The sequence below is a fragment of the Phocoena phocoena genome, chromosome 10 (assembly GCF_963924675.1).
Source record: "Phocoena phocoena chromosome 10, mPhoPho1.1, whole genome shotgun sequence".
In the NCBI taxonomy this organism is placed as follows: Eukaryota; Metazoa; Chordata; class Mammalia; order Artiodactyla; family Phocoenidae; genus Phocoena; species Phocoena phocoena.
The window spans coordinates 7,098,896-7,202,725 of record NC_089228.1 but is presented as its reverse complement, the minus strand read 5'-3'; the positions used below and the strand labels follow the sequence as shown (position 1 = coordinate 7,202,725).

Sequence of the window (103,830 nt, the reverse complement as noted above, 5' to 3'; positions counted from 1 at the left end):
GCTCAGAGAAGGGACCTGGTTTGCCTGGGGATGGGGGCTAAGGGGCAATTTCCCTCCCCTAAATCTCCTTGCCATTGGTTAGATTCTTTCACTTGTCAAGTAATAGAATCCCAATCTAAGCCAGCTTCACCAAAGAGGAACCTATGGCTCACAGTAGCTGAGGCAAGATTGAAAGAGGAACACCATGGATCAGGGTTTGAGACTGGAACTGGAGATACAGTACTTGGAGCATTTGCTTTCTCTCATCTCTCCTTGTCTCGATTTTTCTTTACACTTCAGCTTCCTTTCCTCTGCAGAGTGATCTCCTCTACCTGGCAGGAAGCATGGTGTGAGGCAGCCCCAACTTTCCAACTGAACCCAGCAAAAGAGGAGCTACACCCAGTTTCATGTATCAGTCTCAGGGAGGGACTCCGATGGGCTCTGCTGGAATGACATGCCTATGCCTTTACCCCCAGAACTGTTGCCAGAGGAATAAGGTACTATACAGGGTAAGTGTACTGTCATGGGCAGCCACACCAAAGTCACAGGGGATGAAGATGGCTATCTTGCCCAAAGGAAATAGCAGTGCTGGGCAGGCACAGCTAACAAATCCATCCCAGCCGTGCTCCCATCAGTCAGAAAAAAAACGGCGTTAATATGTTTTGGTACATATTCTTCCAGACTTTTTTTGATGTGTATACATATACACACTTCCTCCTACAGCCCCCACTTCCAGTGAGCATATTTCAAGGTACTGAAGCAAAAAGTCAAGGAAAGTCAAATATATGAAAAAAAAAAAAAAAGGAAAGGAAATAATCCTGTTCTCTCTTTTGTTATTAAAAAATGACAAAACAAAACAAAAAAAACAAACAAACAAAAAAATGACAGGGCTTCCCTGGTGGCGCAGTGGTTGGGAGTCCGCCTGCCGATGCAGAGGACGTGGGTTCGTGCCCCGGTCTGGGAAGATCCCACATGCCACGGAGCGGCTGGGCCCGTGAGCCATGGCCGCTGGGCCTGCGCGTCGGGAGCCTGTGCTCCGCAACGGGAGAGGCCACGGCAGTGAGAGGCCCGCGTAACACAAAAAAAAAAAAAAAAAAATGACAAAACAACTCAGACATCTCCATCAATTCTTTTATTATTATTTATTTATTTGGCTGCACCAGGTCTTAGTTGAGGCATGTGGGATCTTTAGTTGCAGTGTGCAGGATCTTTAGTTGCGGCATGCAAACTCTTAGTTACAGCATGTGGGATCTAGTTCCCTGACCAGGGATCAAACCTGGGCCCCCTGCATTGGGAGCTCAGAGTCTTAGCCACTGGACCACCAGGGAAGTCCCTCCATCAATTCTTGAATCCAACAGAAAATTAGCCATTAGATGAGTGAATGATCTTTTAAGATTAGAGAAAAGTGGAAGAAATCACAAGGAAAAGATGGACAGGTTTCTTTACAACCATAAAAACATTCTTTTTTTTAATTGAAGTATAGTTGATTTACAATGTTGTGTTAATTTCGGCTGTACAGCAAAGTGATTCACCTATACATATATATATATATGTATATGTATATATACACATTCTTTTTTATATTCTTTTCCATTACGATTTATCATAGGATACTAAATATAATTCTCTGTGCTATACAGTAGGACCTTGAGTTTATCCATTCCATTTATAATAGCTTACATCTGCTAACCCCAGCCTCCATGCTATCCCTCCCCCAACCCCCTCCCTGTTGGCAACCACAAATCTGTCCTCTATGTCTGTGAGTCTGTTTCTGCTTCGTAGATAGGTTCATTTCATGTCATATTTTATCTTATTTATGTATGTATTTTTTGGCCATGCTGCTCGGCTTGCGGGATCTTAGTTCCCCGACCAAGGATCGAACCTGAGCCGTGGCAGTGAAAGTGCCAAGTCCTAACCACTGGACCACCAGGGTGTTCCTTCTGTCATATTTTAGATTCCACACGTAAGTGATACCATATGGTTATTTGTCTTTCTCTTTCTGACTTGGTTCACTTAGTATGATAATCTCTAGTTGCACCCATGTTGCTGCAAATGGCATTATTTCATTCTTTTTTATGGCTGAGTAGTATTCCATTGTATGTAGGTACCCCATTTTCTTTATCCAGTCATCTGTAGAAGGACATTTAGGTTGTTTCCATGTCTTGGCTATTGTGAATAGTGCTGCAGTGAACATAGGGGTGCGTGTAGCTTTTTGGATATGCTCAGGAGTGGGATTGCTGGATTATATGGTAGCTCTATTTTTAATTTTCTGAAGAACCTCCATTCTGTTCTCCATAGTGGCTGCACCAACTTACATTCCCACCAACAGTATAGGAGGGTTCCCTTTCCTCTACACCCTCTCCAGCATTTGTTATTTGTAGCGTTTTAATGATGGCCATTCTGACCAGTGTGGTGGTGCCTCATTGTAGTTTTGATTTGTATTTCTCTAATAATGATGTTGAGCATCTTTTCATGTGCCTATTAGCCATTTGTATTTCTTCTTTGGAGAAATGTCTATTTAGGTCTTCTGCTCATTTTTCCATTGGGTTGTTTGTTTTTTTGTTTTTGAGTTGTATGAGCTGTTTGTATATTTTGGAAATTAAGCCCTTGTCTGCTGCATCACAAATATAACAACATTCTTAACTTCTGTTTTTGGAAACAAAGCAAAAAAAGAAAAAAATAAAAACCCTACCTTATTCCAAAATCATAACTAACAGTAAAAGGCAAACTGCAGACTGGGGAAATGTTTTACAGACAATGGGTTAATATTTCCATTATGTAAATAACATAAAATTGGTAACAGACTAAAAACCCAATAAATGGTCAAAAGAGACAGATGAAACACAATGAACATGGAACATTCTCTACCTCACAAGTACAAACTAAAAGAAGCCATTTATACCCTCTCAAATATAAAGTTTAAAAAAACTGGTAACCCCAAAAGCTGGTGTTAGTGTGAGCAATGGATACTTCTACATTTCTGGTGAGAAAATGACTTGCTAAAAATCTTTCTTTTGGAAAGCAATTTGGCAGTATGCATCAAAGGCTTAAATAATGTCCAGGCCTGGGACTTCCCTGGTGGTGCAGTGGTTAAGAATCTGCCTGCCAATGTAGGGGACACGGGTTTGAGCCCCTGTCCAGGAGATCCCACATGCCTTGAAGCAACTAAGCCCATGCGCCACAGCTACTGAGCCTGTGCTCTAGAGACCACAAGCCACAACTGCTGAGCCTGCGCTCCACAACTACTGAAGCCTCCGCACCTAGAGCCCGTGCTCCACAACAAGAGAAGCCACCACAGTGAGAAGCCTGCACACCACAACGAAGAGTAGCCCCCGCTCGCCGCAACTAGAGAAAGCCTGCACGCAGCAATGAAGACCCAATGCAGCCAAGAATAAATAAATAAATAAATTTATTAAAAAAAGAAATAATGTCCAGGCCTTTTGACCCAGGAATTTCTCTTCTCGGAATGAATTTCAGGGAAATAATCCTAAATTAGGACAAATATATATGCGCCAAGATGTTTGAAGAAATATTTTTAAAAAACATAATATTTTTAAAAAACATAAAGTACATCTACCAGATGTAATATTTCACACCTCGTAAATTGGTGGTAATGCAACCTACTTAAAAACGGAAAAAATGCTTATAATGTTAAGCAGGTATGCAGTTTGATAACTTCAATGTAAAATGCAAACTACAAATTATTCCTAGCAGAGTGGAGAGAAACACCACAAATGTTAATGGTTAAAGAATTATCTGATTCATTTTTTTTCCCATTGATTAATTATTTATTTTTGGCTGTGTTGGGTCTTCATTGAAAAAGTGGGCTTTCTCTAGTTGCCTAGTTGCGGTGAGTAGGGGCTACTCTTTCTTGTGGTGCGTGGGCTTCTCATTGCGGTGGCTTCTCTTGTTGCAGAGCATGGGTTCTAGGCGTGCGGGCTTCAGTAGTAGTGGCTTACAGGTTCTAGAGCGCAGGCTCACTAGTTGTGGCTCATGGGCTTAGTTGCTCCACAGCATGTGGGATCTTTCCGGACCAGGGCTCGAACCCATCTCCCCTGCATTGGCAGGCGGTTTCTTAACCACTGTGCAACCAGGGAAGTCCCTCTGATTCAGTTTTGTTTCTTTCACTTCTCCATACATGTCTGTAGTCTCCAAACATTTTTTTGTTGAGTACTATTAACTTTACAATCAAAGTCACTTAAAAAAATTATGCCAAAAGATGGTGGGTGTGTACCAATTTGGTGTTCAGTTATTTAAATTGTATTTTAACAACAATAACAACAAAGAAATAGAATGGATTTAAATGTCAAATTCATCACACCTTTTCTCTCCCTGTTAATGAAACAGTGATAGTGCATTGAAAGATTTGGAGTCAGACAGATCTGGGTTCAAACTTCACCCCCACCCCTTACCAGCTGTGGGAACTTGGGCAAATCATTTAACAGCTCTGAGCCTCAGTTTCCTCATCTAGAGAATGACATAATCACACCAATAATCATACCTTCTTTGTAGGGTTATGTTGAGAATGAGACAACTTAGAAAATGCCTTTCACCCAGTAGGCTAGTTCCCTTGTTGTCACTTGGGTTCCTAGCACATACTTGGTACTTATTGAGTGGGTGCTCAGTAAGAAGTGAGACAGAAAAGAGTTTTTTTCTCCTTTTCTAGACATTAGCTGCCCTAGGACAGCACTTTCAATATTATTTCTCCTTCCATTCTTGAAGCCCCACAAGTTCTAGTCAAGCTCGAAATCAAGCTCAAAATTTGGGGTTTCCCCTCTTCTTCCACAGTACCTACCCCTACTTCCTCACCCTACCAGCAGCAGCCTATCTTAAGAGGCTCAGAGGTCCCTCTAATATTTACCAGATCTCACTAATTTCTCTTGGCTAACACAGGCATATTCTGGGGCAATGATTCTTTTTTATTAGAATTTCTATATTTTATTTATTGTATTTAAACAGCAGGTTCTTATTAGTCATCCATTTTATACATATTAGTGTATACATGTCAATCCCAATCTCCCAATTCATCCCACCACCACCACCCCTGCTGCTTTCCCCACTTGGTGTCCATACGTTTGTTCTCTACATCTGTGCCTCTGTTTCTGCCCTGCAAACCGGTTCATCTATACCATTTTTCTAGGCCCCACATATATGCGTTAATATACAATATTTGTTTTTCTCTTTCTGACTTACTTCACTCTGTATGACAGTCTCTAGATCCATCCACGTCTCTACAAATGACCAATTTCAGTCCTTTTAATGGCTGAGTAATATTCCATTGTATATGTGTACCACATTTTCTTTATCCGTTTGTCTGTCGATGGGCATTTATGTTGCTTCCATGACCTGGCTATTGTAAATAGTGCTGCAATGAACATTGGGGTGCATGTGTCTTTTCGAATGATGGTTTTCTCTGGGTATATGCCCAGTAGTGGGATTGCTGGGTCATATAGTAAGTCTATTTTTAGTTTTTTAAGCAACCTCCATACTGTTCTCCATAGTGGCTGTATCAACTTACATTCCCACCAACAGTGCAAGAGGGTTCCCTTTTCTCCAAACCCCCTCCAGCACTTGTTGTTTGTAAATTTTCTGATGATGCCCATTCTAACTGGTGTGAGGTAATACCTCATTGTAGCTTTGATTTGCATTTCTCTAATAATTACTGATGCTGAGCAGCTTTTCTTGTGCTTCTTGGCCATCTGTATGTCTTCTTTAGTGAAATGTCTATTTAGATCTTCTGCCCATTTTTTGGATTGGGTTGTTTGTTTTTTTAATATTGAGCTGCATGAGCTGTTTATATATTTTGGAGATTAATCCTTTGTCCGTTGATTCGTTTGCAAATATTTTCTCCTGTTCTGAGGGTTGTCTTTCCATGTTGTTTGTAGTTTCCTTTGCTTTGAAAAAGCTTTTAAATTTCATTAGGTCCCATTTGTTTATTTTTGTTTTTATTTCCATTTCTCTAGGAGGTGGATCAAAAAAGATCTTGCTGTGATTTATGTCAAAGAGTGTTCTTCCTATGTTTTCCTCTAAGAGTTTTAGAGTGTCCAGTCTGTTTTTTTTTTGGCTGTGTTGGGTCTTTGTTGCTGCGGGCAGCTTTCTCTAGTTGTGGCGAGCGGGGGCTTCTCTTCATTGCGGTGTGAGAGTTTCCGGTCTTAACATTTAGGTCTCTAATCCATTTTGAGTTTATTTTTGTGTATGGTGTTAGGGAGTGTTCTAATTTCATTCTTTCACATGTAGCTGTCCAGTTTTCTCAGTACCACTTATTGAAGAGACGGTCTTTTCTCCATTGTATATCCTTGCCTCCTTTGTCTTAGATTAGTTGACCATACGTGCATGGGTTTATCTCTGGGCTTTCTATCCTGTTCCATTGATCTTTATTTCTGTTTTTGTGCCAGTGCCATATTGTCTTGATTACTGTAGCTTTGTAGTATAGTCTGAAGTCAGGGAGCCTGATTCCTCCTGCTCCGTTTTTTTCCCTCGAAACTGTTTTGGCTCTTCGGGGTCTTTTCTGTCTCCATACAAATTTTAAGATTTTTTTTTTCTAGTTCTGTAAAAAATGCCATTGGTGATTTGATAGGGATTGCATTGAATCTGTAGATTGCTTTGGGTAGTATAGTTATTTTCACAATATTGATTCTTCCAATCCAAGGACATGGTATATCTCTCCATCTGTTTGTATCATCTTTAATTTCTTTCATCTGTGTCTTGTAGTTTTCTGCATACAGGTCTTTTGTCTCCCTAGGTAGGTTTATTCCTAGGTATTTTATTCTTTTTGTTGCAGTGGTAAATGGGAGTGTTTCCTTAATTTCTCATTCAGATTTTTCATCATTAGTGTATAGGAATGCAAGAGATATCTGTGCATTAATTTGGGGGGTTTTTTTGTTTGTTTTTTAACGTATTTATTGGAGTATAATTGCTTTATAATGGTGTGTTAGTTTCTGCTTTATAACAAAGTGAATCAGCTATACATATACATATATCCCCATATCTCCTCCCTCTTGCGTCTCCCTCCCACCCTCCCTATCCCACCCCTCAAGGTGGTCACCAAGCACCAAGCTGATCTCCCTGTGCTATGTGGCTGCTTCCCACTAGCTCTCTATTTTATGTTTGGCAGTGTACATATGTCCATGCCACTCTCTCACTTCGTCTCAGCTTACCCTTCCCCCTCCCCATGTCCTCAAGTCCATTGTGCATTAATTTTGTATCCTGCAACTTTACCAAATTCATTGATTAGCTCTAGTAGTTTTCTGATGGCGTCTTTAGGATTCTCTATGTATAGTATCGTGTCATCTGCAAACAGTGACAGTTTTACTTCTTTTCCATTTTGTATTCCTTTTAGTTCTTTTTCTTCTCTGATTGCCGTGGCTAGGACTTCCAACACTATGTTGAATAATAGTGGTGAGAGCGGACATCCTTGTCTTGTTCCTGATCTGAGAGGAAATGTTTTTCACCATTGAGAATGATGTGTGGGCTTCCCTGGTGGCGCAGTGGTTGAGAGTCCGCCTGCCGATGCAGGGGACACGGGTTCGTGCCCCGGTCCGGGAAGAGCCCACATGCTGCGGAGCGGCTGGGCCCGTGAGCCATGGCCAATGAGCCTGTGCGTCCGGAGCCTGTGCTCCACAACGGGAGAGGCCACAACAGTGAGAGGCCTGCGTACTGCAAAAAAAAAAAAAAAAAAAAAAAAAAAGAGAATGATGTGTGCTGTGGGTTTGTCGTATATATGGCCTTTATTATGTTGATGCAGGTTTCCTCTTTGCCCACTTTCTGGAGAGTTTTATCATAAATGGGTGTTGAATTTTGGCAAAAGCTTTTTCTGCATCTATGGAGATGATCATATGGTTTTTCTTCTTCAATTTGTTAATATGGTGTATCACATTGATTGATTTGCATATATTGAAGAATCCTTGCATCCCTGGGATAAATCCCACTTGATCATGATGTATGATCCTTTTAATGTATTATTGGATGCTGTTTGCTAGTATTTTGTTGAGGATTTTTGCATCTATATTCTTCAGTGATATTGGTCTGTAATTTTCTTTTTTTGTAGTATCTTTGTCTAGTTTTGGTATCAGGGTGATGGTGGCCTCATAGAATGAGTTTGGGAGTGTTCTTTCCTCTGCAATTTTTTGGAAGAGTTTGAGAAGGATAGGTGTTAGCTGTTCTCTAAATGTTTGATAGAATTCACCTGTGAAGCCATCTGGTCCTGGACTTTTTTGGAACATTTTTAATCACAGTTTCAATTTCCTTACTTGTGATTGGTCTGTTCATATTTTCTGTTTCTTCCTGGTTCAGTGTTGGAAGGTTATACCTTTCTAAGAATTTGTCCATTTCTTTCAGGCTGTCCATTTTATTGGCATAGAGTTGCTTGTAGTAGTCTCTTAGGATGCTTTGTATTTCTGCGGTGTCTGTTATAACGTCTCCTTTTTCATTTCTAATTTTATTGATTTGAGTCCTCTCCCTCGTTTTCTTGATGTGTCTCGCTAATGGTTTATCAATTTTATCTTCTCAAAGAACCAGCTTTTAGTTTTATTGATCTTTGCTATTGTTTTCTTTGTTTCTGCTCTGATCTTTATGATTTCTTTCCTTCTACTAACTTTGGGTTTTGTTTGTTCTTCTTTCTCTAGTTCCTTTAGGTGTAAGGTTAGATTGTTTATTTGAGATTTTTCTTGTTTCTTGAGGTAGGCTTGTATTGCTATAAACTTCCCTCTTAGAACTCCTTTTGCTGCGTCCCATAGGTTTTGGATCGTCGTGTTTTCATTGTCATTTGTCTCTAGGTATTTTTTGATTTAGTAACGTATTGTTTAGCCTCCATGTGTTTGTGTTTGTTGTGTTTTTTCCCCTGTAATTGATTTCTAATCTCGTAGCGTGTGGTCAGAAAAGATGGTTGATATGATTTCAGTTTTCTTAAATTTACTGAGGCTTGATTTGTGACCCAAGATGTGATCTATCCTGGAGAATGTTCCATGTGTACTTGAGAAGAAAGTGTAATCTGCTGTTTTCAGATGGAATGTCCTATAAATATCTATTAAATCTGTCTGGTCTGTTGTGTCGTTTAAAGCTTGTGTTTCCTTATTTATTTTCATTTTGGATGATCTGTCCATTGGTGTAAGTGAGATGTTAAAGTCCCCCACTATTGTGTTACTGTCGATTTCCTCCTTTATAGCTGTTAGCAGTTGCCTTATGTATTGAGGTGCTCCCATGTTGGGTGCATATATATTTATAATTGTTATATCTTCCTTTTGGATTGATCCCTTGATCATTATGTAGTGTCCTTCCTTGTCTCTTGTAACATTCTTTATTTTAAAGTCTATTTTATCTGATATGAGTATTGCTACTCCAGCTTTCTTTTGATTGCCATTTGCATGGAACATCTTTTTCCTTCCCCTCACTTTTAGTCTGTATGTGTCCCTAGGTCTGAAGTGCGTCTTCTGTAGACAGCATATATAAGGGTCTTGTTTTCGTATCCATTCAGCCAGTCTGTGTCTTTTGGTTGGAGCATTTAATCCATTCTCGTTTAAGGTAATTATAGATATGTATGTTCCTATTACTATTTTCTTAATTGTTTTGGGTTTGTTTTTGTAGGTCTTTTTCTTCTCTTGTGTTTCCCAGTTAGAGAAGTTCCTTTAGCATTTGTTGTAGAGCTGGATTGGTGGTGCTGAATTATCGTAGCTTTTGCTTGTCTGTAAAGCTTTTGATTTCTCCGTCAAATCTGAATGACATCCTTGCTGGGTAGAGTAATATTGGTTGCAGGTTCTTCCCTTTCATCACTTTAAATATATCATGCCACTCCCTTCTGGCTTGTAGAGTTTCTGCTGAGAAATCAGCTTTTAACCTTATGGGAGTTCCCTTGTATGTTATTTGTCATTTTCCCCTCGTTGCTTTCTTTGTCTTTGATTTTTGTCAGTTTGATTACTATGTGTCTCAGCGTGTTTCTCCTTGGGTTTATCGTGCCTGGGACTCTGTGCTTCCTGGACTTGGGTGGCTATTTCCTTTCCCATGTTAGGGAAGTTTTTGACTATAATCTCTTCTGATATTTTCTCGAGTCCTTTCTCTCTCTCTCTTCTCCTTCTGGGACCCCTATCATGCGAATGTTGTTGTGTTTAATGTTGTCTCAGAGGTCTCTTAGGCTGTCTTCAGTTCTTTTCATTCTTTTTTCTTTATTCTGTTCGGCAGCAGTGAATTCCACCATTCTGTCTTCCAGGTCACTTATCCGTTCTTCTGCCTAAGTTATTCTGCTATTGATTCCTTCTAGTGGATTTTTCATTTCAGTTATTTTACTGTTCATCTCTGTTTGTTCTTTAATTCTTCTATGTCTTTGTTAAACATTTCTTGCATCTTCTCCATCTTTGCCTCCATTCTTTTTCTGAGGTCCTGGATCATCTTCACTATCATTATTCTGAATTCTTTTTCTGGAAGGGCCTATCTCCACTTCATTTATTTGTTTTCCTGGGGTTTTATCTTGTTCCTTCATCTGGTACATAGCCCTCTGCCTTTTCATCTTGTCTATCTTTCTGTGAAGGTGGTTTTTGTTCCACAGGCTGCAGGATTGTAGTTCTTCTTGCTTCTGCTGTCTGCCCTCTGGTGGATGAGGCTATCTAAGAGGCTTGTACAAGTTTCCTGATGGGAGGGACTGGTGGTGCATAGAGCTGGGTGTTGCTCTGGTGGGCAGAGCTCAATAAAACTTTAATCCACTTGTCTCCTGATAGGTGGGATGGGGTTCCCTCCCTGTTAGTTGTTTGGCCTGAGGCAACCCAACACTGGAGCCTACCCGGCTCTTTGGTGGGGCTAATGGCGGACTCTGGGAGGGCTCAAGCCAAGGGGCATTTCTCAGAACTTCTGCTGCCAGTGTCCTTGTCCCCACGGTAAGCCACAGCCACCTCCCGCCTCTGCAGAAGACTCTCCAACACTATCAGATAGGTCTGGTTCAGTCTCCTATAGGGTGACTGCTTCTTCCCCTGGGTCCCGATGTGCATATTACTTTGTGTGTGCTCTCGAAGAGTGGAGTCTCTGTTTCCCCCAGTCGAAGTCCTGCAATCAAATCCCACTAGCCTTCAAAGTCTGATTCTCTAGGAATTCCTCCTCCCATTGCCAGACCCCCAGGTTGGGAAGCCTGACGTGGGGCTCAGAACCTTCACTCCAGTGGGTGGACTTATGTAGTACAAGTGTTCTCCAGTTTGTGAGTCACCTACCCAGCAGTTATGGGATTTGAGTTTATTGTGACTGCGCCCCTCTTACTGTCTCACTGCGGCGTCTCCTTTGTCTCTGGATGTGGGGTGTCTTCTTTGGTGAGTTCCAGTGTCTTCTGTCCATGATTGTTCAGCAGTTAGTTGTGATTCGAGTGCTCTCGCAAGAGGGAGTGAGCGCACGTCCTTCTACTCTGCCATCTTCCCTCCTGCCCTCCGTCTGAGGCAATGATTCTTGTGCTTTTCTCTGATTCTCAACCCACAATACCTACAATTTTGTATGTGAGGGTGCTGGTAGGCCCTAGAGAGGGACGTGTAAAAAGGGCCTCTAGAGTCTAAGACCTGCCTTACAAAACTGGCTCACCACCAACTCTCTGATCTGGCCCTTCCCCTTTCTGTATCCTAGTTTCCTCATGTAAAATAAGTGTAATAATATGACCTGCTTTGACATAGGTTGTTGAGAGGATCAAATTCATGTACAGTGCTGAGCATCACCCTAGCTTTGTCCCTTGCATAACCGTCCTCCCAGAGTTGTTTTAACAATAGGCCCTGAGCTTTCATCAAAGCTTGTGATAAGAAATCACCATGTGAAACTCAGTCTCCTTTTGCTGCCAAATGTATGGAGAATCTTATCAACATATGACTCTAATTGAGAAATTTCTCCAGCTTGACAAATTATTAGAATTTTTATCGTGAAAACTGGGAGATGCCCTTTACTCTGATATCAAATGTTCTGAGACTGATTCATCGTATTTCCATTTTTCGCCTTAGCTTCCAGGAAGCTCAAAGCTAAATCTAACGCTTAATGACAGCGACTCCATTAAATCAGATGAGCTTAACTTTATATTTGTGTTTTATGAAACTCATGAGACACACCCTCAGTTATAAGTTTTCTCAAATTCTTTTGAAAAAGAAAGAGGAGAAGAAGGGAAGAGAAGGAAACAGGGATAGTTTGAAAAGAGGGCTTGGCATGCCAGCTACTCACTGTATCAACTAGAATATAGGTTTGGTTTCTCTAAGAGACACCCAAAATAATTGTGACTTAAATAAAACAGAAGTATATAACCATCTGGCCACAGTAGTCTCAGGCTGGTACGATTACTACGAGGGAACCTAGCTTCTTATCTTGTTGCTCAGCTGTTCCTATGGTGTCTTTGACCACATGTTTCAAGATGGGTGGCCACCATGCCTCATCCCAGCCAGGGGAAGCGGGGGACACGCACTGGCATTCAAGACCTCATAGTGGGGCTTCCCTGGTGGCGCAGTGGTTGAGAGTCCACCTGCCGATGCAGGGGACACGGGTTCGTGCCCCAGTCCGGGAAGATCCCACATGCCGCGGAGCGGCTGGGCCCGTGAGCCATGGCCGCTGAGCCTGCGTGTCCGGAGCCTGTGCTCCGCAACGGGAGAGGCCACAGCAGTGAGAGGCCCGCGTACCGCAAAAAAAAAAAAAAAAAAATGAAGACCTCATAGTGACACACATCTCTTCCACTCACATCCTGTCAGCCAAAACTCGGTTACGTGATCATACCTAACTGCAAAGGAGGCTGGGATATTTAGTCTTTCAGAGAAACATGTCCAGCTAAAGATCAGGAGTTCTGTTACTATAGAAGAAAGGGAGAACAGATTTGGAAGGACATCTACCAGTTTCTGCCACATCCGCCATCTCAGATGTATTTCTTTTATTTATTTATTTACTAACTTACTTATTTATGGCTGTGTTGGGTCTTTGTAGCTGTGCAGACTTTCTCTAGCTGCGGTGAGTAGGGGCTACTCTTCATTGCAGTGCGCGGTCTTATTGTGGTGGCTTCTCTTGTTGCAGAGCATGCACTCTAGGCACATGGGCTTCAGCAGTTGTGGCACGCAGGCTCAGTAGTTGTGGCTCATGGGCTCTAGAGCGCAGGCTCAGTAGTTGTGTTGGGTGGGCTTAGTTGCTCCACGACATGTGGGATCTTCCCGGACCAGGGCTTGAACCCGTGTCCCCTGCATTGGCAGGTGGATTCTTAACCACTGTGCCACCAGGGAAGCCCTATCTCAGATGTATTTCTTTCTTCTTTTTTTTTAAAGACACTTTTTAAAAACTATTTATTTATTTACTTATCGGCTGTGTTGGGCCTTGGTTGCTGCACGTGGGCTTTTCTCTAGTTGCAGTTAGCGGGGGCTACTCTTCGTTGCAGTGCGTGGGCTTCTCATTGCAGTGGCTTCTCTTGTTGTGGAGCCTGGGCTCTAGGCGTGCGGGCTTCAGTAGTTGTGGCACACGGGCTTAGTTGCTCCGAGGCATGTGGGATCTTCCTGGACCAGGGCTCGGACCTGTGTCCCCTGCATTGGCAGGTGGATTCTTAACCACTGTGCCACCAGGGAAGTCCCTCAGATGTATTTCTTTGCACGTGATTGAACTCTCGTCCACCCCAATTTCAGCTTCACCCCCTCTATTCAGTATAGCTTCCATGCTGCTATCAGAGTACTTTCCACTTCAGAGTGTTATTATGGCACTGCCCTGGTCACAAACCAACCCTGGCTCCATACTACCTAGGAAAGTGATGCCCAAACTGTACAATGCATTAGGAATCAGCTGGAGGGTGTGCTAAAACAGAGCCAGCTGGGCCCCACCTGTAGCCCTACTGACTGGGTAGGTCTGGGCCCTGAGAATTTGCATCTTTACTAAGTTCTCAGGTGATGCTGATGTTGCTAGTTCAGGAACCACACTTTGAGAACCCTTGACCTCAAGAATAAAACCAGTGCTCCTTAACCTGCCATCCAAAGGCTATTCCAGCCTGGTCTCAACCTACTTTCTGCCTCATCTCTCATCTTTCCCTCCCCCTCCACACACCCAGGGCTCCAGTCACACTGAAGTTCTCACGTCTCTCTAACCAGGCAAGCTGTTCGCACCTTTGTGCCTTGCTGTTCCTTTTGTCTGGAATATCTTCTGATCGGCAACCTCCTTTCCACATCCTCCCCGAAGGCTTTCCTGACCCTCTAAGCTGTTGTTAAACCATTCTCTGTCCCAGGTCCCTACACATTTTGTACATTCTTCTATTATTGCTTTTATTGCCTCGTGTGTTGGTTTTCTGCCCAGCTGCCTCCCCTTCTCTGAAGCCTTAGTCACCTACATAGCTCTTAGCCACGGTAACAGGGTCACTGAGTAAGGAAACAAAAGTATGAATGAGGAAAAGGAGGCAGGTAGATGGAGTGAATAAATCAATGAGGTGAGTGAAGAGAAGAAATGATGAGTGAGTTATGATCCATTTGTGCTTAGTTCTCTCCTTAGAGTCCTCAGTCACAGATCAGGAAAGGAATTTACCCTCTGACCATTTTTCCACAAAGTTCCAGCCATTCCTTTTTTTTTTTTTTTTTTTTTGGCTGTGCCCTGTGGCCTTTAGGATCTCAGTTCACCCACCAGGGATTGAACCCAGGCCACGGCAGTGAAAGCCCACAATCCTAACCACCAGTCCACCAGGTTCTCATTGCGGTGGCTTCTCTTGTTGAGGAGTGTGGGCTCTAGGCACGTGGGCTTCAGTAGTTGTGGCATATGAGCTCAGTAGTTGTGGCTCGTGTGCTTAGTTGCTCCGCGGCATGTGGGATCTTCCTGGACCAGGGCTCGAACCCGTGTCCCCTGCATTGGCAGGCAGATTCTTAACCACTGTGCCATCAGGGAAGTCTCCCATTGCTTCCTTCTTACCAGAAGTCACCTGGGACCCAGCATCTAATAGTCAGTTCCCCAGAACTGGCCTGGGGACCCATGCTGGGTCATGTTCCCTATGCCAGGGCTTAATCTCTACCCAATCCTGTTCTCACTCACCCTGGTGTTTCTGAAAGTCAGTTGTAAGGCATTTGGGACTCAGGTAAACGATGCTGGTGGATGATTTTCAGGGCCAAGACACAAAAGACTTTTTCACCAAACTGGTGATAAAGTGTCAGTATCGTTTCAAATTAAAATTGGAGCCTAGGGAATTCCCTGGAGGTCCAGTGGTTAGGACTCCACACTTCCACTGCTGGGGCCAGGTTCAATCCCTGGTCAGGGAACTAAGATCCTGCAAGCCGTGGGGTCGGCCAAAAAATAAAATAATAAATAAAATTGGAACCTTGAGGTGCTGGAACTAATCTCCCCCTCATCACAGGGAACCCAGCTTTCTCCAAACCCCATAAAGGAAGCCTTCTTTGGCTCCAGCAGACATGGGTATGGCCATAAGAAGGGACTCCCTGTCCTGCTGCGGTTGTCAACTCTGCCAGGGATGGTACTATCATGGTGGTAACTGTTCCTGCACCAAGGCTGTGTAGCCTCAGAAGGCAGTGAACCTTTTTTAGCCTTGATGTCCTCCTCTGCAGGGTAGGGATGTTACTACTCACGTTGCAGATGTGTGGTGAGCATCAAATAAGACATGGGAGTAAAGGGCCCAGCACAGTACTAGGCAGATAGTAGGTGTACAATAGAGAATAACTAGAATAACTAGAATTCTCACAACTGATAAGAGAGTTTTTTCCCTAATGAATCAGGCCCAGTCACTCTTCTAGGGTTTTTCCTTCTATTTATTATATCTACCTTCCTCTCTCACAATTCTACCTAATTTTGGGACCTCAGCTGCCATCCTACCTCCTCCACAAATCTGTCTCTGTTCCTGGAACATTCTATTAACAACGCCTACCATACTTATGGTCTGGTCTAATGGACATGGAAATGAGTAGTGAATTAAGAACAGGGGGTCTGTAGGCAGGGCTGCCATGTATGGTTGCACAGGTTGTGCACTGCCTGAGCCTGGAAGTACCATTCACAGACTGTAAGGAAGTGGGGCCCTGATGCACTGTGTAATAAAGAGGCTCTGTGCGCAAGTCAGATGAACTGAGCTTGAAACCTGGCTCGACCACTAATCAATTGTTTGAGCAAGCAACACATGTAAACTCCTGACTTAGCTTCCTTATCTGTGAATGGGATGTTATTAGTTCCTACCATGAGGGATAGTTGAGAAGATTCAGTAGCTTAACGAGTTGAACAGTGCCTTGTAAAGGACTGAATTTACTGAGCACTTAATTTCAGAAATTAAGTGTGGGTGTTTTTTCTGAGAAGGCTGTACACAAGCTAGGGTCATGGGTCACCGAAAATCTGCAGCCGTGCCCCCCAACCCCCACCCCTCCCCCACCGCCACGTAGCAGGAGGCAGATCCTCACACTGTCCTTTCTTGAAGGACCCTACTCCACCCTTCTTTTTGCCAAAATCCGCTTTTATTAGGTCTTCTTCAGTTGACAGATGACACCTCCAAAGTAAACTAGCTTAAGCCAAAAGAAGCATTTGTGGGTGGATATAACTGAACTCTAATGGAGGATCCAGGGCTCCAGGTACATCTTGAGTGCTCTGTCTTCTCCATCTCCTGGCTCTGCTCCTCTGTATTGGCTTTATTCTCAGGCAGACTCTTCCATGTGACAGGAAAATGGGTTACTGGGTGGTTCAAGCTTGTATTTTATGGTTTTTCATATAAAGGAAGAGAAATCCTCCTTTCTTTCCACATCCATAGAGCAATCTTACGGAAGGCCTCTGATTGGCCCAGCTTGGGTCACATGCCCACTCTTTGGATCAATCATTGTGGCTAGAGGGATGGTGGACTGAGATTGGCCAAGCTAGGGCCATGTATCCACGAGTTTGACAGCCCCACAGAGCTACATGGAGTGGGGAGGGGACAGTTCTCCAATAGGAGAGGTGCTGGGCACACAAGAATGTTGGCCGTCCTGGCCATCCTTCTCTATGGTTCAGTTCATAGGTCAGTTCCTCAGGGAAGCTTCCCCTCCCCTCCTCCACATGGACCTCAACCTTCCCACAGTAAATTTTTCTCCGACTCTCTGACACCATAGTTTGGGAACAACTGGAGGCAGGGACGAGAGTGTATTTATTCATCTGTGACTCCCAGGCCTAGCTTCCTAACCGGGGCTGTGGAAGGCACATTCTTGGTGGCCTATCCAGCATCCATTTCCCCTTCCTCTTCAGATCTTTGTCGGGTTCCACCTTGTCTCCCCACTGCCTTAGGCTTAGTGGGGAAGCTGATTCCATTTTCATGGAGAGTAGTTTAAACCCATTAGAGTCATCCCTTGCCAGTGACTGGTTCAAAAATGGGCACGTAGGACCTAGTTTGGGCTGGTGAGACACAAGGGTGTCTGCGAAAGGCTTCTTGCTCTTTTGGGTGGGCATGGAAGGCAGCTGGCGCCTTCCTGCCCTCTCTCGTGCTGGACAGAGATGAGGAAGCATTTGGCCTCTATCAACTGCTACTGGCTGCCACTGCACAGCTGGAAGGGAAACTACTTTAGGCAAAAGCTGACACCGCGGGAGTGTGGAGACACCTGGACCCTTGATGGCCTTGTTGAGTTGCTGGAGATTGGCTAACCCAGGGTGCCACCCTGCCCCAGGACCACCAAACCCCTAGCTAACACACTTCCTTGTTAAGCCATCTTGAGCTGGGGTGTTCTGTTACCTGTGGCCACAAGTATCTTCAGAAAGTTCTCCCTGAACGAATGACCTAGGCGAGTGGCCACAGGCTGAGAGCCCTCAAGCATGCCCTCCTAAACTATGCCACCCACACAAGTTCCTTTCTACCCCACAATAACAGACAAAGATTCTGGATGCTTTTTAAAAAAAACCACACCAGTCACTTTATTCTTAAGTTGGTACTTTACAAAACCACAAGGGAGAAGTCCTTGAGGGTGAAAGGGGTAGGGGAGTGGGAGATGGTGAAGAGAGGGACGAGGACAACCCAGAAATGAAGCCCCCCCATCTTGGGGGACCAAGCAGAGACTGGGCCCCAGGCCAGCCCAGCAGGGCCTCTCGTGTCCTGGCTGTACAGAGCTGGGCCAAAAGACCTCAGGGAAGGGTCACAGCTTCTAGAGACTGTCGCCATTAGACAGGCAGCCACAGGCTGAGGCTTCTGGCAGCCCAAAGAAGGAAGTGGGCCTCCCCCTCCCAAGCCGGGGGGAGGCCACCTGAGGCAGGGGTGAGAGCTACCCGTCCAGCAGCTTTAGGATGCTCTCACGCTCCTTCAGAGTCTTCCAGGCCTGGTCCTTCTCCTTCTTGGTGGGCGTCCGCTTCTTCTGCCGGGCAGCCATGATCTTGCGGAAGGCGTCCATGACCTCATTGTCTGCCATGCGGACCCGCTGCCTCAGCTCCTGCCGACTCACCTCCTCCTTTGCCAGCCTGTGGGGACCAGCCGGCCAGGTGCCATGGGAAGCCCACCAGAGTAGAGCTCCTCCCTGTTCCAGACTGAGCCCACCCCACTACCCAGGGCTGCCACTCCTGTGGACCATTTCATACCAAATAGCAAAGTTATTGAGCCACGCTTACATGGTGCCCTGTGCCAAGTACTACCTCTTCAAAAATATCAGCTCAGTTAATCCTAACAACCTTGTGAGGTAGGTACTATTATTCCTATGTTACCAGTGAGGAAACTGAGGCTCAAGGAGAATAAGAAATGCCCCAAGATCCCACAACTAGTGAGGAGGAGATCCGAATCAAGGCAGGCTTCCTCCAAACAATATTCTTTAAAAGGTGTTCTGGGGGCTTCCCTGGTGGCGCAGTGGTTAAGAATCCACCTGCCAATGCAGGGGACACGGGTTCGAGCCCTGGTCCGGGAAGATCCCACATGCCGTGGAGCAACTAAGCCCGTGCACCACAACTACTGAGCCTGCGCTCTAGAGCCCGTGCTCTGCAATAAGAGAAGCCACCGCAATGAAGAGTAGACCCAGCTCTCTGCAACTAGAGAAAGCCCATATGCAGCAACGAAGACCCAATGCAGCCAAAAATAAATAAATGAAATAAATAAATTAAAAAAAAAAAAAGTGTTCTGGTGCCAGCAGAAGACCTGCTTTTACTTCAGCAACCAAATTCCAGAGCAACCTAAGGGTCTAGACAGCCTGAGGTCTACAGGAGGTGAGTGAGATACAAACTGACCCCTTCGAATGGAACCTGACCTATAAATTCAATTCATGGTGGAGCTGGAAGGTCACTTAGAGATCTATCTAGTCCAACCTGTTTTCAGAAGGGGAAGCTGCTGCTCAGGGCAGGGGATGCCTTGCTTAAGGCCCTGCAGCTACCCATGCAGGGCTGAGGGCTGCACGCTGGCCTTCTGATAGCCAAGCTAGTTCCTTCACTGCCCATTACTTCTGTAGTTGCACATCCCCACTTCTCTCTCTCCCGTCCCCCTCCCTTCCTCAGTACTCTTTCATCTGTATTTTCCTCTTCTAGCCCTTGGAACTAGAAAGAGGCTCTGGATTCAGTCTTGGGCTCCAGTCACAGCTTAGCTGTTTATTGGCTGTGTGACCTTCAGCAGAGCACTCATTTCACTGGGCCTTTATTTCCTTATTTGGTAAACAGGGAACACTACCACCTACTCCCTGGACTATAGCAGAGATTAAGTAAGAGGGTGTACATAAAGCCCCTGGTACACGGTAGGCACTCAGTATACCCTCATCCTTAAATACCCTAGCAGCTTGCCAGCAACTTCTTCTCCTTCTAATGATGCACGTCTTTACCAGCCACTCACGTGGTGACTGCAAGCCCTTTGCCCTGCCTCTCTTCCTAACCCAGCACAACGTCTAAGAGACAGGCAGAGGTGGCCAAATGAACGAGCGTGCCCTGCTCTGCTGGGGCTCTGTGAGGCGGAGACACAGCACCTGCCTACGAGGAGCAAGGGGACTTAGTTGGGCTGCTTCTCTATCTTCCCAAGAAAAGGGTAGCCACTACCATGATCTCCCTACAGATACCACCTGCACCCTTGTTGTGAGGAGTGCAGGGCAAGATGGATGGGAATGAATAGAAAATGAATGACATCGCATGAAAACACTGGTCAGTTCCTGGTGAGGGGCTGGTAGTAATCACAGGTGCTCAAGAAAATGTTAACAGTTGATAAACTGAGGTGGAGAGTATACTGGTGTTTACTGTACTACTCCGTCAGAGTTTCTGTGTGTATGAAATTTTTCACAATAAAACTCTGGGGGAAAAAGAAAGTTAAGCATGGAAAGACTTAAAAATAAACCACACAACAATGCGAATACAGTTAACACCACTGAACCGTATACTTGAAAATGGTTTAGAGGGTAAATTTTGTGTTATTTGTTGTTACCACAATTAGAAGTGAATAAACAAGTCACAGATGCCTGAGCTCTGGTCTGTGGAATGAGAATCTGTTTGAGAGAAAACCAGTGGGGTGGTGCCCGGCACTGACATTTTTTTCAAAGCCCTCCGGGTGATTTAGAGGCCCTGCTGGGTTTGGAAAGCCTGTCGTAAAGCTCCCGGAAGGTCACCAGCATGGGCAAGGCCTCGCTGGCCACGCCCTGGCCCGGGCATCCTGTCCACACTCACCTCAGCAGGTCGTGCTTCTTGGTGCGGTTGTGGGCACTGAGCGCTTTCAGCTCGGCCTGCCGTTTGCGCAGCTCCGCCAGAACTTCGTCCTCCGAGTCCTCTGCAGGGCGGTCCTCAGATTCCAGCAGGCCCTGGGCGATCAGCTCCTCCTTGATGCGGCTCTCCAGGGACTTGGTATGCGGCACGCTGCAGGCAAAGGCAGTGCTCAGCTCAAGGGCCAGCCTGCAAGGGGGACCGCTCTGAGGTGCCCAAGGTTAGTGAACACCTTCCTTTCTCTTTGGGCACCGCCTCTCTATCTATCTACACATAAAAATATAGAGACAGACACATCTGGTCTTGTTGTAAACACGCAACATATATCGATATGCTATGTAATATAAAATACAGAAAAACCTACAATGCTAATGACCCAAAGAGAATAACTATTTTGTTATCTGTTACTATTATATATATTACCATCTTCTTACCACGTTACGTTATATACATAAAAATACGTATTTTATGTTCTTATATAAATACTATACGTATTCCAGATTTTGTTACATATTATTCCCACTTCTTTAGTGTATTATTTTAGCTTTTCCCCACCATGTACCAACATTTAAATATATCTTAAGTAAAAATAGGATCATATTGTCTGTATTGTGCTACAACTGACAGTTTCCACTTATCACTCTATTGTTTACATCTTTGCGTGTCAGTTAACTATATTTCTCTAGTATGATTAATAGTTGCAAGTTATTTCATCATATGGAGTTATGACAACTTAGCCAACCAGTCTCCTCCAGGTGGACATTTAGGTTGTTTACAGTAAGGACAGGGCCATGATGAAAACCCTGTACTAAGCCTGTGCATGTGGAAATCCTGGCCCAGCACGCACATCTGACTTCTATTGGTCTTTATCAAAATGTCCTCAGTCTCTCTATTAATGAAGACCACACATGCTGGGATGGACAAAAGTCAACAGAAGCAGAGGCCAGACTGTGAGGCGTGGACAGGATGTCACTCACCTGAAGGGTTTGTTCTGATTGCGGGGAGAGGTGCTTGCCCCGTCAGCCCCTGATTCTTTTCCAGACATGTCTGGAATAGGAGAGTCCTCCATGGGGGAAATAATATTTTCCTAGAAGAGCACAGAAATGGATGGAGGGAGAAAGAGCTATAGTATTACCATTTTCCTGCCCCCCTCTGACCTACACGGACAGTCTTCACATACCAGAAATATCTTTTTATTTTTCTCATCCCACCCGCTGTGGGAAGTCTTCCCAAACCGACTCTAAAAAACTTTGATCATTTTAAAAATTCTTTATTTTGTATTGATACCAAAAGAAGGGAGCACAGAAGAGTGACGGTAACACTCAACAATGGTAGTGAGAAGAGCTAAGGCATATTAACCGTTTGCAATGCACCAGGCGCTGCGCTAAGCATGCTGCGGCAGAGGCTGCCAGTGGTCCAAAAGCCATTCTTGCCTTTCCTCCACAGTAGCTGGGCTTATGGCTGCCCAGATACACCACACTTCCCAGCCTCCCCTGCAGTCAGGGGTGGTCATCTGACAAACTCTCTCCAGTGGAAAGTGATTAGAAGAGATAAGAGCCACAGCTGGCCATGGCCTTCACACACTCCTCTTTGCTCTTTTTCTGTGGGCTTGGAGTGGCAATCACACTTGGAGTGACCTTGTGCAGAGTGCATGTTTAAGGCAGCAAAGCCAGCATACGTGGGGTCCCTGTCTGATGGTGTGGAACGGAGATGTCCCCCTACCCCCACCTCAGCCAACCTGGAATGTGTGCCCAGAAAGACGTGGGAGAGAAAGACGCTATCGTGTTTGAGACAGCCAGGAAACTGAGGCTCAAGAGGTGAAGAGATATGCCTAAGGGCAGCCAGCAGGCATAAAGAAAGGGACCCTGAACCTGGGGTTTGAGTTCTGCTTCTATGTATTAGCTGTGTGACCTCAGGCAAACAGTTCCCTTTTTTGAGCCTCGACCTTGTTGGGTGTAACATGGGGTTAACCACTGTCTTTGCCTCTAACGAGAGGATGTGTAGAAAGCCCCTTGCACGGGGCCTTTAGCCAACGCTCAGCAAAAGTAACTGTGGAGTAGCGGCTACCTTGGGGGCAGGTTAAAAACTGGGAGGGGCATGAGAGGGCCTTCAAGAATACTGATGATGTTTTCTTTCGTGGTCCTGGGGCTATAAGTGTGCTCATTTGTGAAAACTGATCAGGCTGTACATTTATGACCTATGTACCTTTCTAAATGTATAATGTACTTCAATAAACAATAAAAAATTAAACATTGAAACAGACTGAATACAGTTCTTGTTTTGGGTTGGGGTGCTCACCTCCACCAAGGCCTGCAGGAGTCGCTGCGTCAGGGCACCAAAGGGGCACCCGTCTTCCGGCTGCTCGTGCTGGGCCTCAGACTTCTTCAGCAGGGCATCCACATCTGAATCGGGTAGAGAAGGGGTGGACATGTGTGCTGAAGCGCTAGGAACTCAAGTCCTGGCCTGGGGTGGGCAGGGAGGTGAGGGGCCTACCTTTCGTGTCCAGTTCAGTCAGTGGCCCCATGAGGCCTTTCTTCTTGTCAGCCACGGCTGCTGCCCGGGCCCCGTCCTTCTGCTCCTCCAGCAGGTCCTCCTGTGCCCAGCGCTGGGAGTAGTGCTTCCCCAGGGGCGGGATCTGTGGGAGACATCCCATCCAGTCCCAAAGCAGTAAATACAGGCCAGTCGTGCCTGGGGTGTCAGGGGCTCTCTGTGCACTTGGGACTGCCAACAGGCTCTTCGTTCACCCCTCATTGCTCCATTTACCTGTCTTCCCAAGTACCTAGCCCAGGGCCAAGGCCTGAGCCTGGTACAGGTGAGAAGAGATAAAGGAGATAAAATCTCTACACTCACAGTCTAGTAAGGAAGCCAGGTACGTACGGAACTGAAACACACAGACGGCAATACAGAACAATTTCCAAGATGTAAGGTGCAGAATGGTGCGTGTACATGGACCTTTTCCGTTGACAGCTGTTATCTCTAGAGAGAACTATAGATCCTAGGGTCAGAAGCGAGAGGAAAATATCTTTCGCATTGCCTGAACTTGTTACTGCCTGTATGGATTACCTTTTCAGATAAATTTTTTAAAAATTCAGACAAGTGAAGTGACAGAGGTAGGTCAAGGTGCTGTGGCGCACACAAGACCGACCAACCTTCTGCTGGGGAATCTGCAAAGCCATCTTGGTGGCGGTAACATGCGATCAGGGGCTCGAAGGGTGTTAGTTTGCCAAGGGGAGAAGGGCATGTGCAGAGGCCCAGAGACCAGCAAGGACCCTGGAGTGAGGGCAAGGTGCTTGGGGGGGGCTGATAAATACAGCAGTGGAGAGGGAGGGTGGCCAAGGAAACTGGAGAGGGGCACTGGGGCTGTGCCACCAAGGGCTGAGATGCTTGGACTCGATTCTGTAGGTAACGGGAGCCAGGGAAGGCCATGTCATGAGCACATCCGAACATGACAGCTGAGCTATGGGAGAATTTCCCACCAACACTTTTCTGTATTTTCTACATTTTCTTTAATGGAACCTTTTTTATTTTCATCATAAAAAAAATAAATTTTTATATATTAAAAAAAAGAGAATCCCCCTAGAGCAGCAGTCCCCAAGCTTTTTGGCACCAGGACCGGTTTCGTGGAAGACAGTTTTTCCATGGACCAGGGTGGGGGGCCGGGGGGGGTGGCTCAGGCAGTGACGTCAGCAATGGGGGAGCGGCAGATGAAGCTTCGCTCGCCCACTGCTCACCTCCTGCTGTGCGGCCCAGTTCCTAACTGGCTGCAGCCCACTACTGGTCCACGGCCCCGGGGTTGGGGACCCCTGCTCTAGAGGGAAGAAAGTGTTAAGAGGCTGTTAAGGTAAAAGCTGATGAAGGCTTGAGCCAAAGCAGAGGGGATGGCGATGAGAGAAAAAGGGAGGATCTCAATGAAGAAGATGCCTTAGGACGTGGTGACCATTTGGATGGGGTAGAAGGGAGGAAGCTGAGAGTTAGAACTTGGGTGTCTGGGTGGGTTAATGGAACAGACGGGAGGCTAGGCAGGGCAGGGAAGGAAGATGATGTACAGCACTGCGATCTCTGATTCCGAGGCACCTCTGAGCCTTCTTGTTCTCCATCACGTCTATCTAGGCCTGGGGTCTCTACCTTGTAATGTTCAGCCTCATCTTCTGGGGGTTTCAGTAGCTCCTCTAGCGTGCGCACCTCCTCACTGGTGATATCGGCACAGTAGGGCTCCACCGAAGCCCAGAATCTGCAGAGAGAAGCAAAGCCTGATGGGGTGCCCCCTGCCCCACCAGCCTAACCCCCGGGCCCTTCCACAGCCTCCAATACCCAAATCCCAAGGCCCATTTATGTCCCCTGGCCCAGAACCTGTTGGGGGCGTCATTCTTGGGGATACGTGGCACATCAATTGGGTCATCAGTGAATTCATATTCTTGGATCTTGGGCTGAAGGTTTTTGGATTTGGGTCGCCCAGGGCCAGGGCCCGGCCCATGTCCCGCCTTCCCTTCCAGTTTCTGCTTCTTGGGCTTCCCATGTTTGGGGGGAGCACCAAGCTCATGGTCTCGACCCAGCTTCAGGAATCGTCGGTCACCTTTCTTATCCTGCCAGTCGGTGAGGATCTGAAATTCACAGAGACTGTCACTGAGGGGGAGAAGGGAAGACACAGGATAACTCTGTCTCCCGGTGAAAAATAAGGATCTAGAGCTCAAGAAGGCGCTGTCTCTCCCCCTCCCCTTTTTATCTAGCAAATGCCTACTCATCCTGCAAAACTCACTCCTTTTCTGTGCCCATCTCACAGGATTTTATTCATATATTTCTCATCATTCCATTCACTTGTTTGTCTGTATTGATTCACCTCTGTAGCACCCAAGCTGGTCACACAGCATTCGGCAGTTCAAACAAGTAGATCACATCTCAGTGCACATTAGCTCTAGGAAAATACGCTGGTGGTAACTTTCTGGTGGAAGCAAGCATGCCTCCCAGCAAACCTTCACTTCAAATGTCACCACAACTGGGAAGCCTTTTCTGAATCAGTTATCCAGCTTCTTAGATGCTAAAATACAACTGATTGTGCCACAGCCCTGCTCAAAAAGCTTCAGTGGATTCCCAGGGACCACAAATTAATTTTATTCATCTTCTGAAGTCCAGTTAAAATGGCATCTTCTTCCTCTATGAGTATCTGGTACTTCGTACCTCCACTGTAGGCCCAATCGTGTTGTTTGGTCATAACTAGAATAAACAGAATACTTTGTCTCTTCAAGAAGATTATAAGCTATTGGAGACCAGGAAGTTCATCTTAACCATCTCTGGTCCCCAGGATCTGGCATAGCACCTGGCACCCAGGGCTCAGAGAATATTTATGCCATAAAGAGAAATGAGAGTCATACGAGTAAATAATGTTTGACATGCTTATTTAGTGTGAGACGTTGGGCTGAGCCTTTGCAAAAAGTCTTTTTAATTCTCACAAAAGCTCTGAGGTAGCTCCTATTATCCAGCCCACTTGGCAGATGGAGAACTGATCCTCAGAGGCAGGAGATAACTTTTGCAAGCGTTGGAATTTAGCACTGGCAATAGCAACGCTAGCAAGCGCTTAGGTCAGGATTCAAATCCAGGCCTCCCCATTCCAGTTTCCCCAGTACTCCTAACCACGACAGCACGTCTCCTGGTACTTGTCTGACCTCCCCTTCCCTTTAGTTGGCAAACTCCCCAAAGGCCAGAACTGTCCTAATTACCTCTCTCTAGTGACTAGCACAGGACCCAGAACATTGTGGGGAGTGAGGGTCACTAGTTGCTTAGTGAATCAGAAATCTCGCAGTGTATGAGGATCATGCACATTCTTGCATATTTTCCATGTCACGCAAGCCCAGTTTGGGTCTCTCTCTTCCCCACTAAGACCCTGTAACCCAGGCCTCAGCAGATGAGGCTAACCCATAACTTGTCACAGTCCATCCCTGGTGATGTACCCTCTGTGGGGTATCACCTGGGTTTCGGCCTCAAGCACCCGCAAGCGTCGGCTGGCAGAAGAAAGCAGGGTCTCAAGCTCCAGCTGCAGAGTGTCCAGCTCCTCGATACCGATGCCATCATCCTCAGAGCGGGCCAACACTGCTGTGTAGCGGGGACAGACCTTCAGGTGGTCCACAGACTTGAAGTCGTGGAACTGCAAGGGGCAGTCCTTCAGCTCACTCATGGCCCAGGATAGGGGACACTGTGGAGCTAGAGAGGAAAGGACCACTGATGGGGGGTGGGGGGAAGTGGCACAAGAAAAGCCCAAGGGCTCCTTCCATCCAGGAGAAAGTCAGGCTTCAGTAACCTATTGACAAGGTTGATGGCACACCTCCTACTCGTAGAGCACCTACTGTGTGCCAAGTGAGGTGCAGACACATTACTGGCTTCTCATTGAATTCCTCACCCAACCCCATGAGCAGGGACCATGCTCATCTCCATTTTACAGATGAGGAAACTGAGACTCTGTAAGTGTGTGTTCATGTCCAAGCTTACCAACAAGCAATTTGAATCCAGATAGTTTTGAGTCTGTGCCCCTAACCGCCATGGTATACTACACTTGTCTTCCTGATGCGCTTCCCTGCAGTTCCACTCTTCCTGAATTCTGCAAAGCCCCAGAGTTCCAAGCATCGCATACTTATTATCTTAATGTTCTTTGTGCCTCCCAGCCTCTCCTTGTCTCACCCCTCCCCACCTATGCCCCTTCTCTTTGCCCCGGATAGTAAAATATGTGGGCTGGTAAGCCAGATATATCTGGATTCAAGTCCAGGCTTGACCAATTTCTATTTATGTAGCCCTGAACATGTTGATGAACTCTCCTGAGTCTCGGTTTTTCCATCCGTAAAATAGGGCAAAAGAAGCCTGAGTCTGTTTCCCCATAATTAGTCTGAATCTGTAAAATGGGGTATCAATAGTACCTACCTCCCAGGGATGTTCTGAGGATTAAGAGATGATGCCCGTCAAGAGCTCAGTTCAGTGCCTGGCACAGAAAAAGTGGGGCTGGTTAATGGCTGGCCCCACCCATGGATCGCCCCCAATGTCCCGCCTTTAGGGTCCCAGTCCTCTAAGAACACCCTACCGCGGCCTCCGCCCCCTCTACCTCCTCCTTGCTGCCTCCCTCGGCCCCGCGGCCACGGGAGGGGGCGGGGAGTTCCGGTCGGTGCGAGCAACCGCCCCGGAACTGGCTATGTGCGGTGCCCCTGCAGTTGACGCGGGGGCGGAAAGACGCGAGGGCCAGACCCTGTGTCTTTCGGAGGATGGAGGTTTGCGGGCAACAAGCGAGCCCGGTGCAGGCGGGGTGGAGAGGGTATGCCTCGCGCGGACCCTAGGGAACAGCCCGGCGCCGGGGGGCGGGGCTCGGCGGCCGGGTTCTGTGCCGGGCAGTTAGTCCCGTCGAGCCCCAAAGGCTGCAGGTAGGAGGGGCCCGGAGAAAGGATGGGGGCGCAGAACCGGAAGGATCGAAGGGCTCCTCCGCCTCGCCGTGTCCTAATATGGTGCCCAACCTGAGGCCGGGCTGCACCATTGCATGACTATGAGGGAAGAAGGCGGCAAAGACGACAAGACGGCCAGAGTCGCAAGCAAGGGCTCCATGGGTAACGGGAGAAGCTTGAGTAGTGACTTTACACTTCAGGAGCCTAAAACTACCAAGACAGTCCTAGGGGGAAAACTTCCGAGGGGCCAAATGTTCTTAGCCTCCTCCTCCGCCGCTCGGAGCGTTGATGGTACAGTCCAGACATCCGGGCGGAGACTGCGGCTGCGCTTCTCGCGAAAGAGAAGGCGGCGCGGGACTGGCCACTTCCGCACTTCCGCTTTCCGGCCCAGCCAGCGCCCGCGATGGTGAGAGACGGGCCCCGGGCCCGGGACCCCCGCTGTTCTGTCTCAGGGATCTGGGTCTGGGGGAGATGCGGCTTTGCAGCGGAGAGGCCCTGGGCCGAGGGATGCAGGGGGTGTGGGGGCACCCTGAGGCTGGGAGAAAGAGGGCGGGGCGGGGCCGAGGTGAGGAAGGGGCGAGCGGGGGACGCCCTTGTAAGAAGCAGGCCCTGCGGCTGCATAGTTTGGTCTTTGAAGCAGGTGGGGGATACTGAGGCATGGAGGAAGCCGGAAGTGGGCTCTCCTAGGATCGTGGTAGCGCCTCGAAGGCACGTAGTAAGCCTCAGCCCGTAGTAGGGCCACCTCCCCACCCAGAGTAGACCTTCACTAAATACACTCCCCTGTTCTCTCTTACCCGCTTGACCCCACAGTTCTCTCAGGGAAAGTTCCACACTTGCTTATCCCACTCTTCATGTTGCCCCAGCCTTGCTTCTTTCTCACTGAAGGATCTCTTTTATGCTTCCTCTACGTAGACCCCTTCCTGGTCAGAACTCAACCGTATCAGCCTTACTGTAGAATATAAGCTCTCATACTGCTGACCCCTCCCTTCCAGGAAATCCTCTTGATAGCTGTGGGTGTTCCTGGCAATTGAGACTTGGCTCACTACCTTCCCCTCTTTGCACTGTCTCTGGTGATACCTATTTAATGTACAGGTTTTCGTGACCATGTGATTTATGGTGACTCCTAAATCTACCTTCCTAGGTTCACCTGGGAAGGTTCTCTTTCAAGGTTCACCTGGATATCTTGAAGACACCTTGAAATTAGACCTCTGGATCAAAACTCATCTTCTCTCCCTAAACTTGCTCACCCTCTTGTGTTACTTATTCCGCCTTTGTGTCCTCTTATGTCAGCTAGAAAGCTGGGATATTCTTTTTTTGTTTTAATTTAGGCCATGCCTCTTGATTTTTTAAACATCAAACTTGTTGAGATATTACACGAGAATGTGTCTGTTCTATTTTTGAAAGGGCAGGCACCACAGGGCTGGCCACCTAAAATGCACCTTTTTCAGATTTGCTGTCTGAATTTTGACAGAGATAATCTTGTTTGTCCTGCATTGCTCCAGGCCAAGCCCTCATTACCCTCCTTAAATAATCTTCTCTGCCTGCTCTCTCACTTCCCTCTCCTCCAGTCCATTCTCCACAGAGTTGCCATGCAACTGTAGTCATGTAACTTCCTCCTCAGAAGGCCCCAGCAGTTCCTTGCCACCTTAAAAGAAGAGCTACACTCAGTAGCCTGGCATTTGAGATTCCCCATGAATCTCTAGGCTACTACTGCAGCCTCATCCATAGAATCTAAACTGCTTCCTGGCAACACTGTACTTACTACTGCTTCTGGAACTCTTACTGCCCTTTTTTGTTATTCTGATCTTGCTTAAGTTATTTTTTCATTCATTCACTTATTCTACAGAAACTGAGTAAGACAGTGTATATGTAAGGTGCTGACTGACTTAGGTGCAGGGTATGTAAATTTGAATAAAATAGACATGGTCTGTTGACCATGGGGCTTACAGTTTAGTGAAGGAGAAAATTACTTTATTAACGATATATAAAGGGTGTGTCACTGTAAATTATAGTAAGTGCAATGAAGAGTGAAGTCAGGAAAGGCCTCTCTGAGGAAGGAGGAGGCCTTCCCTGAATAAGCCAAGATCTAAAGGATGACTTAGGCAAAGAAGGGGGAGAAAAGCCTGCAGATAGATGGTTTGGCATGTGTGAAGGCCTGAGGTGAGAAAAAACTTGGCTAATACGAGGAACTGAAGACAGGCCAGTGTAGCTAGACACCGTTGCCTCTATTGGGAATGTCATTCTACTTTTTATCATTGTAAAGTCCTCCTAATCTTATTTCCATCTTCAAATCAAAACCAATTTCTTTTGCAAATAAAAATTGTAAATTTCTTTTACATTTTACCCATTATATCATAGTTACTTTCTCTGTTTTCCTGACCTAGTCGAGCTGTTTTAAGGGTAGAGAAGGTCTTAATCATCTTTGAATTCCCAGCCTGGCACACTGTAGATTTATACATTTGTTGGCTCAAAAGGTAGATTGAAGACAGTCATTCATCTGTATGCTTCTAGACCAGAGTTTCTCAACTTCAGCAGTATTTGGGGCTGAATAATTCTTTGTTGTGCATTGTAGTGTCTACTCAATACCAGTAACCCCTACCCCACCCCACATTGCGAAAATGAAAAATGTCTTGACATTGCCAGATGTCCCCTGGCAGGCAAAATGGTCCCCTGTTGAGAACCACTGTTCTAAACCTAGAATGAAAGGCACCTTGAAGGCCTACTCTATTGTGTTTACTGTAGTATCTGAGAGTCAGGGACCCTGAGTACTGCCTGGCTCCTGTGTAGCTGGACTAGGGGACCAGTGGGTTTGGTGAGACAGATTCTGATCCTCTGTTGGCCTTTTTCCTACAGACTGCCACTCTCCGTCCCTACCTGAGTGCCGTGCGGGCCACACTGCAGGCTGCCCTCTGCCTGGAGAATTTCTCCTCCCAGGTGGTAGAACGACACAACAAGCCCGAAGTGGAAGTCAGGTAGGGAAGGAAAAGGGGTGGGGTTGATGGGTGCAGCACCCAGAGATGACTGTGTGCCATGAATAACTTCCATCCTGGAGTTGTCAGTACAACTACAGTTCACATTTTTTGTCTTGCTGCCAGATGAACAATGGTTCCCAATTTGAAGTTCAGAGAATAGGGTCAGTGGGTTGGCAGGACAAAACTCAGGGGAGAAGCTGCTCTGGAGTCAAGATTGCTTGACACAAGGTGTGACTTCTCAGCGTAGGGCCATTTGGGAATTATCTCCCATGGAGTTAGTGAGCCCTCTGGCAGTTTAAGGAGTAGACTAAGAATTTAGTTACCTGAGATGCCATCTCTATTCTTTTCTAATTTAAAGATCAAGGATTCCGCCCCCCCACCACCCCCCCCACCCCCCACCCCCCCCGCCCAAAGGGAAAAAAAAAAATGGACTCTTCTGTCGTCTACTCCAAATATTCCGTACTTGGGATTATTTTCTCTTATGTAATTTATGTTTTGTAAATAAATTATTCTTTTTCCCCTTTAAAATTTAATCTGGGACATACACAACTGAGATAAGCAGTGTTACCACACTAAGTTGATATGATTTGAATTTAAGAAAACTGACAAGATGTTAGGATGTGCCCTGTTACGCTACTTAACATATATGGTTTCCAATAGGCATTTTTAAAGGATAATAGCTCCCAGATAGCACCACCATAGTTAACTGCCAGCTATCATCACAGGGATCCAGGGACATCAGAATGGGAACTGAGCTGAGAGGGATCTTAGGGTTGAACAAGTGAATCCTTCTGGATTGATCATTAAAGGAGGCCAGACTGTTCGATTTTAGCTTGTCCTTATCTCTAAGGCAGGTTCTCTCCTCATTCCCTAAACAGTGTATGGGTTTGCCTACAGTTATGAAAATAAGAGCTGTCATTTTTAAAGCTCCTACAGTGTGCCAGGCACACTGTTAGACACTTGACCCTTTTTGATCTCTCTCAGTCCTCAGCAGTGAAATAGGAATCAGAGTCATTTTACAAATGAGGAAGTTGAGATTCCAACAGGGTAACTTGCCCAAGGAAAGTAACAGAGGAGGCTGGATTTCAAAACGTTTTCGCCCTGACTCCAGAGCCTGTGCTCTTTCTGCTGGAGAACACGCTTGCTGCCCCCATCTTGGAGCACCCCTGCTTGTGAGTCTCCTATTCCTTGGACTCTGTGGTCCCAGATAGTGATTCTAGGATCTGCTGTGGGGTCTCCTTGAGCATTCTGTTCTTTTATAGTACAGAGGCCTCTGTGATTTTGTGTTTTCAGGAGTAGCAAAGAGCTCCTGCTACAGCCTGTGACCATCAGCAGGAATGAGAAGGAAAAAGTTCTGATTGAAGGCTCCATCAACTCTGTCCGGGTCAGCATTGCTGTGAAACAGGTGAGCTCACCACAGATCCCCTGCCTCACCGGGAGGCCAGGGGCCCCCATGTGAGAGATCAGCATGCCAGATTCAGGGTGCAAAGAAACCCAGGTTCTATTACTAGGAAATGATTTGCCAAACTCATCAGCTCGGTAGATAAAGAGAGATCAGCCCCATCTTCTAGGCCTTGCTCTGCATTAGAAGGCAGGAAATGTAGCAGCCAAGGCTACAGGCCAGTTTGGTGTCAGGTCACAAAACTTTTCCTAAGGAATGAAGGATAAGTCCAGTTCAGAAAAATAAGCAGTAACAGTATCAATTTGATAGCCATAAACTCCGAAAGGGAGATTTAGGGTAAAAATATGAAGTGTAATTTCTTTTTCTTTTTCTTTTTTTTAAAATAAATTTAGTTTATTTATTTATTTTTCACTCTGCTGGGTCTTCGTTGCCATGCACAGGCCTTCTCTAGTTGCGGCGAGCAGGGGCTACTCTTCCTTGCAGTGTGCGGGCTTCTCATTGTGGTGGTTCCTCTTGTTGCGGAGCACAGGCTCTAGGCACACAGGCTTCAGTAGTTGTGGCGTGTGGGCCCAGTAGTTGTGGCGCACGGACGTAGTAGCTCCGCGGCGTGATCTTCCCAGACTAGGGCTCGAACCCATGTCCCCTGCGTTTGCAGGCGGATTCTTAACCACTGCGCCACCAGAGGAGTCTCAGGAAGTGTAATTTCTTATCTTTCCTCTGTGTTTCACAAATGTCTGACACTCCCACTACCACCATAATTTCTGCCATATTTATCGACTACTTGGACACTTCTTTACTTAATAGATTTCGTTCAATTAACTTATTAACTTATTATTTATTTATTTCTTCTTGGCTATGTTGGGTCTTTGCTGCTGCACGTGGGCCTTGTTTAGTTGCCACAAGTGGGGGCTACTCTTCATTGCAGTATGTGGGCTCTAGGCGCGTGGGCTTCAGTAGTTGTGGCGTGTGGGCTTCAGTAGTTGCGGCACGTGGGCTTAGTAGTTGTGGCTCATGGGCTCTAGAGTGCAGGCTCAGTAGTTGTGGCGCACGGGCTTAGTTCCTCCGTGGCATGTGGGATCTTCGCGGACCAGGGCTCGAACCCGTGTCCCCTGCATTGACAGGCGGATTATTAACCACTGCGCCACCACGGAAGCCCAACTTATTTTCTCCTACTTAAATTTGTTTGAAAAAGAAACTGTGCCACAAATGGAAAAACAATACCACTTGCCAAATTGAGGGCAAGTCTAAGAAACAAGCACGTTGAAAACAACAAGGTTATTAAGTTCAGACTAGACACTTTTGCCTATAGAAAGCTCTAAGCCAAGGGCCTGCTGTCCTTGTTGAAAGGGGAGATTAGCAAGTGTTGGGGGCTGTTAAGGGTGTGTCTGCCCTGTGCAGCAAAATTCTTCCTTCAGAAATGTTGAGAGTTCATCAGGGAGAAACTTCGGGGTTTGTTTGATGTTCATTGTTACTAAAGTGGAGACCACCTAAGGCTCTCTCTGATACTCTTCACAGTATGTATCACAGACTAGAAAGTGTAGCACTAGTGAAGTAAGAAAGGAAAGGGTAGTTTTGAATATAGATGTGGACTCTGGAAAGAACAGATAAAAGGTTTGGGTTTGCCAGGACTTACCTGACGGTCCAGTGGTTAATACTATGCACTTCTGCTGCAGGGGGCACAGGTTCTATCCCTGGTCGGGGAACTCTGCATGCCATGCGACGTGGCCAAAAAATTAAAATTAAAAAAAGATGTGGGCTTGCCAGAATTACTTTTCTGGAATGGGTGAAGGCAAGATCATGATAACGTCCCATTAAGTTGGAGGGCCCTAATGTAGTAGACCCTCTTTTCAGTTGGCAACCAGTTACCCCACGATTCAGAGTTCACGTGGTGGTGTTCCGATACCCAACCCCACTACCTCCAGCGAACCTGGGAGAAATTGCAGTCAGAAGACCAGGCTCCAGATTTCTGTTGGCCTAGAGTGTCAGCTTTAGGGAAACACATTTCTCCTTTGCTCTCACCAGGCTGATGAGATCGAGAAGATTTTATGTCACAAGTTCATGCGCTTCATGATGATGAGAGCAGAGAACTTCTTTATCCTCCGAAGGAAACCAGTGGAGGTGAGACTGTGTGATCCATATGTTTGTAATACCCAGAATTCCACTGCCGCATCAACTGTTACTGGCCTGGGATTGTTTCTAGAACTGGGATTGCTGCTCCCCCAGCTGTAGGGCACCCACAGCCTTAGTTGAGAGTTGGCCTTCATTTCGGCTGTTGTGGGAATAAGGGGAATCAGCTTCGGAGGCTGGGTCTACCTCAACCATGGAAAAGGCAAAAAAATGAGATGCATTGTGCAGCTTCCCAGAGCCTATAGTCTAGCGGCAGAAAGGGCATGATGAATCAGAAATCTAAACTCTGCCACCAACTGAATCATAGTCTCAAGGCCACAGTTGACATTGGGTCACTGTTGTCTGACTTTGTACCTGAGTCCTCTCTACAGACTCCCTGCCAGATCGACTCTCTGCCAGTGACTAAGCAACTACCACAGAGAGCAGCAAACACCATCGTCAGACGCATTAGACATGTTGGCCAAGCTCGTCCTCATCCTGAGCTAAAATTTCTCCTGGTCCTAGATCTAACCTCCAGGGCCACCCAGAATAAATAAAATTGCCCTTCTACACACAGCCCATCTGATAGTTAAAGACCTCAGTCCCATCCTTCTCCTACAGCATCTTCGCTTCTCTCTGGACTAGATGTTCCTTTTGTTTGATGAGATTCTTCTTGGACAAGATTTCCAGTCCCTTCACTCTCCCTTGACTCATTCTGAATGCAACTGTCTGTGCCACAGATAGTCTGCCAGAGATGTCTGATAGACACAAAATTCTCAACTGGGTTTAGTTGATCCAGCTGTTGGTTCATTGGATCCAACATACACACCCCACCAAAGCAGGTGGGCTGCTGCCTGAAGGGCATGTAGCTTGGGATAGGGTCACAAGCAGCTGGAAGCATGTGGCTAAGTGGACGTAGAGGGCATGGCCAGCTCAGCGCCCCCAGGATGCTGATTCTCTCCTGTTTCTTCTCTCCCTTCTCCCCACTGTCTTCCTTCCCTAGGGGTATGACATCAGTTTTCTGATCACCAACTTCCACACAGAGCAGATGTATAAACACAAGTTGGTGGACTTTGTGATCCACTTCATGGAAGAAATCGACAAGGAGATCAGTGAGATGAAGCTGTCGGTCAATGCCCGTGCGCGCATTGTGGCCGAGGAGTTCCTCAAGAATGTAAGTGTAGGGGCCTTCCTGGTTTGTTTCCAGAAGTAGAAAGACCTATGGGTCGTGCTGAGAATTTAGCATCTGGTGGGAAAGTGGTGCCAACTGAGGGTGAATATTTCCTGAGGCCTCTAGGAACTCTGGTGGGCTGCAGGTCAGCCCGATTCCTTGGGGCGGGAGGGCCCGTGCTTCATGTTGGAGAGCTGCAGGGCATTTTTCATCTCCGGGGGCCTGGGGGATGCCTCTCTTAGTCGCTCATTTCTACATCTCAAAGTGTACACAGTCCTTCCCTGTATCTAGTTCAATCCCCGAGTGAGGCAAGTTAAATCCACATGTGAATTTTCTAGGAGTATAGGGCAGTTAATCAGAGTATAATCCCACTTTTCAAACAGACTGGAATAGTTTCCTTTAGCATCTGCTTCTCAGGCTTAAAGTCATGATTTCTTCAGCCTGTTTTCCATCATTTTCACGGCTTAAGTCTTACAGATCCCTCTTTAGTTGTTTGTGCCTTCGTGACGGAAAGGACTACAGCCCTTTGAGGAGGACGAATTGTTTACACTGATGAAGTTGTTCTTTTTTAGTCATTCACGACGTGCCTTCTTTTTTTTTTTTCTTTTTCCAAACAGTCCTTGGTTTGTTGTTATGTTCCCCTCAGAGTCGACTATGATCCCTAGATGGTAGAATTAGTGTTTACTCCTACCAGTGCATACAGATCCAGCCCAGGAGGAGCTCAGATTCCTGAAAATGGATATTACACCCGCTTCCCCTGGGCTTTAATTATACTGAGGACAGCCAGTGTACAAAGTAGCAACCAGGGGAACACGCTTGTTCAGGTCACACAGGCCGTGGAGTCAGGCCACCTATGTGTGAGTCCGGCTCCACTGCTTCCTTGGGCATGTTACAGAACCTCTCGACTAAGCCTCAGTTTCCTCGGCTGTGAAGTGAGACTGTTAATTAATATGTACCTTTCAGTGTGGTTGAGCATTAATGAAGAAATGTGTATGAAGCATATCACCTGTGCATAGTAAGCTTTCCCTGTATTGTAGCACAAGGTTATATGGCCAGGGCACTGCGAGGCCTCTAAACTCAACTGAAGAAAAATAGTCCTTGTCCCAATTTAGTATTTGGGTCATTCATTCAACAGTCATTTAGTTGTTACAGTAATTACATTTCTGTGGTAATACAGCTAAAAATGTACATTCAAGTATCTCATTTAATACCTAAAACAATCTTTGAATCAGGTGGCATCCCCGTTTCATAGATGAGTTATCTGGGCTCTGGAAGTTAAGTCATATGTCAGCCAGTAAGTGAAGGAACCAGGAATTGGAGTTTTCAGACTCAAGATCTAAGATAGTATAATGGCATCAGGTGCATGTAAGGGTCGGGCTGGTAATGTACATGAGTGAGGCGGGCCATGTGGGGATCTGGTGAGCACATGCCTCACCTGAAGAGGATCACCACCGCACAGCTCTGGCCCTCCGTGGCTTCATCAGAAGAATCTCAAAATCTGGATCTTTGTGCAGTGTACTATATTTTCAAGGTTGGCTAATTCATATTCATATCGACTAATTCATATTCTTTTAAACCGTGGGCCAAACAGTGCTCATCTTTGGGCTGAGTTCAGCTCGTGGGCCATTGGTCCACAACCTCTGGTCTATAAAATGTCCAGGGCTGTTCTAGGCACCATGGGAGTTATTTGAGGTTAGAAAGCATTTCAAGGGCCTGTCTTACTTGGAGGACCACCCAGAGCTTGACACAGAGTACCAGATCCTGGGTCCCTCTCTGAATCCCCAAGCATTTGCATGTGAGCCCCCATTTCTAAAGAAGGCAACCTCAGTTCAGTAAGCAAGGCACAGTGACAGGGCTTTTTGGCAGCCCTTGTGGCATGACCAAGGGGAGCTGTGGAAAAACCCATGTCACCCTTAAATTTTCTGCCTTGTCCAGTGCTAGGTTTTAGGGCCAGTGCCCCAAAGGTCACTGCTGAATGCTGGCTAAATTAGAGTGTGCCCACAGGGTGTCCTGAGACCGAACCCTGCCCTGCAGAGAGCTGAGTACAGCTGCAGCTCTCAAATCAGCCCACCTCCCCAGAGCAGGCCTGCGAGGATACAGTAATAACCATCATTCACCGCCTCTTGGTTCTCTTGACAGTTTTAAAGCATCTGGCTGGATCTCGTGGCCTTCCCCCTCAGACTCCCCCGTGTCTCTGCGAAGGCGTCCTGGAGTTACTCCCCAGAGCAGCGGTGGCGACGGCGGCAGCAGCAGCGGAGGGGAGCTGGGTGTCGGGGTGGGCATTAGATGTGGGGAGGGGGTGTGCTTGCTAGCTGGGCAGCAAAGCAGCAGTGGACCTGCCCCAAGGCCACATGTGCCTGGTCAGGCTGGCTTCTGATGTTCAGTCCCCTGGGCCGGGACAGATTTTTTTTAACGTCTTGAAACTTAAAACTCTGTGCTTGTAGGAGACTGTAACCTTTTTGTCTTTTTTTTTTTTTTTTTTAAACAAACAACCTCCACCTCCAGTGGCTGTGACTGGTCCCAGTGATTGTACCTTATTGGTCGCTGTGGGTCTGGGCGGGCCTGGAGCCAGAAGGCGACTACTGTTCCTCCCTGGAGCCACCACAGGTGGGGAGGGAGGGAGGTTTCAGACTCCAGGTCCTCTCCCTCGTTCTCTTATTTCCTTGGGCCAGTAGAAGCGGTGGAGACCCTCTGCCAGCTTCCTGAGCTCTGCCTGAAGATGGCCACCCAGCACTGGTTGGGGACAAGGGCTGAACTGGTGGCCACCAGCCACGCCTAGGAGCTGGGGCCTGAAAGCTAGGCAACCTCTGGCCGCAGGGGCCTCTTCGTGCCCTCCCAGCTGAGAGGGGCCGCTGTTTCGCCTTGTCTTTCAGTGCAGTGCCTGTGCTAGAGGTGGAGAGGTGAGTCCTCCAGAGCTTCCCGGCTGGGGCCTCCTGCCTGCTCTGGCTCCTCTGCTCCCACGCTCGCTGTACCTTTTCTTATTCGGGTGGATCCTCCCTCCCCTAATTAAAGTCTCTTTTTGCCCCTCTGGGGGTGCATGAGGTCTGTGCTCTCTGTGTATACCTGAAAAGCTGGGAGGTGAGGCTTTTTCTTCCCTAAAACCATCTGGCTGGCACTTGGGCCTGGGGGTCCCCACCAGAGACAGTTTCGCGATTGGCCCCTGGCGTTAGTCTTGCCCAGGGCCCTAACCCAAGAGACCTGTATTGCAGTCCAGGCTCCACCCATTTCTGAAACTGCTCTCTCTGCCTATATAGAGCTTTGGTCCTTTTCATGTAATGAGCTCATTTGGGCTAGAAGGTAACCTCAGAGAAATAATGATCCCATTTCATGGCTAAGGAAACTGAGGTTCCATGAGATGCAGCAGTCTGCCCCGAAATTCCCAGCTAGTGAGCAAGAGTGTAGAGTTCACATCCAAGATTTCTGCCTTTACCTGTGCTGACAGTAATCGCTAGCCACGTGTGTCTAATTGTTACAGTTAAAAAAGTTAAAAATCTACTGTCTCAGTCCTACCAGTGCTCAATAGCTACAAGTTGCTGATGCCTGCCGTGTCACAGGGTATGTAAATAGAACATTTCCATCATTGCAGAAAGTTCTTGGATAGCACTAAGCCTTAGTGACACCTTGAAGTTAAAAAAAAATGTCTTGAGTCCTGATTCTTACTGATGAATTTGAGCAAGTTATTTATAGTCTGTGCCTCAGTTTCTTAAAGTGGAGATAATGTAAATCTGATACAGTACCTGCCGTACAGGTACTGAATAAATAGTAACTGATCTTTCCACCAGCCCAGCATCCAAGCTGTTTGGTAACTTCCATTGTGCTGGATGTGGGGGATGACATCATCCCTGTCTCAGGGAGACTTGGGGGCCAGTAAAATGCCTGGGTGTGTAAATAGGTGCGTTGAATGAAGCATTATCAGATTCACTACTGGAGGTCTGGGGGGGGGCCCACAGGGGGTGTTTTTATGGAAGAGGATGTCAGGAAAAGTTTCAGAAGGGTTGGCCTTTGAGCTGAGTTTTCAAGAGTTTCTTCCATGTGGCCAAAAGGGGGTCTCTTGAAACAGGACAAGGTACTGTTAAAGAAAGGATGGAGGGGCTGGGGGTGGGGGCAGCTTGGACAGCTGTCATCCCCTTTATGACATTACCTCTGTGACTCTCCCCCTCCTGCCTTGCAGAATTAGGTGTGCCCTTCTCTGGGGCATATGGCTGTATCCTAGCTTTGCAGTGAATGTTGCTCTCAATAAGGTGCTCACAGTGAAGGTGGATGTCCAATAGAGTATGGTAGCTGCTCACTCAGCCCTCACAGGACAGCATTGCCTGGGTGAGCCAACCAGAGCTCTCATTTGTCACAGATCCATCTCCCAGGGTTCAGAGCCCCTAAAACCAAATTTGCTGGCTGGTGAGTACAGACTGGATGGTTGCCAATTAGCCAGTCCTCTCCTGACGGCATGCCTTTTGGGAAGCCCAGTCACCAGCCACAGGGTTGGGAAGGGTGATTTCAGTGGTTAGGGTTGGCTGGACAGCTTTGTGGAGGACCCACCGTCACTGTATGAGCAGATCTACCAGTGAATAAAAAAGCTGGGTTCGTGGACTTTGCTTGAGTGGGCATTGCTAGAGTTTGCCTCGCAGACTGTCCATTTGGTACTTGCATTACTGATAGGCAACCCTCTGAGTGATGACATGGACTTGTGTTTAATAGCATTTCTTTGTGTGTGTGTGTGTGTGGTACGCGGGTCTCTCACTGTTGTGGCCTCTCTCGTTGCGGAGCACAGTCTCCGGACGCGCAGGCTCAGCGGCCATGGCTCAGGGGCCCAGCCGCTCCGCGGCATGTGGGATCTTCCCGGACCGGGGAACGAACCCGTGTCTCCTGCATCGGTAGGCAGACTCAACCACTGCGCCACCAGGGAAGCCCTAATAGCATTTCTGTTTCAGAGTGGGGCTCTGGAGTCAGATCTGGGTTCCAATGCTGCCTCTGCTGTGCGATTTAAGGCAAATTATTTGACGTCTTGGAGCCTCATTTATCTCACCTGTGACATTTGAGGTTAACACTTTCCTGCTACTTCCAAAAAGGTTGCTTACAGTCTTGTCTTGCGGGCTGTTGCATAACTTGTTTTTTTCCGCAGTCGACTCAAACAATGATACTTTATTTCCGAGGGGTTTTTTTTGGGGGGGGGCGGGGTGTGTTCTGCTCTTCATTATTTTCCCCATAATACTGCCCTGGCTTTCAAATCTACCCCCAAGGACCTTACCCTAGCTCCATCTGCCAGGTCCTGCAGGTCTCACCAGGACACTGGCTTCGTCTTAGCTCCCCAGGAAGGTTCTTACTCTCTCAGGGCTGTTGCTGAGAATTTCCTCTCCCTGGAATGCTATTCCTCCCCTGGCAAACTCCTCAACACCTTTGCATTCTGTAGGCTTCAGCTTAAATGTCATTTCTTAAGAGAGGACATCCTTGATTACCTTATATAAAGTGTGCCCCCTTCCTAGTTTCAGTTCATTGCTTGTTCATTGCCCTTATCATACCTACACCTGTTTTATTCCTGTGTTGCTTGCTTTTTGTTTGTTTCCCCTTCACTTGGCTGTAAGCTCCGTGAAATCAGGGACCATCTCTAGGTTGTTCTTCCGGTCCCCAGCACCTAGCTCACCACGTAGCATGTGGTCCCCTATGAATACTGCGGAATAACTGAAGCCCCAGAAAGCGCTGGATAAAGACTCAGGACTCTGTTAGAAACTGGCGGACCAATGAGTGCTCTGCGCTTCCAACTCCAGCGCCCTGTTCATTAAGGGTCTGGGGCAGGTGAGGCTCGGAGTTTGGCCTGCTGGAAGTAGTCCCACTGAACCAGCCACCCGAGGCCTGATTGTGCCGGGTGAATGGTTTCTAAGGCGACAAAAAACAGAGGGCGGGGCCTCAGAATGGAGGGCCCAGCTCGGGCACCGAAGGGCCCTCCTGCGAGACGCGGCTGCGCGCGGAGGGGAGGCGGGCTCTGGGGCCCTGGGAACGCGCGCGGCGAGGGGCGCACGCACGGTCCGGCGCGGCGCTGCTCCTGAGGGCGAGGGAGCTGGGGGCTGTAGCCCGCGGCTCCACCGTCTGGTACCGCCAGGACGCGGGTCCCGTGTGCAGCTGGCCGCGAAAGCCGCTGCCGCCCGAGCCCTGCACCAGTCCCCCCGCCCCATGGCCCTGGGCGCGCCACTGCGAGTTCCAGCTTCCAGAGGAGGCTCCGGCAGGCGGCCAACGCTGCGCCGGCAGCCCAGCCTCGGCGCTCCGCCTAGGCTGCGACCTCGAGTCCTCGGCCTACGGCAGCCACGCCCAGGGAGCCGCGGATCCCTGCCCGCCCTGGGCCCTCGCCTACCCCGGCCCAGGAGGACGACCCGCCGCAGGACGGTGAGGCCCTTTGCGGCCCGCCCCTCCTGGCCCGAGTCAGTTGGGGCCAGGACCAGAAGACTGGGGGTGGACGTGGGGATCCGGAGAAGAGCTGTAGAGGATGAGCATCCGGATGAAGAGTGGAGAGAGAGGAGGGGTGCCTACCCCAGCCCCACTGCGCATCTTTCTGCAGGTTCTCTTGTCCTTTGGCGAGGATTCTCCAAGGCGTCTCTACACATGGGCCGGCTCAGAAACGCCAAGATCCACGTGGAGAGAGCTATCAAGGTCGGAGGGAGCTTGGGGGTCTAGAAAGGGCCTGGAGAGTGGCTCATCCTGCCTCCCTGCACTATTTTCTCCCATCCTTAGAAAACATACAAGAAAAAAATCCTGGATCCCACACCCATCTTCAAATACTTCCCCATTTTTCAATACCCCCTTCACAGCCAGACTTCTTGGCAGAATTGTCTACTCCACCTGGGATTCACTCCTCAGCTCCCACCACTCTGGTTCCCTGCCCTTCCCCACTCCCATCGGGAACCACTCTAGTCAAGGTCACTGGTGACCTCCAAGGAGCCAGATCCAGCAGTCAGTCCCTCTTCTGTCCTGACCTTGGTTTGGCACCTTAGGCACCGACCACCCCCCCCCCCCCCACATACCTTCCCTTTTGGCTGTCTGCACACTCCTAGTTCTCCTTTCTCCCTCCCTGGCAGCTACTTTTCAGTTGCCTTTGAAGACTTCTTGGGACACTCCTGGTTCCCTGGGTCCCTCTCCACACCTGTCTCCTTGGCCGTGAGTCCAGTCAGTGTGCTGTGCCTCCTCCATGCCCTTTCCAGCCCAGCCTGTCCTCTAACTGCACGCTCCAGAGATCCAACCCCCCACTTGACATCTCCACCCAGGGAACATCAAAGCATTTCAGACTCATGTCCCAAACCATACTCTTGATTTTCCTGCCCAAACCTGTTCTCCTCCCTACTCTCTGATCTCCTCCATCTCCCAGTTGTTCAAGCCAGAAATCTGATCTTTCTGTTCCCTCACCCACACATCTAATCCCATCAGCAAAACTAGTCTCTATTTCCAAAACGAATCTCACCTCTATTGCCTTGTTCCCATCCATCTCCACTGTAAGAACCTGCAGAAAGCACAACAGCCTTCTGCCTCGTCTCCCTGCTTCCATCCTTGTCCCCTCCATCTGTTTTCCGCACGACAGCAAGCCAGCAAGCCCCACTTACAGCCTCCAACTATGTCACTCCCTCCCTTCACTTTATTGCTTCATGCTACTCTTAATATAAAATTCAAGTTCGTTCCAAGGCCTGCAGGACCTTCCACAGTCTACTCCTACCTCTCAGGAGGTCTCCCCCTCATTTTCCATACTCCATTCACCCTGGCTTCCTTCCAGTTCCTCCCAACCTCTCCAGCCTCAAGACCTTTGCACGTGCTTTTCCCTCTGCCTGAACTGCCATTTGCTGGGCTCTGCACATTCCTGGTTCCTTCTCAGCCTCCCCTGACTGTGTTTCTCTGGGTCCCCATTAAGATCCAGTTTCTCGAGCTCGCCAGCCTGGATGTAAATTCCTGCTCTTTCACTTAACCACTGTGTGGCCAAGCTACTCAATCTCTCCTATGTCTCTGTTTCATAACCAGTTAAGTGGTGATAATAGTATCTATTAAAAATACATATCATAGTTAGTAATGTATGTAAGTGATTAACACATAGAAGGTGCTCAGTAAATATTAGCAAATAAATATAGTTACTCTTGTGATGATTATTATGTAGATTATTTTTCTATTTATTTATAGCCTGTCTCTTCTACTGGAATATAAAAATTTCCTGAAGGCAGAGGCCATAGCTGTCTGGTTCACCATTATATCCCCTGTGACAGGCACTTAGGCTATACTTACTGAACAAGCATTCTTCTGTCACCTTGCAGCAGAAGAAGATTTTCATGATCCAAGGCTGCTACCCTGTGATCCGGTGGCTTTTGCGCCGGAGGGGCTGGGTGGAGAAGAAGTTGGTCCATCACTTGGGTACCACGCTGCCACCACCACACAAGGATCTGGGTGACAGTGACACCACTGAGGATGGTGAGCAATCCCTCCCTTTCCCCAAACTTCCTGAGTCCCATCCCTTTGGTTCCCGCTGTCCCAGGGTTGAGGCTGTGATATGGGCCTGTGGGGTGGGGACAGGGGCCTTACCAGGCCTGGTCTCTGCATCCACAGAGGACGAAGATGAGGATGAAGCATTCCGGCTACCACAGCTGTTCGACTTCGATGATTTACTGGAATTTGATGACCTGCATGGGACGCATGCTCTGATGGTGAGGGCCCAGGGGGCTGGACAGGGGTCTGCTTCGTTTGAGGGAGAGCACTAGAGTCCAGCTGGGTGACCCCAGACAAGTCCTTTCCTTCTCTGGGCCTCAGTTTCCCTATCTGTGGTAAAAACGGATTGGTTCTCTAAAGCCTAGGTAGGCCAGCGGAGTGGTGAGGGACACAGACAAGGCTGGCCTGGGTTCAGAACCGTTTGCTAGGTTGTTATCAGGAGCCGGCACAACCTGCACGCCTGGTCATTTCCCCCTTCCAGATAAAAACCCCACAGTTCATCTTCCCCCGTCCCCAGCAAGGGAAGGCTAGCAGGAAGGGCTTACAACATTTTGAAAGAGGCTGATATGATCTTGAGGAGGGTGTGTGTGCTGAGATGGGGACACTTGGCTTTCAATCTTGGCACCACCACTTACTGAGCTGAACTAGACCAAACTGCCGTTTTCGTCTGTCAGGCGAGGTTGAGGACTGCCAATTCCATATGGCCCAACCTTGTGAGCCCTTGGACAAGTCCCTGTGCCTCAGTTCCCTCATCTGTGAAATGGGGATAATGGTAGCACCTACCTCATAGGGTCGTGGTGAGGATTAAATGAGATGACATGGCAAGCTTAGAACAGGGCCTGGCACACGGTGTTACAGGTTATCAATAATCCTACCTCCCAGAGTTGCAGGAAGGACGGAGAGAGGTGGAGCCCACGAGAGAGCCTTTGTCACATGCGGTGTGCCCATCAGCTTGGAGGCACAGTCATGCCACTGAGCAAGTCACTCATGGCCAAGAGCCAGAACAAGGTGTGGCGTTCAGGTGTGGGGCTTCGTCACTGCCTGGGGGCACCTGGCCAAAGGAGCTGCGAGCTCACCTGCTCTCTGCTCACGCAGTGTGTGCCCCGGAGGAAGAGATGTCTTTTCTTAATGTACACAAAGATGGCGTGTGGGCTAGAGGCCCCCTTGATAGCAACCTTTCCTTCCATTCATCCATCTTGCTCAGCAGGGCGGGGAGAAGCCTCCTCGGGCCTTGTGCTGCCCACATTAGCCCCCCCTGTCTCCTCCCCTCCCCACAGTCGCGCATGGTTCGGAACGAGATCCCCTACTTCATCTGGACCACTCGGCGGAACATGCTGGACTGTCGCTTCCTCTCCAAGGATCAAATGATAAACCACTATGCCCGGGCGGGCTCCTTTACCACAAAGGTGGGCTCTCCAGGGTGTGGGCATGGCAGCTTCTAACCCCCCCACCCTTGGGCCGGCAACCCCACTCCCTGTTCTCCTCATCAGTAAGAGTTTTCAGGAGATGGGGAGGTATATGACTCAATGGGATTCGGACACGCCTGGGTTCAAATCCAACCCCTGCAGCATGTCTGGCACATGTAGACATGTTGCCTAACATAGACTCCAGGATCCAAATGGGATCTGGAGACAGAACAAACACCATATCCGGTGATAGTGAACAGGAGGACCCTTCTCTCCAAGCAGAGCATATCTGGCTGATGGATCCATTATATCTTAGCTGGGTTTATTAACAAGTGACTTCACCTCTCTGAGCCTCAGGTCCCTCATCTTTTTTTTTTTAATTTATTTATTTTTGGCTGCTTTGGGTCTTCGTTGCTGCACGGAGGCTTTCTCTAGTTGCGGCGAGTGGGACCTACTCTTTGTTGCGGTGAGCGGGCTTCTCATTGCGGTGGCTTCTCTCATTGCGGAGCACAGGCTCTAGGGGCGCGGGCTTCAGTAGTTGTGGCTCGCGGGCTCTAGAGCGCAGGCCCAGGAGTCGTGGCACATGGGCTTAGTTGCCCCACGGCATGTGGGATCTTCCCTGGACCAGAGATTGAACCCGTGTCCCCTGCATTGGCAGGCGGATTCTTATCCACTGCGCCACCAGGGAAGCCCAGGTTCCTCATCTTTAAATGAGAATACCAGTAAGACCTATGTTCTCGGGTTATGGCAAGAATGATAGGCTTTATAACTGAGACCTGCTAGTATTATTATTAGTGTGGACTGGGAGGATTCCTGGAGAAGGCAGGTATTTAAGGGTGTGAAAGAGTGGATGGGAAGGATGTGGGGCATACTCGGCCGAGGAACCACACGGGCAACACGGGGAGGTGGACATGAGTGGGTCAAGCCTAGCAAGTGGGGCAGAGGCTCTGAGCACGTCCAAGCAGGGTCCCCTTGAGCTGTCTGGGTGTGTGCCAAGTGTGGGGGCCCTTGGAGGCCCTCTGGGCCAGTCCCACCCTGCCCCCTCAGCGGCTAACTCCGTAGGTGGGTCTGTGTCTCAATCTCCGGAATTTGCCGTGGTTTGACGAGGCCGATGCCGACTCCTTCTTCCCGCGCTGCTACCGCCTGGGGGCTGAGGATGACAAAAAGGCCTTCATAGGTAAGGAGATGCCAGCCCCATGCCTGGACCCTCAAGCCGAAAGATGAGAGCTAAAGCCCTGGCTGGTTTTGGAGAGCAAAGGGCCCCTCTCCTCATGCCCTCATCTACCCCAGCAGATATCCTTCTCCATCCCCAATCCTTATCTTTCCCTAATGTGCTTCCCTTAATGAGCCTCCTGCCTTGGTCAACGCAGACCTCCAGAAGAGCTGATGTAGCTTAGCTTACTGTCTAGAGCAGGTTCTAAAAGTTGGTCGCTTGGTTGAGTTTGGAATCCAGATTAAGTTCCAACCTTGTGTCAGATTCCACTGGCTAGACTGGGTTCCAGACCTAGAAAAGGCTCTAGACTTCGGGATTCTCAGGCAGAGTAAGCTCCAACTCCAGCACATGCCCTAAAGTCAGGTCAGAATTTGGGTCCAGATTAGATGCTAGGTTTAAATTAGTCTCCAAATCTGATATAGATTCTGGGCCAAGGTCTGGTTCTCAGGCTAGATAAGTATCAAAAGTGGATTAGGACATTGTAAATCAACTATACATCAATTAAAAAATAAAATTTAAAATAAATCACCAAAAAAAAAAAAGTGGATCAGGAACAGAAGAGAGAAAGCAGACAGCAGATCCAGGCATGATTCTGAAGGTAGAGTATGAGCCAAGTCAGGTGATGTTCTGGGTCTGGTTCTACAGTTGAAACAGAAGCCAGGTTCTAATCCGGGTTCTAGAATCAGAAACAGTAGTCAGGTTCCGGATCCAAAATGGGGCAGGTCATGCTCAGGTTCCGGAACCAGAATAGGCCTGGAGCCTAGAGGCTGAGCAGGGTATCCCCTGCCCCGGGAGCAGAGGACTTCTGGCTGACAGCTGCCCGCAACGTTCTCAAGCTGGTGGTAAAGTCAGAATGGAAGTCATACTCTATCCAAGCAGAAGAGGCAGAGGCCCCAGGTAAGCACTGTGGTTACCTCCACCCCCCAGTCGCTTATCCTCCCACCCAGCCACACACCCATCCACCTGTTCATCCACGCATCTGTCTTTGTATTTTTCTCATCCATCTGCCCATCCACCACCCCTTTCTACCAGCCCATCCGTACAGTTATCCACCCATCTGTCCACCCTTTGTCCATCCATCTGCCTACCTTCTCACCCACCCGACTCATGCACCTACCCATTTATCCATCCATTCTTCTTCCCCCCCACTGTCGTTCTGTTCATTCACCTACTTCTCTCAGCTCCTCTCTCCCTATCCATCTAGCCACTCCACCTTCCTACCTATCTACCTATCTGTCCTTGTCTCCCCATCCATTTACCTCTTTTCCATCCAGCCATCCACCACCTATGTGTCCTCCAGCCCATCCACTCATTTTTCTGTCCCAACCACCTACCCAAGTGTCTTCCTATACATTTGTTAATTGACCCACTGCCTCATTCAGCCCTCCTATGGGCCTGGCATGTGGCCAAGCACTCTAGAGAGGACAGACTAAGAGGATGTGGTCCATCCCTGCCCTCTGGGGAGCTCAGGTCTGTGAGGAGAGGAAGCTGTGCAACCATGTAGTTTCACTTGGTCTGAGGACTCCTTGTGCCTTGTGAAGGAGGACACAGAGAGTCCCTCGCTGCCTGCTGGCTCAACCCATTGCTTGCCTTTTCCCTCTCTGGACTTAGCTCCTACCTCACAGCCTCCACCCTGTAACCCAGGGTCTAATCAGCCAGGGATTCGAAGAAGTGAGGGGCAGCTCTACTGGGAGGAGGAAAATCCCTGGCTCTTCCAGAGGCCGACTGCCCAATTGCTGTCTCTTGGGTGTGTCAGGTGCAAAGAAGACGGTCATGTGTCGGGATCAGGGGCACAAGGGCCTCAGGCGTGTCAGAACTCCCAAGCACGGAGAGGCTGCAGGTGTGTGCTGGGGTTATAGGTGCTGAGATGCTTCGGGGACATTTAGGGTGGAGCCTCAAATGAGTGATAGGTCCTGGGACACTGAGGGCCAAGGGTGAGCACTGGGGCCGCAGGTGAATTTAGAACAAAAGCCCCAGGTGAGTGATAGGTCCCAGGGCAGTAGGGGATGCAGGTGTGTGCTAGGCCTCAGGTGTATTAAGGGTGCAGTCTCAGGTAAGTGACAGGCCTCGGGGCAGTGGGGGCCATGGCATATGGGATAGTGACAGCCCCCTCCCTGTCTCTACAGGAGACAAGCAGCCCAAGAAACAAGAGAAAAAGCCGGTGACGGTGTCCCCAGAGTTTGTGGATGACGCTCTGTGCGCCTGCGAGGAGCACCTTAACAACGTGGCCCATGGGGACATTGACAAGGACATGGAGGCTCCACTCTACCTGAGCCCTGAGGGCTGGTCCCTCTTCCTCCAGCGCTACTATCAAGTGGTCCAGTGAGTACCTCTGCAGCCCTGGCCATGGGGCATGGCAGGTGCTCCTTGCTCTCGGGCAGCTTCCGTGTTCTGAGCTGATGCTCAGGGACAGACCCTCTCTGTCGAGTGCTGCCCCCATCTCTCTCCAAACCTCCCCGTTTCGTTCACCCCACTATTCTCCTTCAGAACCCCCAAGAGCTCCCACTGCCTTCATAATAGGGTCCAAACTACTCTTCCCAGATCTTGACATAGCATAGTGACCAAGATCATGGCTGTGCTGTCAGACAGACCTGAGTCTGCCTTTGCCGCTTCCAAGCTCTGTGACCTTGGGAACATCACTAATCTTTATGAGCTTTGCTTTTCTCAAATGTAAAATTGGTTTAAAAATAATGTCTGCCTGAAAGGTAGGATTAGACAGGATAATCTGTATGATGTTCTCAGCACTGACTCTTAGTTTTCACTCACAAAGTAAGACTCTATTAAGTCATTTAGATTTTATCCTGCAGGCCAACGTTTCCCAAAGTGTATTACACAGGAGGCTAGTACTACAGGCTGTAAATAGAGTTTATGAAAAAGGGGCTTTTGTGGTCCATCACATTTGGAAAACATTGGGTTAAACAAAGTTAGTTAAAATAGGTTTCCTTGATGCAGGACTTTTCAGAACCTATTGGTGGTGTAAACCTCCAAGAGAGACAGCGTGTGCAGTATATCCTGTACTTAGGTGACCCCAGCCCCCCGCCCCAAGCATCCTGAGCGGTTGCGTTTGCAGAACACACTCCGGGAAAAGGTTCTTGAGCAGAGCAAAGGAGTATTGAGATGGACCTGGAGCTGTTGTAGAGAGACTCCGTTCAACAGAGTGTGTGGGAGAGCCTGGGCGGAGGAGGACCCTGAAGGCAGGAGCACACTCAGCATTTACCAAGCCCCTCCTGTGTGCCAGGAGTTGTGCCAGGCTCCAGAAATGAAACAAAGTCCCTGTCCTCAGGGGCACACAGCAGTAAGCTGGGGGGGGTAGTGCCAGGGGCCTCAGCTGGCATGGTGTTAGAATAGAAAGGAACAGACAGATTTAATGATTGATAGGGGAGACTGAAGAACTAATAAATGAACTTTGGACGAATGACTTACCAAGGAAACCCACATCACTGATGAATAATTCATTTGTATCTTTTTTTAAACATTGGGAAACAAAAACTAGGTGACCCCATACTTTCCCCTCACCTGCCAGAAAACATGAAGCCACCATTCTTAAATTAAGAATGATCAGGACTGAGTTAGAACAGTAGGTGGAAAGAATGTCAGTCCTCTGCATTTCTGGATGCGGGGCAAGTTGGGGGCTGGAGGAACCTCTCAAAAGTCAGGATTACATAAAATATTACATCATATAACATTGCCTTGAATTGTTCAGTACAGATCATTAGCTTTTATTAATTTATTCAGTATTTACCGCTGCTTCTCAACTTTTTAAAAAACAAATCCATGATGCACCAGCCAGGCTTTTTTTTCCCCCCCGCTCCCGCCACCAACCAGGCTTTTATCAAGGTTCACTTTCCACAGAAACACTGTTTATTTTTTTGCTAAATATAAAATCATATTGTCATGTTGAATACACTTTTTCAAGTTGCACGTGCCCCTGCCACCACCACGTGACACTTTGCAGGGCCAAATCACAGATTTGCTCAGTAGATTCTTTATGCCATGGCCACAGAAAAGTTTCCAGCAAACCTTGTGGAAATAGAAGAGCCAGGACTTAGGTGTGAGTAAGAGGCCTTCCTAAGCCCCCTCCATCTGACTGTCCCCGTTCCTGGCACTGCCCAGCTGCTGCTGCTGCTCCTGCCTTAGCAACAGAGAGACAAGTTTTCCATGGCTGGAGACATTCAAGAGGCTAAGATGTTAAAGAGACGTTACCATCTAGTGGAGGCTTCCTTCGTATTCATTCAAAGAAAACAAATGGGAGAGTTTGGATGAGGCTACCATCTGGGGTATTTTGTGACTTGGTTTAGCTGAGGACATTCTGCGTCCTGTAGGGAACAGGTCCCTCTTTGTCCATGAACCCTTATCAGTACAGCCCAGTTGCTGAGGCCAGCTCCCGCCAGAGGACTTACTTATCCAACCAGTCATTCAGTTAACAAACTTTCAGGGAGCGCCTAATAAGTGCTGGGTACTGCTTGGGGTTGGGACTACAGCAGAGAATAACAACTACAAAAAATATTCCTGCCCTCATAAAGCTTACATTCCAGTGAGCGGAGACAGGCAATAACCAAATGGGTCTGGGTGTCAGGTGGTAAGTGATGGGAAGAGAAATAAATCAAGGAGATGTGTCATGCAGATGTGCTAGAAAAGAATTAGACTAAGGGGCTTCCCTGTTGGCACAGTGGTTGAGAGTCCGCCTGCCGATGCAGGGGACACGGGTTCGTGCCCCGGTTGGGGAAGATCCCACATGGCGTGGAGCGGCTAGGCCCGTGAGCCATGGCCGCTGGGCCTGCGCGTCCAGAACTTGTGCTCTGCAGCAGGACAGGGCACAGCAGTGAGAGGCCCACGTACCGCAAAAAAAAAAAAAAAAAAAGAATTAGACTAGAAAGGGGCCCACCTATTAACCAGTGTTAGGTTCTGATTAGGAGGGGAATGAACCTCCCCAAAGCACCTGTGGATGGAAGAATCAGGAAGAGTGGAGTTTGCATCCTGCCACTTAACTCAGTGTGTGGCCTTGGGCAAATCTCTCAACTCTCCAACCTTCAGTTTATACTTCTCTAAAATGGGACCAGTAACATCTCCCTGGAGATGGATTAGTGATAATATAGATAAAGCCCTTGGCACAGTGCCTGGCACATAGCGGTGCCTCATCATTTGATGCTGGTATGATTAAATTCTATCAAAGGCAGTTTTAATGTAATAGAAAGGGAGGTGGCAGAAGGTGGAGTGTTGGAGTGGGGGGGATGCAGTAGGTAGAATGTCCCAGTCCTCTCCCATTCCAGTAGTCTGGGACGGTGCCCTGGGCAGGGTGGATTTGGGGGACAGCCTGAGCGTGGGGCTGGAGGTTTGGGAGAGACCTATCTGGATCTCTAGGGGAAGGGCGTGACCAAAGCTGGTTGGACCATGGCCAGGGAGCTTTTGTCTCCCCTTGCCTTGTTCACCAGGATGCCCCCAGGCCCAGCCCTGCCCAAGTCCCATCATCTCCCCACAGCGAGGGGGCAGAACTCAGGTACCTCGACACTCAGGTCCAGCGCTGTGAGGACATCCTGCAGCAGCTGCGGGCCGTGGTGCCCCAGATGGACATGGAAGGAGATCGCAACATCTGGATCGTGAAGCCGGGAGCCAAGTCCCGTGGACGAGGTGGGGGTCAGCCCCTGCTTCCTGTACCAGCACCCTACACCCTCCCCAGCTAGAGGCCAGGGAAGTTAAATAGTACAGGTTCTGTTGGAGCCAAACTACCTAGGTTCGAATCCCAGCTCTGCTACTTACATGCTGTGTGACCTTGAGCAAGTTATATCACTTCTCTGAACCTCAGTTCCCTTGTCTGTTGAGGATTAAACAAGGTAGTACATCTACCACTTAGCATGGTGCCTGGCACAGTAGCCACCCCATCAGTGTTGGCTGCTGTGATGATGGTGCCAGCACCTCCTCTCCTGCCCTGAGGGTTTAAGTTAATGCTTTAGGCAGGTCTGGTGATACTCACATGCAGTTGCTTGTCATCTAAGGGCTCTCATATTTGACCAGTGCATCCTTGTGAGAGTATAGTACAGGGGTCAAGGGTATGGATGCTGGGAGCGAGACTTCCTGGATTCAAACCCCAGCTCTGCCTCCTAATATCCATAAGACCTTGGGCAGGTTAGTTAACCTCTTCTGTGCCTCATTTTCATCGTTGTTAAAATGAAGCCAATAATGCCTACCTGAGACGATTACATGAGAATCATATATGGAAAGTGCTTAGATCCTGCGCTTTTACAGAGTACCTGCTATGTAATAACAGCTATTATTATTCTGACTGCTCAGCATGAGTGGAATTTGAACAGGGCAGCCAGCAAGCTGGGGTGGTGCATTAGCCCAGCCTTTAAAAGATGGTTAAGGACTTCCACGATGTAAAAAACAGACTTCTGGCAGCAGATCGCTCCATGTACTGCCTGCCCTTGGGTGAATTTGTTCACGTCCAAGTGAAGCTGTCGCAGCTCCACACACTATGGGACACTCCTGTTGGGACGTCTTTTCAAAACCAGCATCATAGTCTTTTCTTTTTCTACCTTGGAAATAGTTTTGTTGGTTTTTTCCAAGTATGAAAATTTGTATTTGTTATTTTTTTTAAAAAGATCAGACAGTACAGAAAAGTGGAAGGAAGCAAAGGCACCCTTGATTTCCCTGAGATAACTACAATTCACCTTGTGATGTGTTTCTTTCTATACTTTCTTCTATGCATCTGGAGAGAGTGTGCATGTTTTATTTTATTTTAAATAAGAGCATACTATTTGGTAGCTTCCTTTTTTCATTTATTATATCTTTCCATATCAGTGAGTTTTACTCATTTATTTTTTGCACCTTTCTTTTTTCTTAACAGTAGATCTTGGAGATCACTCCATTTTAGTACATCTAGATCTGCTTTTCTTCCCCGCCTGTTTTTAGCTTATTATTATAGACACTTTTCAAACATACACAAAAGCAGAGAGAATAATACAGTGAATCCCAAAGTATTTCAACATTTTCTCTCCATTTTTAGAAAAACTTAATTGAAATATGTATATAATATACTTCACTGAAAAGGGTATGTATTGTGAATACACAACTCAGTGAATTGTCACATAGTGAACACACTCGTGGAAACAGCACCCACATCATGAAATACAGCACTCTAGAGGGCCCCCTCCCATGCCATCTCCAGGTCTCTACCTCCCTGCAATGGGAACCCCTGTGCTGACTTACAACACCATAGATTAGTGTTGCCTTTTTTTGAATTTTATATAAAAGTACAGTAGGTGCTTTCTTACCTCATTCTGTTTTACAGCTGCATCGTCTAATCTTGTTTAGATGTACTCTCGTGGTCTTACCTAATCCTTTTCTGATGGATATTTAGATGGCCACCATTTTTTTTTCTGTTTATTTGATTATTGATTGATGAATTGCTATTAACAAGCAACACTGTGATGAATATCCTGTGCAGATATCTTAGTAGCCTTTCCATTTATTTCCTTAGGATAAATTCCTAAAAGTGAAATTGCTGGGTCAGAGGTCATGAACAGCCTCAATCTTTGGCTATACAAGGCGTCACGTTATTGGGAATCTTAGTGATCATTCTGGCCATTTGAGAAAGGATCTGGCTTGGGAACCCGGCACAAGTTATTCTGTGCCATTGGCGGGCAATCAGACTGTTTGAGGGGCCAAACAATGAGGAAATGAGATTGATCTGTGTGTTTGTTTGCCTTGTGATTCTTACTATAGACCCTTGAACAACGTGGGTTTGAACTGCGTGGGTCCACATATATGCGGATTTCTTTTGCTGTATACATACTTCAGTACTACATGATCTGTTGTTGGTTGAATCCGTGGATGCGGAACCACAGATACAGGGGACCTACTGTAAAGTTATACGAGAATTTTTGACTGCTCGGAGGGTTGGCGCTCCTAATCGCCGTGTTGTTCAAGGGTCAACTGTATATATCAGCATTAAAATAATACCTTTTTAGCATAAGATACTTAACTTCACTCGTTATAAAACAGATAAAATTAAAATATCATTCTACCTACGAGAATGGCAAAAATAAATCATCAACAGTGTTGATAGAATGTGGGCAAACACACAGTCTCATACACTCTTACTGGGAGTGCAGATTGGTAGAACATCTTTGTTCTATAAAGTGAAAAAATGCACATACCCTTTGAGCCAGCAAATCTATACCTAGAGATGTTTTCCACAGGTAACTAGTAATAATGATACGAGTTAACATTTACTGAATGCTCACCAAGTGCCAAGCAGTGTCCCAATTCCTTATAGCATGTTTAAGTGCATAGAATCCTATGAAACTGAGGCGCACACAACTCTTCCATAACCTGGGAGCCTATCCATAGGACCTGGAAGCAGCACTTGGCTGCCTCTGGGGAAGGAGATGTATTTTTTTTCATTGTATACCCTTTTGTACTGCCTACTTTTCACTTCTGTTGTTTTATATTCCATTAGTTATTGTGAAAAACTAATCAAAGTCATTTATGCACATGGTTTTTAAAAAAGCCCAATACCGTTTGAATTGTTATCCATGCATATATTCTTTTTCATCAAATAAAACTGGTTAATTTTTTTTAAACTTTAAATCCTTAGCAGATTCTCAGCTTTCCCAAAGGGAACAGGGAGAAGGGGGCAGTCTCACCCATTTGGGCCTATCAGTCCTTTGGGGATGAGAGCTTATGATGAGCTGTCCATGGTCCCCTGACCCATCTCCCAGCCCAAGCCTGGCCTGATCCCTGACCACCCTGTTTCCCCTGAAGGCATCATGTGCATGGACCGCCTGGAGGAGATGCTGAAGCTGGTGGACGGCAATCCCATGATGATGACGGACGGCAAGTGGGTGGTGCAGAAGTATATCGAGCAGCCCCTGCTCATCTTTGGCACTAAGTTTGATCTGAGACAGTGGTTCCTGGTGACCGACTGGAACCCGCTTACTGTGTGGTTCTACCGCGACAGCTACATCCGCTTCTCTACACAGCCCTTCTCCTTGAAGAACCTGGACAAGTGAGCCTCCCCCAGAACCCTCACTCCCATGAGCTCCCAGTCTAGCTGGGGAGCTGGCAGGAAGCAGCGATTCCAAGGCAATGCGGGGCTCCAAACACACTCTGCAGGCAGGCAGGCCTCTATCCATACAACCACCTGTGTGTACCCTGTGCCGTTCAGTGTTCTAGACACGTGGGACACAGCAGAGAACGAAACGAGCCCAGCCCTCAAGAGTTCATATTCCAACAGGGAGAAACAGACAAGCCATGAACATAATCAGTAAAATCATCTAATGGGTTAAAAGTGATATGTGTTATGGAAGAAAGGATGTAGAGCGGGGTAAAGGGGGATCAGGAGAAATGCGAGAGGGGAGAGGCAGGTTGCAGCGTTCATTTCGGGGGAGAGGAAGCCTGTTGAGCCCTCGGTTCAAATTCCGTCTCTGAAGCTTCCAAGCTCTGACTTGGGTCAGGTGGAAACCTAGCAGTATTTAAGCTTCCGTTGCCACATCTGAAGAATGGAGGAAGTAATATGGAGCTCACAGCTGGCGGCTACTGAGTGCTCTGTATGTGATGATTGCTAAGCACTTCGTGTATGTTATCTCAGTCCTCCATGAAAACCCGGTGAAGTGGTACTGTTACTTACCCCCATTTTACAGATGTTGAAAGGAGCCCGTGGGTTAAATGACTTATGTAAGGTCTTACCAGTCAGCGATGAAGCCAGAACTTGAACACGTGTCTTGGTGACCATGGGGCCCGTACTCTTAACCACCTTCTTATCTTCCAGGCACTGGGAGGGTTAACTGACACTGTCACAAAGCACTTAACACTGTGGCCCCTGTAGTTAGTGCCCTCAGAGAGGTCCTGAGTGAAGACTGGTAGTGGCCCTAGAAGAAAGTGATGAGGCCTTTGTCACCTCAAGCTGAATGGTCCAGAGTGTGCCGGGCTGGTTCTGGGGTTTGCCTGCCCTCCCCACGTTTGGGTGGGAGGGGCACAGGGAGCCAGCCCTCAGCTTTCTGCTCTCTGTCCCAGCTCCGTGCACCTGTGCAACAACTCCATCCAGAAGCACCTGGAGAATTCGTGCCACCGACACCCACTGCTGCCCTCAGATAACATGTGGTCAAGCCAGAAGTTCCAGGCCCACCTGCAGGAGATGGGGGCCCCGAACGCCTGGTCCACCATCATCGTGCCTGGCATGAAGGCTGCGGTGATCCACGCCCTGCAGACCTCCCAGGACACTGTGCAGTGTCGGAAGGCCAGCTTCGAGCTCTATGGCGCTGACTTTGTGTTCGGTGAGGACTTCCAGCCCTGGCTGATCGAGATCAACGCCAGCCCCACCATGGCACCCTCCACGGCTGTCACCGCCCGGCTCTGTGCCGGCGTACAGGCCGACACCCTGCGCGTGGTCATCGACCAGCGGCTGGACCGCAGCTGTGACACGGGGGCCTTCGAGCTCATCTACAAACAGGTGAGGTGGCCAGGCCCAGGCAGCACCCAGGGAGGCCTTCCCATAGTGGAGCTCAGGGCTTTGTGGTCACATAAACCCGGCTCAAGTCCTGGTCCTGCCACAGTGACTGGGTACAGCCACTTCACCCCCTTGAGCCTCCATTTCCCCATCTGTAAGATGGACATGCTATAACCATCTTTCTCCTGGGGTTTGGGAGATGAAATGAGTTCACGTGTGGATAATATTTCTAGAGAGGCCAGTAGCATAGTGTTAAAAGCATAGACTCTGAAACCTCCCTGGGTTCAAATCCTGGCTCAAATTCCTAACCTCTAGGGGTCTCAGTTTCCTTATTTGTAGAGCGGGAATGAAAATGGTACCTACGTCATAAGATTGTGAAATTTAAATGAGCTGATACAGGTAAAGCATTTTAGAGGTGCCTGGCACATAGTAAATGCTACAGAGGTTTTAGCTATTGTTAGTACCTAGTAAGGTTGTTAGGTGTTTTATGATAAATGCCATCACTGTAAAGTGCCTCACATATAGTAAGAGCCAATTTGAGGAGGCTGCTATTATTATTATATTATTATTGTTGTTGTTTTTATTATTATTTATTTTACCTTGTTCCAAAAAGAGGTTTGAATCCACTTATTGGAATAAGATTTTTAAAAGTCAGAAAACTGACTTCAAGGGTTTCTGAACACTGCAAGTAATTTCCTGTGGTTATTAAATTAAGTATCCTAAACCTTCTGATTAGGGTTAGGCTGCCATCAAAGTTTGGCCACAGGGAGAGAATGTGCTGATCGTATAACCCAAGTGTCCTGGTCTTTGTCAGTTACTGATTGTATCTTAAATTAATATATTGGCATTTTGGCTTCAAAAAATGTAAATGAGGAAACATAAGGGCAGGAAAATAAGATGAAGCAAAGGGGAAGGGAAAGTTTTAACTTAGTGGTTCCCAAATGCTGATCACAGGCCAGAATCTCCTGGAAAGTTTTCCAAAGATACTGTTGTCAGGAAGCCCCACCCCCAGAGGTTGACCCGAAATGACTGGTTTAGGGACTATGCATCTGTACTTTTCAAATATCCTAGTTATTCCCAAAATCTCTTATAGCCAAGTCTTTTGGTTTTGGTTTTGTAAACCAACATGTGATCAAGATTCACGCTTTGCATTGGTTGTTTTGTCTCTTTCATTTCCTTTCTTTGCTTTTTTTTTTTTTTTTTTAATAGGTACTCCCACTCAGAAAGGAGAGGCAGGGTGGGAAGTACATAGGAATCATTAGTCCATAGCAATTGTGAAACCCACCCTGGCACTTAATTCTCCTTTTGCTCTTAGGATCCATTATTACTTTCTAGGAGTTCCCTGTGTCTCTTGCTTCCATCCGTTGGGAAGTCAGTTCAGCCTTGAGTCATCCTCCCTCTTCTGTGATCATGCTCGGTAGTTCTTAGTCTGTTACCTGCTCAAAGAATTTTGGGGGTACAGAAGCCTCTTTCATTTCATATTGCATCTGTCCCTTTCAGTCCAAGTTGATATTTGTAAAAGCCTTGTGGGTTTCTTGTATGTCAATTTATAACCCATTTTATTACACAAAGGCCATGTCCACAGATCTTAGAGATAAACCCTTCTCTCTTCTATGAGGCTGATGCAGGACAACAGCCCTCAAAATTATAGAAGCCCTACTGTTATCAGAGAGGGCCTGCACCCCTGTCTTTTAACTCAAAATGTGTTAAAGACTTAATCATAAGACCTACAGGTATACACTTGGGATGCTGAAAAGACCTGTAGCTGCTTTAAAGGACCTATTAGGCATGGCTTAGACTTCTCTGAAGTTTGTTTTGTTTTGTTTTGTTTTTAGATATCATTGACATACAACATGGTTAGTTTCAGATGTACAACATAATATTTGTATATATTGTGAAATGATCACCACAGTAAGCCTAGTTAACATCTATCACCACAGTTACAAATTTTTTTTCCTTGCATTTACTTTCTCAGCAACTTTCAAGTATACAATACAGCATTATTAACTATAGTCACCATTCTGTACCTTACATGACTTATTTATTTTGTAACTGAAAGTTTGTAACTTTTTATCCCCTTCACCCACTTTGCCCACCCACCAACTATCTGTTCTCTGTATCAGTGAGTTCAGTTTGTTTTTGATTTTAGATTCCACATATAATTGAAATTATATGGTGTTTGTCTTTCTCTGTCTGACTTATTTCACTTAGCATAATGCCCTCAAGGTCTATCCACATTGCCACAAATGGCAAGATTTTCTTCTTTTTATTTATTTACTTTTTTTGGCCACGCCATGCTGCATGTGGGATCTTAGTTCCCTGACCAGGGATCGAACCCATGGCCCCTTGCAGTGGTAGCACAGAGCCTTAAACCACTGGACCGCCAGGGAAGTCCTGAGATTTTCTTCTTTTTAATGGCTGAGTAATATTCCGTTGTATATTTATATATACCACATTTTCTTTGTCTACTCATCCATGAGTGGATGCTTACGTTGCTTCCATGTGTTGGTTATTGTAAATAATGCTGCCATGAACATGGGCTTGCAGATATCTTTTCAAGTTAGTGTTTTCATTTCCTTCAGGTAAACACCCAGAAGTGGAATTCTGGATCATATGGTAGTTTTATGTTTAACTTTTCGAGAAATCTCCATACTGTTTTCCATAGTGCCTGTAGCGATTTACATTCCCACCAAGCATGCACAACCTTTTCTTTACATCCTCGTCAACACTTATAATTTTTTGTCTTTCGGATGATAGCCATTCTAACAGGTGTAAGATGATCTCTCACTGTGGCTTTGATTTGCATTTCCCTGAGGATTAGTAATGTTGAGCACCTTTTCATGTACCTGTTGGCCATCTGTATGTCTTCTTCTAAAAAATGTCTATTCAGATCCTCTGCCCATTTTCTACTCAGATTGTCTTCATATATTTTGGGGACTTCCCTTATGGTCCAGTGGATAAGACTCCGTGCTTCCACCGCAGGGGGCGTGGGTTAGATGCCTGGTCGGGGAACTAAGAACCTGCATGCCGCACAGTGCAGCCCAAAAAAAAAAAAAAAAACAAAAAGATTATGTTTGTATGTTCAGATATAAACCTCTTACAAATGATTTACAAACATTTTCTCCCATTTGGTAGGTTGTGTTTGTTTTTTCTTTTATTTTCTTTTATTTATTTTTTTATACAGCAGATTCTTATTAGTCATCCATTTCATACATATTAGTGTATACATGTCAATCCCAATCTCCCAGTTCATCCCACCACCACCACCACCCTGCCACCGCTTCCCCCTCTTGGTGTCCATACGTTTGTTCTCTACATCTCCATCTCAATTTCTGCCCTGCAAACCAGTTCATCTGTACCATTTTTCTAGGTTCCACATATATGTGTTAATATGCGATATTTGTTTTTCTCTTTCTGATTTATCTCACTCTGTATGACAGTCTCTGGATCCATCCACGTCTCTACAAATGACCCAATTTCATTCCTTTTTATGGCTGAGTACTATTCCATTGTATATGTGTACCACATCTTCGACAGACCATTCGTCTGTCGGTGGGCATTTAGGTTGCTTCCATGACCTGGCTGTTGAAAATAGTGCTGCAATGAACACTGGGGTGCAGGTGTCTTTTTGAGCTATGGTTTTCTCTGGGTATATGCACAGTAGTGGGATTGCTGGGTCATATGGTAGTTCTATTTTTAGTTTTTTAAGGAACCTCCATACTGTTCTCCATAGGGGCTGTATCAATTTACATTCCCACCAACAGTGCAAGAGGGTTCCCTTTTCTCCACACCCTCTCCAGCCTTTGTTGTTTGTAGATTTTCTGATGATGCCCATTCTAACTGGTGTGAGGTGATAACCTCATTGTAGTTTTGATTTGCATTTCTCTGATAATTAGTGATGTTGAGCACGTTTTCACGTGCTTCTTGGCCATCCGTATGTCTTCCTTAGAGAAATGTCTATTTAGGTCTTTGGCCCATTTTTGGATTGGGTTTTTCATTTTTTTAATATTGAGCTGCATGAGTTGTTTTTATATTTTGGAGATTAATCCTTTGTCCGTTGATTTGTTTGCAAATGTTTTCTCCCATTCTGAGGGTTGTCTTTTCGTCTTGTTTGTAGTTTCCTTTGCTGTGCAAAAGCTTTCAAGTTTCATTAGGTCCCATTTGTTTAATTGTGCTTTTATTTCCATTACTCTAGGAGGTGAATCAAAAAAGATCTTGCTGTGATTTATGTCAAAGAGTGTCCTTCCTATGTTTTCCTCTAAGAGTTTTATAGTGTCCAGTCTTACACTTAGGTCTCTAATCCATTTTGAGTTTATTTTTCTGTATGGTGTTAGGGAGTGTTCTAATTTCATTCTTTTACATGTAGCTGTCCAGTTTTCTCAGCACCACTTATTGAAGAGACTGTCTTTTCTCCATTGTATATCCTTGCCTCCTTTGTAATAGATTAGTTGACCATAGGTGCGTGGGTTTATCTCTGGGCTTTCTATCCTGTTGCATTGATCTGTATTTCTGTTTTTGTGCCAGTACCATATTGTCTTGATTACTGTAGCTATGTAGTATAGTCTGAAGTCGGGGCGTCTGATTCCTCCAGCTCTGTATTTTTCCCTCAAGACTGCTTTGGCTATTTGGGGTCTTTTGTGTCTCCATACAAATTTTAAGATTTTTTGTTCTAGTTCTGTAAAAAATGCCATTGGCAGTTTGATAGAGATTGCATTGAATCTGTAGATTGCTTTGGGTAGTATAGTCATTTTCACAATATTGATTCTTCCAATCCAAGAACATGGTATATCTCTCCATCTGTTTGTATCATTTTGAATTTCTTTCATCAGTGTCTTATAGTATTCCGCATACAGGTCTTTTGTCTCCCTAGGTAGGTTTATTCCTAGGTATTTTATTCTTTTTGTTGCAGTGGTAAATGGGAGTGTTTCCTTAATTTCTCTTTCAGATTTTTCATCATTAGTGTATAGGAATACAAGATATTTCTGTGCATTAATTTTGTATCCTGCAACTTAACCAAATTCATTGATTGGCTCTAGTAGTTTTCTGGCGGCATCTTTAGGATTTTCTATGTATAGTATCATGGTATCTGCAAACAGTGACAGTTTTACTTCTTCTTTTCCAATTTGTATTCCTTTTAGTTCTTTTTCTTCTCTGATTGCCGTGGCTAGGACTTCCAAAACTATGTTGAATAATAGTGGCGAGAGTGGACATCCTTGTCTTGTTCCTGTTCTTAGAGGAAATGTTTTCAGTTTTTCACCATTGAGAATGATGTGTGCTGTGGGTTTGTCGTATATGGCCTTTATTATGTTGATGCAGGTTTCCTCTTTGCCCACTTTCTGGAGAGTTTTTATCATAAATGAGTGTTGAATTTTGTCAAAAGCTTTTTCTGCATCTATTGAGATGACCATATGGTTTTTCTTCTTCAGTTTGTTAATATGGTTTATCACATTGATTGATCTGTGTAAATTGAAGAATCCTTGTGTCCCTGGGATAAATCGCACTTGATCATGGTGTATGATCCGTTTGATGTGTTGTTGGATTCTGTTTGCTAGTATTTTGTTGAGGATTTTTGCATCTATATTCATCAGTCATATTGGTCTGTAATTTTCTTTTTTTGTAATATCTTTGTCTAGTTTTGGTATCAGGGTGATGGTGGTCTCATATAATGAGTTTGGGAGTGTTCCTTCCTCTGCAATTTTTTGGAAGAGTTTGAGAACGATGGGTGTTAGCTCTTCTCTAAATGTTTGATAGAATTCACCTGTGAAGCCATCTGGTCCTGGACTTTTGTTTGTTGGAAGATTTTTATTTTTATTTATTTATTTATTTATTTTGCGATACGCGGGCCTCTCATTGTTGTGGCCTCTCCCGTTACGGAGCACAGGCTCCGGACGCGCAGGCTCAGCGGCCATGGCTCATGGGCCCAGCCACTCCGCGGCATGTGGGATCCCCCTGGACCGGGGCACGACCCCGTGTCTCCTGCATCGGCAGACAGACTGTCACCCGCTGCGCCACCAGGGAAGCCCTTGGAAGATTTTCAATCACAGTTTCAATTACCTTACTTGTGATTGGTCTGTTCATATTTTCTACTTCTTCCTGGTTCAGTCTTGGAAGGTTATACCCTTCTAAGAATTTGTCCATTTCTTCCAGGTTGTCCATTTTTTTGGCATAGTGTTGCTTGTAGTAGTCTCTTAGGATGCTTTGTATTTCTTTGGTGTCTTTTTTTTTTTTTTTTTTTTTCCCTTTGGTGTCTTTTGTAACGTCTCCTTTTTCATTTCTAATTTTATTGATTTGAGTCCTCTCCCTCGTTTTCTTGAAGAGTCTGGCTAATGGTTTATCAATTTTATCTTCTCAAAGAACCAGCTTTTAGTTTTATTGATCTTTGCTATTGTTTTCTTTGTTTCTATTCTGATCTATATGATTTCTTTCCTTCTACTAACTTTGGGTTTTGTTTGTTCTTCTTTCTCTAGTTCCTTTAGGTGTAAGGTTAGATTGTTCATTTGAGATTTTTCTTGTTTCTTGAGGTAGGCTTGTATTGCTATAAACTTCCCTCTTAGAACTGCATTTGCTGCATCCCATAGGTTTTGGATCATTGCGTTTTCATTGTCATTTGTCTCTAAGTATTTTGTGGTTTCCTCTTTGATTTCTTCAGTGAACTCTTGGTTATTTAGTAACGTATTTTTTAGCCTCCATGTGTTTGTGTTTTTTATGTTTTTCTCCCTGTAATTGATTACTAATCTCATAGCGTTGTGGTCAGAAAAGATGCTTGATATGATTTCAATTTTCTTAAATTTACTGAGGCTTGATTTGTGACCCAAGATGTGATCTATCCTGGAGAATGTTCCATGTGCACTTGAGAAGAAAGTGTAATCTGCTGTTTTGGGATGGAACGTCCTATAAATATCTGTTAAATCTGTCTGGTCTGTTGTGTCGTTTAAAGTTTGTGTTTCCTTATTAATTTTCTGTTTGGATGATCTGTCCATTGGTGTAAGTGAGGTGTTAAAGTCCCCTACTATTATTGTGCTACTGTCGATTTCTTCTTTTATAGCTGTTAGCACTTGCTTTATGTATGGAGGTGTTCCTGTGTTGGATGCATATATATTTAGAATTGTTATATCTTCTTCGTCGATTGATCCCTTGAATATGTAGTGTCCTTCCTTGTCTCTTGTAACATTCTTTATTTTAAAGTCTATTTTATCTGATAGGAGTATTGTTACTCCAGCTTTCTTTTGATTTCCATTTGCTTGGAATATCTTTTTCCATCCCCTCATTTTCAGTCTGTGTATGTCCCTAGGTCTGAAGTGGGTCTCTTGTAGACAGCATATATATAGGTCTTTTTTTTGTATCCAATTAGCGAGCCTGTGTCTTTTGGTTGGAGCATTTAATCCATTCTCGGTTAAGGTAATTATAGATATGTATGTTCCTGTTATCATTTTCTTAATTGTAATGGGTTTGTTTTTGTAGGTCCTTTTCTTCTCTTGTGTTTCCCAGTTAGAGAAGTTCCTTTAGCATTTGTTGTAGAGCTGGTTTGGTGGTGCTGAATTCTCTTAGCTTTTGCTTGTCTGTAAAGCCTTTGATTTCTCCATCGAATGTGAATGAGATCCTTGCCAGGTAGAGTAATCTTGGTTGTAAGTTCTTCCCTTTCATCACTTTAAATATATCATGCCACTCCCTTCTGGCTTGTAGAGTTTCTACTGAGAAATCAGCTGTTAACCTTATGGGAGTTCCCTTGTATGTTATTTGTCGTTTTCCCCTCGTTGCTTTCAGTGACTTGTCTTTGTCTTTGATTTTTGTCAATTTGATTACTATGTTTCTCAGCGTGTTTCTCCTTGGGTTTATCCTGCCTGGGACTCTGCACTTTCTGGACTTGGGTGGCTATTTCCTTTCCCATGTTAGGGAAGTTTTCAACTATAATCTCTTCAAATAGTTTCTCGGGTCCTTTCTCTCTCTCTCTTCTCCTTCTGGGACCCCTATCATGCGAATGTTGTTGTGTTTAATGTTGTCTCAGAGGTCTCTTAGGCTGTCTTCAGTTCTTTTCATTCTTTTTTCTTTATTCTGTTCGGCAGCAGTGAATTCCACCATTCTGTCTTCCAGGTCACTTATCCGTTCTTCTGCCTCAGTTATTCTGCTATTGATTCCTTCTAGTGGATTTTTCATTTCAGTTATTGTACTGCTCATCTCTGTTTGTTTGTTCTTTAATTCTTCTAGGTTTCGTTAAACATTTCTTGCATCTTCTCCATCTTTGCCTCCATTCTTTTTCTGAGGTCCTGGATCATCTTCACTGTCATTATTCTGAATTCTTTTTCTAGAAGGCTGCCTATCTCCACTTCATTTAGTTGTTTTTCTGGTGTTTTATCTTGTTCCTTCATCTGGTACATAGCCCTCTGCTTTTTCATCTTGTCTATCTTTCTGTGAATGTGGTTTTTGTTCCACAGGCTGCAGGATTTTAGTTCTTGCTTCTGCTGTCTGCCCTCTGGTGGATGAGGCTATCTAAGAGGCTTGTACAAGTTTCCTGATGGGAGGGAAGAGCTGTGGGTAGAGCTGTTTGTTGCTCTGGTGGGCAGAGCTCAGTAAAACTTTAATCTACTTGTCTGCTGATGGGTGGGGTGGGTTCCCTCCCTGTTGGTTGTTTGGCCTGATGTGACCCAGCACTGGATCCTACCCTGCTCTTTGGTGGGGCTAATGGCACACTCAGGGAGGGGTCACGCCAAGGAGTACTTCCCAGAACTTTTGCTGCCAGTGTCCTTGTCCTCAAGGTGAGCCACACCCTCCCCCCCCCCCCCACCTCTGCAGGAAACCGTTCAATGCTAGCAGGTAGCTCTGGTTCAGTCTCCTGTGGGGTCACTGCTCCTTCCCCTGGGTCCCGATGTGCATATTACTTTGTGTGTGCCATCCATTGTGGAGTCTCTGTTTCCCCCAGTCCTGTTGAAGTCCTGCAATCAAATCCCACTAGCCTTCAAAGTCTGATTCTCTAGGAATTCCTCCTCCCGTTGCCGGACGCCCAGGTTGGGAAGCCTGACATGGGGCTCAGAACCTTCACTCCAGTGGGTGGAATTCTGTGGTATAAGTGTTCTCCAGTTTGTGAGTCACCCACCCAGCAGTTACGGGATTTGATTGTATTGTGATTGCGCCCCTCCTCCTGTCCCATTGCGGCTTCTCCTTTGTCTTTGGATGTGGGTTGTCTTCTTTGGTGAGTTCCAGTGTCTTCCTGTCCATGATTGTTCAGCAATTGGTTATGATTCCGGTGCTCTCGCAAGAGGGAGTGAGCTCACGTCCTTCTACTCTGCCATCTTGAACCAATCTGGTAGGTTGTCTTTTGATTTTGTTGATGATTTCCTTCACTGTGCAGAAGCTTTTTAGTTTGTTTATTTTTGCTTTTGTTGCCTTTGCTTTTGGTGTCAAATCCAAAAAATCATTGCCAAGATTGATGTGAAGGAACTTCCTGCCTGTTTTCTTCTCGGAGTTTTATGGTTTAAGGTCTTATGTTCAAGTCTTTAATCCATTTGAGTTGATATTTCTGTATGGTGTAAGATAGTGGTCCAGTCTTATTCTTTTGCATGTGGCTGTCCAGTTTTCTTGACACTGTTTATTAAAGAGACTGTATATTCTTGTCTCCTTTGTCATGAATTAATTGACCACATAAGTGTGGTTTTATTTCTGGGCTTTTAATTCTATTCCATTGATCTGCATGTCTGTTTTTATGCCAGTATCATACTATTTTGATCACTATAGCTTTGTAATATGGTTTGAAGTCAGAAAGTGTGATGCCTCCAGCTTTGTGCTTTCTCAAGATTTCTTTGGCTATTTGGGGTCTTATGTGGTTCCATACATATTTGGGGATTGATTATTCTCTTTTTGTGAAAAATATCATTGGAATTTTGATAGGGATTGCATTGAACCTATAGATTCCTTTGGGTGGTATACACATTTTAATAATATTAATTCTTCCAATTCTTGAGTATAGAATATCTTTCCATTTATTTGTGTCATCTTCAGTTTCTTTCTTCAGTGTCTTACAGTTTTCAGTGTACAGGTCTTTCACCTCCTTGGTTAAATTTATTCCTGGGTATTTTATTCTCTTTTGTGTTCTTTAATCTCTTATAATCTAGAACAGCCCCACTGCTTTTTTTCCCCATATTTGGATCTTTTGAAGGCACCAGGCTGGTTGTTTTACAGAACTGTCCCACATTCTGGATTTATCTCATTGTTTCCTCATGGTGGTATTTAACTTGTTCATCTGTTATCTGAATGTCCTGTAAAGTAGAAGTTAGGTCACACAGCTTGATGAAGTTCAGATTACACATTTTTGGCAAGTATACTTGAGAGGTGATGCTGGGTACCTCATACAGCATCACACATTGTCGGAGTATCTCATGATTAGTGATGCTAAGTCTGACCATGGCTTTAAGGTCTTGGCTACCAGATCTCTCCATTGTAAGTTGCATCCTCCCCTTGGCAATGATCAGTTTCTTCGTAGGGTGATTCTTTGGCAATGTGCAGATGACACATTTTCCTGTTATCCTTTTCACCTACTTGTTTTGATATCTAATTTTGATTCTTACCTATTGTATTAGAGTTGCAAAATGGTAAATTGCTAATTCTATCATTCCTTCTACGTTTATTAGCTGAGATTTTTCCATAAAGTTGAGCTTTGCCTCATCGACTGGGCTTTCCTTGAGCTCTGATATCTGTATTTTTTTTTTATTGAAGTATAGTTGATTTACAATGTTGTGTTAACTTCTGCTCTACAGCAAAGTGATTCAGTTATACATATACATACATTCTTTTTCATATTCTTTTCCTTTATGGTTTATTCCAGGATATTGAATGTAGTTCCCTGTGCTATACAGTAGGACCTTGATATCTGTATTTTTAAGAAGCTCCAAGTGACTGTTTAGATAGATTCTGATCAGGATCTTTTTATGACGCAGAAAACACCTCATACTAGCTCCAGATTAAAAGGAGGGTTCCTAGGAACTTCCCTGGCAGTCCAGTGGTTAAGACTCCGTGCTTCCATGGCAAGGAGCATGGGTTCGCTCTCCGGTCGGGGAACTAAGATCCCGCAGCCATGTGGTGCGGCCAAAAATAATAATAATAAATAAAAAATAAAAGGAGATTCCTGGCAAGACACAGGGGGCTCTCCTGTGTCCAGCTGCAGGAAGTACAGCTTGGCTTAATGGGAATTGAAAGTGGTACAGGAGCTCCTTTCTTGGGCTGTTTTCTCTGCCTCCGTCTGCATATTTGCTACTTCATGCTTTCCACAGAATGCCTTCTTTGAGGCTCTGCTTCCCCATGTCTTGGGTTCAGACAAGGATTTAGGCAGGCCCCAGGCCTCTTATCTCTCTGGGTGTCATAACTCATATGCTCTCAGCAGAGAATCTCGCTCATCTCAGGAAGCTGTCCATCGGCAGCGGCCTGTGGAGAACACACATTCCAGCGGCGGCTGGGCAGTTTAGGAAAGCAAGGGGTTGGAGGGGTGCAGGTGGGGGCATGGCTAAGACTTCCCCACTCCTCTGGGTTACTCATCTCAGGGGCTCTGTGACCCTCTAGGTACTGATTCAGGCCTCCAGGCCCAGACCCCTTAAGAGACAGAGATGGGCTTTGCATTTCTCAGCCCAGAAATGTCTCCTGACCAGGTGCCCCAGAAGTTAATTCCATCTACCTGTGCTCCAAGTCCTTCCAGGCCTAGGATTCCAGCAGCACTGTCTGAGCAGGCCTTGTCTCCTCTTCTTCCCCACAGCCTGCTGTGGAGGTGCCCCAGTATGTGGGTATCCGGCTTCTAGTAGAGGGCTCCACCATCAAGAAGCCCCTGGCGATGTGTCACCGGCAAATAGAAGTCCGCCCAGCCCTCCCTCACCTGCTGACCCAGCGAGGCTCTGGGGAAGGCAAGGACTCGGGAACCCTTACCCACAGGTCAGCTTCTAGGAAAGTTGCTGGGGCCAGGAGCCTGGGGCACACTGAGAAGCCAGACTCCACTGCCACCACCTTGGCCCCTGGAAAGGGGAAGAAAGGCAAGGCGAAAAGTGCCACAGTCCTGGTCCGCCCCAGTCTCCGGAAGTGGGACCCCCCGCAGCACGACGATGGGCTGCATTTTCACCATGACCTTTGCTAGTGGGGACAGGCATCCCCACCCCTTGAACAGATTGCCATTGAGTCTGAAGAACCCCCAGGCCCTGGGTAAGACCATTCCCCCAAAACACCCCAGGATCTCAAGGCAATTTCTTCCTGCTCTCCAAGCCCCACCTAACCACCTGGATTTGTCCCCACCCAAGAGCCACCGGTAGTAAGTAAAAGCCACCATTTACAAAGTATTTTTAAAGAAACACACAGCCAAATGAGTATTGTCCCCTCCAAAGTAGTCACTCAGCCAGGCAGTTGTGCTCATTTCAAAGATGCCAGGTCTCAGTCCCAGGTTGATCTCTCTCCAGAGCCCAAGCTTTTCCTGCTGCAGTATTCTGTCTTTGCCTCCATGCAAAGTCACCTTGTGGAAAGGAACTAATATTTGTACAGCACTTCACAGTTTACACTGTGTTGATACCTGCCCAGCTCCTTTAGTCCTCACAACCTAGTGAGGTAGGTGCTATTATCCCCATTTTCCAACTGAGGTATCAGGAAGTTTAAGGAAGTTGCCCGAGGTTGCACAGCTCCGAAGGGGCAGAGCTGGGATGCAGACCCAGGTCTGTTGGACTCCAAACCCTGTGTTCTTCCCACAGCCTCTGGAGAAGGAACCAGGTGGGCCCCATCTGCCCTCACACACCCCAGCCGTCAGCTCCCCCTGCCTCTCCGCCCTCCATGCACACCTGGAGGGGCAGCTGGTCAGCCTGGGGCTCCCCAGGCCCTCACAGCCCATCACCACTTCCCCACCCTCCACAGCACAGCCCAGCTGCCTTCTCCCCGTGTGCTCCGACCCCAGGGGCGGGGCCTCAGACTGCAGCACAGCAGGCTGGTGGGCTCTGAGGCCCTGTCGACCACAGGCAAGGCCTTGATGACTCTACCTACTGCCAAGGTTTTGATTTCCCTCCCACCTAACCCTGAGCTCAAGCTGGCACCCAACGCCCTGAAACCAAGAAAGGTGGGCCTCGAACGGTGACCCATACCCTGGTGGGCAATGCTGAGAACTGGGGTTAGGGCTGGAAGGGCACAGGTAGAGGGTAGCTCCCAGGCTGGCCTGAGCCCCAAGGGAAGGGCTTGTATCCTTCAGAACCCCCTTCCTGAACAGATTCCTGATCTTCTCTCCTCCTTTCACACCGAGGCTCTTGCTCCCCAGCGCATTCATGGTCCCCCACTTGGAAGTAACTTGTGGTCTCAACCCTTTGAAGTCGGAAATCTTCCTAGCACCCGTAGGAAGATCAAGGCCAAAGGCAACTTCAAGGCCAGACTCTGCGACAAACCCAAGGCAGAGACATGCCTCATGGCGACACTGAGCCTTCCAGGACCCCTGCCCCTTATCAGTGCACAGCAGGGTCTGGGGGGCATGAGGGACGTGTGGCTACAGGAGTCCTTGCTTCGATCGTCACTGCCCTTATCCTGGACGCAGCACCAAGTAAAAAAGCAAATGAAGTATTTGAGGCTTGGCTCCTTTTCTCTTAGAGGGTGAAGAGAGAGTAGGGCGCGGCTCTGTACCCCAAGGTCCAGAACAAGAGCTAGAGGCCAATCAGCAACTCCTCCACAAAGCAAGGCCCAGAACTTCCCACCCAGTGACAGACATGAGGCATCCTGTCCAGGGACTCCCCTGGCATCTCTGATCTCGGGGTGGGAAGATAAGTCTCATGTTACAGATGAGGAAACTGAGTCTGAACGAGGAGACATGGCTTGCCCAAGATCATGTGGCAGTGAGCAGAAGGCTGGGACACATTACCACGACTGCTGAGCCCTGCGGGTCTCCCCAGTCCCCAAGCCCAGAGGAGGAGCTGGGCTGGCAGCAGAATGACATCTAATGGGCACAAGATTTACAGCAGGAGACACAACAGAAGAGTGGACCCAGCCCTTCTCCAGATGAAGTGGGTCTCTCCCGTCCTCTGCAAAGGGCCAAGGTCACCTATAAAGGAAATATCCAATAAGCCACACCCATCTGAAAAAGTTTGGTATTTCTTAATTGTAATGGGTTGAACATTGGTATGTCTTCCTGGAACCTGTCAATATGACTTTATTTGGAAAAAAGGGTCTTTGTAGATGTAAGTACGTTAAAGATTTTTAGATGAGATCATCCTGGATTATCCAGATGGGGCCTAAATCCAATGACAAGTGTCCTTACAAGAGACAAGAGAAGACAAACGAGGAGAAGGCCATGTGGAGACAGAGGCAGAGACTGGTGTGATGCAGCCACAAGCCAGGAAGAGGCAAGGAAGGATTCTCACCTAGAACCTTCAGGGAGAGCACAGCCCTGCTGACACCTTGATTTTGGACTTATGGCCTCCAGAACTAGGAGAGAATCCATTTCTGTTGTTTTAGGCCCCTCAGGTTGTGGTAATTTGTTGCAGCAGCAGCCCTAGGAAACTAACACACTAGTCAAATGAAGATACATAAATTCTGTATATTTATGAATCCATTCTTGCACAGTTGAACCAGGAGATGCGTACAAGCAGGCTCACAGCAGCACTGTGGGAACAGCTGACGACCTAAGTGTCCATTAACAGTCAGATGGGTAGACTGCAAGCTCTGACATTCCACCTCTGCGCCACCCAACGGATGCGTTTCACAGGGTAGAGCGAGAGCAAGTCTCAAAAGGATATCTGCAGCACAATTCCATTCCAACAGAAACTTCGGAAGCAGGGCAAAATGAAATATTTTGTTTAGGGTTGCATGTATATGTGGTAAAACTCTACAAAACAAAGAATTCTCCCAAGTCTGGGCAGTGGTTTCCAACCTTGACTGAACAACAGTACCCATTCCAGAGCTTTTAAAAAAGATCTGATGCCAGGGTCTCCATCCCAGACTGGTGAAACCAGCATCTTTGGGGTGCAGTCGTGGGAGGCATGGGTGTTTTTTTTAAGCTTTATGAGTGGGCAGCGTAGGGGGTTCTCATGTCAGGCCAGGGTTGAGAGCTGCTGTTGTCTAGGATAGGAGAAGGGATGCTTCTGTTTTGTGCCGAGTGGTGGTTAGGTGGGTGTCACCTTAGAGTTATTCTTTAAATCACAGAGATGTTTTATGCACTCTATATGTTTCATATATTTCACGGTTTTTTAAAGTGAAAGATCTAACATCTTCACTTAAATGAGTAGTCAAATACATAGAGACAGATGACAGAATGGTGGCAACTGGGGCTGGGAGGGGTGGGGGAGGGGGAGTGGGTGTTTAATGGGGAGAGTTTCAGTTTGGGAAGATGAGAAAGTTCTGGAGATGGATGGTGGTGACAGCTGCACGACACTGTGAATGTCCTTAATGCCTCTGAAATGTACACTTAAAAATGGTTAAGATGGTAAATTTTATTAGGTGTATTTTACCACAATTTTTTTTTTAAAACCTAACATTTTCTCTCAGCTAGAATTGGGCCAGAAACAGCCAAATATAAAGACCACATACTGAACTCAGCAGAAACCACGGTCCATGATAAACATTTTCTTTCTCAGCAAATCCTGAAAACGATACTATGAGGGTAGGTACTTTTATTATCTCAGGTCCAGAGAGGTGAAGTCATTTGCCCAACACCACACAGCAGGTGGCCTTGGGATGTGATCTTAAGTTTGTCCAACTACAGAGGATCTTACACTGTGGCCTTCTGCGTGTTGAGCACTGACCTCACTCTCCTCGGGCCTGACTGCAGCCCATCCGCCCTCCAACCCCCACTGCTTTCCAGCAGGAACAGAAGGACTATTGGTAGTGGAGCCCCAGGCAATGCAGGGTCCTGGAGAAATAAGAGGGCAAAGGTGCCAGAAGCTTGATGGGTGGGTCCCTGGGCCTGGCACCTGGGAGGTAGAGACAATGCAGGTGGAGGTGCAGGGGCAGCTGGGCAGCCTGGGAGGGGGTCAGGTGGAGGCGGCGGAGGAGGGCTTCATCCAGGACCTGGGGTGGGAGAGACATGTCAGCATTCAGCCAGGTGAGCTCTAAGCAAAATGGGAGTGAGGCAAGTACTTCCTCCTCCCTCTGCGTCCGTGTTCTGCACGCCTCTCTACACGCACACACGTACACACTCAAACACACACACTGCGGGCAGAGACCAGCTAGGGGGTCACCGAATCAGTTTCCTGGGCATTCAGCGAAACTACGTTCCCCAGCCCCTCCTGCAGGTCGGTGAGGCCGTGTGATTGGGCCCCACTGAATGCCACAGGAGTGTGAGCATGTATCCCGCTTCCGGATCTGGCCCGAGAGAACCTCCCCCGTGAACCTGCCCTGTCTCCTCCTCCGCTGGCTGGATAGCAGCAGCCTGGGTCCCTGAGTGACCCATGCTTGGAGCAAGCCCATCTCTACCCTACCGCCATTAATTGGACTTAACACGGAAGGAAGTTATTGTGTTAAGGCTCTGGTACTTGAGGTTATTGTTAGAGCAGACAGAGTTACCCAAATAGACACACACAACCTCTGTTACCCCTTATATCAAAAAGAATGGCAGACTTAGAAGGGCCTTTAGAAATCAGCCAGTTCGACTTCCTTATTGAACAGATGGGCAGAAAGAGACCCAAGAGAGGGGGTTTCATTTGCTCAGGGCCACAGAGCAAGACAGGGCTACAGGGAGCTATGGAAGCCCAAGCTGCATAGCTAATGTCTGGAGATGCTCTCCACCCCCACCCCCAGCCCACCCCAAAAGGTAGCCGGCAGGTGGGCTTGGGTACCTGTCTTTGGGGCCTGGTGCTCTCAGCAGGCAGCAGAAAGCGTTGGCCCAGAACAGTGGCCACACGGGCAGAGTACATGTGGTCCCCGAGCAGAGGGCAGAGCTGTAGTGCCATGTGCGCCTGTAGCTGGCTGGGAAATGCTAGAAGACAAGAGAGACAGGACAGATGGCAGGCAGCAGCTCTTTCTGTCCACCCGGTATTGCCCCTCCCCTTCCCTCTGGGGAGATGCCACCCCCATTCTCAGATGGTGTGGTTTCAGAGAGGTGAATGCTACCACCCCTGCCAGTGGAGAGGGGCGCATGACCAGGTCGGGACAGTCAGAGCTGTCAGTCCACCAGCCCTGTGGGATTCGTCCATGAAGAGGGGCAACCCTGAATTTACTGTGATGCTACTGGGAATGAAGAACGCTCTTTCCCGCTGGGGTGTGAGGCTGGGGCTGCTGGAGCGCCTGCCATCTCTGCCCCCACAGGGGAGCCTGTGGGAGGAAGAAGCCAGCGGGCAGGAGGCGAAAAGAAAGTGAGAAACAGCTTCCTGATGTGTCCTCCGAGCCTCCGGATGCAGCCAGGCCTGAACTTTGAGTTACCTGAGCCAATAACTTCCCCTTTTAGATTACACCAACTTGAACTGGTTTTGGGGAAACTTAAATCGTACAAAATTGTTCACATAAGTAAACTTATTAATCCTCCTGACAACCCTATAAGGTGGGTTCTATCATCATGCCCACCTTATAGACAGGAAAACCGAAGCTCAAAAAGAAGTGACTGGCCCACCGTAAGCTGGGATTCAAACCCAGGAGCTGTCCTCTGCTTTCACGTCTGGCAATATGCTGGACTGGATAATCTAAAAATCCACTTCTTATAAACCACTTAGAAACACTGGAAAACTTTAATGATCATCCTTCTAAATACACAGCTGGGCACAGAGGAAAGTAAGGTTCCCCCAGACGAAGATACAAAAGGAAAACAAATCCAGAGCACAGTGAAGCCAACATTTCACCTATTCTAGGGTACTGCCAATCTTGGGATGCAGGGGGCTTGGGTTTAAGTAGCTACAAGGGGCCAGGGGTGAGGTCTTGGTGCCCAAATGAAATCAGAGAGGCTACATCTTCACTGACAGGATGGACGAGGAGAAAAAGCCAGCCGCCAAGGAAGGGAGATGAGAACCTTAGGTCTGGATGAGGGGAAGAAAAAAGAATTCACAACCGTGAATTGCTGCTATGAATTGAGCTGCTCTCACACAGGTTTGGGGCTCTAATACCACGTGCATGAACTGTGAACTTCCAACTGAGACATTAATATTTAGGTCCTGAAGCAGTAACATGGGGCACTCAGCAGAGGCAAAGGCAGAACCTCTCCTGAAGTCACCACCTCCAATGAGGCAATAAAGGATTTCCACTGATAAAAGCCCAGCTTAACCTGAATTCACAATCCTGAATCACAGAACAAGAAGGAAACAATGCACCAAGGGGAGAGAGTCTGCAGGAAACACAACAGGATTAGACCCTCAGAATCTCAGACAATGGAATTATAGAAACACAACATAAATATGTTTTAAATGACTAAAGACAAAAAAGAACAAGTAATATGAGAAAAAAACAGATACCTTATTTTTTGGAAGGCCATTTGTATTTGTAAAAGAACCAACTAAGAAAAAAAAAAGAACCAACTAGAACTTCTAGAAGTGAAAAATACAATCAATGCGTAGGATAAACTGGCAGGTTAGATCCAGTGGAAGAGAAAATTACTCAACTGGAAGGTAGATCTAAAGATTACCCAGAAAGCAGCAGAGATAAAGACATGAAAAATGTGAAAGAAAAGTTGAGACACAGCAGTAGAATGAGAAAGTCAGACGTCTATCAGGCATTCAAAAGGAAGGACGCAAGAGGCACATTTGAAAAGGGAACTTCCCAGGATGGATGAAAGAGATTAATCTTCAGACTCAGGAAACACAGTGAATCCCAAGCAAGATAAAACTAAACCCACACACCTGGATTCACCATAGTGAAACTACAGAACATCAAAGGTAAAGAGAAGACGTTGAGATCGATAACGAAGAGAAAAAACAGGTGAGCTGCAGAGCGGTGACCATCAGACTGATAGGAGAAGCACTGCCCCTCCAGGTGGAGCTGGTCACATAACATCCTTACAGTCCATCAAAGGCTCCCCAGGCTGCCACTAAAACTACCACCACCCTCCCACCTCCTGCCTCCTCCAGCCAAATACCATTTGTCAAGTCTGGCTGGGGCTCCAGACCCACCTGTCAGTGGCTGCAGCTGGACCAGGGCACAGCCAGAGCCCATGGCCACCACACGGAAGTAGCTGAGGGTCCTCTTGACACCTTCCAAGATGTCCTTTCGGGATGGGGACTTCACTGGAACTACCTGTGGTGGCAGCCCCCAAGAATGAACAAGCCTCACGCACACCTGGGAACTACCCGCAGACTCTCCTTGCTCCCAACAGACTCAGGACAGGGCCACAGTATAGGCAGTCGTCACTCGCCTGTATTAGGGGTCTGGAGGGCCAGTCACCCCACGTCTATACCCTGTAGGGGTAATATGTCTGGAAGGACCCCTCCTCTTCCCCACCTAGACCCTGACTCACAAGATTGACCCCATCAATGTGTTCCAGTTTCAGAGCTGCTTGGATCTTCCCCTCAGAAGTAGCTGGGATCCCATCAGTGACAGCACTGAGACAGAGGCAAAAGGAAGTCACGCAGTGGCTTTTGCTGGGACCTGTGCATTGCCCTGGGAGCCTCCCAGCCCCTCTCACCAGTAGGTGACTGTGGGTCTCCTGGCTCTCTGCGAGTGAGTGAAGAACTTCTGGAGGCGGCTTGCTGTCTGGGGACAACTGGAGAGGAGTACAAGCCCAGAGGTTTCCCTGGAGGAAGGAGACAAATCACAAAAGTTAAAATCCCCTGGGCTCACCCACACAAAAAGGAGACCCCGGACTTTCATGGCGTTTCAGTGGTTAAGACTCTGCACTTCCAGTGCTGGAGGTGCGGGTTCAATACCTGGTTGGGGAACTAAGATCCTGTATGCCGCTTGGCACAGCCAAAAAAAAAAAAAAAGAGACCCCTAGAAAAGAACACCTGACCTTCCTAAGACCAAACAGCAACATCAGGACTATAACCCAGACCTCCTCTTGAGAAACAAGTAAGTCTTCCCTGTGTTTGATAAGAGTACATTGCTTCAATGTGTTCCTCATTTTGCTCTGGCTCCCAGGGAGCTCAGAGCCAAACATCATAACAATTACCACCAACTGTTGAGTGTCTACCATGTGCTAGGCACTGTACTAGGAACTTTATATATATTAGCCATTAAATAATTAAATTCCCCACAAGCAAGCCCATGAGTTTGTGGAACTGCAGAAACATTTCATCTCAAGCACCGTCTCTAATAGATGGCAATTAGAGGAAAGAATATCACAGATCAGTTGACAATACCTGCCATGAATACGGAATTAGAGAAGTGACTGCACACTGAGCATAGATATTATTAGCTCTATTTTATGATTAAAGAAACTGAGGCTCAGTGATAGCTAAGATCACAGTTTATGCATAAGGATTTGAACCCAGATCTATCCACTTCCTCCTCCTTTTCCTTGTATCCTACCTCTGTGATCCCAAACCAGCCCAAGGAAAATGTCTCAGTTTATTCCCAAGTAGTTATGCCCCCACCGCAGATGGATGCCTGTCCTTCTACCTTCCTCTCACCCCCACCACTTACTTCCCAGATGCTCGGACAACCTGGAGCTCCCGCTCCCCGAGCCCCAGGGACTGGCTCAGCTCCGGGAGCACTGAGAGCAACGTCAGCTCTCCTGGTTTTCCTGGGGGAAAAAAAGGAAGAGTACAAGTTGCTCCCAGAGGCAACTTTATCCCACCTTTCCTTTCTCTTCACTATTTCTTCCCCTCAGAGACATCAAAACCACTTTCATTGCATCTCTTTCCCCTGCCCATACCTGTCACTGGCAGGCCCTGTGGCTTGTTCAATGTCACCAGAGGTCCTGAAACGTATAATACATAAACATCATCAACAGCAAATGCAGTTTACAAAGCACTTTCTCAGTTCATATAATCATGTGGTCCCAGTACAACTCTCATACATGAGTTATCATCCTGAACTTTCTGAACCTTGCATATGCTAAGCTGGCTGCCTGCCACGTCAGGGCCTTTGCACTTGCTGTTTCCTCTCTCTCAGATTTTCACGTGGCTGCTTCCTTCATGTCATCGTGGCTCAAATGTCACCATCATAAAGAGGCCCGAGTGTCCAATCTAATGTCTGCTCCCTTCCTGCAGTTCCTCATCATCGCTGTTTTATTCATAGCACTGATCACTAGTAAGTACCTTTTTCATTTATTTTCTGGTTAATCAATTTCTCCTGCTGAAATGTTGGCTTCCTGAAGGCAGAAACCATATTTATTTTGTTCAGCACTATATTGCCATGTCTAGAACAGTGCCTGGAACATAGCCTATGCTCAATAAACAGCTGAGAAAATTTAAAAATCACCGGAGACTGAGGCTCAGAGAAATTATTCTTCCAAAGCCACACAGCAAGCTGATTACAGAGCCCACATATGGCTCCGAAGCCTGTGTTTTGCCCCTCAATAAACACTTTATTACAGCAATTTCCTTTACAAAGAGCCTACTAGTGCAAAGCTCTCTAGTTATTTACACTTTCCCACCCCACAGCCCTATCCCCATGATGCTGAGGCACAGAGAGATTATGTGTCTGGTCCCAGCTCCTATGGCTAGTGGGAGGCAGAACCAGGATTTGATCCCACAGGCTTTAGTAGGGAACCCAGCCAGATGCTCAGAAGGCTCAGGTGAAGACTCCTCCCCTTCTGGGTCTCCCTGCAGCTGTCCCTCCCACCCCTCACCTTTCTGATCCACCACAGCTGCCCTCAGCACATCAACCAGCTCCTCCCTACTGACGTTCTCTGGCCGCAGCAGCCCCGAGAAAGGCTGGTCATCCAGGGGCCCCGACCGTTTGCTGGAGCCTCGACGTTGCTGCTGATGCCTGGAAAATGTTAGGTAAGCAACAGGAGAATCATTGCCGCCCGTTCTTATCTCCACACACCTCTTCCTAAATGCTGTGGCTTCCTACTAATGCTTCAGAAAGCCTGGGTTGAGTTCCCCGAAATGTTAGGTTCGACTGGCCCCACTGTACAGAAGAGAGAACTGAGGCTCAGAGAGGTCTACTGACCAGTTTAGGGTCACACAGCAGAGCTGGATTAGAACCCATATCTGCCTAACTCCAGATCCCGCACACACCCTCCCCCGGCCCCAACCTCCCTCCTACACAAAGGAGGGCGGGGGTTTCTAATCACCGGGCCTCGGTGCCAAAACTTGAGGCTGTGCGCGCTGCGCGGACCCCCGGACCCCGCCGCCAGCCACCCCAGACCTGGCCCAAAACACGACAGCCGCCCATCTCCGGAGCGAGGACAGTGCGCATGTGTCCGGAAGGGCTCCCCGGAGATGCCCCACAGCAAGCTGATTGGTCAGATTGACTGTCAATCGGAATAGCGAGGCTCAGATCTGTGAGAAGGCGGAGCTTTGCCTTTGCCAAGGAACGAGGTGAAGAAATTGTCGTCTGTGCTTTTGGGGAAAGCGAGGCATGGAGCAGAGGAGGAATTTACTGGGGGTCAGAGGACCTGTCTTAGGACAAAGCCAGGTTTTCTGATCATCATTGCAATTCTTAGGAGTCTTCTGACTTCAAAAAAAAAACCCGCCAGGGCTTCCCTGGTGGCGCAGTGGTTGAGAGTCCGCCTGCCGATGCAGGGGACACGGGTTCGTGCCCCCCCGGGAAGATCCCACATGCCGCGGAGCGGCTGGGCCCGTGAGCCATGGCCGCTGAGCCTGCGCGTCCGGAGCCTGTGCTCCGCAACGGGAGAGGCCACAGCAGTGAGAGGCCCGCGTACCGCAAAAAAAAAAAAAAAAAAAAAAAAAAAACCGCCATTGCGCACAATTTTGTAAGGCAACTTGGAAAAAAAAAAAAATTCCACACTCGTTGGTGCAGTGAACTTGCTTTGAAGAACACAGCCTGGTGCAAAATCCAAAAGGAAAAAAAGGCCAGAAGCAGAAAGACGTTCACTGCACCACTATTTATAAAAGTAAAACCAAAACAAATCTCAAAACCGGAAACAAATTGTCCTTTGATTAGATCTATAAAGGAAATAAATCTTATTAATCACCCATTCATCATTTTTTGAATGCTAACTCTACGCAAGGCCTTGGCATCTGTGAACTGCAAACATTAACAAGACTCGGCCCCAACCACAAGAAGTTCACCTTTAAGATCACAGCAGCACAACCCACCTTGGCGAAAAGCTGTGGAGATGCTGAGAGAGCGAAGAGTGAGGAGCCCAGGAGCCCGCTGAAATCTGAGAAAGCTCCCCAGCAGGGGTTGTGACTGACAGACTGGGAAGATCTCAGAAATTCACCTGGAGGGAAAGGTGTGGGTGGGAGGAGAGGGCGCGGGCAACAGGAAAAAGAAGACGGTAAGTGCAAAAAAAGCAAAAAGCAAAATGGGCTCTATCCTGTAATTACAACTATGGAAAAGTTACATGCAACCTGTGTATTATTTTGTTTACTAAAAGCACTATAACTTTCAATTCATTGTTTGCATTAGTGAAAGACTGCAGATAAACCAACATCTGTCAACAGAGGAATGGCTAAATTAGTTGTAGCACATACACATGCAGCCATTAATTGAAGAATGTGTGGGGGTCTACATGTGGTAATGTGAATCAATCTCCAGAATATATTAAATCGAAAAACAACAAAGTGAAGAACAGTGTGACTAGAATATGCATATACGTGCATGCGTGTGATTTACATATATTATATGTAATATATGTAATATATGTAAATATAAATATATTTAAATATTTCTGCATTTCTGAAAGGACATTCACAAATGAGATGTTGGTTGCTTCCAGAAAAGGAATCAGAAGTGAGAACGTGAATAATTATTTTTACCCTTTAGAACTGCTTAACTTTTTAACCTCATTGATATATCTCTTCTTCAGACACTTCTGGAGCCCTAGTTTAAAAATATAGGCCAGACCCCAAAAAAAAAAAAAAAAAAAAGGGACTTCCCTGGTGGTCCAGTGGTTAAGACTCGTGCTTTGTGACCGCCTGGAGGGGTGGGATAGGGAGGGTGGGAGGGAGGGAGATGCAAGAGGGAAGAGATATGGGAACATATGTATATGTATAACTGATTCACTTTGTTATAAAGCAGAAACAAAAAATAAAACACTCATCAATAGGGCTTCCCTGGTGGCGCAGTGGTTGAGAGTCCGCCTGCCGATGCAGGGGACACGGGTTCGTGCCCCGGTCCGGGAAGATCCCACATGCCGCGGAGCGGCTGGGCCCGTGAGCCATGGCCGCTGAGCCTGCGCATCCGGAGGCTGTGCTCCGCAACGGGAGAGGCCACAACAGTGAGAGGCCCGCGTACAGCAAAAAAAAAAAAAAAAAAAAAAATACTCATCAAAAAAAAAGACTCGTGCTTCTACTGCAGGGGGTGCGGGTTCGATCCCTGGTTGGGGAACTAAGATCCTGCATGCTGCATGGCGTGGCCAAAAAAAAAAACTAAGCCAGATATAAAAGACTATGGTTCATAAAATTTTTTAAAAATAATGAAAATAAGTAGAAATAAAATTTTTAAAAGACTGTGATTTTAGTTACATGACATTTTAGAAAAGTCGGTGGTTGACAAGGGCTGGAGTGGTTGAGGGAATGAGAATTGACTAGAAAGGGGAAGAAGGGAAATATTTGGTGTACTGGAACTAGTGGTTACATATCTGTATAAATTTGCCAAACCTTATTGAACTATATACCTTAAAAGGGTAGATTTTACTGTATGTAAATTATACCTCAGTAAACTTAATTGGTTTTAATTCAAAGATTTAAATAGTCAATTTAAAAAGATATATATATATATATATTTATTTATTTGGTCGTGCTGGGTCTTAGTTGCAGCACGCAGGATCTTTTAGTTGCAGCATGTGGGATCCAGTTCCCTGACCAGGGATCTAACCTGGGCCCCCTGCATTGGGAGCGCGGAGTCTTAACCACTGGACCAACCAGGGAAGTCCCAAAAGTCAATTTTTAAATGTGCACAAATTCAGACAGGACTGGCAAGAAATTTAGCAAGAATGCAAGTAATTTTATCTTGTTTTAGGCTTGGACATTACTGTGCTGTGTCCTAAGGCCCCATGGTATTTTGGAACCCCTCTTCTGAAAGGTGAGTTCATAATTTGCAGCTTGAGCAAAGACGGAAAGGCGGAGGCCGAGGAGCAGGACACAGCCTACCTTACCGACAGCAGACTTCACCACTGGCCACGCTTGGCCCCAGGAAGGGCCATTCCCCCACTTGGACTGGCCCCTGGCCCTGCCAAGGCTTGAGCTCCCTTGCTCTTTGGAATTTTCCCTCCACACGCCCCAGCCTCAGCAAAGCCTGCCCTCTCCTGTTCACTGCCCACAGCTGGTGTGACTCCATTAATCTCCAAGCTTCCAGAAGAAAAGGAAGAAACCTAATTATCCCTAGGCTGGGAGGGCTCGGTGCCAAGAGACAATGATCAGCCACTCAAGACTCACATGTGAAACTCAGAATATCAGGAGGAAGGCAAGTTGGGACAAATTCCAAGTTTCAACCACCCCAGCCCGACTCAGTTTATGACTAACTTCACAAGAAGAGCAAGTAGGCCACAGCCTCAGCAAGAGTTGAATGGGAATAGCTTCTGTGCTGATGTAAACATCATGCCTTCATACCAGAAGGCCTACCCCATGGACCCAGGACAGCACTGAGCCAGGCCTCCAACCATAGCTGCAAGAGCAGGAAAGCCCAGAATGGAAATGTTCCTTGCTAGCTCTGGCAGCTGCTTCCACACATGGTTGCAGGGTATGGGTCAGCTGCCAGAAATAACCCTCCAGACTTTAACTTTGGTAACATAGGCCTTTGTCTTAGTATTTAATAAACCCAAGTAGCCTTTATAATTAGTCAGAAATGACACATATTTGAATCTGAGAGGCACAGACCAAAGCACAGTCTCCTACAAACCTAGCCTTTCATGCTTGTCTTGTTTGAGTTGCTTGATATTGAAAAATGCCAGCTCACACTGATGAACTAATACTTTGTGGCTACCTAACGGCTCATTTCGAAATCCTAAGATTAAGAGTTCTGAACACGAAAGGAGGGCTGTCTAGCAAGCTAGGGAAGGCTTCGAAGGAGAGTTGCATTACAGCTTGACTAGTACTTTCCCACCTACACACTTAAAAGGTTGTACTAAAATGTGACATTGAGAAACTGGAAGAGTGCCTTAATCCCATAATCCCTATTAATGCCCTTCTTTTTTTTTTCTTTTAAATTGAGGTATAGTTGATTTACAGTGTTGTGTTAGTTTCTGGTGTACAGCAAAGTGATTCAGTTATACATATATGTATATTCTTTTTCAGATTCTTTTCCATTGTAGGTTATTACAAGATATTGAATATAGTTCCCTGCGCTATACAGTAGGACCTTGTTTACTTTTTTTTTTTTTTTTTTTTTTGCGGTACGCGGGCCTCTCACTGCTGTGGCCTCTCCCGTTGCGGAGCACAGTCTCTGGACGCGCAGGCCCAGCGGCCATGGCTCACGGGCCCAGCCGCTCCACGGCATGTGGGATCCTCCCAGACCCGGGGCACAAACCCGTGTCCCCTGCATCGGCAGGCAGACTCTCAACCACTGCGCCACCAGGGAAGCACCCCCCCTATTTTATATATAGTAGTGTGTATCTGTTAATCCCAAGCTCCTAATTTGTCCCCTTCTCCGCCTTCCCCTTCGGTAACCGTAAGTTTGTTTTCTATGTCTGTGGGTCTGTTTCTGTTTTCTAAATAAGTTCATTTATATCATGTTTTTAGATTCCACATAGAAGTGATATCATATGATATTTGTCTTTCTCTGACTTGCTTCACTTTTTATGATCATCTCTAGGTCCATCCATGTTGCTGCAAATGGCATTATTTCATTCTTTTTTATGGCTGAGTACTAGTCCATTGTATATATGTACCACATCTTCTTCACCCATTCATCTGTTGATGGACACTTAAGTTGCTTCCATATCTTGGCTATTGTAAGTAGTGCTGCTATGAGCATTGGGGGGCACATTTCTTTTTGACTTAGAGTTTTTGTCTTTTCCAGATATATGGCCAGAAGTGGGATTGCTGGATCATATAGCAGCTTTATTTTTAGTTTTTTAGGGACCCCCATACTGTTCTCCATAGTGGCTGCACAATTTCCATTCCCACCAACAGTGTAGGAGGGTTCCTTTTTCTCCACACCCTCTCTAGCATTTATTATTTGTAGACTTTTTGATGATGGCCATTCTGACTGGTGTGACGTGATACCTCATTGTAGTTTTGATTTGCACTTCTCTAATAATTAGCAATGTTGAGCATCTTTTCATGTGCCTACTGGCCATCTATATGTCTTCTTTGGAGAGATGTCTATTTAGGTCTTCTGCCCATTTTTTGATTGGGTTCTTTGCTTTTTTTGATATTGAGCTATATAAGCTGTTTTTATATTTTGGAAATTAAGCCCTTGTCAGTTGCATCTTTTGCAAATATTTTCTCCCACTCTGGAGGTTGTCTTTTCATTTTGTTTATGGTTTCCTTTGCTGTGCAAAAGCTTTTGAGTTTATTTAGGTTGCATTTGTTTATTTTTGCTTTTATTTCCATTATTCTAGGAGACAGATCCAAAATAAATATTGCTGCGATTTATGTCAAAGAATGTTCTGCCTCTGTTCTCCTCTAGGAGTTTTATAGTATCCAGTCTTACATTTAGGTCTTTAATTCATTTTGAGTTTACTTTCGTATATGGTAGTAGAGAATGTTCTAATTTCATTCTTTTACATGGAGCTGTCCAGTTTTCCCAGCACCACTTATTGAAGAGACTGTCTTTTCTCCATTGTATATTCTTACCCGCTTTGTCGAAGATTAATTGACTGTAGGTATGGGTTTATTTCTGGGCTCTCTATTTCCTTCCATTGATCCATATGTCTATTTCTGTGCCAATACCATGCTGTTTTGATTACTGTAGCTTTGTAGTATTGTCTGAAGTCTGGGAGGGTTATGCCTCCAGCTTTGTTCTTCTTCCTCAGGATTGCTTTGGCAATTCTGGGTCTTTTGTGTTCCCAAAGTCCTTCTGGTAGGCAAACTTATTTTGGAAATTGTCATTTACCATATTCATTACATGATCTGCTCAAGCCTCAGATTAAGCAGACATTAGTTTCAGAATTAATTGTAATTTTTTTTGTTGTTTGTTTTTTTGGTAGAAAAAGTGCTGTTTCCTATAACCCCACATTATGGAGAATGGTTTGACAACAGAGTTCTCTCTTCCCTTAGACCTTACCAACTTTCCAGATAGAACCCCACCCTCACTCGCAAAGAACAGAAGCAAAGAAAATGTATCAGCATAAATAATTTATTGCGAACTCTCTAGTATCATACACGAGTGGGTTGACAATTCACTCAGAAGCATTTGGGACAGCAGGCCAGGAGGTAGGCAGTGTAATGAAAGTGTAGCATGTGAAGACAGGTTGCTGAGGGGCAGCCTTCCTGCCATAGCCTGCTGGTGACCAGTCTTGGCCCGCTAAGCTACCTGGGGCAGGAAGGAGCCGGGCCAGGCCAAGAGCCCTCAGTTCTCCTTTGGCCAGCCCAGCCCAGGTTTCCGGCCCTTCCCCCTGCTTCATCATTCATGTTCCTGTGGGGCTGAGGGAAGTGTTGGGAAGGTAAGGAGCTCTCTAGCTGCCAGGCTTGTGGGTGCTACCAGCTGAGCATGGGGTCCCCGGTCTAGTCCTTGGCTGGGCTTTCATTGCAGTATCTTCAGACAGGTCGGGATGAGGGATGGGGCTTTGCTCTTGGGGGGCTGCCCTCCCTCTGTGGCATCCAGGAGCTGCTGCAGGTAAGAGGAGGTGCCGAGCAGCACGTGGCCTGTGGCCTGCATGCTGAAGAGGGCCCAGCGGAGAGCTTCTCTGGGTGGGATGAGAAGGCACTAGGGTCAAAACACAAAGAAAGCCCCTTCCTCCTCCCCCTAAATGCCTGCTCCCCCATGCTGCGTTCATAACTTCATAAACTGTAGAGTGATGTGCAAACAGAACAGATGCTGCCCTCCCTCAGCAAATGGGACAAGGTCTACAGTGTTACCTGCAATCGTACCTTAACTGAGACGTCCACAACCTCCCTCTTCTCGTGCAAAATTCAAGCTCATTTAACATGGCCTTTTATTTTTCTAATGCTACTTTGGGCCAGCCAGGCTGATCTCTGTCACATGACTCTGCCCTTCACAACCTCTGTTCTAGACAGAAGTGTTTCCAAGTCATTTGTAGTCTAGCTAATTTTCAGAGTGCTGGACGTGAAGATCTCCATGTCTGGTGTTGCAGTGTACTGAGGACAGAACTCCAGTCAGACAGGCCTGAGTTCTAATTCAGTTTCATTAGCTGTGGCAACCTTGGCAAACTTCTATAGCTCTGAGCTTCGGCACCCTCATCTGTAAAGTGAGATCATACCATTTTGATCCCACACAGGGTTAGGAGGATGAAATAACATAAATCACTTAACACAGGACCTGATGTATAGAAGAGAAGGGGAAACGTAGCGTGAAGACTAGCTGGTTGAATGTTTGACTACTTTAACCAAATTCTTATCCAGATCTGTTTGAAAAAGATAGGTGAGGGTCACTAGGGGTGTCTAGTCCTAGGAGGGATCGGGGAGAAGAAAACAAAAGGAAAATCAATTCTTTCTGGCTGATATTAAAACTTGTCTTCTATTAACCTTCATTCAGTAAATGAACTTATGTTATGGCTGAGGTGGAGGGGGACAGGAAGACAATTAGAATCATAAACGTCTGTACATGAAAATACTTAAAAAATTTAAAGGTGAAGCCTGAGAAGTATACCCATTTCTCAAACTAGAGAACTGAGGCTTCAAACCAGCTGTCTGGACATAAATAGGAATGAAATTCTGACACATGCTACAATATGGATGAACTTTGAAAACATTATGCTAAGTAAAATAAGCCCGACACAAAAGGGCAAGTATTGTATGATTATACTTACATGAGTTACCTAGAATAGGAAAATTAATGGAGACAGGAAGTAGGACAGAGGTTAGCAGGGCTGGGGGAAGGGGGTGTGGAGAGTTAGTGTTTAATGGGTACAGAGTTACAGTTTGGGATGATGAAAAAGTTCTGGAAATAGATGCACAAGTAACTGTTGCACAACACTGTGAATGTACTTAACGTCACTGAATTTTATACTTTAAAAAAAAGTGGTTAAAATGGTAAATTTTATGGTATGTGTATTTTACCACCATTAAAGAAAAAACACTTGCTGACGCCACTAAGTCATTCCACTGATTCCAGCTTGCTGTTGTTTTTTGTTTTTCTTTTGGGACCAATATGCCTACTGTGTTTAGGTCTCAGGGTCACACTCCCCCTAGACGGACTGAGTTTAAAGGCTGAAACTTCTTGCTCTAGATTTTGCAATCTGCAAACTGCTGGCAGCAAGCCCAGATCAAGAGGGGTATATGATCTGGTATAAGAGGAAAAGGGAACTTCTTGCCATAGAACGAGGCTCAAGCCTGCCACTGAGTGTTGTCTGTGACAGGCAGAACCACGCGGCCTCAGGTCCCTCATCTGCAGACTGGGAATGCAGAGAATAAACTCGGAAAGCCAAGAAGGTCTGGTATGCTCTAGCTACATACGTTCTGGCAGAACTCTGGAAGGAGTAGAATGTCTCAGAAACCTCTGAGAATGAGGATCATATGTATCTTCATTCATTGTACAATTATTTGAATTATTGCTACGTACCAGCATTCACCAAGGTATTGGAGGCAACAGCAATTCTTGCCCTCATGGAGCTTGTTCTGACATCTTATTTATCTCTGTGTCTCTAGCTCATAGCATAGGGCCAGGACACAGAGAGTGCTCAGAAAACACTAAATGAAGCAACTGGGGAGGAGTAGCATCTGTCAGAAGTAACTGGCAAGAGGTCAGCTTTGTGGTTTTCGACTACTTGGATGTCTCTGCCTCAGTGGCTACATCTGCCTAATGAGGTAAGAATTCTCTAGAGCACTACTGGAATAGCTGAATTTGGAAACCACTACCATAACAGTACTTGTCTTATGATTAAACATATTCCCATGCTTCCTGTGTTACTTGGTTAGACTTTCAAAAGTAAAGTAAAAAGTTTCTTTGAAAGTTCATTAGATGATACAAATGACTATTGTCCACAGACATACAAATTAATTCCGTTCTATGGAAGGACAGTTATTTCATCCCTCCCACCCCCATGGAAAAATCCAATTTTGTATTTATAAATAGCTCAGCATTCTTGTTGGATCTATATATGGGTGGGATTTTGAACTGATTGTAACTTCTTGCTGGTTCTCTCACTAGTTGAGTTCAATAAAATTTCTGACACATGTTCATTTTTCAAAAGATTAGAAGACTACTTAGGAAAACTTACTACTTTAGGTGAAAAATAATTTGTTGTTATAGTGGAAGGTAATTAGAAAAGCTAAATGTATCCAGGTTCCACCAGCAGGAGTATATGTATCCCTTTGGCATATACTACAATAAACTAAAACACGAATTCAGCCATAAAGTCCTAGACAAATGCTAATTGTCATACTTTGTCAGCATCAACACCAGGCCCAGGCTCCGAGAAGCCTGAGGTGCATGGGAGAAGATAGCGCCTCTCCCATTGCAGTGTACCCAGCCTGTCCCCAGCTAACCCCAATTCACTCACTTCATGACGCGCCTGGCGCCGTAGCAGCGCAGATCATAGGAAAGGGAGTATGTGCCATAGAGAGTCGCCTTCACGTTCAGGCAACCAATGAAGTCCTGTGGGTTCACCTTGTACAGGTCGAAGGTTACTTGGGCCACATCAATCTTCTTGGCAGGCTTACGGGAGAGGGAGAGTTGGTACCTAGTGCCCTGCATCAAGACAAGCGTGTGGTTGGCACCCCTCAAGGATTTCTTCTAAGCTCCCAGTACTCTCCCTGACAGGTGGGACGTCACCTGCTCTGATGGGGGCTGCCATTTCTGCCCCTTATGGAGGACCATGAGCACGGTGTCATCTGTCAGGGATTGGAAATACTCTTCTGTCTCTACAGTTGTGCCATCTTCCTCCAGCACCAGGAAGAAAGGCTTGTCTGCCAGCATCAGGGTATCCTGGACCTGGAGAATAAGGTAAGTGATGCTTCTGCCATCACATGTAGCCACAGAGCTGGTATGGGGAAGACCCACATCACACACCTCAGCTGGCACACCTCAGACACACGCGAGTGGGCCGGGACTTATAGGATGGGACTGGAACCCAGGGCTCTTGCTGTGGGATCACCATCCAAAGAACCTATATTATGGTATCCCTTGGTATCTGACTTCATGGTTAATATTCTAGAATAGTGCTGTCCAATAAAAATATAATGGGAGGGACTTCCCTGGTGGTCCAGTGGTAAAGAATCTGCCTTGCAATGCAGGGGAAGCAGGTTCGATCCCTGGTCAGGGAACTAAGATCCCACATGCCACGGGGCAACTAAGCCGGCGTGCCACAACTACTGAGCTTGTGCACCTCAACTAGAGCCCGCGTGCTGCATACTGTAGAGCCCACACACCCTGGAGCCCGCACGCCACAACTAGATAAGAGAAAACCCGCATGCCACAACTAGAGAGAAGCCCACGCACCATGACGAAAGATCCTTTATGCCTCAACGAAGATCCCATGGGCCACAACTAAGACCCGACACAGCCAAAATAAATGCATAAATAAAAATAAAAAATAAATAAATCTTAAAAAATTATAACAGGAGTCACACATGTAACTTTTAATTGTGATATAATTTGCATGCCATAAAATTCACTCTTTTAAAGTCTACAATCCAGTGGTTTTTAGCATATTCACAAAGCTGTGCAACTACCACCACTGTATAATTTGAAAACATTTTCAACCCCATTTTTACCCCAAAGAGAAACCTAGCCCCATTAGCTGTCACTCCTCATTTCCTAGCCCTTGGCAACCTCTCCTCTTCTGTCCATCTCTGTGGATCTGTCTATGCTGGACATTTCATATAAGTGGAATCATACAATGTGTGGTCTTTTTAGACTGGCTTCTTTCACGTAACATGTTTTCAAGGTTCTTCTATGTTGCAGCATGATTCTTTACTTTTTTATGGCTGAATAATATTCTACTGTGGTAGAATTTTAAATTCTACCACATTTTAAATCCATTCTTCAATTGATGGACATGTGGGTTGTTTCTATTTTTTGAGTATTATGAATAATGCTGCTATGCACATTCATGTACAAATTTTTGTGTGACATGTCTTTTCAATTTTCCTGGCTATATACCTAGGATTGGAATTGCTGAGTCATATAATAACGCTGTTTACTCTTCTTAAGGAAATACCAAACTGTTTTCTGAAGCTGTTGCATGATTTTACATTCCCAACAGCAATTTCTCCACATCCTCACCAACACTTGTTTTAGTCTGTCTTTTATTTTAGCCATTCTAGCGGTATGAAGTGTTTTTGATTTGCATTTCCCTAATGACTAAGGGTGGTGAGCATCTTTTCATGTGTTATCAGCCATTTGTACGTCTTCTTTGGAGAAATATCTACTCAGATTCTTTGCCCATTTTCAAAAGGATCATCTTTTTACTGAGTTTTAAGAGTTCTTTATATATTCTTGATACTAGACCCTTATCAGATATGTGATTTGCAAATATTTTCTCCCATTCTGTGGGTTATCTTTTCATTTTTTTTGATCGTGTCCCTTGATGCACAGAAGTTTTTAATGTTGATAAAGTCCAACTTTTTTCCCTTTGGTTACTTGTGCTGTGGTGCCATATCTAAGAAACCAAGGTTATAAACACTTATACCTCTGTTTTCTTCTAAGAGTTTTATAGTTTTAGCTCTACATTTAGGTCTTTGATCTACTTTGAATTAATTTTATATGTAGTATGAGGGAGTGATCCAACTTCATTCTTTTGCATTTGGATAGCCCATTGTCTCAGGAATATTTGTTGAAAAGACTATTCTTTCTCCATTGAATAGTCTTGGCATCCTGTTAAAAATCAATTGACCACAGATACGTGGATTTATTTTTGGACTCTCAGTTCTATTCAGTTGATTTGTATGTATTATGGGCTGAATGGTATCCCCCCCAAATTCATATGTTGAAGTCCTAATCCCAGTACCTCAGAGTGTGACTATATTTGGAGATAGAGTCTTTAAAAAAGTAATTACATTAAAATTAGGGCATTAGAGTGGGCCATAATCCACTATGACTTGTAAGAAGGAAAGGTGTCTTTATAAGAAGGAAGGATTAGGACAAGTTACTCCCAAGGAAGTGTAGGGGGAGCGTGGAAATGGGGAAGGGTGTCATTCTTGCCCAATGTTACTACCACCCACAAGAGCTGCGTGTCCTTGGTTTCTTCTCTGAAAGCTTACCTGATCAATAGTTTTTACTTTTTTTTTTTTTTGACTGTGCCGAGGGACACGCGGGACCTTAGTTCCCTAACCAGGGATTGAACCTGTGCCTCCTGCATTGGAGCAGGAAGTCTTAACCACTGGACCACCAGGGAAGTCCCATCTAATCAATAGTTTGAAGAAAATCTTCCACAGCTGTTAACAAAGCTTTGCATGGAAGGCCAATGTAGGAGACAGATTGAAGACTTGCCCTGCATGAAGGTAAGGGAAGGAGATAGGGAAGGGAATCTCTAAAATCTTACTCAATACTCCAACTTCTGGGCAATTCTACAAGTTTAAGTACTACTGGAAAAGGAAACCTAAGTGTCCCTCCAGTAAGAAAAATAGACTCCAAAAATACCACTGACCTATTGTTAGTATCAGATGGTAATGTACTGCCCTCCCCCTGTCAACAGACAGACAGGATTCCAGGTGGGCACTACAAGCCCACTGGAGCTGCCATTAGAAAGGAAATCTTTTCACCATCTAAGCCATGAACTCCATCCCTGCTGAACTCCTAGCTCATGATACGGAGGCAGCTGTTGGGGCCAGCTCCCTGCCAAGGTCCCCGTGGTGGGCTGTGCAGAGGCAGGCCCATTCCTACCTTGAGGCGGAGGTCCTCAAGGCTGTGTGTCATGATGCCCTTCCGCACACTCCGGTCAGCATTGCTTACTCTGCAGGGCCGGGCCCTGGGGGCCTCCGGGCTGGGCTGTGACAGCAGCTTCTGGGTCACCACCGAGGTGCTGACTGCCACGTACCTGGAGGCCATATGGAGCATCAGAATGAGCTGTCTGACGCCTCCCAGCCCTCAACGCACAGCAGGGTAACTTACCTCCCAATCCTCTAGGCTGAGCTCATCCTATTCCTCCTCCCCTACCACCCACCAAACCTGCTCTAGAGAGTCTTCCTCAAAAGCCTGCTGGATTGGTGCATCTTTTTTTTTTTTTTTAATTATTTATTTATTTTGGCTGTGCCAGGTCTTAGTTGCGGCACACGGGATCTTCGTAGTGGCATGCGGGATCTTTAGTTGCAGCATGCGGACTTCTTAGTTTGGGCATGTATGTGGCATCTAGTTCCCCGACCGGGTATCGAACCCATGCCCCCTGCATCGGGAGTGCGGAGTGTTACCCACTGGGCCACCAGGGAAGTCCCTGGATCAGTGCATCTTAAACTTTAGTGGACACGTCACTCCCCTGGTGATCTTGTTAAAATGCAGGTTCTGATTCAGTAGGTCTGGGTAGGTTCTGAGATTTTATGTATGTAATGAGTTCCCAAGTGATATTGACACTGCTGGGTTTCAGACCATGACAAGTAGCCAGTCATAGAAGACTACCCCACATTTGCCCAATTACCACTTTCCTCTCTTAGCCTCATTCTTCTCACCTGTAATGTGAGACGAAGTGGCAAAGCTGAGGTCAATATAAGACAGTTTTGAACTCAGATACACGATGTAGAACAAAAGGTGTGCAGTGAACCTAGATTTTGGAGTCAAGCAGACCCAAGTTCGAATCCTGACTCCACTACCCATTTGCTAGGTGACTGAGAGAGCCCACCCTGTGCCTCGGTTTCCCCATCTGTTAATTTGGCATAATAATCCCCACTTCCCAAAGTTGTGGTGAGGTTTAAATGAGATCAATAATGAAAGCATCAAGCAGTATCTACCTCTTTCTACTCAATGTGTGATATGGGGGACTGTGGGGGGAGAGACAGCAGCATTAATGTCTCCTGGGGGCTTGTGGGAGGGGCAAATCTTGGGTCCCACTCCAGACCTCCTGAATCAGCACCTGCATTTGAATAAGACACCCAGGTGACTTACGTGCCCATCGAAGTTCAAGAAGGTCTGCCCACAGCTCACAGTAGCTCCCCTTCCCTTCCATGCTTGGCTCTCCTCACCTGGAGAGGGACCTGGGGTAGAGAAGGCTGAGGGACTTCGTGGCGTATCCCATCCTCGTCAGCTGGACAGTGTTGGGCCTGGGAAGGAAGCAGAGACAGCTCTTTAGGTGGGGATGGGAGGGTTCCCTCTCTCTTGTCTTTTGACACAGAGCAACCCCACCTCCATCCAGCAAGCCTCTGCTCTGGTCTCCCCTAGCAACTCACACACACACCTCCCCCAGCCCTTCCCCTGTCCCACCCATGTACGCCACCGTGAGCAAACTGGAGACCCCCTTAGTGCCCAGGCTCAGCCCCCCTCAGCAGCCGCTCCTCCCTCCCCGGCACCACTCACTCCATGTTTCTCTGACCCTGGCTCTGGTCACACTGATCAGGGTTCACAAGTCGGGACTGAAGAGGCCCTGCCTGGTTAGTTCCTGTCCCTGGGGGCAAAGTCCACTTTACGCTGGCAGGAGGCGAGTCACACCACCTTGCACTGCTGGGGACCTTCCCTCACCTGTTGTTCAGAGACCTCCCAGGCCAGGCAACCCAGTCTAAGCCTGCTCTCTCCAGTGAGTCCTTGAGCAATCCGAACCCCTCCTGAGGGTTCCTGCTGGCCAGAGACTTTCTACCACGATGGAACTGTTCTACATCCTTTCTCTCCAATACTGGAGCTGCTAGCCCCACATGGCGACTGAGCCCTTGAAGTGTGGCCGTACAACTGAGGAGCTGGATTTTTATTTTTATTGAATGTTAACTAACTTAAATGTACACAGCCACTGTGGCTCAAGGCTGCTGGCCGCCATTCTGGGCACTAGCCGACGGCCCTGGGCTGACCTGCCAGCCCTTCTCTCCTGAGCCTGCTCGATCTAGCTCCTGCAGGCTCCAAGCCCTCCTGCAGGCAGTTCCTCCACCTGTAATGCCTCCCTTGGCCCAGGGCTAAACGTTTGCAGCCCTGAAGCCTGAGTTTCACTGTTTTCCATATCTCGGAAAGCCTTCTTAGATGGCTCACAGAATTTCCCCTTCATCCTTGCCCTTCGTTCTTCCTAGCCAAGTGGGCCTCAGTATCTGCTTTCTGCCATAGCAGCCCCGCTCCTTGGGTGCCTCGCCCTGAGACGTTCTCCCTTTCCCAGCCCCCCTGCAGACAGGGCCTGCCTCAGAGCCAGGGGCTCAAGGAGTGCATGGAATGCAGCCCCCTCCCCAGTCTTTCCTTCTGACAATGCAGGGGACGCCCCAGGCCAGCCTGTCTGAGAAAGCCCTCTCCCCCACTTAGCACTACCCACATCAGCTTGCTTCAGCCTCCCTCCTCACTCCCAATCACAAAACTCCACCCAGCCCCACCTCACCGGTTCTCTAGGAGCCAGAACCAAACCAAAACAAAAAACCCAGAGTAAGAAACTCCTTACCTCCCACTTCCCAGCCTCCTAACCTTCCAATACTGCCCTTCTCAGCCCAGCCCTCCCTCCATTTTATTTCCAGCTCCCAGGGCAGCCCCTCCCCTGGCCTCCAGCCCCAGCTGGAAAAGAGCACAGGCACTGAGTGTGCAGCTCTCACCCTTGGGATGTCAAGCCAGCCTCCCTTCCAGAAAAAGCCAGAAAGGAGGGGTGGAGGCATGTTTCGAAAGATTTGGGGCAGGGTATGGCCCAGGACATGGTATTGGGCACACAGGGCACAGGAAACAGGCAGGTGTGCATGGTGGTCCCAGCTCTACCCATGTTAGCTGTTGGAGTGTAGACAAGTTCCCTTAACCTCCTGAGCCCCAGTTTCGCTCACCTCTTCAACAGAGATAATGATTCCTGTCTTAATGATCCTGACCGAGGTAAGGATTTGTAATAATGAAAGTAAAGGGCTTTGCAACAGAGATACTTAATAGATAGAAACAAATATTGGTGTTATTGATAATATAATTACTTAATAATAGCAGATAATTTAATAATAATAATAAAGACTAGCTGAAATGTGTAGTGGTTAAGAGTGTAAGATCTATGACCCAGAAGTTCTACATATACCTAATATTTGGAGTTATATATATATCTCCAAGGGAAATGAAAATCTATGCCCACACAAAAACTCGTACACGAGAAAGTTCATAGTGTTATTCATAACAGGCAAAATGTAGAAACAACCCAAATGTTCGTCAATTGATGAATGGATAAAAAACAGTGGTATATCCATAAATGGAATATTATTTGTCAGTCAAAAGGATATATGCTACTACAGTACATGGACAAACGTTGAAAACATTATGCAAAGTGAAATCACAAGGGATTTATTATGCAAAGCCAGTCACAAGAGATCACATACATACTTGTATCATTCCACTTGTATGAAATGTCTGGAATAGACAAAACTATAAAGACAAAAAATTAATTAGTGGTTGTTTAGAGGGTCTGGGGAGTGGAAGGGGAATGGGAACTGCTAGTGGGCATGGGGTTTCTTTCAGGGGAGCCAAAAAGAAGTTCTAATCTAGTAATCTGAACACAATCTACTTTGATGATTGTGCTAAATCTATTTGGAGGTTGTACAACCCTGCAAATATACTAAAACCATCGGATTGTACACCTAAGTGTGTATGGTATATGGATTAGATCTCCATAAAGCTGTTTTAAAAAAAAGAGTTCAACCTCACCTTTCTTTTAGAGTTGGGTTTTTCACACTAGTGCATCAGAATCACATGGAAGACTTGTGATTGCTGGGCTCCACCGCAGAGTTTCTGACTCAGTATGTCTGGGGTGGGGCCTAAGAAAGTGTATTTCTAAGAGTTTCCGAGGTGATGCTGACACTGTGGTTACGTAGGGACCCTATTTTGAAAACCAGCAGTCTAGCACTAGCTGTGTGATGTAACTCATCTAAGCTTCAGTTGGATCTAACAAATGGGGATTAAAAATGGTTCCTACCCCACTGGGTTGTCATGCAGATTAAATGAGATAATCGTGAAAAGTACTTGATGTAAAGTTTAGTGCACCCTTCAGGCTCAATAAATAGCTATAATCATCATCATCATCATCATCCTATTACTTATATCTAAATCCTTCCCCATAAAAGCTTTCAGGCAACCATCATTCACTCACTCAACAAATACCTATTAGGTACTTACCTTGTGCCAGCCCTCCTAGGGTCTGAGAATACAGCAGGAAACAACACAGCCTTGTCCCACACTTCAAGGAGCTGACATTCCTGGAGGAAGGGGGAACTCAGACCATGAACAAATAGGCAAATAATCAAGATAATTTCAGATAATGATGTTCTGGGAAGAAAACAACACAAGGTGATATGATAGCAAATGGCTGGAGAGCTAGATTGGCCTGTAGGCTTAAGAAAGGCCTCAGGGCTTCCCTGGTGGCGCAGTGGTTAAGAATCTGCCTGCCAGCGAAGGGGACACGGGTTCGAGCCCTGGTCCGGGAAGATCCCACATGCCGTGGAGCAGCTAAGCCCGCGAGCCACAACTACTGAAGCCTGCGCACCTAGAGCCCATGCTCCGCAACGAGAAAAGCCAGCGCAGTGAGAAGCCTGCACACCGCAACAAAGAGTAGCCCCCGCTCACCGCAACTAGAGAAAGCCCGCACACAGCAACAAAGACCCAAAGCAGCCAAAAATAAATAAATAAATAAATAAATAAATAAACTTAAAAAAAGAAAGAAAGGCCTCAGAGGTGAGCTTTCAGCTAAATCCTGACTGATGAGAAGTCAGTCTTTTCAAGACCTGGAGTGTCTTGATCTGTTTGGGCTGCTATACAGAATACCATAAACTGGTGGCTAATAAGAAACTTATTTCTCATAGTTCTGGAGGCTGACAAGTCCAAGATCAAGGTGCTGGTAGTTCTGGTCTCTAGTGAAGACCGTCTTCCTGGTTCACAGAGAGCTGTCCTCTCTCTGTGTCCTCACCTGGTAGAAGGAGCAAGGGAGTCTCTTTGATAAGTACACTAATCCCACCACCCCCAAATTCCACCTCCAAATACCATCACATTGGGGATTAGGTTTCAACATACAAATGGAGGCAAGGGTGGGTGACACAAACATTCAGTCTATAGTGTTCCACCCGGGACTGGAATCGTCTTTTGAAGTCCTGGAGGTGGGCTGGGGGCATTCAAGGCAAAGGAAACATCAGTGCAAAGGATTTGAGAAGAGAATGAGCAGGGTGAGGAGACAGGAACACAAATCACTAAACTTCAAGACAGACCAAGAGCCAGAAGAGAAGTACCAACACTTCAGGGAGGAAATTCTTGGGAAAGGGTTGGGCCCCCTCCCTTGGACATTCATGCCTCAAATATTTATTGAACATCCAACATGTGCCTAGTGTCTCATGATAAGCCAATGGATGACTCAGAAGTAGTCTGACTCAGAAGCCCTGATGAACATCATGGAAATCACACACAGAAAAGAAAAAGATAAGCACAAGCTAAAGCCAGAGAGTGTCTGTGGGGTTGGAGGAATGCTTGGTGAACCTGAGGATTCTTCACAGTGCTTAGGAGAAGAGGATGGTTTTGGCTCATTCATAAGTTATGTATTCAGCAAGCATTTCTTTTTTACTTACTTATTTATTTATTTATTTATGGCTGCGTTGGGTCTTCGTTGCTGTGCACGTGCTTTCTCTAGTTGCGGCGAGCAGGGGCTACTCTTCGTTGCGGTGCACGGATTTCTCATTGCGGTGGCTTCTCATGTTGTGGAGCACGGGCTCTAGGCACGCGGGCTTAGTAGTTGTGGCACACAGACTCAGTAGTTGTGGCTCACGGGCTCTAGAGCGCAGGTTCCGTAGTTGTGGCGCACGCGCTTATTTGCTCCACAGCATGTGGGGTCTTCCCGGACCAGGGATCGAACCCGTGTCACCTGCAGGCGGATTCTTAACCACTGCGCCACCAGAGAAGTCCTGATGACTCGGTTCTTATCCCTCTCTTTGAGGCGCTCACCTCTAGTCTGGGAGGCAGATGTCAGCGTGGTTCCCAAAGGCTGAAATGCATAAAATCATTTGAGCATCTTGGAATAGAGAAGGACTCTAGTTATGAAGCAAAATTGAGAAGCCAAAAAAGAAAAGACTATATATTCAACCTTATGAAAAAACTATTCTGCATGTTAAAATTGTGACACCATGAGTAAAGTCAAAAGACATACAATAAATAGGAAAAATATATGGCAACTAAAATTATAGACAAGAGGTCATCTCTCTCTCTCTCTCTCTGCCATGTGTATATAAATTAACAAGACCAACAATGCAGTAGAAAAATAGACAAAGGATATGAACACAGTTCAGGGAAATGAAATACAAATGACTCAAACATAAAAAGATACTTGTTTTTTCAGATAACAACTTTGAAATTCTTGTTTTATGTATTTTTTTTATTGTGGTAAAGTGTACATAACATAAAATTAACGATTTTTAAGTATACAGTTCAGTGGCATGAAGTATATTCATACGGTTGCACAACCATCATCACCACGTTCCTTGGCAACCACTACTCTGCTTTCTGCCTCTGCCTAATTTCTTTTTCTTTCATGGCCTTGACGTTTCTTAAAAGTATAGTCCAGTTATTTTGTAGACTGTCCCTCAATTTGAGTTTGTCACCTCTTCATGATTAGATTCAGGTTAAGTATTTTGGGCAAGAATATCACCTCAGTGATGCTGTGTCCTCAAGATTAGCAGGAGGCATAAGGAGTCAGTTTGTCTCACTCCTGGGCAAGTTAACTTGATTACTTAGTTAAGGGGGTGAGTGCCAGGTTTCTCCACTGTAAAGTTACCGTTTCTTCTTGCAAAGATTAATCTGTGGGGAGATATTTTGAGACTTTGAGTGTGAAAGATGCACGCTCTTGGGAAAGTCACAGATCCCTTCCAGGCATCAGTTTCTCCATCTGTGAAGTGGGAACAGAGACGTCTTAAAATCGAATTAGAGTTAAAGAAAGTGTAAGTGCTCGAGAGGCTGGAGTATCAGCTCCCGACCTTGGCAAAAAGAAACACGCGCTAGGGTTTAATTTTCTGCGCGCTCCAAATGCCGGGGAGACAGGGACAGGGCGGGGCCTGGAAGAAAAGCGTGTGCGTATGTGTGCGCGTGCGCAGGGACGTGACTACAGAGTCGGTCCTCCGGAGACAGAGAGGCCGGAAGTTGTCCTCACAGAACCGCTCGGCTGTTGGGTGGGCGGAGCTGAGGCGGCGCGCTTAGGGTTGGCAGGCATGTTGGCGCTCTAGTCGCTGCAGCTGGTCGGCGTGAGGGGCTCCAGGGCTCTGGGCAGGGAAGATGGCGTCTCGGGCAGGCCCGCGAGCGGCCGGCACCGACGGCAGCGACTTTCAGCACCGGGAGCGCGTCGCCACGCACTACCAGATGAGGTATGAAGTGAGGCGAGGAGCTCGCAGGGCCTGGGACGCGACGCCGGCCCGGCCTCAGGGTCTTGCTCCCCAGCCCGCTCACGCGCACCTGCCAAGTCCCCTCCTCCTGCGACGGCCCGGGGCCGGCCCCCAATCCCGGGAAGCCCCGTCGCTCCTGTGAGTTCCACCCATTGATCCCGCTGTGCCTTGAGGGGTCCGGCCCCGCTTGGGCTCCGGTGTCTCGGCGATGCTGGCCCCTCTGTCTGATCTCGGGAACCTGATTTCTAATTGAGCCTCAGTGTGCTTATCTGGCAAGGGAAAATTAATCTACCTTTTCGGTCTTGGTGATGAATTAGTGAGCCAATAATCGCATAAAGAGCGTAGCATAAGATCTAGCACATAAGTCTGTCCAGTACGCGGTAGCTGTTATATTCTGGGTTGTTTTGGGGATTTGGACCTTGAAGTCCGGACTTACTCTGCCTCAAATGAGTTTTATGAAACCCCCCACGTAAGGGATATTTCTACATTCGTTTATTCGTTCAACAAATATTTATTGAGCTTCTACCCATCAGGCATTGTGCTAGGCCCTGAGGATAGAATAGCGAAAGCAGCCCTGGTCTTTGTATTCATGTTATACCTTCAATAAAAAAGTCTATCGACAAACAAAACTGGTCCCTGCCTTCATGGAGCTTGAAGTCTACAAGTGACTGATTCCCCTCCCGCCCCACCTTTCTGTGCTTTCTATAATGAATATTTTTAAAAATAAAAATTTTTTAGAGATTTTCTTTACTTAAATCCATTGAAGTTTCCCTGAATCTTTTCCACGTCCTTTTCTCCACAGTTTTAAAGAATGACAAGCTCTTTGAAACCTCACTTTATTCTTATCCTTAGACCCTTGTCTAAAGGGCACCTCACAACTCAAGCCAGTGTTTTCATGCCTGTCTAGAGCAGAAACTCTGCTCTATGAAGGTGTGAAGGGGATACATTTAGGACCTGAGAGAATTCAAAGAATAGGAGAAAATATCCTTACTTTAGATGAAAAATGTACTCTAGCTGGAGAAGTACGGGCAGCCTGCGTTGGTTTCCTTGCTGCCAATACCTCCTTCCATAGGCGATCCTCCTATACCACAGTCAGAGTTCTCTTTCATTTTTTTTTTTGGCCATGCCATGGGGCTTGCAGGACCTTAGTTGCCCGACCAGGGATTGAACCTGTGGCCTTGGCAGTGAAAAGCCAGATTTCTAACCACTGGACCGCCAGGGAATTCCCCAGAGTTCTCTTTGTAAACACAGCCCTGAGTTACTCTTCTGTCTTTAAAGTGACTCAGTGATAGTCTTTGCAACTTCATATCCTGCCACTCCCCTCTCCACCACATTGTCGTCCTTCCACACCCAACCATTTGCTCTCCTGGAACACAAATGCTTATGCCTTTTTGCCTGCATGCTGTTACCTCTGCTTGGAATGTCCATCTCCACCCACGTCTCAGAGCCTAGCTCAGATAACACCCTTGTCCAGACAGCCTTCTCAGTCAACTCATCTCAATCAGAATTCATTACTCCTTCCTGTGATTCCATATATTTTGCAACATAGATTTACTAGAGTTTTTCCAGTTTGTTTTCTAATTGCTTTTTTCTTCCTGTGTCCCTTGTTCCCAGCCTCCAGGCAGGAACTATACCTTATTCACGTCTGTTTCCCAGTGTCCAGTATAGTTGCCTGACATAGAGTTGGTGGTCAGAAAATTTTGAATGAAAGGTACTTCTCCCTCTGCTCTGCCCCACAGTGTGACCCTCAAGTATGAAATCAAGAAGCTGATCTACGTGCATCTGGTCATATGGCTGCTGCTGGTTGCCAAGATGAGCGTGGGGCACCTGAGGCTCTTGTCGCATGATCAGGTGGCCATGCCCTATCAGTGGGAGTACCCCTATTTGCTGAGCATTGTGCCCTCCCTCTTGGGCCTCCTCTCCTTCCCCCGCAACAACATTAGCTACCTGGTGCTCTCCATGATCAGCATGGGGCTCTTTTCCATCGCTCCCCTCATGTATGGCAGCATGGAGATGTTCCCTGCTGCACAGCAGCTCTACCGCCATGGCAAGGCCTACCGCTTCCTCTTTGGTTTTTCTGCCGTCTCTGTCATGTATCTGGTGTTGGTGCTGGTGGTCCAAGTGCACGCCTGGCAGTTATACTACAGCAAGAAGCTCCTAGACTCTTGGTTCACCAGCACACAGGAGAAGAAGCGTAAATGAAGCCTGCTTGATGAACTACTGTGTGAGGTGAAGCCTGGGCCTCCCATCCAGTGGAGTGAGAGGGTAGAGGAGCTGTTCTAAAACCTCCTTCGGTGATTTTGGCGGCTGCGATGTTGGCAACTAGTGCAAACTAGGTCCAAGTTCTGCAAAGCCCCTTCTGTTGCCATCAGCTGGTAGCAAAACTATATTTAATTTACTCCTGGTTGGTGGAACTGGGTGATCAGCAGCTGTGAAACAAATTTCAGCTGGTTGAAGTTGAGATCCTTCTGAGTTTTTCATCCTTGCCTCTTTCTCTCCGGTTCCATCCATCACCCCTTAGCCACCGAGACTGGAGGAGATAGGGAATAAATCACATTCTCCTTCAATCTATGAGTCATGGGGCAGGAAACATTTGAGAGGCTGCTCCCCTTGCAGGCTGTGGTCTCTACTGTGAAGCGTTTTAATTAAAAAGAACCTCAATAAAGTTACAACTGCCTTGTCCCCCCTGTGCTTTGTGTTCGGCATCTGATAGAGTGTGAAAAGTGTGTTGTTTGAGTGGCCTTAGTCACTAGGAGGTACATAGAGGCTCCCCGAGAAACCTGACAGTGGCGGTGGGGAAGTGAACTGGACATAGGGAACTTAAGTCATAGTTGCAACCCTGCAGCTGATTGGCAGGAACTACTGTGGGCCATACATTTAACCTCCACCTCTCAAACGGTCCGTTCTCATTTATCCAGCTTGGGTTATGGGTTCGTCTTTTGGTTGGATATTCATGTTTATCATTCAGTGTCAACAGTGTTAGTTATGTGTCTAATACTGTTTTATGGTATCCAAAATAATTTTAAAGTATCCTGCAGATAAAAAATTTGCAATCTAGGTGAAACGTAATATCCATGTGAAACAACTAATGAACACAGTATGTCTGGTGTGGATCAGAGAAGTTAAAAATAGAAGTGGGGGGCTTCCCTGGTGGCGCAGTGGTTGAGAGTCCGCCTGCCAATGCAGGGGACATGGGTTCGTGCCCATGTCCGGGAAGATCCCACATGCCGCGGAGTGGCTGGGACCGTGAGCCATGGCCGCTGAGCCTGTGCGTCTGGAGCCTGTGCTCCGCAACGGGAGAGGCCACAACAGTGAGAGACCCGCATACCGCAAAAAAAAAAAAAAAAAGGGAAAGAGATCTGTGAACTAAAGGCCCTTTCACACATAAAAGTCTGACACGGTACATATTTATTGCATGAAAGATGTGTGTTGGGCTTCCCTGGTGGCTCAGTGGTTAAGAATCCGCCTGCCAATGCAGGGGACATGGATTGGAGCCCTGGTCCGAGAAGATCCCACATGCCACGGAGCAACTAAGTGCGTGCGCTACAACTACTGAAGCCTGCGAGCCTAGACCTCATGCTCCACAACAAGAGAAGCCACTGCAATGAGAAGCCCGCACACCGCAACAAAGAGTAGCCCCGGCTTGCCGCAACTAGAGAAAAGCCCGTGTGCAGCAACGAAGACCCAACACAAACAAAAATAAATAAAAACAAAAACATTAGGTGTGTACTCAGTCTCTATTAGGTACTGGCAGTACTTCTAGGTACACAACCTTTAGATGTCCTGATTATCATTTCAAACTCAGTGTGTCCTAAACTTAACTCTTTGCCTTCTACCTCATATTCATTCCTCTTCCTGCATCCCTGTGTGCAAGTGAGTGTACCAAGAATACAGCTCTGGATCATCAAGTCCCTACTATGTGCCATTATTTTTTTCTTTTCTTACTTTATTTTTGGCTGCGTTGGGTCTTTGTTGCTGCACGCGGGCTTTCTCTAGTTGCGGCGAGCGGGGGCTGCTCTTTGTTGTGGTGCGCGGGCTTCTCGTTGCGGTGGCTTCTCTTGTTGGCGGAGCACAGGCTGCAGGTGTGCCGGCTTCAGTAGTTGTAGCATGTGGGCTCAGTAGTTGCGGCTTGTGGGCTTTAGAGCACAGGCTCAGTAGTTGTGGCGCATGGGCTTAGTTGCTTCTTGGCATGTGGGATGTTCCTGGACCAGGGCTCAAACCCCTGCTCCCTGCATTGGCAGGCGGATTCTTAAC

General features: G+C 46.7%; 6 protein-coding genes across 15 annotated transcripts; 3 read left to right on the top strand and 3 right to left on the bottom strand.

Annotated features, from left to right (window-relative positions):
• Positions 1–17,773: 17,773 nt before the first annotated feature.
• On the bottom strand, positions 17,774–27,951 carry TADA3 (transcriptional adaptor 3). Of its 2 annotated transcripts, none has more exons than XM_065885223.1 (10): positions 27,835–27,951; positions 27,433–27,490; positions 26,489–26,721; positions 24,877–25,127; positions 24,652–24,757; positions 23,020–23,161; positions 22,825–22,928; positions 21,504–21,613; positions 20,494–20,679; positions 17,774–18,330 (listed from the first exon to the last, which is right to left on the bottom strand). In XM_065885223.1, the coding sequence occupies exons 3-10, from the start codon at positions 26,693–26,695 to the stop codon at positions 18,138–18,140; spliced, it is 1,299 nt and encodes a 432-aa protein (XP_065741295.1). In that variant the 5' UTR covers positions 26,696–26,721; positions 27,433–27,490; positions 27,835–27,951; the 3' UTR covers positions 17,774–18,137. The 2 variants fall into 2 exon arrangements, with proteins under 2 accessions (XP_065741295.1, XP_065741294.1); XM_065885222.1 differs by having other exon boundaries at positions 27,611–27,946.
• Positions 27,952–28,291: 340 nt separating this feature from the next.
• On the top strand, positions 28,292–38,096 carry ARPC4 (actin related protein 2/3 complex subunit 4). The gene is made up of 6 exons (XM_065885882.1): positions 28,292–28,347; positions 30,795–30,913; positions 32,207–32,318; positions 34,338–34,433; positions 35,425–35,595; positions 37,732–38,096. The coding sequence occupies exons 1-6, from the start codon at positions 28,345–28,347 to the stop codon at positions 37,735–37,737; spliced, it is 507 nt and encodes a 168-aa protein (XP_065741954.1). The 5' UTR covers positions 28,292–28,344; the 3' UTR covers positions 37,738–38,096.
• A 4,087-nt stretch (positions 38,097–42,183) lies between these two features.
• TTLL3 (tubulin tyrosine ligase like 3) lies at positions 42,184–70,089 on the top strand. 7 transcript variants are annotated; one of them, XM_065885874.1, is made up of 12 exons: positions 42,184–42,231; positions 43,872–44,025; positions 44,161–44,258; positions 46,509–46,623; positions 47,458–47,556; positions 48,786–48,981; positions 52,139–52,287; positions 55,423–55,666; positions 56,674–57,109; positions 68,844–69,119; positions 69,709–69,780; positions 69,949–70,089. In XM_065885874.1, exons 1-12 carry the CDS (start codon positions 42,184–42,186, stop codon positions 70,087–70,089), a joined length of 2,028 nt encoding a protein of 675 aa, XP_065741946.1. The 7 variants fall into 7 exon arrangements, with proteins under 7 accessions (XP_065741946.1, XP_065741947.1, XP_065741950.1 ...); XM_065885875.1 differs by lacking the exons at positions 68,844–69,119; positions 69,709–69,780 and adding an exon at positions 45,318–45,446; XM_065885878.1 differs by lacking the exons at positions 68,844–69,119; positions 69,709–69,780 and having other exon boundaries at positions 43,875–44,025.
• Positions 70,090–72,510: 2,421 nt separating this feature from the next.
• RPUSD3 (RNA pseudouridine synthase D3) lies at positions 72,511–79,321 on the bottom strand. 2 transcript variants are annotated; one of them, XM_065885219.1, is made up of 9 exons: positions 79,197–79,321; positions 78,747–78,886; positions 77,829–77,873; positions 77,597–77,696; positions 76,641–76,748; positions 76,473–76,557; positions 76,129–76,252; positions 73,873–74,012; positions 72,511–73,105 (listed from the first exon to the last, which is right to left on the bottom strand). In XM_065885219.1, the coding sequence occupies exons 1-9, from the start codon at positions 79,319–79,321 to the stop codon at positions 72,914–72,916; spliced, it is 1,059 nt and encodes a 352-aa protein (XP_065741291.1). In that variant the 3' UTR covers positions 72,511–72,913. The 2 variants fall into 2 exon arrangements, with proteins under 2 accessions (XP_065741291.1, XP_065741292.1); XM_065885220.1 differs by lacking the exon at positions 77,829–77,873 and having other exon boundaries at positions 72,914–73,105; positions 79,197–79,297.
• Positions 79,322–85,314: 5,993 nt separating this feature from the next.
• On the bottom strand, positions 85,315–93,863 carry CIDEC (cell death inducing DFFA like effector c). 2 transcript variants are annotated; one of them, XM_065884900.1, is made up of 6 exons: positions 93,599–93,863; positions 93,268–93,345; positions 91,979–92,132; positions 88,928–89,086; positions 88,656–88,843; positions 85,608–85,880 (listed from the first exon to the last, which is right to left on the bottom strand). In XM_065884900.1, exons 1-6 carry the CDS (start codon positions 93,601–93,603, stop codon positions 85,718–85,720), a joined length of 747 nt encoding a protein of 248 aa, XP_065740972.1. In that variant the 5' UTR covers positions 93,604–93,863; the 3' UTR covers positions 85,608–85,717. The 2 variants fall into 2 exon arrangements, with proteins under 2 accessions (XP_065740973.1, XP_065740972.1); XM_065884901.1 differs by lacking the exon at positions 93,599–93,863 and having other exon boundaries at positions 85,315–85,880; positions 93,191–93,347.
• Positions 93,864–99,320: 5,457 nt separating this feature from the next.
• JAGN1 (jagunal homolog 1) lies at positions 99,321–102,259 on the top strand. The gene is made up of 2 exons (XM_065885831.1): positions 99,321–99,558; positions 101,316–102,259. Exons 1-2 carry the CDS (start codon positions 99,470–99,472, stop codon positions 101,776–101,778), a joined length of 552 nt encoding a protein of 183 aa, XP_065741903.1. The 5' UTR covers positions 99,321–99,469; the 3' UTR covers positions 101,779–102,259.
• The last annotated feature ends 1,571 nt before the right edge of the window (positions 102,260–103,830 follow it).

What these genes read in the sequence shown, in the direction of transcription:
- TADA3 (XM_065885223.1), bottom strand. Translation starts at nt 26,695, where the DNA reads ATGAGTGAGCTGAAGGACTGCCCCTTGCAGTTCCACGACTTCAAGTCT. An exon ending in ATGAGGCTGAACATTACAAG is followed by an intron (nt 23,162 to 24,651) that starts GTAGAGACCCCA and finishes TGTCTCCCACAG; the next exon opens with ATCCCGCCCCTGGGGAAGCA. An exon ending in TCCTGCAGGCCTTGGTGGAG is followed by an intron (nt 21,614 to 22,824) that starts GTGAGCACCCCA and finishes GTGCTCTTCTAG; the next exon opens with GAAAATATTATTTCCCCCAT.
- ARPC4 (XM_065885882.1), top strand. An exon ending in TCAGCATTGCTGTGAAACAG is followed by an intron (nt 32,319 to 34,337) that starts GTGAGCTCACCA and finishes TGCTCTCACCAG; the next exon opens with GCTGATGAGATCGAGAAGAT. An exon ending in TCCGAAGGAAACCAGTGGAG is followed by an intron (nt 34,434 to 35,424) that starts GTGAGACTGTGT and finishes TTCCTTCCCTAG; the next exon opens with GGGTATGACATCAGTTTTCT.
- TTLL3 (XM_065885874.1), top strand. Translation starts at nt 42,184, where the DNA reads ATGGGCCGGCTCAGAAACGCCAAGATCCACGTGGAGAGAGCTATCAAG. An exon ending in TCCTTGAAGAACCTGGACAA is followed by an intron (nt 55,667 to 56,673) that starts GTGAGCCTCCCC and finishes TCTCTGTCCCAG; the next exon opens with CTCCGTGCACCTGTGCAACA. An exon ending in TCGAGCTCATCTACAAACAG is followed by an intron (nt 57,110 to 68,843) that starts GTGAGGTGGCCA and finishes TCTTCCCCACAG; the next exon opens with CCTGCTGTGGAGGTGCCCCA.
- RPUSD3 (XM_065885219.1), bottom strand. Translation starts at nt 79,321, where the DNA reads ATGCGCACTGTCCTCGCTCCGGAGATGGGCGGCTGTCGTGTTTTGGGC. An exon ending in AGTTTTGGCACCGAGGCCCG is followed by an intron (nt 78,887 to 79,196) that starts GTGATTAGAAAC and finishes AACATTTTCCAG; the next exon opens with GCATCAGCAGCAACGTCGAG. An exon ending in AGACCCACAGTCACCTACTG is followed by an intron (nt 76,558 to 76,640) that starts GTGAGAGGGGCT and finishes CCTCTGTCTCAG; the next exon opens with TGCTGTCACTGATGGGATCC.
- CIDEC (XM_065884900.1), bottom strand. An exon ending in TACCCCAGGTCCCTCTCCAG is followed by an intron (nt 92,133 to 93,267) that starts GTGAGGAGAGCC and finishes TATGGCCTCCAG; the next exon opens with GTACGTGGCAGTCAGCACCT. An exon ending in TTGAGGACCTCCGCCTCAAG is followed by an intron (nt 89,087 to 91,978) that starts GTAGGAATGGGC and finishes CTTATTCTCCAG; the next exon opens with GTCCAGGATACCCTGATGCT.
- JAGN1 (XM_065885831.1), top strand. Translation starts at nt 99,470, where the DNA reads ATGGCGTCTCGGGCAGGCCCGCGAGCGGCCGGCACCGACGGCAGCGAC. An exon ending in GCCACGCACTACCAGATGAG is followed by an intron (nt 99,559 to 101,315) that starts GTATGAAGTGAG and finishes TCTGCCCCACAG; the next exon opens with TGTGACCCTCAAGTATGAAA.